At 32.2% G+C, this 144,179-nt stretch overlaps 5 protein-coding genes and 3 long non-coding RNA genes across 15 annotated transcripts in view; 4 read left to right on the top strand and 4 right to left on the bottom strand.

The window, feature by feature from the left end:
- The first annotated feature begins 499 nt into the window (after window positions 1-499).
- Window positions 500-13,644, top strand: LOC143047902 (uncharacterized). 2 transcript variants are annotated; one of them, XR_012969690.1, is made up of 7 exons: window positions 500-937; window positions 1,208-1,243; window positions 6,074-6,403; window positions 8,591-10,642; window positions 11,951-12,029; window positions 12,500-13,432; window positions 13,495-13,644. XR_012969690.1 is itself a non-coding variant. In XM_076221242.1 (6 exons), the coding sequence occupies exons 1-6, from the start codon at window positions 850-852 to the stop codon at window positions 12,753-12,755; spliced, it is 2,841 nt and encodes a 946-aa protein (XP_076077357.1). In that variant the 5' UTR covers window positions 500-849; the 3' UTR covers window positions 12,756-13,644. The 2 variants fall into 2 exon arrangements, 1 of the variants encoding a protein (XP_076077357.1); XM_076221242.1 differs by having other exon boundaries at window positions 12,500-13,644.
- On the bottom strand, window positions 13,548-33,244 carry LOC143047903 (proline-rich protein 5-like). Of its 4 annotated transcripts, none has more exons than XM_076221244.1 (10): window positions 32,420-33,244; window positions 22,645-22,779; window positions 22,227-22,307; window positions 21,180-21,228; window positions 20,519-20,576; window positions 20,099-20,190; window positions 18,379-18,460; window positions 16,584-16,651; window positions 15,758-15,920; window positions 13,548-14,468 (listed from the first exon to the last, which is right to left on the bottom strand). In XM_076221244.1, the coding sequence occupies exons 1-10, from the start codon at window positions 32,461-32,463 to the stop codon at window positions 14,275-14,277; spliced, it is 966 nt and encodes a 321-aa protein (XP_076077359.1). In that variant the 5' UTR covers window positions 32,464-33,244; the 3' UTR covers window positions 13,548-14,274. The 4 variants fall into 4 exon arrangements, with proteins under 4 accessions (XP_076077359.1, XP_076077361.1, XP_076077360.1 ...); XM_076221246.1 differs by lacking the exon at window positions 32,420-33,244 and adding an exon at window positions 27,864-27,941; XM_076221245.1 differs by lacking the exon at window positions 32,420-33,244 and adding an exon at window positions 23,515-23,633.
- A 23,538-nt stretch (window positions 33,245-56,782) lies between these two features.
- LOC143047905 (uncharacterized) lies at window positions 56,783-61,144 on the top strand. The gene is made up of 3 exons (XR_012969691.1): window positions 56,783-56,884; window positions 59,584-59,671; window positions 60,367-61,144. It is a non-coding gene; the product is annotated as an uncharacterized LOC143047905 (long non-coding RNA).
- Window positions 61,145-63,911: 2,767 nt separating this feature from the next.
- LOC143047906 (uncharacterized) lies at window positions 63,912-68,015 on the bottom strand. 2 transcript variants are annotated; one of them, XM_076221248.1, is made up of 5 exons: window positions 67,321-68,015; window positions 67,034-67,082; window positions 65,968-66,038; window positions 65,270-65,378; window positions 63,912-64,313 (listed from the first exon to the last, which is right to left on the bottom strand). In XM_076221248.1, the coding sequence occupies exons 2-5, from the start codon at window positions 67,053-67,055 to the stop codon at window positions 64,078-64,080; spliced, it is 438 nt and encodes a 145-aa protein (XP_076077363.1). In that variant the 5' UTR covers window positions 67,056-67,082; window positions 67,321-68,015; the 3' UTR covers window positions 63,912-64,077. The 2 variants fall into 2 exon arrangements, with proteins under 2 accessions (XP_076077363.1, XP_076077362.1); XM_076221247.1 differs by having other exon boundaries at window positions 63,913-64,313; window positions 65,270-65,393.
- Window positions 68,016-78,660: 10,645 nt separating this feature from the next.
- Window positions 78,661-113,735, top strand: LOC143047907 (uncharacterized). 2 transcript variants are annotated; one of them, XM_076221251.1, is made up of 10 exons: window positions 78,661-78,787; window positions 91,662-91,880; window positions 101,029-101,321; window positions 106,064-106,119; window positions 106,739-106,892; window positions 107,361-107,488; window positions 108,855-108,947; window positions 109,822-110,099; window positions 111,654-111,825; window positions 112,755-113,735. In XM_076221251.1, exons 2-10 carry the CDS (start codon window positions 91,692-91,694, stop codon window positions 113,567-113,569), a joined length of 2,178 nt encoding a protein of 725 aa, XP_076077366.1. In that variant the 5' UTR covers window positions 78,661-78,787; window positions 91,662-91,691; the 3' UTR covers window positions 113,570-113,735. The 2 variants fall into 2 exon arrangements, with proteins under 2 accessions (XP_076077366.1, XP_076077365.1); XM_076221250.1 differs by lacking the exon at window positions 78,661-78,787 and adding an exon at window positions 83,036-83,207.
- On the bottom strand, window positions 95,998-110,939 carry LOC143047909 (uncharacterized). Of its 2 annotated transcripts, none has more exons than XR_012969693.1 (4): window positions 110,554-110,939; window positions 104,239-104,293; window positions 102,413-102,534; window positions 95,998-96,050 (listed from the first exon to the last, which is right to left on the bottom strand). It is a non-coding gene; the product is annotated as an uncharacterized LOC143047909 (long non-coding RNA). The 2 variants fall into 2 exon arrangements; XR_012969692.1 differs by having other exon boundaries at window positions 110,812-110,872.
- A 4,446-nt stretch (window positions 113,736-118,181) lies between the features above and the next one.
- LOC143047910 (GSK3-beta interaction protein-like) lies at window positions 118,182-128,599 on the bottom strand. The gene is made up of 3 exons (XM_076221252.1): window positions 128,391-128,599; window positions 124,425-124,600; window positions 118,182-122,631 (listed from the first exon to the last, which is right to left on the bottom strand). Exons 1-2 carry the CDS (start codon window positions 128,571-128,573, stop codon window positions 124,430-124,432), a joined length of 354 nt encoding a protein of 117 aa, XP_076077367.1. The 5' UTR covers window positions 128,574-128,599; the 3' UTR covers window positions 118,182-122,631; window positions 124,425-124,429.
- Window positions 128,600-138,366: 9,767 nt separating this feature from the next.
- LOC143047911 (uncharacterized) overlaps window positions 138,367-144,179 on the top strand; it is a 6,378-nt gene continuing 565 nt past the window's right edge. The window contains exons 1-3 of the long non-coding RNA XR_012969694.1: window positions 138,367-138,784; window positions 142,995-143,177; window positions 143,622-144,179. The exon at window positions 143,622-144,179 is cut by the window's right edge and continues 565 nt beyond it. This is a non-coding gene — a long non-coding RNA (uncharacterized LOC143047911). The remainder of the gene's footprint in view (window positions 138,785-142,994; window positions 143,178-143,621) is intronic.

Consider the following 144,179-nt stretch of genomic DNA (forward strand, 5'->3'; position numbering starts at 1 on the left):
GGCTGTACCCTTGTTAATTATGTCATTTACTGAAAGTTTTTTTTTTATCTTAGATAGTTCCAATATTTCAATAAAAAGTCACTACATTTACTTGATAAAATAATTATTCGAAATTGAAATGTGCATTTCTTTACCATATTTAAGTTATTTGTCGTATTGTTTTATTTTATTGAAAATTCCATAAATCTATTTGGTAGTGTCTACCTAAGTAATGAATGAGATGTAAAAATAACATTTGCCAAACTTTAGTATAAATTCCCTTGAGAGTGGTATGATAACAAAGAAGTTTTTGTCAACAATCCACAAAAAAAATCCCCAAAACGGTCAAATATCAATATCATGACTAGGATAAAAAGTGGCCACATTCTGCCTGATAAACTGATTCTCATGTAGTAACACTTTATATTTGTCATTACCCTAATATATATTTCCATGTATCACAGTATCTTGTACATGTGACACGCCAAGACTGTAAAATTGTACAGTAAAAGTGAAAGTTGTCGTGTCGTTAGACTGACAGATGACCATTCATCACTAAGTCCACTTCTTTACGTTATTACCGCCCTTTACCACTAGATGTTTGTATACCGGTGAAATGATATGTATTTTATCGTCTAATTGTGAAATGTTAAAACATTGAAGTGTTGACTTTAGTAGATTTTTTAACACAGCAGGATAAAGATATTAATATATTTCATTATTATTGTGGATTTATGACAAGGTGTTAAATAAAATACATGTGCAGCATCTGAAGGGAAAAAACAACATTGGATTAGCTTAAGGAAAACATTAAAATACGATGTAACTTGAGGAGAGACAGTTTTTAACATACCTGGGACAAACAAAAATATGTTTAAAATGGAAGTATTACAGCTAATCAAAATGTATTCGACTCCGTTATTTGTTATAGTATTTGTAAATTTCTTTGTTCTACAAGGTATGTATGTTTAATTTTTAGCACAACGTTGTTACGCGGCGTAATTCATTACTTTTAATTCATTATGCATAAATATAAACGTAAACTAATTAACATTTTATTCATTAAAGATGGTTTCATATTTCTTGTACTATTTACTGTGGTGTGAAATTAGACGTTTAATCTAGCTTTAGTTAATGTATATAGATCATTAAGTTGAATAGTTTGTTATATTTTTATGAATGAAATAAAACAATTTCAATACCTACATGTATTTCTCTTTTATTACAGTCGAGGGAGGTGTGTGTCAAGGAGATCCATCTAAAAGTAAGTTGTACATCATAATACATGTATTGGAAAAAAATCGTTTCCATATGATTGATAATTAGACACGTTAGCAAGCAAAACATTCGAAAGAAAACCATTGTAAACTATTGCAAAATGATTATTGATTTCATTATAAGTATGATAAATAATGTGTGGTTCAAAATGAATAAACATATAACGCTCTAAACTAGATTACTGTGAGTACCGTTAGATATGTGTCTTTCGTCTCATTGCTTATGGTGTTTGTTAGTTGGCAACCATTACACAACGCCTTATTTTATATACAATTTCCCTATGATCACAGACCATCAATTTTGTTTTGGACAGTTTCGATAGTTGAAAATCATGAAACGCTCAGAGCTTGCCATCTGTACAAACAAGAAATTTTGTAATGTTGCAAAACATGTATGCTAATGTTAAAAAAATATTTCAAATCTCCATAATATATTGTTCTAAATTATAACTCTGAGCGATTGTTAAGTTGAATATACATATATTGCCGTTTCATCATATACAACAAAGTGTTAAACCAGATATACAGCATGCATGTATAAATTGTTTTTAAGAATACAAATATGCCATTTATAACAAAATAAGAACGAATTTGTGATCTACAGATTAACATAGTCATAAAACAGGCGCGGATCCAGCCATTTAAAAAGGGAGGTCCCAGCCCAGGAAAATGAGGGGTCCAACAATATATCTCCATTCTGATGCTTTGATCGTCTAAAAAAGGGGGCCCCAATCCCTCCCCCTTGGATCCGCCACTATAATCATATAATATAGCAATTATTTGCATAAGAGACGATTGTACCTATTGCAGGTTTTGGCAATAATATTAAATTTGATGTTCCAATTTAAAAGATAGATTATGTTTTGTCATCAAATATCATAAAAATGATTTATATCAATGCACATCACATGTCTTTGATCTTTACATAACTTTATAAATAGTAACATAAATCTTTTCTTTCATAACAACCACATTCAATGTTTCACACCGCATATAAGATCAAAATATTTATAGAGAGAGTTTATGCATAACCATTGTATTTTTGATATTATGCAGTCAACTTTTCTTTATTTGCTTTACTAAGCAGTGCATTTTTGATACGTATTTAGAACTTCATCTTCTTTATACCGTGTTCGCGCTGTACTGTATATTAAAGTATAGAGGTCGCGGTTATTTCAGTTTTCAGTAACTGCAAGCATTCTCCTTCGCCGTTGTATTCTTTTTGAACAATTATATTTGATGGCATGAAATACTGATTTCATTGATTTTATAGGTTATTTTATCTAGACTAAGTTTTACTATCGAACTGTTTCTAATATTCCCCAACTGTTTGAAGAAATGAGGATAGAGAGAAAGAGAGAACTAACAAAGAACATAGTTACCTCTAAAAGCCTACTTAAATTTTACATGTTGTTGTTTGGTTTGATGTATTGGCGTTCACTATACATTATACACCTGGGCATGTATGCATAAAACAACCTAATTTAAAATATCCAATCGTAGTACTTATCTATCGTAGGACATGTAGAAAACCCCGTCCGTTCGGAACAATGCTTAACTTAAGTGGCTTTATGACTTTTATTAATATTCAACACGTGATGTGTTTCTACTGATTTGCATTATTTATATTACCATTGTAAACTGACCACGTAATTTCAATTATGAATTATTCAGTTATATGACAACACACGTATCGCTCTACATAATTTTTTATCTCATTCCATCATATACATTTATTTTATTAATTGAATTATTTTTTTAAAGCTGTGTATTATAATAAGTAAGCTCAAATGTTCCATTCTATGGTCTATTATACGTTAATTCATAACATTAATATCTATAAGATAAATTTCAAGAACAGACCAGCAAATACGCTATCATATAAAACACCGATCAAAAGATGCATACATTGTACGCAGGTTAAAGGGCCTAATTTTGTGCGAAAACATATTTGAATTTAATTTTATATTCATATATTTATTATTATGACAATTAAATTTTTAATTAGTTTTATAGATGTAAGGTAAATGTTGACAACCCTGTCGTACAGATATCTAAATATTGTAACAACGCACTCATATTTACGGTTCAAATAACCATAAATCAAGTATTGTTTTCTTCGCTATTAAAAGCATTATTATTCAACATAAAATTATTTTTGATCTAAAACAGATATTGCTCACCCTGAGGAAATAACACGGACATGCATTTATAGGTACACAGGACATGTAATTAGATGTACTACTTTTTTTTTAGATGTACCTTCTTTAAAGTTGTAAACAGATATAATGCATTTAATGACATTTACTTATCTGATTAAGCTAACTTAAAAGTATTATCACAACATATTTATGTATATATATCTCACAAAGTACGCCATGAATGATTAAGTATTCTGATCAATGATTTCTAACCAAAAATAACAGAAACTAGACAGGAGTCCTACTTGCAATAAATATTGAATTGAAATATGGGATATCTACATTAAATAATTATAATACATATTAATTATAAAAACACCAATGCTGCTATTAGCCCGCAGGTAAACATTGAAATAATTATCACAATTTAAGTAAATTTGAGAGCGAACTGACTAACTATCAACACCATTTGTTACTTAAAATTCATGAAAAGATTCTATATATATATAATTGATGACGAATTATTGTAGTTGTGAATCGAACTTTACATAAATAAGTTACGAATTAGGTCTGTCACAAAATTACAAAAATATAGTGAAAATACAAAATATTGGCCGCTCCTTTGATCTGTCACAGGCTTAGTCTATTTATGTGCCTCTCTCAAGTCATGAGCTTGTAATTCAACGATAGTCCGTCTATTCCGTTGATACCTCCATCTGTGTGATTAATTTGATAGAAGTTACGTGAAGTCTTTCATATGATTAACACATCTGACTAGCATTAATAATTAAATTGACAGAATGTTCGTATAATGTGTAAGAATTGAGATATAGGCTTGTAGCAACATAGATGTTGCGTAATTAATATCTCTATCTGTCATCTTGATGGACAAGGTGCTCATGGATATTAACACTAAAGGTTACGTTACATCTGTTTAATATGTATGTTATCTTGACAGGAAGATTTAAATCAAAGGAAAGATTTTAAAATAAAACTTATCTGACTTTTACAACATAAAATTCAATTTGCGTTAGTTATTTTATATCAAACATTAAAGAGGGACGAAAAGATACAAAAAAGGAGATGTTACATATAGAATTAGAGAAATGTGTTGTGTTTTTTGTTGAGGGCTGTACGTTGACACTACGCTAATAACGACAACGCTGTTGGTTTCTGAGGAATACTTGTCTCATTGGCAATCACATCACATCTACTCCTTTTTTAAATAGAAAACTGATATGAGGTTCAATTAAAAGATCATATACAAAGATGTTTATTCGTGAACGCCTTTACATGATTGCAGACAAATTAATAAACGGAGTCTTTTGAAAATATTATAAAGATTTTCTATGCTATTCTTCCCCAAACATTCATTAGCCACTAAACTGTAATGGAATGCAGACGACTATATAATAATCAAAGTAAAGGAAAACAATGTTCTATAAACGTCAAATGAATTTGTTATAAATCAATCAAATGGTGTGGTCAATATGATGTAATCCTTACAGGTCCGTACAGTCACGTGTCACCATTGATGTATTGGGATTATTAACTGATCACTTTTATGACCAGAATGAGGCTGACTGGAATGTGAAGCATGTCATTATGACCTTGACATAAAAGTCGTGTAAAACGTGTATTACACCATTTCAACTACTAATCAATAACTCAACAAGAAAATCATAGCATGATAAAAAAAAAAAACCTGGGAGAACCAATTAAGCATTAAGATGTTTGCGCTATTCTTTATTCAAGCCTATTATTGCTGAAGCTTATCACTATACTATAAAATTATAAAAAGTTTCAAGAGGTTTCGTTAAAATATACATGTATGTCTCTGAATTAAACTATTCTGCAGAAATTTACTTGTGATCATTGGGGTCTCAAGATAATAACCAGCAAATTAACAGTTCTTGAGCTTTCAAGAAACCAGTAGACATGTATCACCGTTTGACGAACAGCTACGTCATCTATTTGTATGACGCTGAATCTTTATGGTGGTAATAGATAACATGAATCACATCAGTTTGGCTCGTTTTCGGTTCTATCCATAAACTCATTATAAATATTAAAAAAAAATTACACCAGACGCGTTCTTGTTTTACAAAAGACTTATTACAATCCCACAAAAACAAAGAAAAAACTAAAAAAAAGCCAAAGGAAGTACAAAGTTGAGAATTATTGCGGACCCAACATTTCGAAAGGTTTTGCCAAATACAGCTAACGTAGTTTTTACCTGGCGTAAACATTCTTCGTATTTTGAAAACAAATTGTAAACATTTAATTTGTAACAATGACCATATAAATGATAATACGTGTCTTTTTTAATAATTCATTTAACCTTTTGTTAATCTATTCATTGAGAATAAAATTTTGATATTTCTATTTTCAGTTGTCTCTATGTGTCAACAATCTTTGTTAATCTATTCATTGACAATAAAACTTTGATATTTCTATTTTCAGTTGTCTCTATGTGTCAACAATCTTTGTTAATCTATTCATTGACAATAAAACTTTGATATTTCTATTTTCAGTTGTCTCTATGTGTCAACAATCTTTGTTAATCTATTCATTGACAATAAAACTTTGATATTTCTATTTTCAGTTGTCTCTATGTGTCAACAATCTTTGTTAATCTATTCATTGACAATAAAACTTTGATGTTTCTATTTTCAGTTGTCTCTATGTGTCAACAATCTTCTGTTATATCATCAGCCATCGACATAGATACTTCACTTTTCTCAAACACTGTTGTTGGACAACGCTGTACATGTGAAATAATTGTTAATTCAACTGCACTTTCAATTAATACATTAAATGCTCCTTCGACATTAGAGTGTGGTACAGTTGTGACATTCAAACTAGCACAAAACCCTAAGATTGAATGCACTACCTCTAAGGAATATATCGATACATCGATAGAAAACCAAGGTGTTGTAGAAATATCGACTACTAGTTCGACTGTTACTGATACTGGATACTGCATTCAAGTTTCCACTGAATATGGTAAGTAGAATTATCAACGCTATTGTTACAGGCTACTATATTTCAATAATCATTGACAGATATACCGATAAAAATATCGATTTCTAGTTAAATCGTACCTAAAACTGGATTCTGAATAAACATTACGATTAAAAGATGTAGGGAAGAGATATCAACTGCTGTTTTACTCGTTTCTAATAAAAGGTACTGCAATACAGTTACCACTAAAGGAGATAGGTAAATATATTGACTGCTTTATCAACTGTTACTAATAATGGACCATTGGGTACTGTACAATCGATTACTAGCGCCACTGTTACTGGTACTGGTAACGGTATCCTAGTTAACTTAAGCTTTAAAGAGTTGGGTAGATATAACTACTATCAATCGTTATTGACCCTAGATATTGTATCAAAAATCCACACACAAATAGCTTATTGGTTACCAGGGAAAGAGTTATTGGCCCTGAGGTAAGAAATGACTCATTCAGGCCATGATCCATGCTCATTTAAACTTGAATAGGCATTATATTTGCTTATATTGTTACACCGAGCGTAAGCGATGTGTAGAAATATCGACGATTGAGGGAGTCGTTACTGACACTGGATACAGTATCAAAATTACCATTGAAAGAGGTATGTTGAAATTTGCAGTTCAATTGTAACTTCGGTTGGATACTGTATGTTTGAAAGTTACCACTGAATGGGGGGGGGGGGGTTGTAGATATATCGACTGCCAATCGTTTATAATACTGACCGTAGATATTGAACTGCAAGAGACATTTAGAAACATCGACTTCCAATCGGTCCCAAAACTGGATATTCTACACAAAATAACACTGAAAAAGGTATGTATAAAAACCAACTACCAGTTCAATCATTACTGACACTGATACTATATCCAAGTAACAACTGAAGGAGGTAGATAGATAATAATGGGAGCATTCATCAATGTTCTGAAGAGTGAACAAAAGTATCTCTTAAAGCCTTTTGATAGTGAACGATAAAGGTCACTGTAGGAATTGGCCAACATGTATAGGATACAGCAAATAGGTTATGTATCACCAATTGCATTTATATCTTAACATCATATAAAAAGGTTGAACAGTAAATAAATGAGTCATGTCTAGTCTTTCAATCAATTATCAGACTTGTTCACTGCAGTATATTCAGTACTGTTCAGACAATTCTCAGACTTGTTCACTGCGGTATATTCAGTACGGTTCAGACAATTCTCAGACTTGTTCACTGCGGTATATTCAGTACTGTTCAGACAATTTGCCTGCAGTCAATTCAGTACTTTTCAGTAGCTTTTCCTAAAACAAACACAATGCTGTTGATGTAAATGGGTACATAGCAAATTGCTCACCAGTTTGAACATATCCTGAACAGATCTTAAATGACTGCAAGAAAATTGTCTCAAAAGTATTGAATTAACCGCAGAAGTTAAGTGGTTTTAGATCTGTTCAGGTCAAAATAATCGTATTAAATCATATTAATTTACTTAGTGCTTGCCTACAAGTAGTGTTTTCCTTTACATTCGATAAATTGTGTATTTGGATTTAAAAGATTTTTGTATTCAGCGAACAAACTAACAACACGAGATAGAATATTCCTTTGATTTAGAGTTAAACCAAACCAAAATCAAGTAATAAAGATGTAGGACATTTATTTTGTTCTATGGTACATGTGTTTTTATGTCCAAATTTGTTAGATACCCCTGAGGATATAATTTTGAAATTTCAAATACATGAATATAAAATATTGACAATCGAAATATAAAAGTACAAACTTTCAAACGTATATAATTTTCGAGAACATTTTTATTCATTCAGTGATCTTAAATTGAACGAGTACTGTTATTTGATTACCCCTAGACACTTTAACTCTAGACTGTAGATTACGTAGTCGAATAACGTAATATTAAGGTTTTGTTAATTTGTGTTAAAATACTCAAAAAACTTTTTTTTTAAATCTTTGATAGCGTATTCACCAAAATGTTCGATTTAATTGGCAACTCATTATTTCTGAACAAAATATAATGTGTACCATTTTGAGCGTATCGAATGATTTTTTTTCAGACAAACGTAAATGCAATTGTAATTATGTCTTCTGGTATTTGTACTCCTATGGTTTGTAATATGTTTTTTACTTCGATATACCATCTCTGTATTTGACCTTTAAATTCCTTTATATTATCTTATTTTAGCTGATGAGCTGATAACAATGAACTGTTATGAAAATGAAGTCACAGTGACAACAGAAATTCCACCAATGTCTATCATGAAAGAATTACTGCAACAGAATAATCAAACTTCTGGAGCAGTTCTTGATGAAATTAGTAGAAATCCAAATGCTTCTGTACTTTTTGAACCCTTGATGTCATCCTCTGAGTTGATGAGTCTTCTCAATAACACGGAACAGCTTCCAAGTACAAAAGAAACAATCACACCAATGCCTCATAATAACAACACGGAAAGTACATCTAATATTACAGAAACAATACCTGTCGAGGTGGTAAACGCAGTTATCAAACAATATAACGGTTCAAATTCTAATGAAAGTGACATTTCAACTGTATTGTTTGAGCCTATCAACTCCACAGATATCCCTTTAATGATGATAAATACTACATACACAGATGAAATACAAAATGTCACAAAGAATGAATATACTGATATGAATAATTCTTCATTGAACCTCAGCGATAGAATAACATCCACTGACAAATACAGCGAGTTAGTTTCTAGGAATGCACAATTGATAAGCGCTCACTATAAAACTACCACGGAAAATGTACCATCATCAACGTCCGATCCGTCGCCGATGAATTTGTTTTATTCATATTTAGAAAAAGAAAAGGTTACCGAGAATCAACTTAACAATGCGATCAAGGAACAAGTAACGGTTCAAAGTAATTCCGTTGTTCCTGACATACAACCGTCGAGAGATGCATGGTCGTTAATGCTACCAGATGATAAAAATAAAACCAATGAAATAATATCCAAGAATACAGATATTCTGTCAAGTACCACAGAGCAAGACTTTTTATTATCCGATACACATAAGCAGTCGACCATATCTCCGTCTACTTCTGATACTATTTTGTCGTCAGGTTTTGACTTTGAATATCTCAAACCAACAATGTCTTGGGAAATATCTAATCTAAAATCATTATCGTCTGCTCTAGCACCATCAGCAATTGTTGACCCTATAACTGAGATAACAAGCAACGATATGGCATTTATGTCCATTGTGCCCTCAACGTTAGCTATCGTTCCTACTAAAACCAGTGAAGTAACAACCTTGACACAAGTTACTACTATTGTCAATGCTACATCGTCTACATTATCAGTTAATGAACACCAAAGTAAAGCAGGGAATTTTACAGAAATGCTACCCCCTCAAGGTATTGACGTCTTCCCAACAAATACCGAGACTATTACTTCAAATCTACTTCCGACTACATTAGCACAACATGTGGAGGATACAACATCAGTTGCAATGTCTACAGAACCTGAAACCACAACACAACAATTTAAAACGATAAAAACAACCGTTGCGACAACGGAGTCTAAAACAACAACACAAGTTGAAACGACAAAAACAACAGTTGCGACAACAGAGCCTGAAACAACAACACAGCAATTTGAAACGACAAAAACAACAGTTGCGACAACAGAGCCTGAAACAACAACACAAGCTGAAACGACAACGACGACCGTTCCACCGACAACAAATGCGTTTATTGAAGCAGATAGCACTACAGAACAAGCAAAAAGTACTCCGGAAGAAACTCCTGTGAATGCTATACCAGTAATACCAGAAACAGAACATACAAAAGAGCATGGGCATATACCAATTATACCAGAAACAGGAACTACAAACATGCATGAACATATACCAGTTATACCCGAAACAAGAATTACTAAAGAGCATGAACATATGCCAGCTATACCAGAAACAGGAACTACAAAAGAGCATGAACATATACCAGTTATACCTGAATCAGTAACTACAAAAGAACATGAACATATAACTGAGAAAAACCGTCCAATGAAAATAATGCCAATTGTTCCAGACCAAAATGTAAAACAAAACATAAGATTGCTTCCACCTGTAAATCAAAATGAATTGGATAAAATATTCAGTGGTATATCAGATAACTATTTCACCACAAAAGTACCTAACACTGGTGAAAATCTGGAACCACAAGGTGCAACAGAGGAGGAGGATGTCCTCAGTGAAGAAACTGTAACAAGTAAGTGCATTGCTCTCGATAAGACTTTTTTTTATTCGACATTGTGTATCGTTTTTAAAATGATGTTCTGGTAGATAGGCAACTTCTGCTATCTGTATTTTTCAACTTTACACACAATTCATTGATGTCTTCTTTGACATTGTTTGTGACTGACATTTACCCGTTTGAATAATGGCCTACTCGAAAGGAGCAGTTATCTGATGTATCATACAATATGCACTGGTAATGAATCATATCTACTCTTATTTATGACAAAAAAAGGATATGTTGTACGTTTTGAAATTCCCTCGAAGTTCGTTTTTTTTAATTTTTGTTTTACCTTTTTTTTGTATCAATACATGACGGAAAGTGCACATGTAAATAAATCATCAAAAATGAGGTCTTTCATCAGAGATGTTCTTCATCTATAAACTGTATTGTGTCAAACTTGTCTGAGCACCACGAAGCGAAAACACCCAATGTTAAAATTTACAAATGAAACTGTTTATTTGACGTAGTGTTGTTATTTCAATATTTTCGAATTTGGTTTCCTGTTTTTCATTTGAGTGTTAAGTCTTAAAGAAGAAAAAAATGTATAGCATTGTATTTTGATAAAGAATTCTTTATATTTAAATATTTTCACCTATAGATCTATATTTAGAGTTTCAAATTTACGTATACCATGGATCCCTTCTACGAGTCGCTAGAGATATCCGCAGTGTGATATTTAAATCTTAGGGTGTTCTTATATTTAGTAATCAGAATAATTTTTGGTATATTGGCAAACAAAACAACTAGATAACAGAAACCAGAAGTCTGTAATTCAAAGGTTGTTGTTCATATCTGGAATATTTGTCCTTAGTAAATTGTTTGTGTCTAAAATGGGTCATTATTTTTCTCGTATGAATTGTTTCACATTTTACATCACTTATTGTTGCTGGTCTATTCGTCATTTGAACTCTGGCGGATCGTTGTTACATTAGCAATTATAACACATCTCCTTATTTTTATGACCCACCTACGATAGTAGAGGGGCATTATGTTTTCTGGTCTGTGCGTCCGTCCGTCCGTCCTTCCGCCCGTTCGTTCGTTCGTTCGTTCAGGTTAAAGTTTTTGGTCAAGGTAGTTTTTGATGAAGTTGAAGTCCAATCAACTTCAAACTTAGTACACATGTTCCCTATGATATGATCTTTCTAATTTAAATGCCAAATTATATTTTTTATCCCAATTTCACGGTCCACTGAACATAGAAAATGATCATGGGAGTGGGGCATTCGTGTACTATGGACACTTTCTTGTTATATCATACATTATACTTTTTTTTTACAGTTATAGTGATTGGTTCAGTGATTGGTATCTTAGCTTTGGTTGCAGTGATAGTCATCCTGACAACAATTCTACAGAAAAGGTACGTATAATACACAGACAGTTGATCATGTAGTACACTGAACAAATATAGATGATATTTAGTATATTTTACCTAATCATTATCTCAGCTTGGAGTTTAAACTTCTTTCTGAAATTCAGTTGTATTTGCGATTCGAATGATTGAGTTCTAAATTGAGAAAGTTGGAACAGGGAATTAAATCTAAGGATTTTCACAATACTTTGACCATACGTGTTACCTCCAGTGTAGGTACTGTAAATTTAAGACCAATCTGACTTTTTATGTTTACTCATGCAGTTTCATCTTGTACATAGAAAAAAAAAGTCTGTATATACCTCTAGCCACGGATACACATTGAATAGTATTCCAAGAACGCACTCTTCATGACTAGTATATAGTCTTCTGCGTTTTTATTATTACATATTATACCCATATATTACGTTCTTTTTTTAAATAAGAATAAAACCATCTAACAATTTTTTGAATTACAGGAAAAGATCATCTAACATGGCTGCCTCTAAAGATCTTGAACTCAATGGGAAAGGTATTGACAATCCACTGATGGAATTAGAAAGACAAAATGCAGTGAATTCGTCATTTGGACAAAACGGACATGGAACTATTCACGAGGAACCGGAACTTGAAACAACGGAAGTTGAAGGAGTTCGAAATGGGTCAGCTTCTAGTGTTCCCGAGTCAAAACCGGTAGATACAAAGACACAAGAAACTAATGATGATCAGTTATAGTTTGTGATTGAAACTGTTATGTGCATAATTATTTAGAGAAGCATAAAATGGTTCACTGAATCTGTAAAGGACGATGCAGAAATATATTATTGATCATGCACGTGATATACGTGCTGTAAAAGTGGACTATTGTCATAAACAAATGACATGAAATACGGTCATTTCAAACATGAAAGATGTTTACGAGTTAAATCATACTGTCCCTCTTGTAACATATTAGTAATGTAAACTCAGAAGTTGTTAATATGTAATGACTAGCGCTTAGTGTATGCAATTGTTTTCGCAAGTCTATAGTTGTCAGACTGTCATATTCATTCTTCTTATTTTAAACTCAATTTATGTTGATAACGCTTTATCTGTACATTGGATCCTAAACAGTATCACTTTGTTCTTGCAGTGCATGCGCAATCATCATGGTGTGTGATATGAATGAGATTGTTTTTGTCTCGGAGAATATCGATTGATCTGTATACAGTATAGATAGACATGTTATGTGTTGGTTTTTTTCTCGGTGAATACCAATTGATCTGTATACAGTATAGATAGACATGTTAGGTGTTGCTTTTTTCTCAGAGAATACCAATTGATCTGTATACAGTATAGATAGACATGTTAGGTGTTGTTTTTTTCTCAGAGAATACCAATTGATCTGTATACAGTATAGATAGACATGTTAGGTGTTGTTTTTTTTCTCAGAGAATACCAATTGATCTGTATACAGTACAGATAGACATGTTAGGTGTTGTTTTTTTCTCAGAGAATACCAATTGATATGTGTAAATAGACATTTTAAATTTTTGTTTATTTGTGTAGTAGTATTTATATTATTTCATCAGCATTTCGTATTTTCAGTAATTTCATAAATCAATAAACATTACTAAATCAATAAGATTTTGTTCTGAACAACAAGTGTTATACGATTTTAGAATATCGTAATGCACGAGTTAAATAGTGGTTGAATTTGTTTCTCTAATGATTTTTTATCCTTCTTTTTCAAAGATTTGCAGAAATTTTTATACTTTATACGTGACGTCATCAGGCATGGTCGCCTTATTCAGAACGTCACCATAGGAAATTTAGAAGATATCAAGACAAATTTAACGTCATAATTACATTTCGACCAATCAGTTGCTGAGAACAGATATTTCACTTAGTGAGGAGAAATATTTTTCTCACACTGCTCAAGCAATGTGAAAAAAAGCACAAAAAAATGATTTTAACAGAACAAAGGGCATAATAATAGATAATGTGAAGGGTTTCATTTTTTCCTTTTTATTTTCTGGAAATTTACACACAGCAACTTCCCGCGGCGATATACAAATGAGCTCTATCGGCAATTAATTATTATAGTAGACATAAATGTACTATAGGTGTCTAGGGTCTCCATATTCTCTTATCGTCGTGTCACTCGTCCATGGATGTCACCACTTTTGCCATTCCAGTAAAGTTATGGATTTCTTGCGACTATGTGCGTGTCGAGTGTTTTTGGATTTCTCAGCGATCTCCTTTATATGATTGTTCATTTGTTTAGCTTGTCGTATACGTCGATGCTGTGTCGCCGCCCTGTTTCCTGTTCCTTTACTGGTGCCAATAGATGATTTAATACAAAACCATTACCAGGTCGATGTGAAGACCGCGGAGATATCAATTGCACAGATCGTGGTCTAGCTATAGATTGTTGTTTAACTTCAAATTCATAGGCTTCCGGTTTTTCTACAAATAAATAAATATATATATTTTAATAACATTAATAATGGAAACGGGAAATGTGTCACAGAGACAACAACCCGACCAAAATACCTAAGGCTACTAATGGGTCCAACTCAGCAAGAAAATTCCGCACCCGGAGGCCGGCTTCAGCTGATGTATACTTGTTCGGCGAAATAGACGCCTTACTAAACTCCGAAACATATGGATGAATTAAAAAAACATTAAACACACAATACTCACAAAGGCTATATGTTCCAGGCTTACAACAGGTACATATATTCATCTAGCCAATGTGGAATAAACAACACACAGTGATAGGCACATTAAAAATTCAATATAAAAGGTGTCCCGAGACCGTTGTTAGAATAGGAAACAGTAAAAACTAAGCAAAATGACAATGATCAACATAAATTAACATAGGACTTCTAGCAGTAACAAACATTCCAACTCCAGACCTCAATTAAACTTACAGAAATAGTATGTCTTCATTATACGAAAATCAAGCACAGTCCGTCACGATAAGGGTAAAGTATCATGCCATCATAACTTGTACGAGAAAACCACAACCCTTCATACCAATCACATCAAAATCACTGAACATGAAAATTGATTCAGCCCCCAGTTGATTGAAAAGGATCAAGACATTTAGAACTAAAGTATATGCGTTTGCTACAATGAACAACAGAATACTAACTTAATTTTGTATTATATACGATCATTCTTGTTATTGTCATAACTGAAATTAGGAAAACAGTCTGATCACGAATTGACGCTAATTTAAACATAAACACTATTGACCACGTTAACTTTATTTTGCATCGATTGTTGTTGGAAACATTTAATGTTCGAATATGTTATGACTAGTAATTCAATTGATTTGCAGAAGTTGCTGACTACGTAGATTACGATGCGTTTATCAATAACTATTTGATATTAAAACGAATTATCACCAATGTCGTTTACTTGAATGATTTGTGTAGAAACACCATCAAACATCTTTAATTTTGTTTTTTATCTCTTTTTTCTATTTCAAGTTCTTCCAGCAATTTACTGATCTTTCATTCGTTCTTTTGATATATGTGATTGTTCTGGAAATAATATGTATTCAATTTAGCTGACGTAGACGTACTCAATTCAAATATTGAACCAAACTTATCATTTACGATGCATAGTTTTTCCGACCGATATGAAAATAAAGTAAATGAGGATATACAATAAAATATGAAAATAAGATAAAAGATTTGATCAAACTGCTTGCCATTCAAGAAACGTATTGCCATTTTAAAACTTACCTAGAAGTTTTAGATTGGTTGTTGGTCTTATTGAGACTTCTGTTGTTGGAACAGGAGATCCTTCATACAATCCAAAGAACCCTAAGTATGGGCTTACACATCTTGCCACTAACTTTTCAATTCTCAGATGGTTTTCGCTTGGTGGATAACCATCATGAACACTCTAAAATAAAAACTAAAGTTGTTCATCTCGTAAAATAAACGGAGGAGCTATTATATATACCTATTAAGTTTCACATTTTTAGTAAACTGACAACTAAAGGCTCTTAACAACATGTAAGGCTCTTCTTATTTTTTGTCAATTGTCAACACGTAATAGAATTTGAAAACGATCGATTATTCAAGTAGTTTTTAAAAAGAATTTTAATCTTTCGTTGTACTTTTTTGTTGAAGTGACGGTCTATGTCATGGGTTAAGGTAGTATACACATCAACCAAAATTCTGATGGGGATTACACTTGAAATATATCAGGAACAGACATCATGACAAGGTTTATAAAAAAAATCAAGTGGAACTTTTGTTAGGCAAAACAAATATACGTTCACATAAGAATTACGTAGGCTTAGTTGTTCAAATTAGCTCTGATTTTCAGAGGAGATACTTTTTGAAACAACAAATCGACAGACTAAAGAGAACGTACCCAAAACAAATCACACGAGTTTGCCCTTTTGGAAAGGAAGGTAATCAAAATCCGCTGCACATATTTGATTCCAATAGGGTTTCAATGCATGATTTTATTTAGTCGCATCTTCGTTTTGTACAGTTCTTGCCGTCAGAAAATGAAAATGCAGACAATAAAAAATATTAGATGAAGTTTCATAGGTACCTGTAGAACTAAGAGCATCTGTCTCACGTCTGGTGTAATATCATCATCTGGAAGTGACGACATTGTTTCTGAAAAAGATTCAATGCAAATTGTCATTATAATTCCAATTTCCTAATTTGATTGCTGTAATAAATTGTGACTGCTACTTAATCATTTCTTATTTGCATTTATTTACTTTTTCCTGAACAAGAATAAATGTAGGTATATAATCAACGATCGAAACAACATCAATAGCACGAAAAAAGAAAACAATACATCTAGAGATAAGCATGAAGATCTCAGCTCGATATCGCGTCAGGAAAGATTTGAATGAATAGCCGTCAATTCTAAAGTACTTAGCATGTTATTTGTATATCGTAGAACTGTCACAAATTTCGAATGATCAATATATCAGAACAATTGCATATATTTGGATATCTAAATGTTTTGGTGAGAGGGGATACATTTGAGGTGTACTATACTTTATAAGCGATTGCAGCAGTTGCACGCATTACTATCAAATGGGAATTGGCAAGACCAAGAAAGATCAGTTGGCATGAGATGTGAATAATGGACGGGCAGAAGATAATCTTCCTACTAAGATTAGTATACGACGTACTATCAACGTCCACAAACCTTACAATGTGGAAACTGATTAAAGACCCTTGTTGTAAGTTGTGTCGTAAGCCAGCAAACCTAGAACATGTTTTTGTCGTCTTGTAGGACAGCTCTGAAGAATGTTAGATATATATGGCGCAATGACCAGGTCCGTCGAAAGATATCAGCAATCATGAACACACAGAGGAGAGGAAGACTCAGATAGAGCAGAAGCTAACGTTCATCAACTTCATCAAAGGAGGTGGAGAGTCCTTCAGAAACACATACAGCAAAGCCAGCGGTATCCTAGCAACAGCAAGCCGACGTTGAGGGAAATACCACCTTCCCAAAAGAGAATTTAACAACAACCCTCCGATCAGACATTGTGCTGTGGTCCTGAATAAGAAGACAGGTCATTCTTGAAGAACCAACAGTGCCATGGGAAACAAGCTTGAAAGAAGCCCATGAGAGAAGGCTTGTGGAGTACCAGGAATTGGTAACAGACATACAAGAGGAAAAATCGAGAACATGGTATTTTCCAATGGAGGTTGGCTGTATAGGCTTTGTTCTCAAATGTTTTGGGGAGCTTAGGGATTCCTATGACCTACTGGACCTGTAGGAAGATTTTTGCTAGGTATAGTTGGGAGACAGGCAGAGAAAGCTTCTGGTTGGGTATGGAGGCTGAGAGAAGAGTAGTGGAATATTAGCTGGTTCCTGGCTGAGCCTGATCAACTCAGTCGGTGCACCCCCAGAAGATTCTCGAGGATAACGCTAAACAGTCGAGGAGAAAGGATCCACCTGATTATGAAAACAGCTGAGCAGTGAAAACACTGTATTTTAGGTAAGCAAATTCGATCGAGATCAAGTATATACGTCTTTTTTTTAATCGTATTATCGGGAGAAAGTCAAAACGGATTTTTACATGATATTTTTTCAACATATACATGGATATGATAAGTAATAAAAGTTACTTATAGTTGACTTACATCTTGACACATTCTGGAAAGTGAACAAGGATGAACTTTAGAACTCACACGTTAAAGCATATCAAGATGGATTCTAACATCAATTTAATTAGTCTGACATTGTAATAATGTTATGTAATATCTGAGTCAATCAAACGGATTTTGTAGTATGTATGTAACTTTATTTAACATATTCTAAAATATATCTGCAGCTTGTTTTATACCAAAACATTAGCGAACGAATATCTAATTACCTTCTGTCCCTACTTTCAATACAACAATATCACGAAAACTAAGTAGTGTCACTTGTCGAACTGATTTATCGCCAACTTTTACCTGAAAAAAAAACAATGTCATTTTAATTGCATTTAAGACCTCCTTTATAAACAAATAACAGACAAATAGTAAAGATTCTTACAGTTATGTCCAATAAAACGTTTGTTCTGATTATTCTGCTTTGCCTTACTTCTTGGTTTAGAAAAGTTCCAACTTGCAGATTAATACAATGTAGCTATCTATTGTTATTTTGCCATTATTAGTCATTTCAGTTTTAGATTTACAATATTTAATAGTTATCAAAGGTACCAGGATTATAAGTTAATACGCCAGACGCGCGTTTCTTCTACACAACACTCATCAGTGACGATCAGATCAAAATAGTTGTAAAGCCAAACAAGTACAAAATTGAAGATCATTGAGGACCCGAAATTCCAAAAAGTTGTGCCAATTACGACTAAGGTAATCTATTCCTGGGATAAGTAAATACTTCGTATTTCGAAAAAACTAAAGTTTTGACAACAGCAAATTTATTAAAATAATTGATATTCATGTCAACACCGAAGTGCTGACTACTGGACGTAATACCCCCGGGGACGAAACGTCCACCAGTAGTGGCATCGACCCAGTGGTGTAAATAGTTATCAAAGGTACCAGGATTATTATTTAATACGCCCAGACGCGCGTTTCGTCTACATAAGACTCATCAGTGCATCAAAACAGGATTGCACGGACTATGCTTACTTACACATGGTCATTTTTATGACTATTAAGTGGTATTTTTTATATGTTTGTGTCGGATATGACCATGAATCTTTTGTGTTCCTTGACTCATCAGTGCATCAAAACAGAATTGCACGGACTATGCTTACTTACACATGGTCATTTTTATGACTATTAAGTGGTATTTTTTATATGTTTGTGTCGGATATGACCATGAATCTTGTGTGTTCCTTGGTAATTTCAACTTTTGCTAAACGCCATTACTGTCTATTTATTACGCTATTTTTTTCAGTATGTTATTGATCTATAATATGTCATTATGTTATATTTTATTTATAAATTAGAAAATACGTGGAACCACAAACGTCAAAATTATTTAATCACGTAGTGGAATGAACCATTTGTGGATTCTTATAAATTCTATAGAACTTTTGGACTATTTTAAATCTCGGTCTATTTCTGTAACTAATTCTTACATACTTTTGATTTTTTAACCCTGTATGCTAACATTGCCCATGTGAAATTTTTAAAATTGTTTGTATAAACATTGAACGACAAAAATGTGTGACGTATAAATGTTCTGACGTCAGACACGCGAAATTGTTTCTTTTAAAATTGTAACACGATGATGACTGCTGTACCCATATTTTGACTATTTTATCTATTATGTCTGTTTAGTTCACACATCATTGTAAATATAATGGAATTTGATGAGACTGTCGTACAAAGTGAGAGGTTTAGCGCTATAAAACCAGGTTAAATCCACCATTTTCTACATTTGAAAATGCCTGTACCAAGTCAGGAATATGACAGTTGTTGTCCATTCGTTTTCGATGTGTTTAGTCATTTGATTTTCCTCTGAGTTCAGTATTTTTGTGATTTTACTTTTTTTTCAATCTTCATCTTCTTACACGTCAAACAAAATGTACGTTTTGTAATGTTTTGTTATTAAGTATTGACTTGTTATGTACTAACCGGAAGTTGATATAACATTGCTTGTATCGTTGGCAATATTTCTGTGTAAAAGTAATTCCATTGATCACTTATTTTCTTCAAAAGAATGGAACCTATATCAAAAGAAAAGAAAAATACTATTAATATAAGAAAAGGGTTTTTACAACATAGGCAATAAAGACTCCCAAACACAGTTTTGCAAAAAACATTCTACAATACAGAATATAATAAAAGTTCAATCAAATGCTTTTGGTAAAAATTAACCAAACTACTGACCAAACTCATTTTCTTTATACTCGTATGAGATATTCATTCAGATTTCGAACAATGCAACAGGAATCGATACAACTTACTTCCGGTGTTCATGCATCCATGCCCTGTTTGGTGTACCAAAGAATCTAGGTTTAAACTATAACATCTGTACACGACTGACATCCTTACCTAAATCGTTTTTCATATATTCACGTAGAATGACCATTCCTTTCTTCAACAATTTATCCTAAAAGAAAATATAAAATATTTCTATAAAACCATTATTTCAATTTTTATAGTTTTTTTGTCATCTCTTCGAACGTTTTACGAACGCCATCACGAGTTGGTTTAGATATATCCCAATTGTCGTAACCATAATCCCGTTCTCTTTTCCGTGGATTATGACACGACGAGTGAGACTCATCGCCGCATGTTTACATGCACGAACAACATAACGGGTTTTACATGTGGAGCACAAATAATTATTTTTTTATTCTTACCTTTGCAGTTGGGTTCCCCGTCTTGTATTGTTAGTTTGTGAGGTTCGTGTTGCTCAGTCCTTACTTTCCTATATTTTTCGTTGCTTTTTGTTTTGTGTTATGCCGTTTTTAGTTTTTCTTCTACTTATGAGTTTTGAATGTTTCCTTGGTATTGTCCGCCTTCATTTTTTAAATATTTGTTTACATTATTGACGAATTTTGTCTGTACATTTCTGATCTGTAACTGTACTCATTAAAACTTGTTTGAGTACAGTATTGTTGTACTCATTAAAACTTGTTTGAGTACAGTATTGCCATTTGTATAAAAACATTAATTAAACTAAAAGTATATAACACATACAACTTATTACCTTGAAATAATCATAAATCAATGGACCAGCTTCAGTTTTCACAAGCTCTCTGTAAAAGATGCAATTGTAAATATAATTATTGGAATGAATTCCCTTCTCAAGTCTGCGGCACAAACAATTTCAGAACAATCAATAAATTAAGTTAAAAGGGAACTGTATTTAAACTTTTTATTTTACATTAAACGATCTAACAATTTGTTCAGTTTTTAAATTGGCTGTGTAATTAATTGATCGTTCATTGACGTATAGCAAATACATAGTCTGAAGGCTGGTGTATGTGTCAAAGGCATCCAGTCTCCACTTTTATAAGTGTACTAACACAACAAAAAGATATTACATTTACGGAACATCTTAGTGAGCTCCGGTATCCTTAGCCATCCGCGCGTACACTGCGGGGAATATACTTGCACTGTTGCAATGGTCTCCGTCTGTCCGTCCTTTCTATCCAACCCCTGAAATTTGCCTATTCGCAGAGTATATATAAAAGAAAGATTTAATACTTGGTAGATATAGAAAGATGTGGCACGAGTGCCAATGAGACAACCATACATCCAAGTAGAACTTATTGTCGTCATATTGTCGTGACCGTGCTATACGTCATTTTAATTTGACCATTTTACATAAGTTATGGCGCCATCTAATGCAGTAGACCCGACACTTTCGATTTAAAATTTCGATTTTTAAATGACTAATGGGAATTTTAACATTTTTTCGCAGTATGACAATAACACCTTACTCGGAGACCGTTTGACAGAAAACTATTAAATTAGCAGGATTGTTAACCATCAGTAATTGATTACATTACACAAATGTATGCAGGCATTTTGGTTCCTCAATTTTTTACTTTCGACTTTGACTTTTATATAGTATTGAGAACGCAACTCCTTTGCGACCATTTGAATGAAATGTCTCATACTTAATATCGGTACTACTGTTCGTTATTGGTGTTATTGATGCCAATTACAACCACTTTGAACATTTTAATGGAATTAAAGTTGTAGTCGTAGACAAACTGTTGGATTTTTTTTTACTCTAGTGTTATTATACCTGACATGTTCTTGTAATGTATAAAGTTCGCCTTCCTGTAACTTCTTCTTTTGGAACATCTGTATAATGGCGATCTGAATGCTGCAGTTTAAAAGTTAACTTAAAATATTGCATTATATAAAGCGACCAAAAATATACAATCAATTTAATTCAGCTCTATGCAAACATAAACGTTCGACAAGGAAGACTGCGACAAAATTTTGAAACTATAGGAATTTATTTTCTTGATACAAGCAAATAAAATCAGGACATATAGCTTCTAATTAATATTAAATACCGGAGAGAAAAATGTCGGTTAAGATACATTGTATGATAAAATGGTGAACCTGGATGAATTATTGAACAAACTTGTATAAAAAAAAATTGTACTTGACTGGTATATTGTACACATATTCAAATATAAAAAAAATATACTTACCATTCTAAAGACTCGTGTCTGGCAGCACAATCAAGTGCATTTCCGGCAGACATGCGTATCGTACTTAAGGTGGACCCACGTCTTCCACCAACTGTGTATCCTTTCCACGCATCCGCAATATTTGCAAGACTGTGTCTGAAAATAAAAATTGTTCAAATAATATACATGAGACATTCAAGTGCAGATGCGTACTAGAAGAGCATTAGACTATGTCAAGATATTATCATCTATGTTTGTCTTTCATGTTTAACAACTCTGATTCAATTTGCAATTTGCAGAATCGCATCCATACCGATGATCCCTTACTAGATAATGAGATCGTGAGTTAGATCGAAAGCAACAGCTGGAATGCTCTAAACCAGAAGAATGTTATTGAGTAAATTATGAAAATAGCACGTTATAAAGTTAGTATGTCCGAAGCACTTTTCTGTGTTAAATTTTAAGAACGTCAAAAAAATGAAAACTATAATGATGATGTGATTGCATACAGACTTTATTCTGTAATTTTCTGCAACTACTGTATAGTGAAGTTTAAACATTTCGTCCGAAAAGCATCTGTTACATTGTAGTTGCTGATTTTGTTCATGCTTGTTAACAAATTTAAAAAATAAGCCTGGGAATATAAATTTAGAGTACGTATTATTATGCAATCACAAAGCAGATCTGCAAAATGCATCCAAGAAAACAAAAATGCATATAAAGAGACTTACACACTGCGAAATCGCCTATCCCTGATGTTTTTAATCAGCAAATCCCTTTTCAAACTCATTTTTCTTATGATTGAAATAATCTCCCTATGAAACTTCAATATTTTATTGTTATTTCCTTGTCTCTTCTATGTGTATGTAGATGCATGTGTGATGTACTTACTGTGAACAATATTGTTTTGAGTGGGTTAGGTCATTCATTTTCAGTTCGTTGAATTTGTTAAATATTTAATAAATATTTCTTATGTAAACAATAACTTTGTTTATCAGACGATATCACAACTTCCGGTACAGAGAGCGAACATCCAGAGAACAATTGCGGTGTTTTCCTGTTTATTTATGTACATATCTATAATGTGATAAAGTTAAACTATTGTAACATGGGGGTGGTGACCTTGGATTTATTCATTCAGTTTTATAAGACAATTTCATCCAGAAAATAACGAGACTACATATGATACCGGCAAAGCGGGAACACAAGCCTAATTTCCGTGGGTTTTGACGTGATTTTTTGTTTTACGCCTTTCTAAATGTGTTATTATTGTGTAAAAAAACTGAATAAAATATGATTAGATATATTAAACTTAGTATAAAAACTAAAAATTACAGACAAACAAAAGGGTAATGAAAAACTTGGCAATTCTTTTTGGGATGGGTTTTGTGCGTTACTTATGAAGGACATTTTGGCACTGGGTCGATACAGTTCCTAATAATTTAAAAGTAAAGTCAGAACAGCGCTTCGAACTCATACATTTTATAAGGTGCTAATTTTGATTTGTATAGATATACATACATGTATTATTATAACATATCATTAGTAAATTACCCGTTGATAAAAGAGATATTATGAAACTTCATGTTCCAACTGAAACTTCTGCTGGAAAGGTTACCGTCGTAAAATTTGAATTTTGCTAAGTTCCATTTGATCATTTAGCTCGTCACGTATTTTGATACTTTTCCATCCTTGGCTTTCAAATATTTGGGTTTTAGTGTTCGTGATAATGCCCGCGTCACACTGTCCCGATTTTTACGCCGATGGCAACACGATAATGGAAATTTTCAAAATCGGGGCTGGTCGTATCCAGATCGGGCTATTCGTAGTGCCATCTTTAACCATCTTTAACCATCGGCCACTTTTTCTAGCCTTCGGGGACAACTTCGGGAAGGGTTCTAAATTTTTTAACATGTTAAAAAATCCCCGAAGGTGCGCCCGATGTTGAGGGTTCGTATTGAGTTCGTATCACCATCCTCAATATCGTAATGTCACCGGGAATGCATCTTTTCACATCGTATTGCATTCGTGTTTCAATCGTTTCCATCGGGCAGTTTTGACATTACGATGTCTACACGAATGAATCACGAAGGTACCCGAAGGTCTTACGATGGCAACACGACTTCGTGAAGACCTCGTAATCCCGTCGTGTTGCCATCGTATAAAAGTACGAAGGCGACAAGATGGAACTACGACGGCAAAAAAAACAGCTAAATGTAAGTTAATTTTCGCGCTAAAATACATTTAAAGTGCCATGCGCGATATGCACTGGTCAGTCCAATACCACAGTTAAGAAAGACGTTCACAAAACATGGAGCTCATATCATATGATTCTATGAGAACAAGAAAGGCGACAGCGTTGTTTCTATTAATTCAAATGGAACAAGAAGAGCAGCTATTATAGGCTCAGGATTTACTTTTCCAAGTGAAATATTATTTTTTGTCAATTTTTTATATCAAGTAACATAATTAAAGGTGACAAAGAATTTAGAGTTTAATTTATATTAGACAATGTCGGAACATATTCAATTTCTTCTATTCACAACAACAACACGAAAAGACAAAAACGTTAGTTATGATAAGAGCGATATGTTCAGGCCTTTTCCATCTGGATTGTTTCATATCATTACATGCTGGGGTTCCTTTAAATAAACGCGCCTCGTACACCAACACTGCAGGTACACGTATATAGGGAAACCAACTTTTTATTCATTATTCTGATTTTTTATGTATCGTGTGAGTTGTTGTCACACGAATGTTTACTCCATAACCATTTTGTTTTCTATATGTCATATTTTGCCGCCTTTGTTGCTTTCCCCACATCCTTCCTTTTGTCTATATTATTGTGATATTCTCCTGGAAAGAGCTCTTTTTGAATGAAAGGGATCAACGAACCCATTACCTTACCTTTAAGATAGATCAGTAAACATGGGCATAATTATGGGTAATTATTCAGACTAGTGCACACATTTTACAGTTCAAACAAGGCAGTGCCGAGCGTGGCATCCCCTCGTATGTATCATATTGGGGACAAATATGGACACTATATTTGTATATGACACATGCAGAAAATGGTAAATTGAATATGCATATTTGATACATAAACTATTTTTTTAGAAATCAACCAAAACATTTAGTAACTGGAAATACCTTTAATATTGTCTTTAGAACCAGCAGGTAAAAAAATGAGCAACCAATTTCCTGTGAATTATGCTATTTCAAGGAGAAAAAACAAGTCCATCTGCATGACCTTGACCTTTCGCCTTGAACGTAAAAAATGTCAGATCATTACAAGGAGGAACAATATACCAAATGTAGTTAAAATCTTTTGAAGCATATTGGTTTTAGAGTGTCCACAAGGGTGATATTGCCTTGTATTACAACTGCCACTGTGACCTTGACCTTTGAACTTTAAAGTCAATAGCGCTTTAGATATTCTTAACGAGTAACACCATACCAAGTTGTGAGCATTTTGGTTCTAGAGTGTCCATAACAATTTTATCTACATGCAACTTACATGTAGTAGGCGAGGGGATAATAAACTAAGTTTTATAAGAATTAGACAAAAAGATCGATTACCCGCCATGCATGGCAGACTTGTACAGAAACGATATGTTGTCGAAATTCTGTTCGTATTTTTTAGACATCGTATGGCCATCGCGCCATCATAGTAATCCATCGTGTAGCCTTCGTAATCCACCGTGTAGCCTTCGTGATCCATCGTGTAGGCTACGGCTGAGATATGAGGCTTAAATACCCGTCTTCGGTTAATCTTCGTATGTCCATCTTTTGCTATCGTATACAATTTCGGCACCATCGTATAGACTTCGTTATTCATCGTACTTGCTTCGGTCACTTTTTGATATTTTAACGAGATCGGGACCAACTTCGTACGAACTTACAATTTTAGCATTCGGGTGTCCATCGTATATAAAAATCGGGACAGTGTGACGCGGGCATAAAGAAAAGCTCATCGGACGCATGATATTGATTAAGTGCTATTTTCATTTTGTTTCAGTTAGGCAACAACCATTTGATTTTCTGGGGGGGGCTATGGTTTTTTTTGGAAAAAAAAGTTTGTTTCCAGTTTTTGGAGAAAAAAATAATTTGTTTTTGATTCTGAGAAAAAAAAATTGTTTGTTTCACTCTCAGCTGCCACTATATGTAATGCTAAAATTGAAAGAAAAAAATTGTTTTCGACTTGTCGCGAAAAAAATAGATTGTTTTTCGCCGCAGGCGAAAAAAAAAGTTTGTACAGAAAAAAAAACCATAGCCCCCCCCCCCCCCCCCCCCCCCAGAAAATCAAATGGTTGCTGCCTTATGTAATGTCTTCCATCAATAAAGGTAATTGTACATTTAATTTATCTCAGCTTACCAAGCAATGTAAAAGAAAAATAGACTGTAACGAACAGTGTATGCCAGTAAAGATGTATATATTGTTCAATGAATCCACTATCAATGATGGTAACGGTGAAATCTTTGTACACTTCGCGTGGTGTATAGCAACGTGAAGACGCGCATTTACATTTACAAATGCTACGTTGTCGTGTCTTTGTACGTATAAATATATCAGTATTTAAAGATTTTAAAAATCAAAAAGAGTAACAAGTTCACCAGTTTAATTGACAAATCTTCTGTTTTATAAAATCAATCATGGACCTACAAGAGGAACATATTAATCATAAATTTAAATTATTCAAATATAAAACCTACACAAGTCAAAAACACATGTCAATCATAATTTTACACACAAAAATCTGGTACATGCAACATACAAGATACTGCTGTTTTTTTCTTTTTGAAAATGTTGCTGATGATTACGACTGATGTCAGATGGGATACAAAATTGAGCCTATGTTTAGGTCTAAATATTTGATATTTTATAGAAAAAAAGGGGGGTTATCAACATTGCAACCCGTTTGTGTAGATCAAATTTAAAATTAAAACTAAAATAAAAGCGTATTCGTTAATAATAAATGAAAAAATAAATATATATCAAAGAAACATAGGCTGAGACTAAGTTTATATCATGGGTATTCTGAGGACTTCCGTGTTGTCAATAGATCAACAAACTGAAATGTTGAAATACAAATAACATGATTAACAAAAGTTACAATGAAAATGCATCAAGCAGCAAATCTACAAAGGATAACACTTGAAATAATTGTCGCTTATTTTAATAAATGCAAAGAACCACACCCATTAAATTTAGTTGTAAACAAAATGTTATTTGCACTCACCGTCAAGAATGTACAAAGTTGTTCTTAAGGGCAGACTACGAGTTGTGTATTGGAAGGTGTATTTGAAAGGTAGTACATATCATTAATTATGTACATAATATCAATCTTCTTGTTTTGACTTCCGTTTATTTTTATATTTTAAATTTTACAGGTATTTTCCTACGTCAATATAGTACTCTTAATTGATACTGAATCCGGATATACAAGAAACTAGAGGTTTATTCATGAGCCAATATCTCCCAGCTGGCCCACGTTTCACAAAATTTCAGACGATTTACGACCAAAACAGTTTGAATAGTTTGTTCAGATGATGATAATGATGATGATGAGTTACATTGTGTTTAACGTCCAGGGGCTAATATTACACGCATTTCAGGACAACAACATCAATAAGATGTGCATATTAAAGTTGTTTTAAAAAAATATTTGACTGACACGTTTAGCCAGGATTTTAACATATTATTTTGATTGACCCAGCCTGGGATCGAACAATAACCTTCCACACTCGAGAAAACCACGGACGACCCATTTGAATATAGTTTTTTTTTATATTTAAGACCGATTAAAAAAAACCATGTAACACTCAGAAACGTGTCCATCCAACCAAACGTACTCATATGTCAACTCTGGATTCCCAAACATGTCTAGTTGGTAATGGACGTCAGAACGTGTCCTTTTTATGAACGCCTAATCGTGTCCATATTTTAAAAACCCACAAACGTGTCCACCGTTACCAAATAGTTGTTTTAATCACATATGTTGTTTAAAACAATTTCAGTCGACAATATACAAGTTCCTCAGACTGTCTTAAAATAATGAAATAGAAAAATCTAGATTCTTATAAATGTTTTCTTGATTATATTTTTTCAAGAAAATGTTGTGTTGTTTTAAAACTAGTGGGGGTTAGTAGGATAGTATCGCTTAAAGGCGATGATTGCAAAATTTTAATCAAAATGGGCATATGGTGTTAAAGAAAAACTGTATATGCCCTACTTGAAAATTGCGCAGATAGAGCACTGAGTCAAAGTAATTTCCATGAATTCAAATTTAAAGTTTGAGCAAATGGACACGTTTGAATGAAACAAAATATATTGGACTTATATTCATGTAAGATGTTGGTAGAGTAGCTAAAATGGTCCTTCAAAATAGAGAAAGATATATACTAGTAGTAAAGTAATCGTTCAGATCTCGTGCTGATAGATATAGATAAACGATTTGGTATGAGTGCCAATGAGACAACTCTCCATCCAAGTCACAACTATCAACGTTATCCGAAGGTGAAAGTACGGTCTTGAAAACGGATCCTTGTCTCAGACCGAACATCAAGCTATAAAGGGCCCCTTGTTTTGTTTTGTTTTTTTTTGTGGGAAGGAGTCATAACGTCTCTTTAACATATTTTAAACATAGAAATATGACTATAAACGCTTTGACTTTGTGCCATGATCGTCGTGAATGCCAAACGGCATATATTTCGCTCATGTACAAACAAAATATCTTCATTTCTAAGAAGATGATTATTTCCAAAATATTTTTTAAAAATATTCAACTATAATCTTCAAAATATGGACTGGTTATACGTTTTACTATTTTGTTTGTTTCCTGGTATCATGTGAAATAGTCCAATTTTGAAAGTTTATAAAGTGTCATAGCTTCCTGCTTGTCAAAGATGTTACACTTCTATTCAAGTTCATGGCCAAATTTTGTACACGAAACGCGCGTCGGCGTATATACAAAATTTAGTCCTGGTATCTATGATGAATTTTTTTTCAACCACTGGGTCGATGCCACTGATGGTGGAGATTTATTTCCCCGAGGGTATCACCAGCCCAGTAGTCAGCACTTTTTGTGCTGACATGAATTATCATTGATATGGTTATATTTATAAATTAACTGTTTACAAAATTTTGAATTTTTAAAATACTAAGGCTTTTTCACCTCAGGCATAGGTTACCTTAGCTTGGTTTGGCAAAATGTTTAGGGATTTTGGTCCTCAATGCTCTTCAACTTCGAACTTTATTTGGGCCTTTTAACTTTTTTGGATTCGATAGTCACTGATGAGTCTTTTGTAGACGAAACGCGCGTCGGCGAATATACAAAATTTAGTCCTGGTATCTATGATGAGTTTATTGTAACAAACTTTGTTGATCTTTAGTTTATAAGTAAATAAGCTGAACAAATATATCTATAATACTTATGTTAAAACGAATCAAAGATGCCAGGCACATAATTTAATATGCCAGACAGGCGTTTTGTTTACAGACGCATCAGTAGTGCAGGTATCAAAACGTTTGCAAGGCTAAAAACTTAGAGCAGTTAACAAGTATTGAAAGCAAAAATTATAATAATTGCGATAAGTTTGGCTAGCGTGAAAGGCTACGGTGTTTTAACAGTCTATTATAATAATATAGTGAACGGTTGTTTTACATAGTATGAATTCATGAAGATGAACAATAAAAGGAAGTACCAAAATAACATCGTACACTATATATATTTACAATCAGTAAAGTACATTTGTCAGAACGATGACTATTAATATAGGTAAACGTAGACAACAACAAATTGATAGATGACTGACAGTTTCAGGTCCAGTAGCAAATTAAATGCAAATTCACAGTATAATGTGATATGAATAAAAACCCTTCTTTGTTCCAGACAAAAAATCTGAGACGAGTTTTTGCATGGACATTCTATGTCAAAAGGAAACAGTCTACAGTAAAGACATGTTACCCTTCCTGTACACTTTATTCTCACTCGATCAGTCTTTGCACTTACTCCTAAATGCTGCATGTATAGCAGAATTATAGTAGTAAATACCAATTTTCAAGTCTTTACTTTGACCCGGCCGGGACTCGAGCATACAACTGTTTACACCCAAGGCGAGCCTGCTTCCACGAGACCCCCCAGAAGGTAATCAGCTGGATGAAATGTTCGTTAACTTCAAATGAATAATAAAGATTAATATGCGAAATAAACATTGTTAAATTAATATGTGTTGTATTATACTGATATTCATAATTCTTTGTATCTGGTGTGCTTGAATGTGGTTGTTTTACACTTTACTTAATTAGTATCCTTGGAATTGCACAGTGTGTATGCCCACCCCAATTAAGCGAGCTATATATTGTATAAAACATTTATTTACTCAATGGATCCATGGAAAAGTATCAAATATTGCATCTTCCAGTAGAGTTGTAGAAACAGAATTATAGCAAAATTTAAGAACGAAGCTGGATTGTAAACGTATTTCACCAGATAACATGTTTGAATTTTTCGAAAAACTAAGGATTTTCTTACCCCAGTAGTAGATTACCTTAGCCGTATTTGGCACAACTTTTTGGAATTTTGGGTCCTCAATGCTCTTCAACTTTGTATTTGTTTGGCTTTTTAACTATTTTGATCTGAGCGTCACTGATGAGTCTTATGTAGACGAAACGCGCGTCTGGCGTATAAAATTATAATCCTGGTACTTTTGATAACTATTTACACCACTGGGTCCATGCCACTGCTGGTGAACGTTTCGTCCCCGAGGGTATCACCAGCCCAGTAGTCAGCACTTCGGTGTTATCATGAATATCAATTATATGGTCATTTTTATAAATTTTCTGTATAAAAACTTTGAATTTTTCGAAAAACTAAGGATTTTCTTACCCCAGGAGTAGATTACCTTAGCCGTATTTGGCACAACTTTTTGGAATTTTGGGTCCTCAATGCTCTTCAACTTTGTATTTGTTTGGCTTTTTAACTATTTTTATCTGAGCGTCACTGATGAGTCTTATGTAGACGAAACGCGCGTCTGGCGTATAACATTATAATCCTGGTACTTTTGATAACTATTTACAGCATATACATATGTGTTATCTTGAGTAGAGAAGAATAATAAATTCAAACCAATAAAAATACCATACAAGTTGGTAAAAAAAAACTCGTTACTGCATTACAAATGATCTGAAAGTTTAAGGTGGTACCTAAGACTACAGGGAGATAACTCTGTAAAATCAGCAGAATGTTTTAATGACATTGTGTTCATAAGGAAATATCAAGCTTCTCAATGGTCAAAATAAGTGTCTGTCAAACTGCTATATAACCAGTGTAATTTTTCTGATTAAACGGTTGGTTCAAATTTTTTGAAATTTTTATATTTTTGTCAAAGGGTCAAAGTAAATAATTTGTCAAAATATTAAGAAAATTAAACGAGCCAAATTAAAAAAAGTGTTAGGTACCACCTTAATTAGTTTTATTTAATTGTGACACACTCCTATACCATGTATACAGCGCTCAGATACAGCGGTAGTAGTTTTGGTTTTAGTAAAGCAAGACTGTTGACATAAAAGAAAATCAGGATAGTGTTTGATTTTGTCTATGCCTATTGTGCTTATCTTACAGTAACACACGTATATAATGTAACGCAGCAATGAGTAAAAATAAATAGACGAATTACATCTTCGTAAAATGTACTTAAACAACAACAAAACAAGAAAGAAAGCATGTAACTTTTACCATTTATAGAATAATGAATGTCGCCACTAACTATACTAAAATACTGCTAATGTGTTTACCTTTTCATGGTAGATACCCTTTGACCTCCAGGTAAAAACGACATTATGCACTTCCACTTTTTACATCATTTTCTGTCAAAATATTTACTTTTTGCTTATTACTGAAGTCTGAGATCTATAATTGCAAATCGGTGTTAAACCAATAGATATGGTTTACTGGAAAGTTAGCCCCAGAGGAGTATGTCACTGTTAGAAGAAAATTAAATGTAACTTTAAAATAGAAGTGTTGTCCAACCTGTCATCAAATTTGCCTCAGGGGTAATGTCCGTGTAAAACAATTACAATGTACCATATTTATATTTAGAACATGTTCTGTTAAGTATAAAAACCATATTCCATAACGTAATCAATTTTAATTATAGTTAATCTTGAACTCCCATCAATTCTGCTGAATAAATAGGAATTGAATTGCATGACTCCAAGGCATCGCTTACAGATAACGTACAGATAAACTATAATTGTTCCATCCGTTTATGGTTTATAATTGTAATGCTGACAGATCGGTAGGACTTAACATGTACAGCAAAGTCAACAGGTCAATGTATATATCGAATGACCACCAAATCCACGAACTGTAACTGGAATCTATAAGTGGTTTTTAGTCCAATTACTTATGTCCAGTCGGTCAAGCAATATGTCCGTGTTTAATAATTCAACGTTGCTATCATTTGATCACGTAGAACTCGATGACACCTGTTCGATTTCCATGATTAAAACTAATTGCCATCTTAAAAATATGAACTATTCAGTATACTATTTCTGTCTCGAACTCTTTGTAAACTTTGTAATTAGTGAATTCATGCAAATTTAGTAAATAACAATTTCATCCTTCACGTAGTCATATTGGCTGTGAAATAAACGCATATATTTCCTACCAGGTTCTATATAGTTACATCCTAATTAGTGATATATATATGTAAATATATTGTTCACTCTATTATACTTTATAAAGTTATCTTGAACTTTTATATGAATCAATATCAAGTAAGTAAATACTTTAGAAATAGCAGTTTATTAATTTGAATGTTATCTTGGAAAAATACTTTTAATTAATGTAGATTTAACCACACCGTGACAGCTACAACCCCAAAACATGATTAAACTTTACAATTATATATGAAAATAGAGCGTAAGATGTTTTCCATCAACAAATGTCCGAATAGAAAACGTTACATGTTTGGATATATGTGAGGTGAGTATTAACAATGGAACAGCAATCTGACAATACAAAAAAAAACACCCAAATGGCTTTTAAAAGATCATTATACGTTCTTCATCAATAGACGAGATCATACAATTTGTCAATCTTACAATTGCCTCAAGATTAGAAAAGCAGTAAACAAATTAAACTTCACTCTAACGTATTACACATTAAACCCCATTAGTTTGTGATACGTATACAGTACGGGGCGCCGAATGGGACTCTTGAAGTTTTGTACTCGAAATTCAATTTTGTACGGACAAAAGTGAGTTTTGTTCAACAAAAATGAGTTCAGATTAACAAAATTTGTAGCATACTACAAATTTAAAATTTTGTCATACAAAATTATCTTTCAGTGGACAAAAGCTACTTTTGTCATGACAAAATTCATTTTTGTAGCACAGACTTTACTTTTGTTACCTAATTTGAAAATTGGGCGACAAAAGTCAATTTTGTAGGAAAATTAGTTTAGTTTGAATTCTGTGAACTAATTTGCATACAAAATCGACTTTTGTGAGACAAAATTGACTTTTCTGAGACAAAATTGACTTTTGTTAGACAAAATTGACTTTTGTGAGACAAAATTGACATTTGTGAGACAAAATTGACTTTTGTGAGACAAAATTGACAAATTTGAATTTTGTCTGACAAAAGACAATTAGTCAATTTTGTCTCACAAAAGTCAATTCACAAAATTCAATTTTGTCTCACAAAAGTCAATTTTGTCTAACAAAAAAGTCAATTTTGTCTCACAAAAAATCAATTTTGTCCCACAAAAAAGTCAATTTTGTCTCACAAAATTGAATTTTGTCTCACACAATTGACTTTTGTGTTTCAATTTCCATATCAGGTAACAAAAGTCAATTTTGTATGCTAATAAGTTTATATTTGCAATGAAATCACAAAATTGAAGTTCTCATAAAACAAGTCTGTATCACATAGTTTTGTAAGACAAAAATGATTTTGTTATGACAGAATTGAATTTTGTACAAAACCACAAGAGTCCCATTCGGCGCCCCGTATACAGAACATAAAACAACAAACATAATTGTTACATGAAATAGGAATTGTTTCACGTTAACATATTTTTTTATTTAGATTCGTCCCCAGCCAGATATCATTTCCATATAAAACGATGTAAATTGGACATACATGATAGAAGTTAATACTGATCTCAATGTAATTTTTGGATTATTGCATCTGTTTCTATGGTAATAAAACGTTTATTGAATCCAAATATTACCATATACTTCACAACTGAACACGATTAATAGGTTGGAATTGAAAAGCAAACAGTTATGTAACAATTTAATTTAATTCAAAAACATGTAGGTGCAAATTGCTATAAACTTACTCCGAAAAAATACATCAGATTTTCATATACTCTTAGATGTATTACAGAAATGATCTTACTTTAAATGTCAACAAGAATAAGCGGTTCGTTTTACTAAGCATATTCGTATTCGTAATTCACTGTACATAGGAAAACAGTAAAAAGGTATCTGCCAGACCCCGAAAGCGCATCACTTTTAAGCTGCATACCAACGATCATGACATATCCTTTTGTGGCTTTTGGTAAAGATTTGATCAAGAATATCAAGTGCATTCAAATAATTGGCGAACAGGAAATAGTTACCGACTTATCCGAAATGAATTAATCACGGTCACGCTTCGGACCAAGTATTAAGTCCTTCTGTACAGTAGTTGTTAGAAATGTGTGACGACATAATTTGCTGACCAAACTGAAGCACGGACGGACTGACAGACAGGCAATTTAGCCCCACTCGGTTTGTTAAATCTAGAGTTGTTTTATAACACATTCAAAATCATTCATATCTAAGTTACTTGACATAACAATGATAACATTTAAATTTGAGTATGCTTGGCCATGCCGGATTACTTTGGATTTTTGTTTCAAATGAACTTAATATCTAGGTAAATAACTGACTGAGTTTTAAAGTCCTATATAATGCAAAAATATTGTTGTTAACTCTGCAAGTAGGATTTCTTAAGTTATTGATTTACAAATGCAAATAATAAGGTTATGTTTATTTTTCTACATAAATAAAACTTTTTTGACACACATGTATAGTCAGTCATTGATTATAGTGCGTCTTTTTTTGGTCTCAAGAGACTTTTGTTGTATAAATATGGTAAAATTATTAATACATGATAATGTGAGTATTTATGGTTTAGGAAAATATACTAAACACACCTCTCTAAAGAAATACGGATTGGATGCACTCATAGGTACAATAGAAGTGGAATTATTATAGAGCCATAAACTACTGTCGACCATGTCTATGGTTAAAGACTGAATGCTGAGACTAGCAATCACTTTCACTTGATTTGAATTGAAGATAAAAGAGCTATCAATGGTTGAAATAAAGGAACTTAACACAAAGAGCCATGGGTGATGATTTAGTTGTGTTCTTCTACAAAACAATAAACAAAGAACAAATATGACAGATAGAAACCAATTTATTCCACTATATTATATGGTCTTAAGCTGAGAAAGGACCATAAGGATTTTGACACGGTGCAATATGCTGGTCAAACCCCATACCTAAACTTGGACTGTGGTGTATCATCACAGCACCAAGCTGTTAAAATCAGAAGCATATTTGTGGTCCAAATGTATGGAATGTTTATGCGTAAATAATTAATGCCATTATGAAACTACAATAATTACTTTATGTGGTTATTAACTATAAGTGTATGCAGAGACATATTAAACAATGTACCATATTGTATTGCATATCTCTGGTGTATGTTAATTGAATAAAAGGAACATTGTACTTCAAAATGTATTTTTCAATTCAGTAAGAATCTTAATGACACAATGTCAATAATTTAATTTCACATGTATATATGCACGGTGATTAACTTTTATAAAATTACAAAAATCAATAGTTTTAATGGATCGACATTCTAAAAATTTGACGAAGAGGCATTTTGGAGATGTCACGGTGAGAAGTCTACCCATCTCCGACACCCGGTTTGCTATCAACACAAACGCATTATTTGATTAATTTGGGCGCAAGGCTTTTCTGAAAAAAGATGACTGAAAAAATGAGGATGTAGATCTTGGCTCATTTTATCTAAAAAAATCTTTCAGCAAGGTCAAGTTGTTCAAACTTTATTAATCACGGTAATGTCACGCAAAAGTTATGCAAAGCGCTGATTCCTTTCACGGATTTGGCTTTACTTTTTGGACCTTTTGGATTATAGCTCTTAACCTTTTTTATAAGCTTTGGATTTAAAATAGTTTGGCCACGAGCATCACTGAAGAGTAAAAATGAGAATGAAAATGGGGAATGTGCGAAAGAGACAACAACCCGGCCATAGAGCAGACAACATGTATTGTCGAAATGCGCATCTGGTGCAGGAAAATTGGTACCGTTAATATTATTACCGTTGTTTCACACTCGTGTATGTAAAAATTTCAGCGTGGAATTAAATATAGACGTCTTTTTCGAACTGAGAGCTTTGAAGAAACTGCTGCCAAGCCTAATATTGAGGATATGAGAAATATAAACTCACCGTTAGACTCCCTCAACTAAAGAAATAATAAAGGAGAATGAATGTATCAGGTAATGCATATTTCAGGTTTCCACAAATTTTAAACGCCATCAATTTCGTATTTGCAATTTTGTCTTTGTCGCCGCTATCACTAACCGTAAAACTGATTAATATGGTCCAAAAATTATTGCAGTTAAATATTTATATAAAAAAGCCTCATTTTGAGATAAAAATCTGGTATGGAATGACTGACAGCCTTACCCAAAATATCTCGCCTAAAAATAAATGGTGCAGAGATGTTCATGTGAATATTATTTTGAGTGATGACCGTATGATGAGTGATGTAACATGTTTTAATAGCAGTACGGTATAAATTTATCTCATTGATGAAGTAAGAACATCACATTTGTTTGAGAGAATCGAACAATTCAACATTTTTTTTTAATTGCAGAGTCACAAAGACTCGGTATTAGTATAAACATTTTTAGGTCCCGCAACGAAGTTTTCGGTGCCGTGTAGTTTTACCCTTGTCCGAAATTCCGTTATTCCGTAATTCCGTAATTCCGAAATTCCGTCATTCCGCAACAAATCATTATACGGAGTTTTTTTCTAAACGCCTTCAGATATTTGGCTGATTTTTTGTATGTGAGTTAACCATGATGTGTTACAGTTCAAGTTTAAGTTTCGTTCCGCTCCGCTAATTTTTGTCGAAATTACGGGCTTTGGACTTTGGTAAATTGTTCAAAATCACAGTTATACGGAGTTTTTTTCTAAACGCCTTCAGATATTAGGCTGATTTTTGGTATGTGAGTTAACCATGATATGTTAAAGATCAAGTTTAAGTTTCGTCTTGCTCCGCTAATTTTTTTCGGTATTACGGGCTTTGGACTTTGATAAATTGTTGAAAATCACAGTTATACGGACGTTTTTTCTAAATTCCTTCAGATATTGGGCTGATTTTTGGTATGTGAGTTAACAATGATGACTTAGTGATCAAGTTTAAGTTTTGTTCCGCTCGACTAATTTTTGCCAAAATTATGGGCTTTGGACTTTGATAAATTGTTGAAAATCACAGTTATACAGACTTTTTTTCTATACGCCTCCAGATTTTGAGCTGACTTTAGATATGTGAGGCTACCATCATGTTTGTGTCCACATGTGTTATTCAAATTGCAGATTTTTCAACTTTTTGGGACGGGGCCATTCGTGTCGCTTTGACACATAGAGTTTTATTAAAAATTTGAGGTGTTGTGACAAATATAAACTACATAGTACGTCTCTGATGTGCTAGATAAATGTGAATATGGAAACGGTAATGTGTCAAAGAGACAACCACCTGACAAAACAGCAGAAAACAGCACAAAGCCACCAATAGACCACTTTCGAGTTCATCCGTCAACGATAAAAAAAAAAAAAAACTCGTCAATTAGGCGCGCCTTTGTGACGTCATTTACCAGATAGAGGGGGTCGCCTATATCCCTGCACTATTAACGTTCATCAAGCGTGTAAGTGATCGTCATTGCGCAGGATAAACTAGAAATAATTTTGGTTTTGTAAGTACTTAATCACAATTCCCTAATGACAGCAGTGCTGATTGTTAATTATGAGAATTTAGTTTGTCGAATAAATCGCGCAATATAGTATTATAATTGTCCAACCACTCGCTCAACTTTGAAAGGGAAGTGACGATGCCCCTAAACGCACGAATGATGTTCACTAAAACCAGAGTTTTTGACGGAAATGCATCGAACTCGAAAGTTGTCTATTGGTCTAGATCTTCAACAAATCGAGAAAAACGCATGCAGAAGCTGGCTACAGTTGGCCTCTAAACAAAAAAAGTATAACATTTTAACGCAAATGGACGTCACACTAAAGTCCGAAACATAAATGATGCAAAATTGAAATAAACATACAAAACTAACAAGGGCCAGATGTTTCTGACTTGATATAGGCTCAAAAATGGGCGAGTTAAACATGTTTTTTAAGATTTCAACACGACAGGCCTATTACCTTTAGCCAGTGTGAATAAACAAATACATGTAGCAAAACGAGCATTAAGTAAATAAAGTATATACTTATTTTCATTAAAGCTATTTTTCAATTTCGAACAATAAACAAAAATAATTATCTCGTTGCTTTCAAATATTTTAATTTTATGCAGTTCTTTGTTTTTCGTCTTTTTTTAAATCTTATTTTTTTTTTTTGCTATTTATCAATACAGCATATGAAATCATTAAACTATTTAAACGTAGTTATGAAAAAGATTCTTCTTTTAAGATAATTACTGCTGAATAAACATGGTTAGGACGACAAATGTGTCAGTTCCTTGTTAAGTAGATATTATGCATGTACAAATGTATTTATAAATCCTGGATAAATACGGTATTAGCATTGTATAGAATCAGCTTGAAGCCAGCAACGCGAAGTTCCAATCAATACACATGACAATTGCAGCAGAGATGTTACAATGATATATCAACCCATTAGGACTACTGTTGTCCTGAATTTATGTGATGCTTAACGGGTTAACGGCGTGCGTACATTCATACTGGTTTTGAAGCAAAGAGCGCCATCGCCATCAATCACATAATTTTGTATATAAGAACCAGTCGGTTACAGATAAATAAAACGAACTTATGTCAATGAGAAAGCATTCCAAAGACATAAATAGCCAAATGAAACCTGCATGTAGAGCTCTACAGTTGAAAGGTGTCCTTACCATATGTTAACCAATAAATCGCATCGAGGCTAAAATCATCTGCTGAATAAACTGACCATCACAACCAAAAACTAACAAAAAAACTGTATTTACACAAAGTGCATGCCAATATGCATCTCAGCAAAATGCACTTGTTATTTTTGGTAAATTGAAGTTCATACATCTATACTTGCACCAAGATACTCCGATTAAAGTAAATCTTAAACAAAAATGTGGAGTTTGATTTAATAGATTTGTGAATGTTTTTTCTGTGGATGATCTACATTCTTCTTTTCATGTGAAATGCTTCATATTTGGACACATGAAATAATTTAACGTGTTGTTTTCATTTGTTTCATACGTTCCTTGTGTGGTTCAACGTTTGCAAGATTTATTATGAAACACCCAGACACATTTATAATAAATAACAAGATGTCATCAAATATAACATATGTTTACAGTAAATTATTTAAGACTATAACTATCTAGGTGGTTTTTTTTTTTATTGAGGTCATAAGCTAATCTATCAAACACTGAGTGGATTGTTCATGTTATTTCCCTTTACGTTAGACTTATCTTTTCACTAAATATCGTGTTAGCTAGATTAAGCTAGACTTTAAGCTAGATCCAGAAATTCCTTGTCCATCTGTTTTGGAACTGGTTCAAAAAAGATTTGGGTTACATTTATTATCGATAGCGGCACTATCTATAGGATTATTTCCCTAATTTATTCATATGCGCTCTGTGGCACCGTTAAACTCCACAATTCCTCTAAAGTCCACAACACCGCTAAAGTCCACAACAATTTTCCGCTAAAGTCCACAACGACGCTAAAGTCCACAAAATTTCCGCTAAAGTCCACAAAATGACCTCCGCTAAAGTCCACAAGAAAACACCGTTAAAGTCCACAACAACAAGTTCCGCTAAAGTCCACAAAAAAGCACCGTTAAAGTCCAAACATTTTTTTTTCATTATCAAAAGACAATTTTCTGTTTTTTACACCCGATATTATAGATCTAATTAAAAGCACGGACTTTTGTTCTTAGAAAGTATTTCTTGTCAGCATAAATTATATTTTTGATGAATGAAAAAATTATAGTATTTGCTTTATCGATTTTTATGCGATTTTCTATCAATCAAACAGACAACATTTCTGAAAAGTTATCTAACTATCATACTCTTTTTATTTTTTAGTAAATATTTGTTCATCCACAAGAAACTCCAACATAGCGTTCTCTTTATGTATATGCTGGAGACATAATTTGGAGCTTATATTTGATATTTAAATTTCCTTTGCAATATCTATAAAACATAAGTAAGATTTCCATTCAGTGTCTGTTAGGTTCCACAGCAGCCAAAACGGTCCGTAAATCTCAAAAATAGACTTGGATCCATCATGTTCTTTTTTGAAATCAAAATAATGATAAAGAATACCACACATTCATGCATTTTGTGGTGCTCAGCAGATTTCCATCACTCTTTGGTTTGCATATAAAAAAGAAGATATGGTATGATTGCCAATGAGACAACTGTCCACAAGAGACCAAAATGACACAGACATTATAAACAACTGTTTGTTTTGTTTTCAAAAAGGAAAATGAATTTGTTTCAGAATGAAAGATGAATTGAATAAATTATACGCGGATGTGGTTCTGTATTGTGTATTTATCCATGATGAGTTTTTTTTTTTCAACAATGCTAAATGTATATATGTTACAGTGAATTTGTATAATCAGGGATTATGTAGAATCCCTGATTTTTCAGGGAATATGTAGAATCACTAAAATCATTAGTAATTATATATAATCCCTGAAAATGACAAGTGATTTTACATAATCACTGAACATTTAATTATAATTATTCTACAAATTCCCTAATATAATTTCAGGGATTATGAATAATTTAAGGATCCTTTGTTTGATAAAAAAAAATGAAAATATATAAACAAATTCTCATTTTTTACTTTTATATTCCTTGCCAGATGAAATAATTTTGCTTTTGAACACAGAGGATAGTTTTAAAGATATAACCAGCACAGGGTTTCGAGATAAAGTTTAAGTCTTCAAAATTAACAATATCAAGATTCCCTTTATAGCGATAACTTTACATGTAGTGTTTGTTTATTAAAAGCAAGCTTCAAATGGATATCCATGTTCTATTCTTAAATCCACAGAGCATGTTATTTGTGGTACATGTAAAACAAATGGTGAAGAAGATTATGGAAGATGTTTTTTTCGTTTTTGTTCAAACAGAGACATGTTTCTGGTTCAAATGGACAAGAAATCCAAACAGAGAAATCTTACACATGTAATGTATAGAAAAGCTAAGGATTGACAATTAGAACAAAGTTTTAGAGCATTTGGTGTTATATTCTCATAGCAAAAAGGAAAGGGAATAAAAAAAAAACATAATGGTAATTGTTCAACAAAAGTCTGATAAAGGATATTGCCTGGTAAAAAAAAACATATCTTAATCGAACCAGTACGAGGTTGCTAATTTCTCTTTTTTCACAGATGCTTTTACTGAACACTTTATTCTCAGGCGGGTCATAAAATCTGATCTGATATGTGAAGAAAAATGTTTTCTAAAATTTGGATATTGTCAATGTGGTAAAAACAGATGTGAAGCGTATTATTTTAATATATTATGTTTAACATTTTAATATACTGTGCTTAACATTTTGAAAAAGAACAAATTATCATTTTGATATTTTGTTCTTAGCCGTCTACAATTTAAGTTTATAGTGTATTGCTGTTTCAATATGATTTCATAGCATAAATAATTTGACTTTTATTCATTTTCTTTATAAATAAAACTATTTCTTCATTTCAGTTATTATGTATAATCCCTGTCGTTATTTCTAGTGATTCTACATAATCCCTGAAAATTTTAGTGATTATATATAATCCCTAAACTGGCCAGTGATTCTACATAATCCCTGAAAACTTCAGGGATTCTACATAATCACTGATTATACAAATTTACTGTAACATATATATGTTCCAGACAATAAGAGTATATCTGATTTGAACCCTTACGCGTACAATGTGGACCATATAAGTATACCTGAACGTATACTCGTACCGTATGAGTATACTCGTATAGTTTAGTATGAGGTCGACCATACATGTGCATTTGTCAAATTTATCAAGAGTCAGAAAATGAAATAAAAACTTTAACAACCCAGCAACCCAACAACTGGTTGTCTGAAAATTTCAGGGCAGATATATCTAAATCTGATGAACATTTTTGCCACCGTCAGATTTGCTCTAAATGCTTCAGTTTCAGAGATATAAACCAAAAACTGATTTAACCCCATGTACTATTTTTAGCCATGTATGCCATCTTCGTTCGCAGGCAGGGTCATCGGACACATTTTAAAAACTATATACTCTTATGATGATTGTGGATAAGTTTAGTTACACTTTGTTTAAATAATTTCAGAGGGAAAGATTTTTGTAAAAGTTAACGATGACGACGACGACGCCGGACGACGCCGAACGCAAAGTGATGAGAAAAGCTCACTTGGCCCTTTGGGCCAGGTGAGCTAAAAAGTGACGCTACATTTTTTAGTATGAAATTAAGTTCAAATGCTCAAATTGCAATTGAAGTTATGGAAGTACATACATGTATATTTTGGAAGATAAGTTTTTAGAACATTTAGGAACGTTGTACTTAAAAAAACGATAAGCCAGTAAAGTAAAATGGTCAGAAGTATTTGTCACCTATAATTAGTTGTTATACATATATCATGAAATCTACGGGTATTTTTCATAACAAATATTAGGAACTATTTCATGTAAGATTTTAATCAAAATTAGTACCAATAGAAGCAGACCTCTCATAGGTTTATTTGTTTATTTGGTAATTTATCTATTTTGAAGCGTTAATTCTCAATTTCTGATGATATAACACAAGAACAGTCTCCGGGACAAGTTTGCAATTCCGCTGAGTGCAAAAGTTGTCACCTTAATTTTTGGAGTTAAGTCAAAACAAAGTTGATAACTTGGTTGGTATTGGTTCCCTGATATTTGTCCTAAATTTTTTTGGATCTAGCACCACTGTTGAAAAAGTTATGCCCCTTTTTTCAACAATTTCCTCAGAGGAAAAGTACTTTTCCTCAAGGGAAATCAAATTTCCCTGAAGGAAAAAGATTTTTCCTCAAGGGAAAAAGATTTCCCTTAAGGAATTTGCTGCATAATTATTTCCTTTGGGGAAATTCTATTTCCTTTGAGGAAATTCTATTTCCTTAGAGGAAATTCTTTTTCCTTTGAGGAAATTTGCAGCTTCAAATTTTCCTTGGAGGAAATACTTTTTCCTGTGAGGAAATTTGTAGCTTCAAATTTTCCTTGGAGGAAATACTTTTTCCTGTGAGGAAATTTTTGACAAACACTTTTCCTTGGAGGAAAATTCAAGACAACAAATTTCCTCTGAGGAAATCATTGATCTTCAAATTTCCTCTAGGGAAATTTCTGAACATCAAATTTCCCTTAAGGAGGCTCGAGGGTATAAAAATTTCAGAAAAAAATCAAACATTTGTTTTTCATTACAAATTTTATTTATTTTCTTTTGTAGTTGTTACTTTATCATATGGTACAAAAATCATTCAAAACAATCAATTTGTGTTGGCCCCAGATGACTTTCAAAATGTATACATCATTGAAAAAGTTTCAAATTATCTCCCTTTGGTGGAAAAATGCCATTTTTTGGCTCTAAAATTGAAATATCTTTTTAAACTCATCGGTGACCTATCTTTTTTAATATAATTTCCATATAAGCTGTACTTAAACTAAATTATTGTAAAATTTTAGCGATTTCTGTAATAAATTTCTTTTTTTTATTTCGATATTACCTTTATTTCTCCTATTACTTCAACAGAAAAAAACCACTTTTACAAAAATGTATGCTTCTTTCGAAGGCAGATTGTGAGCGCAAATGAACGGTGACCCCACTTTTTTATTTTATTTTTCTATTAACTATAAGATAAAGTTCATTTATAGAAAAATATATAGAAATCCTATATAAATGATTTAGACCCGCGAACCCCCTTAAGGAAATGTTTTTCCTCTATGGAAATTTCATAACAGTACAAACAGTATTAATATATTTTCTCCTAGACTGAATTATTGATACAAAAGATAATTAAAACTTTAATACTGTAATACAAATTTTCATGGTGAGTATTAAACATACAAAAACAAAAGGCTGACTGTTTAGCATGTTTAAGACAATACAATAATAAGCAAAATGCTATGAATATCATACCATTTGTGATGTTATTAATATTGTGCTCATATTTGCATATTAAATAAAATAAACACTTTTCATGTCAAATTAACTTGTCTTCTGTTTCAGCTGCTGTGTATTCGACCCCCTACATAACAGTTCAGTGCATAAATAATTCAATCCACAAGACATCTTCCTTCAATTGGTTGAATAAATTTTGGCAACGTATGTTCTTCAAACATCTTCTTTGTATATTTGATATGATGGAGCCATGTACATGAATTGATAAAGCAGGTGTTTATTTCGACAACAAACATGACAAAGATACTATTTTTTTTCTCAATTTCTCCATAATCCATCAGTTAATATGAATGTAGGTTGTTACATTTTACACAATTGTGTTCTTTGATAGTACTCCATTTTGTTTATAGCAATTTTGTAGGATTTTTTCTATTTCTTTTTCCAGAAAAACACACAGTTGAGTTCATTTCACATTAATAATCCAATTAGCACATTATGTAGAAAAGTATTAACAATTAAGTTTCCTCTTCAGTATAGACCTGCAGGACCTGTTGATGATCATAAAAACCAAGACATCTGACCTATAAATACACAAAATAAAAAAAAAATGTTATAAATGGAGAAAAAAACAGCAATATAAATAAGCTTATTTTATCATGTTTTAATGAACATTTTGAGAAACTTTCATTTGATATTCTTACTTGTCATGCTTATGAGTTCTCTTATTTCAGTGCTTTGTGTCCAAGATTTAATATTCGTTGTTTAGTGCCTTGTAGTGATATTTAAAGTTGAGCCACTTGCAATAGTTGTTATAGAATGTTCATATGTTGTGTTAATATTTGAACCACTGTCCTATATTATGGTCAGGTTGAGTGCTCACAGACATGAGGCCTAAATTAATATATTGTTTGTTTCCCTAATCCCTATTCTGTCAAGCCAGGTGTGGGTAGGTAGGTAGTTAAATAATTTTATTTTTCCCAAAAGCCTGAATATTATCGGATGATTCGGCAAGCCCGAAAATCAGAAATGAATAAAATAATATTTGGCTTAGTTTTGACAATAAAATTTTATGAGTAAGGCCATTTTTGCAGGGTCGGTCAGGATTGGAGAAACAAACAATATTTTAAATTAGGCATGATTTTTTTTTATTAATTGTTATTGACTTTGAACATGTTGAACTAAGTTGGATTGTTTAAATCTTTATATGTTGAGATCTTTAATGGATGACCTATAAAGGAAGTGTTTTCTCATTATTGAAGGCAGGCCCATGATTGGCCTTTAATTTCTTGCATCCGCTTCATTGAACTCTGGTGGATAAGTCACTCATTTACCATACCATATTTTCTTATTTTTATATGAGTCATCATTCAAAGGCAATTTCTTTTATTACTGTAATTCAGAAATTATCGAAACTTTTTAGTAATGTGAATAATGTGACTGGGTGAGTATTGCAAAAATAAGAAATCATATTTTGATAACAGAAACATATATATATATATATATATCATGTAACTATATAGATCTTTATGCAGATTTTTTTTGTAATCACAATAAGTTGTCCCTTCCCTGAAAAATCTGAATTTACAGTATATAGAAGTGGTCTTACCATTTAGGCCTTGATGTATTCTGTTTATCTTGTTTTGCGCTCATTTCTATTGTAACTGTTTATATTTTTCATCATTTTTCTATATTTCTTGTCCTATAAAACATAAAAAGGGTAAAAACTATTATAAAACATCAGTTTGTGTTTTTCTTTATATTCAGTTATATTTAAAAAGAATGGAATATTTGTGCTATTTCATTTCACAAACTTTTTGCCAGTCATGACTTTCAAAGACTTTCACCCTGGTCAATAGTTTAAAAAACAAACATTCCCATACTTTTTCTTTGTGTTCGTACTAATTTTTCATTTGACAACAAAGACATGATTCAACTATTCTTCTAAAATTTGTTTCGCTTGACTACGTTAAACTCTGAAATATTGTTAACAGTATTATAATCTGTATGTGTCTCACTTGTCAAAATTTCAAATTAATATATAAATCAGATAAAAATGCTATGCATGGCTCAGCTTGATACAAACGTACAGGTTGAACCCAGAACAGTTGGGGCAAGTATGGACACAACATTCAAGCTCGATACAACTCTGAATTTTTAATTTGGATTGTGATTCAATAGTTGATGCAGCATAGGTTTCTGACACAGAATGAATGCGGTCCAAGTACTTAAAAATTTTAAATTGACAATTAACCTCTAAAATGGTCCAATATTCAAAATCTCAATACATGGTTAGATGCAGCATATCAACATGATCAAAGAACCCCAATAATTCATTTTTTGGTGAAATCAAATAAAGTTAAATTTTGGACCTTTTAGAACTCAATGTGGACCAATTTGATAATGGGTCAAAATATCAAAAATCTTAATGAATGGTTAGATTCAGCATATCAAAGAGCCCCATATAATCAATTTTTGTTGAAATCAAACAAAGTAAAATTTTGGACCCCGATTTGGATCAACTTGAATTTGGGCCCATAATAAAAAAAATCTAAGTAAATATTCAGATTCAGCATATTAATCTGAACACCAAGAATTTAAATATTGTTAAAATCAAAATAAGTTTAATTTTGGACCCTAAGGACCTTAAGGTAGACCAATTTAAACAGGACCAAAAAACTAGGAATCTAAATACACAGTTAGATTTGGCATATCAAAGAACTCCAATAATTCAATTTTCTATAAAATCAAACAAAGTTTAATATTGGCCCCTATTGGCCCCTAATTCATGTAATTCGTAAACTCTGAACAAAAACTCTGGTCACAAACCTTGTGTTTGAATTTCATAGATTTCTATTACTTGTACTAAAGTTATTAAGCGAAAACTAAATGTCCTGGGACAACGACGACTACATGATAAAATTGAGAATGGAAAAAGGGAATGTGTCAAAGAGACAACAACCTGACCATAGATTTGAGGGTTGGAATCCTTTTCTTTTACCGAGCAATGCATTTGAATTGGAGATATAGTTGGAACCCCTCTTTGCTCTTGGTTGGGACCCCCCTTTTAAAATGGCTGGATCCGCCCCTGAGAAGCATAATAGAAAAATCTATAAGCTTTAACTCAAAATAAGGATAATTTTATTTTTAAAGGGCAGGCACAGATCCAGAGGAGGTTCAAGGGATTGGAACCCCCCTTTTTTTGTATAATCAATGCATTTGAATAGGGACATGTAATTGGACCCCCCCCCCCCCCTTCCCCTTTTGTCCTGGGTTAGAATCCCACCCCCACCCCTTTTTAAAACGACTGGATCCGCCCCTTAAGGGTCTATAATTAAGTTTGACAACATCAGACGACATACTACTTTATCAAAAAAAAAATGCCACATTTCATCCAATTTAATTTCATCCCTTACTTGCTACATGTATTTCATCCATAATATTTAAAGAAATAAATTTGGGAGGAGTATGATTTTAATTCATTTGTAATTTGCAAGTTATTAACTATCCAAACTAGAGACCTAATAGAGTAGATATACTTGACTAATTTAAATCAAACTTGGGGTGACTGGGAACAAAGATTTAAGGGAATAGATGACAGTTTACCTACAATGACCTAGTTTCATAGCAATAGCATACATTAATAAAGACTACATGGTCATTCTTATGTTTAAACGTGGTTTAAACTTTGGGTGCTCATTTTTTAATGTTTAACATGTTTAAAGCTAACAATTTCAACTACATACATGTATCAAGATTTGATCCTACAATTATTTAAATATTGAAAAAAATAGCTTTTTAAATTTGGATCTATATATAATTGTGAATGTCACATGGATGTATTTTAATGTAAAGCATCTGAAAAATCATTAGCCGTCTCATATTTATTTCAGTTCTTCAAAAGGCAAATTTATATGAGCTTATGCTGAAAATAGAAATTTCTTATAAAAGGAGAAATCCCTGCCCCCCTTTTTGTGTGAAAAATTTTGTTGATTATATAGGGAATCACAGAAACATGACTGAGGCAAGCATCCCCCATCTGACCCCCCCCCCCCCCCCCCCCCCCATGAATATGTTTTTTTAGCTTGTGTAGGTGTAAGTCAGTAAGGAGGCAACCATTTGATTTGTAGGCCGGGTGAAAAATGTGATTAATCTTGCTTTGTAAACTTGTGCTATAAATAAAAATTACCAATCCATTAAAAAATCCGTGAGCCCAATCTCATCCAGTGAAATAGATTATAGTCTGTTTTCGAAGTTATATGGAAGTAAGTTAGTAGTTCAGATAATTATGACGCATTGCAACGCATTTTTTCTAAGGAGAAGTGTAGAATGGGGGAATGGAACCAATAAATTGATCGGATCCGAAATGTTCTTCCCAGTAAAGGAGCACCTATTATTTTGTAGGTAATTATTATTAGTGTCGGTGGTCTCACAAGTAAATCAGAGAGAATATTGCATGCACATTAAAATTAGCAGAGAAGAGACAATTATCAACTTGTGTATTATTCATTTTCTCGCAGTTATTTACGGTAAATCAGCTATATAGACATAGGAAGATGTGGTGTATGTATATATATATATCCGAAAACAGGTGTTCGGTTCTAGTACTATATAGTGGCTATAGTATATGACTTTTAAATAACAATTATCAATTATATCTGTATTCTGTGGCGGGTCGAAGGGGATGGAATCCGGGGTTGGCCTCCCCTAGCATTTTGTGAGCAATCATTGCATAAATGATAATCTCGGGAATCCTCTCAAGTTCCTATATACAAGGTGATAGGACGTTCCGTTGGAATAGGTTACCTGTGCATCAGGAAAAGTTTTAAGGCATAGCGTGATAAGGTAACCTATTCCAACGGAACCGAACGTCCTATCACCTTGTATATAGGAACCTTAAAAATATGTGAATAGGTCGGGAAAAACTCTCTTTTGACACTTAGGTATTGCACTGTTGCATTACACACCAATCAAAACGCAAACAATATGGGAAAAGATAACATTTTAACCTACACAATATATGAATAAGGTATACACTTTTGAAATCTAAATTATATGAAAAGGGTGGGGTAACAGAAAACCAGCGGCAACGACACCCTTTATTTAATGGAGACATGTAGTTGGAACCCCCTTTATCATGGCTGGATCCGCCCATGATTTTACATGTAAATCAAGCCCCGGGTATTTGTTGGCATAACGGTAACCACGAAAAGGGGGGGGGGGGGGCTAATTAAAAGCACGAGGAATTATAAATATACAATTCAACAGGGGTAGAGTGCATTGAGGAATGGGAATTAAAATTGTCTCTTCACGATGATCGAAAAAAGTATCTTGCACGTTATTTTCATCTTCTTGTCTGAAACACTCTGAATAATGAGCTTCAAGGCGAAAACAAGGCATGTGAAATACTAATAACATACACTTCTTTTTTTATACGTTGTATGGACAAACCCATAAATCCCTCAACAAAAATTGCTTGATTCATGTCGTATCAAATAAATTACAGCGCGGAAAGGTAACTTTAATTTAATATCAAAACTAAATTTTTGTTATATTTTTCAATACATTTATCAATCTTAATTAGGCATGCGTTGCGTGAGTTCCATTTCATGAGACCTACACAGATTTCTATAAAACAAATCAAAAATTATAAATACAGTTTTTCAATTTTTTCCGGCATAGATAAAAAAAAATATGTATATAATCTATATACGATTTGGTTGAATTATTTCACTTCATTTTAATGATAAATCCTTTAGTTCTTAAATTTTTAATTAAAATGAATTTATCATTTTGATATCTAACGATAAACTTTTTAAATTGAAGTGACATGGTCAGTAACCTAATTAGTTGCATGGCTGATTACCATCTTACAGGTGACCCAGTAATTTTCCATATGACAGTAGCGTGTAACCTCGGGGTAACATGTATATCGGGGTGTGTATAACTTATTTTCTGGGGAACATCCTGTCCACGTGTAGTACTTATAGCATATATTGCAACAGATGACATTAAACAAATTTTCTTTTTAGCATCGGAGGCAATTTCATGTTCGACCACACAAAATATTTCACAAAAAAGATATGATAAAATCAAAAGAAAAAGATAAAGAAATATTAACAAATAAAGGTGGAATTGAGTAAACGGGGATTCGTGTTTTTATGAGCTTATTTTCAGTGGACAACAACAAATGGAAGTTTTTAACGACCTTGTGTGACCTATAGTTGTTAATGTTTGTGTCATTTTGGTCTTTTGTGGATAGTTGTCTCATTGGCAATCATACCACATCTTTTTGACTGGCTATATACATGATATAATATATATAACACTAACACGGTCGGTCCAGTGGACATATTTCATACTAGATAACTTATACAGTAATTCTTTTTATATATATGAAAATTATTGTCCGATCTGATACACGTACCTATAATGTACAGAATTTTGAACAGCTTCAAATATATGGGGTCCGTAGAAACACCGCAAAGGACCTCCTTAGTGCACTAAGAACAAAAATGTGCACTAAACTTAAGGACCTACTCCTTTCATAATTTTAAATTATATTTTTTCTAATGTTTTCTCGACACGTACCTCAAAAAGTTGATTGTCACTTTTAGTATAATCGATAGCAATTCATGTTCGCTCAACCTTGGCCCGTGAATAATCTACTAGTATAAGGATTAAACATGTATATGGTATTTCAAATTGTTCTCTATTTTTTTTTTCATTTGTTTGTTTTTGCCGTATTTATTCTGTCTGCTATATTTTTTACTTCTAAATTAATAGCGTATTTTCAACTCTTTTCAGTTTGGGATTTTTCATCCTTTTAATTTTAAAAAGACAAATAATATTGTGAACACTTCACGGAAAAGTGAGGATTGATATTTGGTTGCTTAACGTCCAGTTGCCAATACTTCATTCATTTTTCTAATGTTAAGAACTATGCCATTTATCAATATTTCGATTTGAGCGTTACTGATGAGTCTTGTGTAGACGAAACGCGCGTCTGGCGTACTAAATTATAATCCTAGTACTTTTGATAACCATCACAGCAATGTTTTTAAACATGTTTAGGAAAGGAACATATTTCTGATTCGATGTTTATATACAAATGCATTACAAGTATAAATATGTATAGGTTGATGTTTAGTCCCTTCGATGTTTTAGACTGTAAATAAATTATGACCAATTTATTTCTGACATCTTCTTCATCTTTAACTTTTGTGGATAGGTGTTTCATTGACAGCCGTACCACATCTCCTTTCGCTTATTTTTGTTGTATATATTTTTTAATTCACTTTCCTTGTCTTTTAAAATATATTTATTCCATTATTTTTATTTGATGCCGAAAATAAGAATACGAAGTTATTTGTTAAATGCTATAAATAAGCGAAGTAAAACAACCGTTAATAATTATGTATATGAGCATTATATCTATTTATAAAATATTTTAAATACAAGCAGACATACCATTTGTGACACCAATTTCATTTATTTTCCAAATCTTAAAATCATACATTTCCGTTCTTTAGCGTTTCTTAATAATGGCAGAACGGGCTTAAGAGTCATATGATTAAGTTAACTAAATAATTTAGTTTTCCCACATCATTAGCGGATTTAGGGGGTTAAAGCGAGCCCCCCCCCCCCACCCCCGGTTGAAAATCTTAAAATATTTTTTGTATTAACCATTTCTTGTTTTAATGTTATCTTTACTATAATTTGAATATCTAGCACTGAATAGGGTGACACGTTGTCGCTACACTTCTTTAAATATACACAAGTCATAATAACATTGGCCAGAGGGTAACTTGATAATTAGAGGACCAAAGGATGTAATCATGTAAGTAATATCTAAATATTACTTCCATGATGTAATTAAGACAATCCAAGGCTGCTATCTCTATATTTTATTATATATATCTTTATTAGCCTCCCTTAGAGTGATACAACAATTGCAAAACGGGTAGATACGATCTGTAATCAAATAATTAACCTTATAAAATTAATACTTAAAATTTTATTTAGAGTAGCCATATGCCGGATGAACAAAAAGTGTGCCATTTATTGAAAAACATATGGTTTGGTATGACATGAAAACTTCTCTAGTGTTTTAAACATTTCTCACATAACCCCTCCCCCAAACCCCCACTTAAAGCTCTGGATCCGCGCCTGCCCATAGTGCTTATTACATTATAAAATAAAATGGTATTCATCTTCAATTGTTGAAATAAAGATGAATTGTTAAAAAAAAAGCATTGACACCAGTTTAAAGTTATCGTTCATAGAAGACAGTTATGATTTATTCTATAATTCTCTTTTTAAAACGTAATATAATTTTACCTCTTGGAGTTTTTCTATATGTTACTTCTGTAATCGGATTTTGAAGAACCCCATGGACACCACATACTCTCAAATGATAGTATGTAAACTCTTGTGTTGTTAGTAAGGAAATGAAATATCAAAAGCATTTGTTTCTCAATTTTTATCTCAAAATAGGGTTCTTTAAATAAAAAAAAAGCTTGCATAGCAATTTCCTTAAAAACTAAATATATATAACAAAGGCAAAGTTTTAAAACACAAAATTTATTTTTTATTTTTCTTTCATAAACTTGAATTTATACCACGCTAAACCGTTAGGTTAACAACCATTGATTAATCAATAAGTAACGATCAAAAGACAATTGTTTATTGGATTAGGTTGATTGAACATGATGATTCGGGAATCTGCAATAAACCGTTGGTCACGTGGCGAGTGGCAGGCGTTGATTAAAAAGTCATTTAACTTCAAAATTACAAAATCTATTGATACCTAACTTTATAGATTTGAGGTATTTAATCATATCCTCTTATATTCATGTTCGCTGTGATCTTAAAACATCGTTTTAGTGTCCTTAATGCAAAAACTTTCTTCTTAGTGCACTAAGAAGTCTTTTGCGGTATTTCTACACACCGAAATATATGGCCTTATTAGTGTCACTAATGGCTTAACGTGTTACCAAATTAAAAAGAAGAAATAGGCTCAAAACCGCATTTTTAACTTTAGATTTTTTTTTCAATCCCAAAATAGAGAAGAGGTCCGGTATACAGACTTATTAAAAAGTCCAGATGAGAAGTTTAACTTGCTTTTCTATTCCCGGCACTTTTAACATAACGCATGCAAAAAAAAAATGCAGTACCTCATCCTGGTTACAGTTGCGCATTGACAAATTATAATCTTTCGATTAAATGATCTTAAATCTATATGGTCTTTATTTTAAAAGTTATAAAATCTAAATGTAAAGTGATCTAAAATGTTCAATATTAATGAGTATTTTCGCTGTGAAATGAATCTAAGGTCGTCTAAAAGTGTATACATGTGTATTTGACCCGACTACTGACTACATAGTAAACTATTCATTATGTACCTATAAGGGGGGTCTGAGCGGGACTCGGGATTGTCGAGGCGTATTTTTTGTAAACGTGACACATGAAAGTCAAATTATGAGGGAGGGTAGGAGGGGTACCAGGGGCGGATCCAGCCATTTTAAAAAGGGGGGGGGGGGGTTCCAGCTATATGCTCCCATTCAAATGCATTGATCGGTATCAATTTGAAATACAGTTATACGATTTCTTTGATTCCATTTTTAACCCTTATTTATGTGCTTTCCGTAGAGGACATGGATGTCAGACTACGTTGCTCAGATTACTGGAAGACTGGCGTAAAGCTTTAGACAAAAACTTATATATAGCTGCAGTTCTTATGGATTTATCAAAAGCTTTTGACTGCTTACCTCATGAAATTTTACTAGATAAATTACTAGCATATGGTGTTTCTCCACATTCAGTATCTTTATTAAAATCATATCTTTCTGATAGAAAACAGCAAATTAAAGTAAACGGTGTTCTGAGTAGCTGGGCCGACATCCAAAAAGGGGTACCCCAAGGTTCTATATTGGGGCCCCTTTTATTTAATATCTTCATAAATGATATTTTTTATTTTGTTAAACATGGTACATTATATAATTATGCGGACGACAATACTCTGTCTTTTAGTAGTCCGGATTATGACCATCTCATATCAACATTAGAATCTGAGTCTCAAGTGCTTATTGATTGGTTTAAAGAAAATAAGATGCAGGCAAATCCTGATAAATTCCAAGTTATTGCTGTAGGGAAAAGAACCTTTGCAAAAAATCCATCTATACAAATTCAGCAAAATATTTTATCATGTGAAGAAACAGTAAAGTTACTTGGAATTTATATTGATTACCAACTAAAATTTGATGCACATATAAGTAACTTGTGTAGAAAGGCATCACAACAGCTGAATGTTCTCAAGAGAATTGGATCATTTTTAAACAGATTAAATAAACTTACAATTTTTCATACTTTTATTTTGAGTAATTTTAATTTTTGCCCTTTGGCTTGGCATTTTTGTACAGAGAAAAATTCTAAAAAACTTGAAAAAATACAAGAGAGAGCATTACGATTTGTATACGACGACTATTTATCATCCTCTGAAACTCTTCTTGAGAACGCAAAGGTTCCAACCCTACAAGTAAGACGCATCAGGACAATGGCACTTGAGACTTATAAAATTTTAAATAATTTGGCTCCTGTATGTTTACAAAATTTAATAAAAATTAAACACACTAAATATTCTTTTAGATACAGCAATATTTTGGATGTACCACAGGTAAGAACTACCTCATATGGAAAAAAATCTTTTAGTTTTGCTGCTGCTACTTTATGGAATAGCTTACCTGACCACTTCAGGACTGTTAACAGCTTCTCACATTTTAAGAGTCTTGTACAGTCCTGGAGTGGAACAGAATGTTTTTGCTCTGCCTGTAGATAACTTTGTGTTACAATATTTATGCTTTTTATGTTGCATTAACAGCCTGCGTTGCAACTGAAATTTTGTTTTTTACCTTTTAAAATTTGAAAGATTTGGAATTTTTTACTTTATAATTCATAAATTATTTAAAAATTAATTTTTAAACAGAAAATTTTTAAAAATTTTAGTGCTTCATATATATGTTTTGGTATTTTGCAAGATACATGTATTATCTATTTGCTTAAGAGTAAATTTTTGGTGCTGCTTCTTATTATTTATTGCATGCTGCATGCCTTGTTTTATTTGTTATTGCATATGTTTTTATATTCGGTGAAAAGCTCATTAGAGCTTATGTTTGTATTGTTTGTCAATATGCCGAATCCAAATAAAGTTTTACTTACTTACTCACTTACTTATCGGTCAAAAAAAAGGGAGGGTTCCAACCCCCGGAACCCCCCCTCTGGATCCGCGCCTGGGTACTGATCCCGAAATCCCGAGCTTAAAAGCACGTAATCCCGAAATCCCGGGCTTAAAAAACACGAAATCCAGAGGTCCCGAAATTCGAAAAAAGAATTATCGTACCCCGAAAGGGTCAATCCCGAAATCCAGAGCTTAAAAACACCCGATCCCGCAGTCCCGATAAAGGTCCTATCCTCCCTCAAATTATTGTGCCGTGAAAACGCGAAATGAAGTTTAGCGGGACATGGGAAATTACAAAAATAGCAGAATTGTTCACTTACATAGTGTACGCGGGATGGCATCATGCGAGAATCTAAAAAAATAAGTAGTAACTAAGCGGGATCCGTGAACAGAACCCCCAATGAGACCCCCATTAGTTGTGGCTTATTTTGGTCTTTTTAATTAGTTTCTTTCCCCTACATTACGTGACCGTTTTTGTAAAACAACAGCACTCGAGGTCTGACAGTATTTTACCAAGAAATGCACAAAATATTCAAAAAGAAGGCCTAGAAAATTTAAATATTGGTATGCACACATACTCCCCTATCAGCACAGACAATTATATTTTTGTAAAGGCGCCAAACTCGTTTCTAATATTTATAATAGAACCGAAAAGAAAATGGAAATGGGGAATGTATCAAAGAGATAACAACATGACCAAAGAGCAGATAACAGCCATAGGTCACCGATGGGTCTTCATTGCAACAAGAAAATCCCGCAACCTGAGACTGGGGTGGATCTAGTCATATAAAGGAGGGGTTCCTAACCCATGACAATTTTTTTTTTGAGTGGGGGGGGGGGGGGGGGGGGGGTGTCCAACTACATGTCCCCATTCAAATGCATTGATCGTCCAATAAAGAAAGGGGGGTTCCAACATGTCCAACCTTCAGCCCCCCCCCCCCCCTGGATCCGTGCCTGTGAGGCATGCTTTAGCTTGCCATTAAACAAAAATGTATACTAGTTGAGTGATAATGGACGTCATACTAAACTCTTCAATATAAAAAAAAAGAAACTAAAATAAAAATCATACAAAGGTCACAAAGGCCATAACTTCTGGCTCCTGAATTAGGAAAAGTGCAAAATGCAGTGAGGATAAAAGCCTTTACTGTAAATTCCTGAAATTACAATAATATAAATCATCTCACATCTTTGTGCATTTCTTGAAATTGGTCATATTAATAAATGCATGCAATATTTTCAGAAAATTTCAATATATAGGCTTTTAAAAGTCAATCTTGTGCATGATTATCAATGATTATACTCGCACAATTAACACATGTGGTTCTCAAAACTCAGAGGTGTCTATGCTATTTATGACAACATTTTAATCAAGTATAAATTTACAAAATATGTTAAGAACTATATGATTTTTAGGTTTTTAAGCATAGATATAGTAGGTCAGGATCTGCGAACTCTCACTGACTGACTGAGCACATGAATTCAACACTAGTTTTTTGGTGATGTTGGTGTTGCTTAGTGTTTTGTTTTGTTTTTCTTTTCTGCATCTTTATATGTTTTGCCTTGGCATTGTCAGTTTCTCTTTCATTGCCTTTGGGTTTTTTTGTTATGTTAAATAACAAGTCACAAGAGAGAAAAAACAAAAAAAATATGTGAAAAAATGGCTTAGTTCAGTATATATTAAGGACAGAGATAACAAATAGCTAAATAAGAAAAAAGAAAAAAGAAAATTCCTTTTCTATGTACAGTCAATTGTCTGATAATCTAGAAGATAGCCTGATTTGGTCTAATTCTCCTGAATTCTAGCAGGTACTTTATTCCAACTTTTTTTAATTCAAACAAACCATGTCTTAGATAGTCTTGGAATTAGAATACATTACTCATAAAACTTTCATAATACTTTGGTGAATTATCTATTGATATAATCATGATAATTAAGCTCCTTTTTAATTTTTAGGGATTTTAAATTTTTAATTTAAAGTTAGGGATTTTATTCATAAAAGGGTGGATTTTTCCAGTACGTATACTATTAATAATGCTTTGAGCAATTTTCATGAAACTTGGTGAATTATTTGTGTATAACATAAACATGATAATTTTCCTTTTAATTTAAAAAAAAAATCTGATTTATGTCATTGTACTATCATGACTTGGGATTAGGATAGTCTCAAGAATGCTTTCACAAATTTTTATGAAACTTTGGTGAATTTTTATATCTTGACAAACTCCCTTTTTATTGTTATGACCCAAAGTGGAGGGGGCATAATGTTTAACACTTGTCAGATCGTTTGTCCGTCTGTCCCAAAGTTGTTTTTTGTTCTCTTACAGTACTTTAGTTTGCCTCAACCAAATTCAATTAAACTTTTACAAAAGCTTGTTATCACAATTCTCATATCAAGTTTGAATTTTGGTGATGTCAGTGTTACTGTACTAGAGTATCAGAGTTATGCCCCTTTAGAAATGGGGAAAATATGCTGAATTTTTGGTTTCCTGTTCTCTAAAATTTAGTTTGTCTCAACCAAATGTTATGAAATAATACACAATGCTTATCATCACAAAATACAGATTAAGTTTGAATTTTGGTAGTGTCTCTTTTACTAAATTCTATAGTTATGTTCTTTAAAAATGGAAAAAAAATGTTTCGGCCTTCTAACTTAAGTTTCCCTCAACCAAATTTTATTAAACTTTAAAAAAATACTTTTTATCACAATTTTAATCAGATCAATTTCAAATTTTAGTAGTAAAACTTTTACCGTTCTTCAGTTATGTTCCTTTAAAACTTTGAATAATATGCAAGCTGGAGTATCATTCCCTATTTATCATGTATATTTTTTTATAAGATGCAGAGTTAAGGAACTTTAGTTGTTGCAAAGTTATTTTAAAATTGTCCATTTTCAAAAACTTTGAAAGGTTTTAGAAATTTATGGATTTGTTAAAAAAATCACAGCCTTAAACTTATAGTCACTTGAGATATATATCTATAAATGGAGCCAAATTATATACATGTTTTATGTCAATAAATACCACTGTTTGTGCATGTTTTGTTTTTTTTGGAGGGCAGGGGTCTTATTTGCACAGTGCTCATAGTTTTTTAGTCGATCATTAAAATTCATTTAAAGCTTAAAGACCAGCTATAAGGGCAAGAAGCTTATCAAGCACTCATGGTTTAGATTTTTATTAAACACACATTAATATACATAATGTACATTAAACAGAAAAAAATATTGATGCAAGATGTCATTCAACTTTTACTCTTTTATGTATAGGACAAGAACTATAGAAGATACAGAGAAATTATATACAGCAGAAATGATAGGCAATGTAAAATTTGCAGAAGCCAACTAAACCTAAATGGTAAGGCACCTTTTAATTTTAAAAAAGTTATTGAACTTGAAAGATGATTACTAGTATCATGATTACTATAAAAATTAAAAGATGTGGTATATTAAATATGAAAACTATTATGGCTTAGAGAAAGCAATTGTAAGCCTGTTACAACCTTCAATAATGAGAAAATCCATACCCTATACTATAGTCAAAGTAGGCAGCTATAAAAGACCTAAAGATGAAACATTGAAACAATCCAAACTGTAAAACTAATCATGGTAATTGCCTAGTTTATAACAAAATAAATTACAAGAAATAAATATGACCGGTATGAAACAACAACAACAACAACCACTAAATTTTAGTGTCAGACTAAACTGACAAAAGCTACAGGCTCTGAAATTTGGACAGGCACAATAGGAATATGGCAAGGTTATATAAAAATAAGATGTGGTATGATTGCCAATAAGACAACTCTCCACCAGACAACCAATGATGTAAATTTCCTGCAAACACGAACTTGACTTCTGTAAATCAACTAATTTTTCGTGAATACATTATTTGGCATTTTATACTTTCTAGTCTACATCGCAGTTATTTATTTTTCTCGAGTTCAAGTTTACTTAATGTATTTTAATAAGGAAAGATACACATGAAAAACATTTATTGCTGTTTCTCTCTCCATTTATAACATTTTATTTGTTTATTTTGTGTATTTATAGGTGATCAGACATCTTGGTTTTCATGATCAATAGGTCATTACTGAAGAGGAAACTTATAGTTGAAATTTATTTACATAGTGCATAATTGGATTAATTTGAAATGGAATGTGTGCTTTCCTGCAAAAAAGAAATAGGAAATTTCAACATTATCACATGATAATGACCATAAACAAAATGGAGTTCTATCATAGATACACAAAAACACTATTGCATAAAAGCAACAACATATCTTAATCAAAAGAAAGGAGAATGCTGAACAAATACTATTTTGTTGTTGAAAAAAGGAACACCAGTTTTATCCACTCATTTACATCGCTCCCTCATATCAAATATACAGAAGAAGATCATTGAAGAACAATTTGCAAAAATGATTTCTCTTAGAATTGAAGGGAATTGTTTAGTGAATGGAATAATGTATTCACTGAATTCTTACGTAGTGGATTGAATAACTGTACACAAGCTGAAACAGAAGAAATTCTAATTTAAAATAACACGAAAAGTGTTAATTTTATTATTTAATCTGCAAATATATAAACAAATTCTTTAGAACACCACAAATGGTATGACATTCAAATTGGTTGCTTATTAATGTATCGCATTGAAACAATTACAAAGAAAATAGAAGCATTTGTTCCAAAAAAAATTATAACTCAAAGTTAAATTTATAAAAAAAGTATAAACAATACCTAGATCTAAACAGTCAGACTGTATTATTTTCAATGTCATTAAAATGTTGAGTCAAACATTTATTAAAGTTTTAAATATCATTTGCATCAATTATACAGTCTTGTAATAATTATATTCATACTGTTTGTATACATGGTGTAGTGAAGAAATGTTCAACAAGTAAAAATAAGGGAAAACATTTCCTTAAGGGAAATTTGATCTTCAGAAATTTCCTTAGAGGAAATTTGGAGAAAAATGATTTCCCTAGAGGAAATTTGTTGTCTTGAATTTTCCTCCAAGGAAAAGTGTTTGTCAAAAATTTCCTCACAGGAAAAAGTTTTTCCTCCAAGGAAAATTTGAAGCTACAAATTTCCTCACAGGAAAAAGTATTTCCTCCAAGGAAAATTTGAAGCTGCAAATTTCCTCAAAGGAAAAAGAATTTCCTCTAAGGAAAAAGAATTTCCTCTAAGGAAATAGAATTTCCTCAAAGGAAATAATTATGCAGCAAATTCCCTAAGGGAAATCTTTTTCCCTTGAGGAAAAAACAATTTCCCTTGAGGAAAAATCTTTTTCCTTCAGGGAAATTTGATTTCCCTTGAGGAAAAGTACTTTTCCTCTGAGGAAATTGTTGAAAAAAGGGGCATAACTTTTTCAACAGTGGTGCTAGATCCAAAAAATTTTAGGACAAATATCAGGGAACCAATACCAACCAAGTTATCAACTTCGTTTTGACTTAACTCCAAAAATTAAGGTGACAACTTTTGCACTCAGCGGAATTGCAAACTTGTCCCGGAGACTGTTCAAAGTTTATATCTTATCCAAAAAATTTGATTTACACCAAAAATGAAAAACAAAACTAACCGAAGAAAAGTATGACCAAATAAAAAAAACTTGCCGACGTATTCGTGTGTTGAGAAATCCAGAACTAATAAAAATAAGTGTCTATGAGCATTGGAGGGTGTGGAAATAGGATAAAGACAGGATGTGGATATAGAATAAAGGCGATAGGAACGGTCATATTGCATTAAACCCGAACACCAACAATTGTTGAACTATCCTATAGTCATATTGATTGATATAATGTACGTCACATCAAAGTTCACGGTATCGCTTTCAGAGTTAATTTCGTTTCTTTATTCTCTTTTAAAGATACTTTTTTTTGTATTTTGAAAAGGCTAAATGGAAGACTAGTATGAAGTTTTAAGCTGAAACTTTTACGAATTATATAATATCAAAGAATGTTTCTGTTCTTTTCAAACAACTAGTGTATGTATATTTTCTTAAGCCCCATTTATGGGCATTGGTTTTTCCTTTTGAATGGTTTTACACTTGTAATTGTTGGGGACTTTTATAGCTGGCTGTTCCGTGTGAGCCAAGGTTCCGTGTTGAAGGCCGTACCTTGACCTATAATGGTCTTTTATAAATTTTAACTTGGATAGAGAGTTGTCTTATTGGCACTGTGACTCATACCACATCTTCCTATATCGATCAAATCAGGTTTTGTTGTGACATTTTGGTAGAAACCCATTCAACGCATCGATATCTGATACTAATCGATAAAAATATAACTTAAAGCATAGAATATTTTCTTTTTTATTTGGAATTTATCATACTGGCTTCATTTTTCCGTTCTGGAAATCATAACAGAAATTAATAACGTTAAACGTTGGTTAAAAGTTTTGCGACAGGAGACCTTTGGGAATTCATAAACTTAGTATTTTTTTGTTTAATGATATAATCAAGATTGTTGCATGCCGTTCAAATGTTATAGATTAGGAGGCACATTTGCTTTGTACATTAATTATGTCAAAAAGTGATTATATGCAAAGAATAAGAGAAAAAAATTACTTGTTGAATGCAGTAATAATAAATAACGAATTTATAAACTTTTTAGAAATGATGTCCAAATTGGCCATCAAGATCAAAATTGATAGAACAAAATCATATCCCGATACTGTACTTTTTTCATGTATCAAACTGATAAAAAAAAAAATACCGAGAAGAAAGGCCAATGCTTTGTGTTGTACTAACGGGATAAAAATAACGAATAATATGTTTTTAACAATAAAAAAATTGGTGTGGACTTTAACGATGCTTTTTTGTGGACTTTAGCGGAACTTGTTATTGTGGACTTTAACGGCGTTTTCTTGTGGACTTCAGCGGAGGTAATTTTGTGGACTTTAGCGGAAAGTTTGTGGACTTTAACGGCGTTGTGGACTTTAGCGGAAATTTGTTGTGGACTTTAGCGGTGTTGTGGACTTTAGAGGAATTGTGGACTTTAACGGTGCCACAGCGCTCAAAGACACAGTTTGATTTCAAAAACAACACCAGAAAAGATGCAAAAAAAAAAAGTTATAAATTGAAACTAGGAAGGCTTCTGTTGTAGATGGTCTCCTAACCATGTTAGTTTATCATATCAAATTTATAGTTGTACCAGAATTAACATCATTCATAAATCATTTTTTAAAACAAGCAATACCCTTAAACATCACTATAATATAAAACAACGAATTGACTAAGCACCTGTCTGTTAGCTAGATTTATCAAAACATAAATGTATATATAAAAAAAAGAATGTTTTATGATATTCTTTCAATTGCTTGTCAAGTACCCAACATTTTTTTTCAAATTTATGATGATCAAAGCCCAGCGGCAACTTATGCATATTTTTGACAAATTCCTTAATTTGAAATGTATATGAACCTTGCTTCGTATTACACGAACATACAGTGAAGGATGTATAATGACATAGTTTACAAGATAATAGCTCACAGCTCCGTCCATAGTATTTCAGTTTCGTGTCGACTAATCTTTGCTGCTACTGTTTAAAAGTTAATCCGCATATACCAATTTACGAGTGTTTGCTTCGGCCCGATTTACGATAGAACACACAACCTCCTCTATGTTTTGTTGATGGGAACAAATATAAATGTGTTAACGTTGAAATAACAAGTCGAGAAAAATGCTTGATGAGTTTTACTACTTTTTTTATAAAAACAAAACAATAAATTAATAACAATAAATTAATAATAATTCTTTGCATCTCTATTCTGTACTCAGCTGATTGGAGCAGCATAATAAGTTAACCCTTTGTCTTTTTCTCGCTGTCTTTCTCTTTTTATTTAAAATAATGTCCGTGTCCTCATTCGAAAAAGAAAAATTCCAGAATTCATAATCTTCTATAAAATCATCTTCTATTAGATTATCTTGAATTTTTATAGTCGGTTCTTCTTGTAGTTGTAACCACTCGTGGTCTATAGATGAATACGTTGCTTCGAATTCTGAAAAATATATTCGACACATATTGGTTGTAATCTTCAGCGGAAAATTGTCATTTGATCAGCATGAGAGACTATATAGAATATCGATTAAGTTCATTTATCATTATTAGATTAATTAGATATTCCAAAAATAAACATTTATCATTAATTTAGAATCTTCAATTTAAGTAAATGTTCAATTAATTCATTGTTCGAAGTTAAAAGTTTATTTTTTGGTTATAATAGCATATCCTGCCTCAAAAGTTGTTATAAAAAAGATGTGATAAGATTGGCAAAGAGACAACTATTCACCAGAGACCAAATGCTTGTTAAACTACAATACGTCTAGTTGATGTTATTTAAGCATGTGTAAGTTAATTTCCGAATTCAGTAAGGGGTTATATATTAACCAGTAGGCTTGTTTTAAAGGAGACAAATCTTTAGACTATAATTTTACGTTTGTAATACTAGTAGTCAGTCTAAACAATGAAACAGAAATGAAGTGTCTGGTAACTTGGAAGCTTGGAAGATATTAATACACAGAAAACAGTATGTGTGAAGCTTATAAGTAACCACGGATAACGTACCACATATTTTAAACAGTTATCTCCCTTTTTCTAGATGTACCTCCTTAAATTGAAACATACCACGACGCAATTTACGTAAAGTGCAAACTAACAAAAACTCAATTGTTAAATTCAAAGCAACAAAACGATTGTTTGTTCTTTGTGAACATAGCCTTATATATAGAAAAGGATTTGCTCGTAATCCTATAATGAACACCAATAAACCGTTTGACAGTTCGCAAAGAATACAAGAAACTAACTGATTAGAGTACGTACTACCGACCGTGCGAGGGCTGTAAAACCAGTCGATGTCTTTAATAACTTCCATTTGTTGTAGTACCTACATAAAGTATCATTTCTTGGTTCGTACTTTGCAAAGAATATTGAGCTGCCTTATTACGCTATAAATACCTTGTTCATAATATTGTTTTTCGGAACATAACGTTGCTTCAACCGTCTGTGTTGCTTTGGAAACTTGTGAAACTTCGGAAACTTTGGAATTCGTGCAGTATGCCTTTATCTGTAATAATAAAAACTGAAAATACAATAACACGTATTTTAATATTACCAATAGTTCGTACGCACACATAAAAGAGACAACTATTTAAAAAAAAAGATCAGTATTCATGAAAAAATTGGTAATAATTGGTAGGAATTTTCAGTCTAGCTTAATTTCAGTACAATTTATAAACGCAAGTACTGGATACTGCTGGCATGTCCAACCGTTAAGACAGAAGAAAGATGCACGATGGGTCTAAAACACGAAGATTTACACTTACCCAACTCAGCGTTTTTTATCAATGGATTAAAGAGAAGACTAGACTTGTGTGTTTGCTAATCTATAGTAGAGCATGTTGGCTCATTGGTTTTATACAATATTTCATGTAAATAATTAATTTATACAAAATATTTTTTTAATTTGTTATAGTTCTGAATACGCGGCATGAATTATTTCTTTCCACTGGTTTAGATATAACCAACACTTATTCAATCGTTTAACTAAAATGCTTCTAGTGTAAATATTTTTAAAATAATTCGTTTTTATTTAAAAATGTTTCTGAATTTGTAACTATAAAGACTTTTGCGTGGTTTAATTTACTTAGCGTTACCTTAATAATCCTCATCAGTAAACTATAAAGTGAATTGTCTTTCTTCTTCATATTTCCTTGGTTAACTTTTCCTGAAAGATATAATATATAAATTATGTACGAATGTATGCAATTAAGGTAAAACATAGAAGTAGGCACTAAGTTAAAGCTGGAACACTGTTTGTTTACATAGACAATAACTGTTTAGTGTCTTTAAATACCCGTTGTATTTGTACAAGGCTAGGTAACAAGGTGTATGCGAGCTTTTAGCGAGCCACTACACCTGTTTCGAGCCGAGTACAAATACAGCTGATATCTAAAGACACTAAACAGTTATTGTCTTTATCCTGCAATTAATTCTGTATATTGTTTGTGTTTTGAAAGACACAAAAACTAACATATTTAGCATTTATTTTCGATTTGTAATCCCTTGAGGCACGAGTAGTAATATCAAAATCACACATTACGCTGAAGACGGGTTCGCAAAAAAAGAATATCGATTGGTCAACAATAATACATCGCTCAAGGTGAATAATTATCTATTTTAACATAACAACCAATTTCAACAGTAAAAACAAATAACAAAACATTGTCAAATTTGAAACAGAAGTGTACGAGTTGTCCTAAGCTTCAGACTTGACATTCACTAAACATGCATGCTGAAATTGACATTGCTGATTTTGTAACACAATCATACACATTCAAGTTTGAAATCGAAAATTGTCATCGTCATTGGAATGCAACTGGAATGCACATTCTGAGGTCACACAGATTCAAACAATACTCAGTCCGGCAGTGGGCGGAGCTTTAAAGTATAGTATACAGATACAGGATAGCGATATCTGTAGGGCTGTATCTGTAAAGTAGGACACCCAATTGCAGGATAAATTAGTGGAACTATCACCTTATTACATTAAGCCATTGTAGAATGACATTATTGCTGATAAGAATCAAGGTTTTTTTTTCTTTTAAAAAGTACTTGCTTAGTATTTTAAATCAAACATTCAAACGCAAACTAAATACGAGTAAAAAAACACTGTATAAAGTGGAAAAATCCCCAAAAACCAGCCTTGATTACGGTACTCACTTTTCACTTTTCCATATTGCATTTCCTTGTCCTTTTCCTGTATGTTATCCTGAAAAATTTCCATGTTGTATAAATTTTATAATTTTAAATAATTATACACGTTTGAAAATGTTGAAATCTATTTGTTTATGTTATTATATATATCAAAACCTTTTTTTCAAATATCTCAAGTAAGAGTAATTTACCTACCAACAGTAACTTAATTACTCATACTTACTCGACATTGAGTACTGATCATCTTACTTCTCATAATGGACAATAAAAAAAACTTATATGTAAATTATTACCTTAATTATTTTTTTGAATTCCACTCAAACTCAATTAAGGATGCGATCACACGGTATACCGCGGCAAATGGTTGGTTGTGTAGTATGATGAACGGTCAATTATTGCGATGCGATCGTGAAACTCGTTTCAGACCGTGAAAGAATATTTATCTGAGGACTCGTGCAAGGTCAATATTCCATCCAAATTGATGAATTATAAGAATAACAAAAATATGCAGATCCAAGGGGTTGTCAAAGAGTCATGTGACACTACTTGACGTTAATTTATTAATTTACCAATTAGTGATAAGCTTCTTATTCCATACAATTAATTTACCTTAAGGTGTTTATACAATAATTTTGACAACCGACTGTTAATAACTGGTTCGGTTCCTTTAATGTAGGAAACCCCGGTGTGAAAATTAAGAGATTTTTCTTATTTTCACATGGTTTTTCGTTGTTCTATTTAACATATTTGTGATTTACTAATTTCAAGGTTATTGCCACTTTCCCCCGACATTATTGTTTCGCTACTTTGATGCAAATTGTTGCAAATTATGAATTATTTTTTATTCGTTTTCGTTATTATCAACATCTTTAATTCTTTTTCTCATTCTTTAGACATTTTCTTCATATTTTAACCTTTTCTGTATTTGTATGAATACCAATACTGGCTTAAAACAAAACTAGAGAGAGAGCGCCGTTGATTAATTGACAGTGCGCGAAACCCGTGCCATCATGTTGGTTCAATTCGATCACTGTTGTTACGAGGAATAAATTTGATTATTTTGATGTTTGCTCGTTGGAATTTCGAAACACTTGCTGTTGTGTTGTTCTTAACTTATTTTATCACAATATTTATTGTTTGATAAGTGTCAAATTGTTTGGCCGTAATTATTCTTTTTGGACGTGCTCCTTTAAAATATTCGTTTGGATCAACAGCAGGAACCAGCCTCTCAACCCACTTGTATGTAGCAATGTTGGCTTCTGGCTTAAGCGTCCTGTCTGTAGGTCTCTTCGTTTCAGTTTTACAAGCAACCATCAATCTCTGGATTTGTAGTATCCTGTTTAAAATCTAGCAGCTTGTTGATTTATTTTTTCACGCTTGATGATGTTCGTAGATGTGTAGGGGTCCCATATTATATCGCCATAATCTATTGTTGACGTGACTAGTGAAATATATGCGGTTTTCATGCATTCAGATCCAAATATTGAACACACCTGCATGCCATTATGATTAACCACCTTGTTCTTTTAACTAACAACAGTGCTATAAAAATAATGCATGATTTTAACCAATTTTTTTTTTTCAGTGTTTTTTTTTTTCTCCATTTATTTTTTTTTTTTTGTCAGCCCGCAATAGGAGGCAACTGCCTACATGCCTCTATGTAATTTACGGCCCTACCACTTGGCATTTTGTTTTCTGAACATTTATTTGATCATTACTTATAAGGTTTGTTTATATATGAAGTTAAAGATTATTTCCTTAAGCAAGTGTTTTCTTAAAGACTAATTTAATGATGATATCAAAAATGATATCAACAATGAATTGTGACTTTTTGACTTGTGACATTTGTACCGTCGTGACATTTTGTCCTGTGACTTTCTGTCCTACATTCGAGTCCGTTTAAACTGCAGATTTTTTGGCCGGCTTGATTTTGATGCTTAGAAGATCGCATTTCTTTGTGTTGAATATAAAAAAGAAGTTGTGGTATGATTGCCAATGAGACAACCGTCCACAACAGACCAAAATGACACAGAAATTAACAACTATAGGTCACCGTACGGCCTTCTACAATGCTCAAAGCCCATTCCGCGCCTTATTATCCAGTTATTTGCCCATAGGTTCACGAGATCTTCTTGGAGGATGTCATGGTCTTTCTTTGTCTATATTGATCTGTTCAGTAGACAGTCAGTTTAATACGCGATATGTTTGCGTTTATAGACAGTCATGTGATAGGGTTCCAGTGTCTTCACATATTTATTAAAGATCAATGTCAGTCAACCCGTTTGCTCGTTTAAGCCCCTTTTCGTCATGAAATCAGCAAATAAGTATATTTAAGTCTTGTTTGAACACGCCGGGGTTCGCTTTCATCACCTTCCGCACACTATTGTAACATCAGAAAATGAAATCGGAATACATTTTGTGATCCATGTGATACAAATTGTTTTGGGTGAACTTTGTTTTGTAATTACCCTAATGACCTTATTTTAAAAAAAAAATGAAATATTTTGAAATTTCACACCCCTAAAAAGTTTCTGGATCCGCCTCTAAAAAATATTAGAAACAATCATTTAAGAGTCTGAGAGAGTCTAAGTTTAAAACTAATAACACCGTTTTTGCAAAAGTTTTAAATTAAAATTCTGGTGCTCATCGCCATTACGCGTATATTTACTTATAGGTAGTGACTGTTTTGCCGGCACCGGCAAAATAGTTTTGTCGGCTTTGATTAAAATATCCTTATTCAAACTGGCAAAATAGCCTATTGTTGTAAAATTGGCTATTTTGCCGGCACTAACGATATGTAAATTTGTAAATTTGTTGGTTGTTTGGAAAGAGTGGAACTAAATATTTATACTTTGAAAAGTACTATGAAAATGTGAACTGTCGACATAAAAGAATCAAATAATGACTGATGTACATGTAGGCCTACCAGTAGTCAAATAAGTAGACAGCTAAAGTTACATCATTTGATACACATATAATTGTTTTAAAATATTTATCAGTCAAAGTATATCAAAATAACTATTAAGAATGTATAGCAAGACAAAAATGAGAGTAAGATTATTGAAAATCCATTTGTTGCAATGAAATAATATCTAAACATGTACATGTAGTAACTGTTGCAAATATTTGTGAAATGCATAAGAATAAAGTCTCAAGATTTTGTTACTGTGTGCTATAAAGAAAAATGAAAGTTAAAAACCTCATTGCATCAAAAATTATTATACATTATAGCAAAGTTAGTCACATAGCTTCAAAAATCAAAAATATTTATATTAAACGTGCTTTTGAAATAATAGTCAGTCATTTGCATTGCATATGTGTAAACAAAATAGTTTTTAACTTGGCTTCCGCTTACCTAATACCAGCAAAATAACAAATTATCTATTTTTCAGCACCAGCAATAAATTCACTATATTGCTGGTGCCGTTCAAATAGACATTTCTATAGAAATAGGCTATTTTACCGGCTTGAATTAATACCACAGTCCCACTATGTCACGATCGCACTACGATCTGTGAAAAAAATGCAAATTTTGACGATCGTAGTGCGATAGTGTAGATCGGTCGTGGCGAGGTCTTCAAGATCGTGATGAGCGTGGCCAACTTTGAACATGTTCAAAACAATTGCGGTCGTGGCGAAATCAGGTCGTGGAAGAAGCGTACTAGTCAGGTCGTGGTAAGATCGCAAAGGTCGCATTTATGTCTACCTATGCGAATTTTAAACGCGCAATTTTACACCTGTACTCAAAACCCTCCTTCCTTGATGGGTGCATTTTACATAGACAAATAAAATCGTATAATATAATCAAATGAGGATGTTAACTTGATGTATGCCTTTTTGTGCTTCTTCGTTACATTTGTTGTTTTAATAGTGATTAAGATGATAACACAATGTTGACTGCTGTACCCCTATTTTTGACATTTTTACCTATTGTGCCTGTTTGTTTTGTTCACGCATCGGTGACAATATAATGGAATTTGATACGACTGTCATACAAGTGAGAGGTTTAGCTAGCTATAAAACCAGGTTCCATCCACCATTTTCTACATTTGAAAATGCCTGTACCAAGTCAGGAATATGACAGTTCTTGTCCATTCGTTTTTGATGCGTTTTGTTATTTGATTTTGCCATGTGATTATGTACTTTCCGAATTGATTTTCCTCTGAGTTCAGTATTTTTGTGATTTTACTTTTTGCAATCGGATAACTCGTGGTATGGTCGTAGTAAAATCATGATAATCGTAGAAAAAGCATGGTGAGAACGTAATATAATCGTAGCGGGATCGTTGTAGAAGCGTAATGAGGACATAGTATCATCGTGAAAACAACGAAAGTTATCATTTTCATGCCGCTCATACCGCGATCTCACAACGATCTTAATTTATTTAAAATCGCGGTGAGCGTGGTGCGATCGTGGTCTAGTGGGACTGAGTCTTAAAGTAGATATTTTGATCAGTGCCGGCTAAAAAGCAAATTTGCTTTTTTGCCGGAACTGCCTTACTTATATTTGTGAACCCACATAATTAAGATCTGTTCTCCTCAATTTTAAAATTGAATGTTGATTGTTCAATAATTATTTGTAAAATATTTCTCCATTGTTTGTAACATGCCGAGAGGAAGTTTTATTCCAATCTCCCATTCCAATCATATGTGGTTGTGTACTTGTACATCCCACATAGCAAAGCGAATATCACAGAATCTGAATAATATCGTTGTATTTGGGAAGATACTACGACAATTCAACATGCATCCCCATTAAAAAAAATTCTATGCAGTTCTACACATTTACTTCTGCCATTTTTAAATATTACGATGATAAAGGTTTTAGTAAAAATCGTCCTTCACTGCGGCATTAATACATACACACAGCTGCACACAAGAAGCGAATGATATGCCAGGGTTTTTTTTTTTTTTTTTTTTTTTTTTTTTGGCATATTGAAGTTATTGCGAGAATAATGTATTAAAATAAAACACTTCAAGTCTGTAGAATTTCTTAGGGAAGAAATTTGTAGGAGAATATTCTTAGGTGCATAGAAATTGCCATTGATTAGAGTCATTTTGGGGCCATTCAAAGCTTGCTCTTCGGTGTAAAGCCCTTACTTTGACCTATATATATAATGTTTTTTTTTACTAATTGCGACTCAAATGGAGAGTTGTCTCACTGGCACTCATACCACATCTTCCGACGACGGGCATATAAGTACTTGGCGTCTGAAAGGTCACAAAAAGATTAAATTTATTTGCTACACATTTTGATTTTGTTACTGAGGACTACCTTCTTTTTGCCTTTTTTTAAAATCTTATTAAAGACAAGATTACAAAAAAAATGACACACCATGGTAACACATTGGCGGGATGCATAAGTACTAAGCCACGCCAAAAGGATATTACAAAAATGGACTAAACAGAAAAGGTTTATAATTTACAAAGACAAATAAACTGAGAACACTGTCTTTGAACGTAATAAAAATGACAAACAACGTCAGAACCAAGAAGCTATAGTGAACTATACAAGATGTAGTTGAGTTATCTTTCTTTGATTCTACCCGCGAACAGACATGTACAATGTAGCTTCTTACTGTCTTTTGTGATCCCGCCACCAAATGCAGGCAATAGCTGAAAGAAGATACGAACTTATAGTGCTTTCTTTCTGATTGTCAAGTAGAAAAAAAATTAAAATTACAATAACCATTCTATTTTCATTGTCAGTATTCGATACTGGAAGAGGGAATCCAACTCGGAAGATTACGTTTAAACATAGTCATCTTTATATTGCAATTGGTAAATATAAAAATCACTGTACTGATTATGATCATATTTAATCCTCTGTTGTAAACTTTTAGGTTTTTTTTATCTTATATATTTGAGTGTGGTCATTGGTATTAACTCGGAAGTTCACGTATACAATATAGATCATCATAATAGATAAATAATAGTTTATTCAAGTGTCACATATTGATCTACAATAGACCTCTCATCTGTAAATTATGTCCCGAGAATGTCTTTTATGCCAAATACAAAGCAAGTCAAGGTTGTTTTCTCTAATAACATGTTGGCTTATTTTTAGGTTTCTCTTGCTAATAGTGTTTGCTCTTGAAAATTTAATTTCACAACTAGTTCTGCTTTTAAGAAAGATCACCAACAATAAATTTAAATTTTCATTTCAGTGCAATAACACATCTGTTTCAACGAAATAATTTGACTTGGTAATAAGTTATTTGTTAATTGTCTAATGCGGATATTATTTTTTATTACAGTATCTCTCTTATCGATTCGTTATAATTTAGAGTTGGTACAAAAAAGATGGACAAAATAGTTATTTAAGGGCAACAAGTCGATTGAAAATTCCGATAGATAGAAAGAATAGCATATATCAAAACTTGCTGATCCTTCCCTTACTGTTACGAAATTAGAGATTTTAGTTGAAAACGTTATTTGATCCCTGTGATTTATTTGTTGCCATATCGGTCATGTAATTTGCTTGGCCAACATACAAGACATAAAATATATATACATTGTGACTTTGATAGAGAGTCGTCTAATTGGCACGCAAACTACATCTTCTTATTTCAATAGATATGTCATACGAATGATGGTATCTGTAAGTTTGGTCCAGATTGGCTTGGTGGTTTCACAGGAGATTTTGAAAATGTTTACGAACGACAGACGCCAATAGATATATAGCTAATATATCCAAAGTGAGCCAAAACACAAAAGACATTTATATGTCAACAGCTTGTATTTATTTAATAGCAATATCTCACCTTTACCTTCGATCAAAGGTGAGCTAAAACATAAGGCATCTAAAGTTCAATTTATTTCCCACCTAATGTGGACTCGATATCTATTTAGAGCTTGACATATGATATAGACATTTATATTATCGAATACCGTTTGATGGTCTTTAGATGCTGCTCTTGATATTTGTGTTATTTTTGTTTTTGTTTTCTTTTTAGGGGTGAGGAGATATTGATTTTTATTTTCATAATTTTGTTTAGGGTTGAACTTTCATTGACGTATATATAATATCTTTGTATTCATATTATAATTCTAATACTTAACAGGTATTTTGTGTTATAAATAATTTGAACAGTTGAATACGACAGAAGGTTATTCTAGTTGTCTTCATTTTATGTATAGACAGCACTATACGTTCAGTATAAAAGGGCCATTTTCTTCTTAACTTTATTTTTCACTTCGATTCGGGAAAGGGTATATTTGATGCTCCATTTAGAGTGAGTGCCACGCTTGCCGCAACGTAGGCAAACATTGATGTAAAAGATTTCATACAATCTTGTTGCGATTACATTTGACACTCATTCAAGCAGACTCAAGAGCTAGGACAAACCAAACACTCACATATAGGCATACTTATTCACTCTTACAGACATTCAATCTTTCATTATACTACCACAGTGGAATCAACTCCCTGTGGTACTTGTTCAGGCAAATTCCGTTGATTTCTTTAGGGAACAACTCACTCCTGATGTTCTCTGTACTTTCATTTTATAGCATATATTTAGATTGTATATAGTTGTAATCATAAATTTGGTATTGTCATTGCACTTGATAATTATATTTTGTTTAAATTAGGAGAAATCTTATCCACATATGCAACAATATGTAATCATCAGGCCTCACGGTCATAAAACTTTCGAGCATGATTTTTGTACTCAGACTCAAAAATCAACCAATCAAATTGCTGGATTTCATGTTTCGAGCATGATTTTTGTGCTCCGAGCACTGAGCAAAAAGTTTCATGCCTTCATATTGATGTCGATGGAAAAGAAGAAAAAGCTCTGTGACATAAACTTGTGATAAGAACAAGACATAATCTGCATTCAAAGCATATGCTATCGGTTTTAGTTCAGCATTCCAAGCTTAAATACGATTTTGACATAGCTAACTTAAGAAAATTTTCAAAATATGTTATACGTCAATGTTATGGGTATCTGTGAGGCAACACATACCGAATCATAAGATGACAAGCTCGTTGAATTACACTCACCAACTATTTTGATTTTAAACATATTTTATTCATTAAGATATGAAAAGGATTGAGCAACAGGCACAGCCTATAAAAGCTCTCTCCATAATACATGTACAAGGTATAATTCAATTACAACAACTGTATTTTAAAAAAACGCAATATAGTGGAACATGCATGCTACTTGTGAGCACACACGAGCAAATATATGTTAACAGTGTTACTTACTAAATGCAAAGTATATTTAAATATATAGGCAAAAATTACCAACTATATGGACGTGACCATAGCCTATATTGCGAGCTCTTATGTGGGTCAGGAAAGAATCAACTATTCGACCATAGTAACATACCACGAAAGATCTGAAAAATTAATTTTATTTTCGATTATATATGAATAAATAACGGATCGAAAGAAACATTGAAACGAAGTCAATCTTTATAGTTATCATTGTATAAGGTAAAGTTAAACACGACACGACTCTAATGCGTCATAGCTTATTCAAGCTGTGCACGCACAACGCTTTTGTGACGTAGATGCGGGTTTTTCTCTCTTTATTTTGTTGTGGCCTTTGAGTAAACAAGCTTGGTCGCGTCAGAATTTTAAAACCTAATTCCCAGAACGATATCGGCACGGAACTAAGTTGTTTAATTTTCTGTGTATTACCTGTTTATAAACACTTTTTAATTCCTTAATATTCCTTGTGATAGACCACCACAAACACTATTCAAGAAGTTTTACGACATATCAAAAGGCTAAAATAAACATTTCATCAAATATTCATTTATTGTTCGGTTAAGAGGTGAATACACGAACAATTGATTACCAGATTTCTTTGAATTTCCTATAAATGTGATCTAATAACATTTATCATTTATATATCTTTAAACAACGTACAGAGGGAATGAAGGAGACGATGTTAAAATAGTTGTTTACTGAAAAATAATTCTTATATATTTCTAGAACATAAATGAAATTTCAGAACACGTTTTCTATGTATTTATTCATTTTGCTGTATGATAAATCGTATTTCTTTCTAGAAAAAAAGCTTGACCAAGTTTCCCATAACTTATGCAATAAAATTGAGAATGGAAATGGGGAATTTGTCAAAGAGACAACAACCCGACCAAAGAGCAGAAAACAGCCCAAGTCCACCAATGGGTTTTCAATGAAAGTCTAATATGAACGACACTAAATGTTATATTTGAAATATTTTACAACATCGATACGTAAATCAAAACTGCTTTTGGAGATAGATTTACGACATCATCTCACGTTTTCGATGTTTTTGTAAAAAATAAATTCATCGAAGGTTATCCTTTTTCAAAATGAACTAATTTATATGTGAACGACAAAATTATAGAACTGGTGGAGCATCTTTAAGGGGGTACAAACAAAAAGGAGTTTACTCTTTAGAAATCAGCTAAACGTTTTAAAATATCATATTTTTAGTAAATTGAAATCAAGCTATATTCTAAATGACCAAAATTAGTGTTTTTCAAACTGCTTTACATAAAGTATCCAATGTTACTATTCCTATTATTTTGTGATTCCAATTTCTTGAAATGTTTATATTATTTTCAACAGATCAAAGTAAATAATTATTTGATTTGTCAAATGTATGAATTTAAACAAGAAAAATCTAGTTTAGTCAAAATTTGGGTACCCCTTAAGTGTATAATTTAGTTCCTAACTATAATCATGTTTAAGGTAGCACAATACAAAGATTTTTTTACTTCCAATCACTAACCTTTGAAATGCTGTAACTTTCTTATGAATGCACAGAAAATAATAAAAGAGGTATACATAGATAGATAAAAGATTAATCTTTTCAATGAATGCAATATTTTTATTATGCAATCATTATGTAATCAATTATTATGTAATTAGTGGAAAAATCTGGGTAAGTTCACTTGAATGAATTTAGCTCTATGGTCTCTTTAACTATACAGAAAATTTTAACGAAATCTTAATCAACACATCCTGGGCTTCAAAAGGGTGTCTCAGATTGTCTCTATGGTATTCCATTCTCTCATAAATCTCTAATTAGTGTAAACATCCTAACCACATAAAAGAAGATAATGTTTAATTAGGTGTAAAATTTGTTCTATACATTCTATCTGAAATCTGAGACACCCTTTTGTAGATAATGGCCATAGGAACAACATATAATAAAATCAACCCTCTAGGGATACCTATGCAGAAGCTAATTTCATTTGAAAGTGGAAATTTGGTGAAAAATATTTTAGACTCAGTTAACATTATAATTGGTTACATAATTGTTGCATAATACTAACATTGCATTAATTTGAAAGAGTAATCTGTTAGCTATCCAAAACTACCACTTTTATAAATTTTCAAGCATTATTAAGGAAGTTACAGCATTTTAAAACTTGGGAGTTGGAGTTATAAAATCTTTGTATTGTGCTACCTTAAGCTAAAAAAAAAAAAAAAAAAAAACGAAAACAACATTAGATCTTTTCCGCGATTATGGTATGGTTTTGGGTCAACAATCGGGACACTCACCATTCGAATTAAATGAATTACAATTTCGAGTTAAAGATGCTGTAATATCACAAAACATGTTTAACCAGACCGCATTTTTGCGTCTTGTCAAAGTAACGAGCTTCTGGCATTTGTTAGTCTTGTATGATTTTTAATTTAAGTTCATTTACTAATATATGTTATTGTTATGGAGTGTAGAATGACGTCAATTTTCACTGAACTAGTACACATTTTTTTTAAGGAGTCGGCAGAAGCCCGCCTTTCGAATGCATGATTTTCTCGCTGTAATGAAGACCCATTCCATGGGTGTCCTTCGGTTGTTTCTGCCTTTTTGTCGCGTTGTTGTCTCTATTACATATTCCCCATTGCCAATCTCAATGTTATGTATTAGTATACCATGCACATGTGGTATGATTACCATTGAGCTTCCAAGCTAGAAAGATGTTTTACATTGATATCTATCTACGTACTCTATGTAGAGTAAAATAGTCAACTATAAATAAACCAACACTACGAATGCTCTTCAACACAGATTATTGTTTTGTATATTTTATTAAAACTGGATACATAGACAAGATAAGACAAGACAATATTTTATTTAAGTTTCACCTCTTCATTTTTTAAAACATACAATTATTAAAAAATATTCCTAAAAGTTTTGCCAAATACAGCTAAGGTGATCTATGCCTGAGGTAGAAAAGCCTTAGTAATTCAAAAAATTCAAAAATTAGTAAACAGTAAATTTATAAATATAACCATATCAATGACAAATACATCTTCTTTTCAACAAAATGTCATTGCATATTTTGTCAGTATAAAAGTACCAATTAAAGACTTCTAAACAAAATGCATTTCCATTTAATGTTACTTTAAAATCTTATTTCACACGTACCCACAATTAAATCGTCTGTGAAATTGAGTTGCGAAAATAATTTTTCTTTAATCCTTCAAGAAATTATTTTTTCCTGTTCATATATAATAAAGTATTACAAACGATAAATATATATTTCATCAATTGATTAAATAATTCATGAATAATATAAGCCCAATGCCAGATTGAACGTGTGAACAACGTATCGTAAGATTGCTATAAACAAAGGCATGACGAGTTTTCAATCATTTCTTCAATATGGTAATTGACTATAAGGATTATTGAATTTATTGAAGGCAAACATTCCGTTAAAGAGAGTAGTATATCAGATCATTTTCTTAAGTTTATTCTATAAATACATACTATTTGATATTGATGGAGATATGTTTTGTAAACAGGTAAGATGCTATATTATTACATTGAAACGGATTTTAATTTTGATGGTATGATGTCACAGTGGACTGATTCGGGAAAAGAAAATAAAAAAAAATAAGATAGGAAAAAGAAGATGTGGTATGAGAGCCAATGACACATCCCTAAATCCAAGTCACAATGTATATAAAGTAAATAATTAAGTAAAGTAATACAGGACCCTTTCGGGATGATAACAATAACATGTTTTGATAATACAAGCAATGTTATTCTGGACAGTGATTACAAATATATTGCATGTACTATAAATTATGTGTTTCCTTTTGTTTTTAATATAAAAAAGAAGATGTGGTATGATTGCCAATGAGACAACTATCCAAAAAAAACCAAAATGACACAGACATTAACAACTATAGGTCACCGTACGGCCTTCAACAATGAGCAAAGCATTAAAGTTAATTTCGAAGACAACTGAATTGGACTCACATAACTCATTTTTGAAAATTTATGCATCGTCATTTTCGGCAAAATAACTATTTGGTCATTCTCTTGTTTACATCTTATTAGAACTCTATTTTGGGTTTTACCTAAGCTCCTTAAACTTCTGAACTTTGCTGTTTTTGGTAAGCATTTCTGTAAATTTCCTCAAGAAAAAACATCCACTTCGGGTATTTTATGAAAGTTGTATCGCTAACATTATGTTTTGTCTTTAATCATCGGTTTGGTTCCCTTTTCCCTTCGTTTATTTTCGCGCATGTGCGGTTTTCTGGGCTTAAACTCTCAAGAGTTCGCAATCTTTACCATAGCTTGTTTGACATCTTGCTATTTAATCCTCTACAAGATCATTCAATGCCAATAGATTTCATATGCAAATTGTATGCATAACTTTCATTTGAATAGTTTTAAAAAATAATCTTATTTCTAAATAATTCCATTAGATGCATGTTTCTTTATGATACTTTATTCTGATTGGCTAACTGCACATTTCGTGTTATTCCGTAAGCAATTGCATTGCTCAATAAAACTTTTCATTCATGATAACACGTGGTCCCACAATAAAGTGCACAGGTGAATCAAATAAAACAATAATAAAATTCGAGTTTTCATGATCATAGCTAAACAATGTAATTATAAGTATTGAATGCTTCTTTTTGTAACTTCATAGGGTTGTAAAAGCGTTGACCGTGCGCACATTTTTAGTATGAAGCGCTTCCGCGCTTCATACAAAATGTACTTCGGTCAACGCTTTTACACCCCAATGAAGTTACAAAAAGAAGCATTCAATTCTTAAATAACTACTTTCATGCAAATGTAAACATTAAGTTTTTAATGGTACCGGGTGTTAACCTTTTCTGCATACACGGGGTAACATCTTTTAAACATATATTTATGAAATCATTAACTTTCAGCTATATCTATCTTAAAATGTATTTTTGTACTTATGTACTTATGTACTTTATAAGTAAAGACATTAAATATTTACTATGCTTCAAGTGCTTGTTGATATAAAATTTAAATCATTATTTATTTAGTGACATTTCTGTTTACAATGAAGAACAATCATAGCAGAGTCAATAACTTTAAGTTTATATATTTTTTTTAGTCCACATCATAATTTACATATTTACGACCTCTTGTCGAATTTTATTTATCTGCACTTGTCATTTTGAAGACTTTTTCCTTTATTTGTGTGTTTTAGTGAGAAAAAAACAATCATTTATCTATGTTTTTGAATGACAAAACATTTTCAGTGTAGCCCGCCTCCGACTGCGGGATTTTCTCGATGTGTTGTAACCCCATTTGTGGTCTTGGGCTGTTTTTATTGTCCCTTTGACATATTCCCCATTTCCATTCTCAGTTTTATACTACATATCATACTACAGACTAAATTAAACAGGCATTCAGTCAACCCTCTGAATCAGGCGGGTCTTAACGTACCATATCAATTTGGAGATTTTCCCACCCCGATTATAAAAGAAATATGCACATATGTATGCTTCTGTCTAGTGTGTATAAATGAATTTTGAACTCTTGAATTTGTTTGTATGCATGTTGGTCTATTCGTCTAACACACACACTCTTCGTGTTTCGTTTTTTCGTGACCTTGGAACAGACTCTGAAATTATTGTACAGAATCCCGTAAATAAATTCAAATAAAAGGAATAGATAAATCATGAAATAGAGAAAAAAAAGTATAAAAAATTTTAACAGATTATGTAAATTTATACATTGGAAGACGTTTTCTTGTACTTATTTATTTTTATATACGCCATGAAATGTATATAATTTGCAATTGACGTTAGTGATCAAAGATGGCTTTAATTTCAACGTCATAGCGTCAACCATCTGTTATATGATTGGTTTAGAATCAAACTAGCAATCATTTTGTTACTTCATTGCCAATTTTTCTATATCTTGTATTGACACAGTTGTACGGTGTATACTAACAATATCTAATAATAAAGCATGAAAAACAATCACAAAACCATTACCTTAATATTTTTGTTTAAATACTGACCAATGAACATTAATTTGGATTTCGTTAAAAACAAAACCATCAACAACAAAAAAAAAACCAAACAAATCTTTAAGAATTAAGTTCTGCTATATGCCATGTGTTTCATTTGTATAGAATATCTCCTGTGGACAGAAATAGTTTTAATCTGTATTAGTCAAACTATCGTATTGATTATTCATGTTGTAATGTTGATGAAGTTGACACAAGTACCTCATAATCATGTGAGCACGTTTTATTGTATTGTTTATATCCTTCCGACCTTTACATTGATGATTGATTTTTGTCTGGTCATTGCCATGAGGCGAAATAAGGAATAAGAAGTTTTTTCTCGAACAGGATAATTTGTTATTTTGTTCGAAATATGTTCTCTTTGATGTTAATTTGGAATTTGTCTTGAAAATGTTTCATTAATCCAAGCCATTTTTTAAAATTTACATCCCAGCTCCTTTGTTCTAACTGGGGTGATCTGAGCCGGATCACCCCTATCAGATCATACCAGTTTGAGTTTCTTTGTTTTGCATGCTTTCCTTTGTTCTGTAACATTTTGGCGGGAATGTCAAATCCACTATAAAACTTATAATTAAATATGGAAAAGACTATCTATCAAATTTCACGTAGAAAAAATCCAGTGTATATGCTGGGATTCGAACTCAAGACCTTTCGCATATCAAGCCACGACACAACCACTACACCAAGACGACTGGATACGAACTATTAGTAATTTAACATACTTAAAGGAAGCAAGATATTTTTTTAAGTGGGGCGAGTTGGCAGACCTTTATTCAGTGGGGTTTAAACCCTTTTCGTTAATAAGTGAGTTGTCAGTGATTGTTCAGTTTGATTTTACACTTTTTCAAAAGTGGGGCAAGTCGGTAAACAAGAGGGGGGCGATTTTTTTCATAAAGTGGCGATATGGGTTGGGCCGATTGGCCAGTGGGGCGAGTTGACATTGTTTGATATCTACTCATCGTGTTCGGGGGTCAAAAAGGGTATAAATTATATAGTAATGTAAAAAGTATATTATAATGGTTGTGTAGCGTTCTAAACAAGATTTTATGAATTGTAAATGGTTTTTCGTCTAATCTAAAACAGCTGGGATGTAAAATAGTTATCCCACTCGGACTTGGTGTGTCAGTGTTAGATCACCCTCTGGCCTCCGGCCATCGGGGTGATCTTACACTGACACACCGCGTCATCGTGGGATAACTATTAATTACCTCTCTTTATAAACCCTTTCAATCAAAACAAATAACTCCGTCTTGGATGAAGACCCAGCAAGGAAATATATATAACTTTTAATACAATATTAATATGTACAAATTTTGAAGTAACAGTCTACTTTGAAAAGCGCTGAAATTTCTTTTAAATTTATAAAACAGTTTTTTTTAGCTAAATTTGTTATCACGAAAGAATACTTGACTTTTAGGTGTTTAATTAGCAACGGTCAAGTTCCGAACGGGGAATCGAACATCCAATTGTTTATCTTATGTATACGTCAGTGACCGATGTGGCTACCTTGGCGTAAAGGATAAAGAAATAAAAAAGAGACTCTCATAATTAATGAAAGAGACTTATATCGATAATAAGAAGATTCCAAAGGGAGCAATAATTCAGACATACTCTATCAAATATTTATCCTATGAAATACCAAAACAAACACGTCACGATGTGAACGTTGATCTCCTGACATTTAAATTAAGTGACAACAATTTTGATATTTAAAAAATACTAATTTAGACAATATTTGGATGTGTACAATATATTCCTCCGTCGTATGGAAGTGTTTACATTGATTTAAGCCTTAAATTAGGCGTGTCAGGCTCTGTAAGGACTTAATTAACAAGATCAGAAATTGACAATAGGAAATTGACATTCCCAATTGATTTGGATGAAGTCCTTTCTTTATGATGGAATAAAATCTATACGAGGTAAGTGAGGATTTTGAATTATTAATTGTACATCTTAATTATAAATGAATAATTATTTATTTAGTATTTATGTTAAAAAAAACTGTCTTACGTACTGAAACACATTGCCGCTTAAATTCGAGGCGTTTATAATTTGATGAGGATGATTATGAAAACATTGTGATTGACTTGAAAGGTTCATGTCGATTCTGTGTACTTTGTTGTATCTTTCAGAGAGTAAAGTTACTTGTAACGATGCCATAAATTTGGCAAATATTCTATCACCATCTGTTAAAGGTCTAGAACTAAAATATGAACGAAAATGTTGTCTTTCAGATGGATAAAAAAAATATTTGTAAATGATTTTCTGTGAAATAGTATATATATAAAAAGACGATATGATGTGACTTGCCAATTACACAACTCTTCACAAGCGACTAAATGACACAGAAATCAACAACACTAGGTCACTGTACGGCCTTCAACAATGAGGAAAGCCCATACCGCATAGTCAGCGATTAAGCCCCCCGAGATCACAAATGTTAAACAAGTTAAAATGAGAAAACCAACGTTCTTATGTATGTACAAAAAAGAAAAACAAATATGTAACAAAGCAACAAATGACAACCACTGAATTACAGGCTCCTGACTTGAAACCGGCACACACGTACAGAATGTGGCGGGGTTAAACATGTGATCGTGACCCTATCCCCCCACCCCAAGCCTTGGACAACAGTTAAAGGTGAGAATGAACTATAAAAAAAACAGTTTAAAAAGGCTTCTCTCATCAGATGAATACATATAGATATGCATATTACAGAAACACGAGTGGACGTTGCCGGGTACTTGTACATCCCAACAACAACTGAAAGGACACTAGTATAGATCTGATAGTATACTCGCAGTTACTGACAGCTAGTTTAAAGCCACTAACAACTATTAAAAAATATATATGCATTCACGACTGAATTATCCATTAGTACACATCCAACATCCAATGGATTTAGTGTAAATACGTCATACACAGTCAGAGAAATCCACTATCTCAGGTTAGGAAAGGATGGAATGCTCACCAATATGTGTAACACCGCTACATGCATTCTGTGTGTGTCGCACCAAAATTCATGTTTTTTTCTTTTTTTTTTATTCATTCAAGCTCTCAACATTTATTGAGAACTACACGATGCTTACATAACTAACGGAGGTTGCAGTATATTTTTGGGGATTTTGAAATTGCCTCTAAATGTATTGCAGAGTTGTAAGTGTCATGTGTTATATAATTTTAATAACACCAGTGGATTGGGGAGTTAACTCATAACCAAGAAATCTGACCATTGCTGAAAGATCTCTTGATAGGAAGACAAAACAAGATCATTTTATTTTATCAAAACTTTGTATAACAAATTTGATCCTTGAATAAGAGCTTATATTGGGGAAATTAAGAACAAAAAAAAAGAAACTAATTTTTAAAGGGATAATTTCTAGATGAATCCGACCGTGGTACAAATGCACGTGGGCCAGACAGAGTGCTCTCATGATCTGTAGAAATCTGCATAATCTTTCAAGTGAAAAGGGCAATATTTCGGAAGATGTAAACCATGGTGTCATTAACAAGTATACATTATATTTCATTACAATTTATATAAGATGAAGACCAAATATCGATGAACATAACAAAACATCAAAAGCAAATTAAAGATGCCGTAAAATATTCGCATCCGGATCATATGACAATATTATCTTCAACTATTCATTTAAGTATTTCTTTGAAAGCTTAAAACAAACTATATATTGTACTTGTATAGATATTTAATAACGGCAAAATTTATTGCCGTAAACATAAATTTGGTTCATCTTTCATTTTATTACCATGTTTATGACATGTTTTCAAAACAGGATCAATTAAACGACAGTAATAAATCTTAATTTTTAATGTTATTTATTTTCTTTAAAATTGAAATATACTCTGTCAACTCTATATTCTGTAAACTTAAGTTTCGAAATTTATATAACAAGCATATATGATTACATTGTATAACTGACATAACTGTCTATAATCTTAAAAAAGTACTTCAAAATAACGGTCCATACTCCTTTGAGGAGAATTATACATTTACATAGTATTAATTGAAAGAAAAAAAAATGAATGTTACAAAATTTCATTTTTTAAATTGTGACTTTACATTTTAAAATATCAAAACATTTTTTTTGTTCGTACGATCTGATGAGTCAAGTTATTGCAAACCGTTTTGACAGTTTGTTCTTGTGGTGTACTGGTACATCGCTGTCTCAGGTTTTGAGAGGGTTGAGTGATCATCAACTTGTTTAACCCCGATACAGTCTGTGTATGCTTGTCCAAAGTCTGGATCCTGTAACTCATCGTAAACCATGGTGTCTTTACTAAGTATCAATTATATTTCATTACAAGTTATCTTAAATGAAGACCAAAATACCGATGAACAAACAAAACATCGAGAGCAAAATAGAAATGTCATAAAGTATTTGTATACGGATACACTTTAATCTTCATCTAGTTATTTTAGTATTTCTTTGATATTTAAAACTGTAGGTATAAATTTGTTCATTGTTGTCCTAATGTTTCTGCTTGCTGTCTGTTATATCTATTTTTTTATTTCATTTGTATTTTCATGAATCAGACCATACCGTTTGAGTTGCTTCACGTTTTGTCAATCGGGTCCTTTTATAGTTGACCATACTGTAAGAGTTTAGCTCATTGTTAAATGCCGTACAGTGACATATATTTGTTTGTTCTATAGTTGACAGTACTATTGGCATATATACAACATAAAATTGAGAAAGGAAACGGGAAATGTGTCAACATCTATTTATTCTAATATTTTATATTTTGAAAAACTCGTTTTGTCAGAATAGTTATTTGGCAATTGCAGGGTTTTTCTCTCTCAAACCATCAAGCAAATTATATACCATTTTTTATAAATTTACATTTATATAGCTAATATAAAATATATCTTAAAAAAGCACTTAGGGAAAATAGCCAATTGTAGGTACAAAGGTCATAAATTGGAGAAAACAAATGTTAATCAATAATTAACACTGCCATTAAAGCGGGAGGTTTGGCATGCCACAAAACCATGTTCAACCCAATTTTTTTTTCATAAAATGCCCTGTACCAAGTCAGGAAAATGGCCATTGTTACATTATAGTTCGTTTCTGTGTGTGTTACGTTTCGGTGTTGTGTCTCTGTTGTGTCGTAGTTCTCTTATATTTGATACGTTTCCCTCAGTTTTAGTTTGTAACCCGGATTTGTTTTTTCTTTATCGATTTATGAATTTTGAACAGCGGTATACTACTGTTGCCTTTATTAATCAAAATATTCGACATTTAAAACTTATTTGGTATATCAGTATAAAATGGTAAGACAGTCTTTCTATACCAAGAGTTGAAAGAAAATTAAAGATACCAGAGGAACAGTGAACTCATAAATCGAAAATTAACTGACAACGCCATGGCTAAAAATGAAAAGACAAACAGACAAATAATATTACACAAGAAACAACATAGAAAACTACAGACTGAGCAACACGAACCCCACCAAAAACTGGGGGTCTCAGGTAATCCGGAATGGTAAGCTGATCCTGCTCCATATGTGGCACGCGTCGTGTCGTTCATGTTATTACAAACCCGGTAAATAGTATAATGCGATAGGTCACATACACGAAGAAGGGAAGGGGATTGTAGTTACGACGTAAGAAACAATGTTGACGATATTGACAATGAAAACCTTTTTAAAGAATAAGGAATTTGATGAAATTATCATAAACCTTCTTTTTATCCACTCCAATGAACAATATACACGTTCAATGTGAAATACGACGAAAACATAATCGAAACACAGGCACGGATCCAAGGTTGGGGGGGGGGGGGGGGTCCGGGGGACGATCAATGCATTTTGAATGGGGACATGTAGTTGGAACCCCCCTTTGTCCTGGGTTAGGAACCCCCTTTTTAAAAAAGCTGGATCCGCCCCTGGAAACAGCAATCGAGTACTAATCATGATTTTTAGGGTTTTCAGGCAATGAAAACTTCAATGCTCCGTTTAACTATTCTTATAATTGACCGACCACGAATATCTATTAGAGAAATCGAACGGTGAATATCAAGAAGAGACCAAAACTAAATCATTTACAACCAAAGCTTTTCAATTATACGGTTGTCGATTTATCCCCTGCTATTAACCATGTTTACTACATTTACAACGTTAAATGACTGTAGTAACTGATGAACTAGTAATGGAGTTATAATGTATTTATGATATGGTACATATTATGTTTATGATAATTTGATGTAATCCTGGGATATGTTTCAATTCAAAAGTGATGACTTTTTTTGGTTCATTACTCGAAAATTACCACTGAACTCAAAATATAACATATTTTCAAAATATAAAATATTTTGACCGATTTTAACTCATTGTAACATGTGCTCTCTTTTACTTACCCATGAAAACAAGTAATTAAATAAGACCAACATGCGAGGCTGTAAACAATAACCATCACCACACGGAAAAAGTAAAATAACAAAAATATTGGGAAAATTCGAAACGGAAAGTCCCCAATCAAAGTCAAAATCAAAAGCTCAAACACATCAATGGAAAGGACAATAACTGTCATATTCCTGACTTGGCCCCCTTGCATTTTTTTATTATTATTAATTATTGATTGTTGAAACTCTAACTTCCAGCGATCAATCGATATTAGTCATATTTGGAACAAGAACAAACTTATCAAAATATAAATTGGTCCGTTCTGTACACTATGATGGATGGTATTTGATTGTTTCATACACTTGTACATTGTCAGATGATTGGCACCAATGTAACGAGTAATGATTATAAATGTTTGACTTAGGGATAATTTTATTAAAACCAAATTTGTTTTAATTTTGAAAAGGTTTTACAAATATAAACCACTTAAAGGCGCCGCAATAAGAACTGCAATTAATAGGTATACTCTATAAATTGGTTGAGTGTGAAATCAGTGCCTGTTACAAACATTTGTATATTAAATATTGACCCAACACTGTCCCCATCCTAAAATTAGGGTAACCAGGAATTAGACTTTGTACATCTTTCAATGAAAAAAATAAAAACTAAAACTTGTATGTTTTCTACAATTTTGTGTATCACTGGACATAGTTTTCCTAATTGTTTGCCTTTCAAGTTCTAGTAATTTGATTAATCTCACTCTTGTAGACTTAGCTATATCGACGAATCATCTTTCTATTTCTACAGATTCCGATAACCCACATAGCTGTTACTCTAAATACAAATGTTAAAGTAAATTCATTTATAATGATCACGATGTATTGAGTATTTGCATAATAATTTGATCTTTACCTTTGATGTTGTAATGGATCTGTTGTGGATTTCATTTCGTTGAAAATGGAAATTATGCACAATGTAATGCGTATCAAATCCATCCTCTTTCAATTAGCGTTTCATTTTACGACATTACAAGTTGTGACCAAAAGACAATGTTTAGGAACAAAATATTTGGTTCTTTAGGTTTCCATGTAAGTTAAATGTGCGTGTATTATTCAAAAGAACGCATCGGTAGTTTATTGTTGTTGAAATCTCAGAAATCAATTGCAAAGATACAAAAAAGTAACATTACAAAAATACCGAACTCCATGGATATTCAAAACGGAAATTCCCATATCAACTGGCAAAATCAAAAGCTCAAACAAATCAGACGAATGGAAAACAACTGTCATATTTCTGACTTGGTATAGACATTTCCAAATCTAGAAAATTAATGTCCGAAAGATTTTGAAATATTTGTAATTCAAATCATATGTTTTGCTGTGTTTATGCTGCAGTTGCCTTATTTTTGGAACGCTGCCATGTGACAACAAAAGCAAAGTTTTGATAATGACGAGTGTTTCTCGCAGATTTCTTTTAATGTGTTCATTTAATTTGGATTTAGGTCGTATTTATTAATAAATTATCTGTGCAAATAACTTACTGATAAAAGTTAATTCACATTTCATCATTGGTATTGTTATGTTCAAGGATTGATACAAAATGAAGAACAAATTTGTTTTATATTTAAATTACTCAATTTAACACAAATTTTAACGTAAGCTACTGTAATGATAACTGCTGGTATCGACCAATAACAGTTATTGAAAAATGTCGTTGCATTAATGTTTTTAATTCAATACAAAATTTAATGTACTTTGTTAATTGGTAAATTGAATGGTAACCTATGCATACATTCAGTAAAACAATTCCTATTGTCTTAAATGCAAACCTTTTTTTTTATTATTAAATTTATACCTGCATGATTTACCTTCAGTAATCAGAAGCTTTTATGTGTCATTCATTGAAATACAAATGTAAAACCATCTTTGGCAACCAATAACACATAAGGTCAGTCATGCGGCATGTATGGGTCATTCTCATTGCCCTGTTTATCTTATGAAAATATATTAATTTAAAACGTTATCTACCACTCAGTAGAGTACAGGTCGTCAGTGTTATCCAGGAAGTCGTCTCAAAATTGTTGGTCCTTGGTGACGTATATTTCTTTACTGAAGTCATCCTTCTAGAGTTCAGCTTATATATAATAACATGGTTAGCAAAAACCATGACATATAGTTTGAATTCTGCTTAAGATTGATAACTTGAGGATAAAACTCAAAATAGCATATAAAAAATGGTGAAGTAACACATGTATTCTGATCTTTGACTATTTAAGTGACACAAACAAAACTGAATGTTAACCTACGCGCTTATTGAAAATACTGTGTGCACTGGTTGATTGATTGGTTGGGGTTTGCGACTGTCAAACAAGTAACATGTTTAGCTAGCTATACAACCAGGTTTGTTCCACCATTTTCTACATTAGAAAATACCTGTACCACGTCAGGAATATGACAGTTCTTATTTATTCGTTTGATGTGTTTGAGCTTTCGATTTTGTCATTAGTGTATGGACTTTCTGTTTAGATCTTTCCTCTGAATTCGGTATTTATACTTTTTACACCGCCTAGAGAAAAATCTATATTTCCATAAGAGCTTCTTTACAAAATTTGATTAAAAAGTTCTGCTTATTATCCATTTATGTTGCCGTGCTCCTAAGTTACCCATGTTGCCGTGCTCCTAAGTTTACCCATGTTGCCGTGCTCCTAAGTTACCCAAATACCCATCAGTTAAACAATAGAAAAATAAAAAGAAAGAAAAAAGGATAAAGAAGCTTGGACCTATAAATCAGAAACACTTTTCAAAGTTTCAAAAAGACAACGAAAGGAACGAAATTCAATTAAGTCTAAAAAGGTTTACGTCTTAACAAACTGTACTATCATAAATACCCCACGAATAATACATGTGACACCCGTGCCCGGTCAATAAATAAATAACAAACTATGGAGACTACATTTTACGGACACATTTAATTCGAAAATGCGTTTAAATATTAAAATTTTCAACACAAAACAATGAATTTGTACAATAAAAACAAAAGCCACTTAAAAAAATGTCAAGTGAAGTAATCAGTGATGAACCGAGGCTTACGCCACAGAGTTATGGTGAAGAAATATTTGTATATCCATTCAATTATAAATAATCATCTTATAATCGATTTAAAAAAAAATGGCATAATATCTGTATTGTAAACATAATTCTCATTCGATCGGGCAGATCATTTTACATATAAATGAAGTCATTAAGTCTAAATCAGGCGTTAAATAATCCTTAAATAAACATTCAAGACCTTTACATTATCCACATCAATTTCATTTAAAATCTGTATTAAATAGTTATCCTTATATTTCATCATGCGTCTTTTTCATTTCATGCTATATTTTTGTCATTTAAATACATAAAACATTTCTCAACTAATAAAGCATCTATCTAATTTCATGTATCAAAGGAAATTATTGTATTTTCACTTCATCTCTCTTTACTATCACTTAATAACGGACAAACATTTGCATGTTGAAGAAAGTCTTTGTTCAATATTTATAAAGTCACGCCCGAGAAAATGTGCAATTACAGTGCACATTTTATGAAATAACAATACTCCCCTTTTATATATTAATAAAGTAAACACTAGTCCACTTTGTGTATTGTCGACCTGTGATCTAAAAACTGAACCATCATAAATACCTACAGAAATTGACGTTTCCTTTCAGTCTGATCTCAAGATTTCTCAGGTAAGGGTAATATATGATAAATAATGAACATACCTATATAAGAATACAATTACGGCCTTGCAAATATTTGGATAAAACTGGTACAAGTAACAGGTATAGATTAAACATCCGTTGGAAAATAAATCTTTTAAAGGTTACAGAATGTCGAAGCCGTCCATTGATAAATTAAACAATAAAAAAGAATAACGGTGTTCTACATTACATTGATGTTTGAAAAATAAATATCAAACCTAATATTTATAAATTTAAATATATTTAATTTGATTTTTTTTTATTGTAGAATAATTTTCAATACAGTTAGGCGGTGAAGATGACTATTATTACAGATATGATTGATTCGGCAGGTGTTTTGCCGAGAAAAGTTACTGAAGTTCCAAGGGATGTGATTCTAAGTTTTCAACATTCTAAAAAAGTTGGGAATTACCTTCTTGGGAAATCAATTGGTGAAGGATCTTTCGCAAAAGTAAAAGAAGCCATGCATATTCTTACAGGAGAAAAGGTAAGCTGCAGTTTTCTCTCTATTAATTTCGATTTTCTATTATACTTTGTAAAACATTAAGCAGCCGAAACTTCAGAGACATATCAACATGGATATAACAAATCAAGTACAAGTATATTTAAGACTTTCACAGAGAACTAGCAGTAAAAAACATAAACATAAGTCAAACTTAAAATCACAAAAAGTTACGACCGGACAGTGCAACATTTTTGGGGTAGGTAAGATATAGTCACAGTGAATATACTAGTAGTTAAAATTAAATACCATGACTATTACCGCTGTCAGTCTTTAACGGTTTTTAATAGCCGTAGTTTTTTATAAATTATATTTCATAAACTATAAAATGACAGAAGACAAATGGATTAAATGTACCATCAACATGATTAACTTAACGCTGGTTTCTTTATCCCATGGTTGCAAGATTCTAATAATGCCAAGGCTATTCAAAATTTATTTTATACCAGTACAAGTATCGTGTCTATGGAAACGGTCTTTAACATGTTATATTTTGTATCCTATAGATTCTCTTCTTTTTTTAATATTTGTACAGACATATCCCATTGATGAGAATACTCTTTACCAGACTGTAACCGCTAGTGACATGCTAGCACCCTTCGGATAAATAAAGAGTAAAAAAATACCGAACTCTCAGGAATTCCTTATCAAATGACAGAAAAAAAGCTCAAACTCATCAAACTTAGCTGTTTTAATTATAATGGTGTCAAATAAAGGCACCAGTAGTATACCGCTGTTCAAAACTCATAAATCCATGGATAAAAAACAAAATCGGGGTAACAAACTTAAACTGAGGGAAACGCATTAAAAATATCAACATCTACTATGTAGCTCTTCTGTTAAACATTATTTCATCAGCAGCATATAGGAACAAGAGACAAAAGATACCAAAAGGGATGTTCAAACTCATAAGTCGAAAACAAACTGACATCGACAGGACTGAAAAAAGAAAAAAACGACGAAAAGGCAAACATTACTACACAAACGCAACATAGAAAACTGAAGTCTGAGCAACACGAACCAAAACTAAAACCTGGGATGGTACGGTAGGGAAAGAAGCAGATTTGCTGCACATGTGAACCCTTTCGTGTTTTGCGTTGATATTTGTTGATTATGAAGTATACACTTCTCTGTTAAAAAGTATATATACAGCATTGTTATTCATATATTTTGGGTTAAACCTTCCAGAAGAAGATTAATCAGGAAAAGCACTTCGAACACATCAAAATTATAAATTGTTATTTCATTTTAAAAATCATTTCGAATACTTATAGCATGTATAAGTCAAATTCTTAAGAAATAAAATTAATATCGCCAAAAATAGTTTATACCTTGTACAGTTTCTGGTGCGAATAAAAATTACGTCTTTTAATTCAACACTATATTATTGTTAACTTCATCAAACAATCTTTTTTCATTTTAGTGATATTTGTAAATAGTCATTCAACATTTGGTGTAAATCTTGCTTTATCTTAATATATGTGTACGTTTAGATAAACGCTGATGATATTCTATACTAAAAGTGCTATAAAATTAGTCATTAAAATTTATGTTCCTTTTATCCAGTGAAGTAATATCTTTGGTTGTATTTGAAGATTCAATTTTTAAAGGCATATTACATTTCTAGTGTATGTTAGGTCATATTAACTTTCATACTTAAGGGAGTGATATTGTGGCACAAATATGATAGTCATATAAAGGCATATGAATTCTATTTGGTAACCTGACAAACATGTTTTATTAATATTAGTATTTGTTTATTGCACTTGTTACGAAAATAACATTGTCTACAGCATTTGACAAGCCATCCATGTATGTTAGTTTGCTGAACAAACTGGGAAAATGTTCAGTTAATAACAAACAAATTTTAGTTTTACAATTTATATCTACAATATACACTACATAATAAATTTTACGGAAACTCTTCTAATCTTATTTTACCAATCGGTAATCCTCTGGTGAATTCGATACTTTCATTCTATGTTAGATGGAGGAACATAACCTGCTGAGTTGAGAAGAGTGAATCGAAACCTGCTTCTTTAGTACTCTTCTTAATTGTTATTCCGGTTCCCTATTATTTCATTCTTTATTGACGGTACTCTTCCAATCTTACTTTTTGTGGGTACAATACTGTAAAACTGTCCTTCATGATTCGATGTTCTTCTAGTTCTAGTCTTTTCGTTTTGCATCAGTATTATTCTGATATTTACTTGCTGCCTCCAAACTCTTATATTTGATACTTGCTACGTTGTTTTTTTGGGGTGGTTGGATACTCATCGAACATTTCTAAGTTTAGTTTTTGGTCGTTATACTTGTTTGTGAATTCCGAAAAAATGTTTTTAAATGCATTGATCACAGGGACTCCCATTGAAATACAATCATCATAGATACCAGGATCTAAATTTTATATTTACGCCAGACGCGCGTTTCGTCTAAAAAAAAAAGACTCATCAGTGATGCTCGAATAAAAAATGTTTGAAAGGTAAACTCGTTTAGAAAGTTATCCAATGAGCAAAAACAAACCACAATTATTACGACAGCTTATCATTTTATCACAATTTTATGATAAATTGAAAATATTTATCATGTGCAGAATGCATTGATAAACACTTTTGTCACAATTCAAAAACTTTGCAGTCGGCGGGCGTTAGTTTGCATGTGGGGTAACGTATGTGATTACCATCAGTCAATATCAAATATATACCTAATACTTCTAATTTGCTATTTCCATCAGTAATTTTCTGCTTTTGAGCTATATAAACTATATTTCTTGGTTCGATATTCTGTAGTTTTCTCTCTGATGTTGTTGACCCTTGCTCTCTTCTGATATATCGTCTGACCAATATTTTATGATCAATGTCCATGATTTCCTTGACGATAAAATAATGATAATAGCGTGATAATATTTGAAAAAAAGTATTTACTTCATTGTTATTTATCAGATTGAATATATACCTATTTATTTACTATCCCTACTGTGTAGATATAAAAAGAATCATAACGAAGTGTTAATCTTTCCACTGACCATATACTTCAGCTTTTGAAATAAATACTTGAACGTATGGACATCCGTGATATATGACCGGTTGTATAACTTCAGGTTAATAATCATGTGATATATAAAGCCAAAAGTAGTATATACCGCTGTCCAATAGTTGTAAATCGATTAAGCAAAAACAAATCTTGTTTACAAACTTTAACCGAGGAAAACACATCACCTACAAGAGGACATCAACCGAACAACAGAACACTGAACTGCTACAAAAACAAACGCGAACATAGAAAAGGGACTTTTTGATCACAGCTGCCATATTCCTAACTTGGTACAGGACATTTTAAGAACAAAAATGGTGGGTTGAACCTGAATTTCTGGGTAGCAAATAATCAGTACACAATAATTCAACATTTTTCTATGTGCGCTTTTAAAATTGATATAAGTAGAACACATATATTTCGACTCTTTAAAATTTAAGAGTCTATCCTAAATTGAGGAACTGTGGATTCATTATTATTCGTTGGATACCTATTTTCGTCTTTTAGAAAATGTTGTTTGCGCTGTATCTAGACCCCTCTACCAAGAAATTTGTTTGAAATGCACACGTATAAAAATGCGGGTTTTAAAACTAAAATCAAACACAAAACTAAGCTATGTACTGCGCCAAAAAATGTCAGAAATGCAAATGCTACAATATTCAGATTGACCCATTGAGTCTTAACAATCACATGAGTAGCGTTGATGATAACACCAAATTAAAAAAAAAGGTGTAGCCAGATAACAAATGAATTAAAGGCATTATTTTCTAATTTTAAATATTAAAACAGTTTTATTTCTAACTGCATTGTTACAAATGTTCAAATTTGCAATGATACATAACAGTTGCGTTGAAAATAAATGAAAAGACGGTTTCTGTTTGTAGATAATTTCAATAAAATTTGTATTACGGTGTGATATTTCTAGATTTTATCTGCAAAATGAATTTTTGTTTTGCTTTGTGAATTCAATCAAACTGACAGCTTTGATGACAGGTTGAGATAGTAGTAAAACTTTTAATGGTATTTTGGTGTACATTTTTGTTGCAAAAAGAAAGAAAAAAGTAAACAAATATATTTCCTCTGAATTATTAATATCAATACTTTAACCTCCGGTATCTGGTCCTGAAATAAAAAGTGAAATTAAATTACAATACTCCGAAAATGTATTCATTAGAGATAAGTGCCCTTTCCATCAATACACCTGACAGATCAATTAAAACATCACAGATGAAAACTGATATCTTATATGTAAGAGAGCATGTTTCTAAAGCTTTTTTAATGAATAAAGTTATCATATGAACACATGCACTTAAATAAGTAAAAGTACACGTATGCAAAGATTCTTAAACGTCTATCAGGTTCATTTTGCCGAACACTTTGGACCACGAAATGTATATAATAGTATAGATAAACGTATAAAAAGAGTCCTTAGCATTTTAGGGTCTCAAAATATTATCATTTTGTCAACCACTTTAGACGCACGAAATTTATAATACGTTGTTTTCATTTTAAAGAACGTGTACAATGAAACGACAGTCTTTAAAGTCATACTAGGACTAGATATTTTTCACACGATATATACAACCTTTTTGGTTGATGGTTATTATACAATGGGATAGCGTATTGTTATTGATGGGTGTTGGTATAAATGTATACTAGGTAAATCTGAATAAAAACATATTTTTTTAAGTGAATGTAAAGTACTAAAAGTTCACTAAAACTTGAGATAAAGCCTGATCAGAATATTTTCGTTTAACATTCAATTATTATTATATTAAAGATGCAAATCTTAAGTATTATGTTATTTATACCATAAACCGGACATTTATTCGTACATTAAGAAAAAAAGAACAATAGCAATCTTAACGACCTAAATAGGCGTGTTTCTTCGCGAATAGTTTGTTAACCCATTATAAGATATTTATTGCAACGTTATCTTATAAAATTATGATCATGAACCTCTTCATCATTATATTATAATTTTATCTTACAAAATTATGCCCGTGAACTTTTTCTTCATTATTCAAAGCAAACTTTATAGAGCAAATATTTTCATACAATAGATAAAAAGCTGTAAAAGAACTTTTATTGCATGTGTCCAACAATTGAAACAGAATGAAGAAAATGATCATTCCATGTATAGGTCATTGACCAGATGTGATATGTAATTTACATGCTACTTCTGGTGGGATATAAAAACAAATATAGGAAAAAAAGGTATACCGGTGTTCAAAGTCATAAATCGATTGGAAGAAATCACATCAAGATCACAAACTAAAACCGAGGAAAACACATCAACACGTAAGACGGAAAACAAAGGAATAACAGGAACACTGAAGTGCAAAAAAAAACAAACATCAACATATATAGAAACAAACTATTCGATAACAACTGTCCTTTTCCAGACTTGGTACAGGACATTGTAAGACAAAAATGGTGGGTTGAACCTGGTTTAATGGCTGGCCAAACCTGCTGCTTTGTGACAATGTTAAGGAATATCGCTTAAATGACAATTCTGCGTGACAGAAATACAACTCAAACACATGCAAGAATATTTATCCCAGAGCACAAAAAATGTAATGTAATAGTCAACACAACATGCATACCACAGAACAACAACGAACTATTCATCTACGACACACACCACAGGATATCACAAACAGTGACGCGTTTACGTAACTAACATGCAATATCGAACTTTATACAATTGTTTTCGCAAAACACTCCAAACAATTTTCATGACAATGATGGTATCGAAAGGGAATTTTATATTTATTTGGACTTCAAACGATAAGACATAACAGATTTTTCAACTGAAACCATAACAGAAACATAAAAAAATAAATACATGAATAGTGGATGTAAAAAAAATACCGAGACATGTCGTATAAATTCACACTCGGTATGACAATCCTATTCGAGAATATGTCAATGATGGTATTGAAAGGCAATTTTATAACTGTTTGGACAACACACGATAAGACATAATACATAATTCAATCGAAACAACAAAAAACATCAAAAATAAATACATGCATGTTGGATGTACAAAATACCGAGATACATTGTATAGCAAAAAAAAATAACTTCAGGTCTAATTGTCCCTAACTCTCTCACTGTGGAAGGAAACAAAACGATTCGCACACGTGAACAAAATTATGTTTTAACACTGTCGGCAAGAAACTTATGTTAACAATTTGAATTATATACAGATTAATCATATATCGTGATCTTTAACTTATAAATTATGAAAGGTGAAAAAGTCTACTCAACGACGTTTTATTGATTAACGTCAGTCTAGGGGGTTTAATGTAAGGAAAAGAAAGACAAAGTCAAATCGCGGGGTTTAGTGAAAGGAAAATAAAGAATCATTTTTAATAAAAAGTTTGGGTATTGTTATCAAACATAACACTTGATATTGACAACTGCTAATAACAGCTCTGAAATCGAGCCGAAGAAATCCTTTGTGTCACATTGCTCAGTTGTTTAATATGTGATTAATTCCCGCATGAATGTAGGCTAGATTGATACTGTATCATTGTTATAAAGAAGTTTATTACATAATTTGTTTTAAAGAAGGGAATCCGATCAGTGATTGATTGTATTACTCTCTAATGGCAACGTATCTATTGTATGCTACAAATTGTAATTGCTTAAATGTTTATTGTTTTCCTTCTCATTAGTTTTTTTTTTTGACAAAATAGAAATTTTTAGATATTAAAGAAATAAATACGAGAATATTATAAAACTAATAAGTTCAAGTTTCCTTCCAGTAATTTTAAATTAACCAATACTAAACTATCTTTTTCATTTGTACTGTTTTCGCATTATAAATCACAATACCCACTTAGTATCGACAATGAAATTTGTTCATATTATAAATGATATTCACCGAGAACACATATTGGTAGATGCCACTATTTCACGCCTCACATAGCGGAAATCCTTTGCTAAAAACAGTTGTTTTCCTTTCGTTTGATATGTTTGAGATTTTGATTTTGCTACTTGTGATGGGACTCTACGGTTTGAATTTTCCTGGGAATTCGATATTTTTGTGATTTTACCTTTGAATTAGACTTAGTACAGCTTTGTTTTCAAAATTCCATAATCACGTACATAACAATATAACTGAGATGTTTAAACTAGATATAATTACATATCATCTTCAGATTGATAATAAATTCAATATATATTTAAACTGATAACATAATAAGATATCTTTATCTAACGCATTATTCCTTTACCTTATATTACAAACAACTTGTATTTAGAAAATCAATTTGATAAAAGCTATATAACACCAAGCATTAGTAAATGATTTGAAAAGAAATAGATTATCTATACTATTAAACGAGAAGACCTCATTTTGGGTGTCGCTTCTCCTCCTTCCACAATAAATTAATCATCATGCCTCTGTGTCCTATAGGTAACAGGTATAGTCGCATTTGTCATCCATTCTTATGATCATTCAGTTTGGGTTATTTTGGGATAAAAACGAAAAAGAATGCGTCCGGATATTTTCCCGTCATTGGACAAAACTTTAAGTCAGATTAGTCTTCCGGTTTGTGTTTTTTTTGTACTTTGAACATACAAAGACTATGAATAAAGTATATAAATTTGCTTTGTGCTATCATTTTGAGTTCTAGCATGTATCATCCTTGCTTAACGTGTTTCAGTTTGGGTTATTTAGGGAGGAAAACGAAAATGAATAATATTTGCTATTTACTATCAATTAGTTTACAGTGGCGGATCCAGAACCTTTCATGAGGGAGGGGGCGCTGACTGACCTAAACGGGGGGGGGGGGGCGTTCCTCTCATGCTTCAGTGATTCCCCATATAATCAACAATTTTTTTTCAACGAAATGGGGGGCAGGGTCCCAGCCCCCCCCTTTTGGGATCCGCTTATGGTTTAATATCAACGGCGGTCACTGCGGATATATTTCTGTATACTTACATACATTTATTAACTATGAATAACTGTTTTTGTTACAAAAACAGAAGGTATAAAAATCGGGGTATAAAAATGTGCCCAGTCCCTAAGTACCTTTGACTTTTGATACCTCTCCTGAAATTCTTCAGTCAGTATATTTTTTTTTACAGTTTACATACGCTCTATTTCCCCGCGATTTCGCGGGTGTGTTCTAGTCTAATTTAAATTTCACTACGTAAAAGCACAATCTTTTACTTCATATTGTATTAAAGCTATTTTTGTCGCGATATTGAAAAATCAACGATTTATTTTGAAATGCATAAAACATGGTATTTGAATATAAATGAAAAAATGCATAGATTTGTGTCAACAAATAATAGTTTTATTTATATACAAATTCATTTTTCGACATCTATATCATACTCATCAAAAATATATTACCGAAAATCAAGGTTATGCGATAAGTGTCTATAGACTTTTCTTAATGCGATGTATGGCTGATAGAAATGACTTATCCTGAATGGTGACGCCAAGTACTTTATTTGCATTTTCGTCATTGTTAACTGAAGAATCAAAATTTGCCTTGGTTTTCTATTCATTTTCTTATATACTTAAATGTTGTAGGTGTTATCTATAAGTTTAATTAAATATTGAGCGAGAACAACATTCTCTAGTTTAGTTTCTTAAAACCTGATACAATCTGATTAATTAGTCGTTTTCCCTTAGCAAGAAATATTGTGACGGCGTTAAGTGTTGTACATGTCCGTTTGTTTAAGTTTTGTTGCCAAAGCATAAATCTTGTTTTTCATATGCAACAATGTTAAGAAAAGTGTAGAGGTACCAAGGGAACATTCAAAGCTCATAAGTTGAATAGAAACTGAAAAATCCATGGTAAAAACAAAAATATCGAAAAACAAATAAGTCCAAAAAAACGCTACATAGAAGACCGAAGACTTGGGAAACAATACTCACTCATAGAAAACGAAATGATTCTGATATGATTTCGAGTTCAGCGGTCAAATTTCGAATCAAAAGATGACCTACAAATTTAAAGCATGTACGTTTAATCTTGGAAGTTTCTACACAATTCACGGAAATCTAAATGGGAGAAAAAAGTTAAAATTCTTTAGTAATCTGTGAATAACTAACTAATGCTCTTGAATGTTTTAGGTGGCTGTCAAAATAATCGATAAACGAAAAGCAAAAGAAGATTCATACGTTAGAAAGAATCTTCGGAGAGAAGGAAAGATTTTGCAAATGGTTAGACACCCTAATGTTGTGCAGTTACTGGAAATTATGGAAACAGAAAATAGTTACTACCTTGTAATGGAATATTGTAAAGGTGGAGATCTCATGGATTATATTTGTCAACGCAAGAAACTTGTAGAGAGAGAAGCTAAGCGATTCATACGACAAGTAATTTCAGCACTAGACTATTTACACAGAATGGGAATACTACATAGGTATGGAAATTGTTTGCATTATAAGTCGGTATCATGTGACTTAGCATTTTCAAATTGATTAAGTACATCCTCCTTGTTTCAAAATACCATGATCATATAGAGGGAAAAAATAAGAATATTTTTACATTATGGTAGATTCATTCAAGAAAGAATACCAATAACCAATAACCATATGAATGCACATGATTTTATAGCGTCCAAATGTTTCTACCCCCTTGAAAAATCAAAAACTCCTTGAAAAGCAGTTCTGACCCAGCAGAAGTATGACAAAGTATATAATTTCCTTGGTTACAATATGTGCTTCTATACAGCTGCCAAGAAAAAGTAAAATCGACGAAAATTCAAAACGGAAAGTCACTAATCAAATGGCAAAATCAAAAGCTCAAACACATCAATCGAATGGATAACAACTGTGTTACAGCCACTATTATGACAAATATTGCGGAATCGCGTTACAGAAAAACAACCTTGATATTATTAGAATTAAACGTTTATGAGCATAATGTTTTTATATACTACTGAGTAAAAATGAGAAAGACAAGCTTGTTCAATTTGACCATCAGGAGATGTGGTATGGTTGCCAATGAGACAACTACCCAACAAAGTTTAAATGACGTGGATGTAAGCAATTAAGTTTAGTTTTGTATTCGTATGGGAATTTTAGATTTAAAGCAAGAACATAATTTTATAAACTGGACCTTAACAAATAAAATGGACTTGTTTAAGGGGACATGTTACCATCGGAACCCCCAGCAACGGTAGCGACCTAGTTTAAGTAAAACAATTAGAACAATTTCCATGCGCACCTTATCGTGTTTCTCGAGAAGAAGAAAAAAAGCCGTCGTCAAGTACTTTATAACCTTTGTTTTTCTTTAACCTGTATGTGAGATGTTAAACACTCATCTAAATTCATTCATCAAAATATATCAAGTTTGTATAAGAACTTTATTTTGGTTTCTATCAAACTATATACGGAACAAGTAATCTGTTATATTATTCACATATATTATATCAAGTAATTGACTTTCCATTTTCATCATGTGCATGAAAGCAAACGTAATTAGATACGAACATTGTGTTATGTTATGTACCTGCAATTACAACATCTAGACTCCATCAATCGACTGTGGCATAATTACATGTATACAATTTCATGTATTAATCAAAGTGAAACACGCACCTGCTCACATTATTCGTCTGTGTACCGTTCGACCTAAAAAAAAAAAACCCAAACATATATAATACCTTACTTAAGATTTCATTACAGCGGTAATGTTTTGAATCACATCAACTCGTTCACAATAGCTAATGTAACCATTTAGAAAAGAATAGTGAAAATACAGGGTATTAATATACGTCAATAAGACTTAAAAGAAATAAAATTTAGACATCTATGAACACTTTGGAAGACAATCATGATACTCAATAACCTTTATGATGTAATGAAGCCAAATGTAACACTATAATACCTTTTTTTTTAACACTCTTATTGATTCTTTATTGAACATATTGCTGTTTAACAATTAAACTTTGTGTACAGCATTTCATCAAGTTTCCCTGTTAAATTACCACTGAATACCCAGGGATAATATTCAGTAAAATTAAATAATAAATAACATTGGTTTAATTAACACTACAATACCACTGTCCCAGGTTAGGGGTTGGGTTGGGATCCCGCTAACATGTTTAACCCCGCCACATTATTTATGTATGTGCCTGTCCCAAGTCAGGAGCCTGTTGTCTTTTAAGGATAGTTGTCTCATTGGCAATCATACCACATCTCCTATTTTATAATGTATAGGTATTATCATTGTATACCAGTCCGTGTTGAGGTTATTGTGTTTTTGATTATCCTTCTCAGTTAGAGTCAGATAGAATGTTGTTTAAATAGTTGTTATTGAACTTGAATTCGATTTTTAGAACTGCAGCTATGATCTCACCAGTACTTTGTGTCCTAAGTCTTTTTGTTAGTTGTGTTCTGTGTTTTGTGTAATCTGATGAGTCAATGATTGTTTAAACTGATTTATTATATCTTTTTCTTTGTGTATGATGTTACAACACTGTCAAATGTTAGTCGAATTGTTTTGCACAAATAAACATATTTCTATCTGTCAAATTAAGTATATGCTTACCCCAAGCAAGAAGCCAGTCATTCAGTGGTTGTTGTTTTCCGGACGATAATAATAATAATTGTTTCTGGTGTTTGATTTTGTACATAAATCAGACCAATAATTTGTTCGTTTAAAATGTTTTGCATTTGTTATATCGGGGCTTTCTGTATATTGATATGCGGTATGGACTTTACACAATGTAGATTGTCGTACAGTGACCTATATTGGTACAATGTAATTCTACGGCATTTATCGCTGGTGGAAAATTCTCTAACTGGAAAATATTTAACAGTAGCTACACTCTAAACGTAGCTCTGTATAAAATCTAAGTTTCGAGATGAGTAACATTTAAAAGTATTGCAAAACTTCTCTCAAAGTCCATACTTGTATATCATACATATACATATTTTTCATCCCGATTAAAATGCAAATTGAACAGCAATGCCTTCGTACTCATCATTCAATCTTAACCATTCCGGAATTTCCATGAGTATAAGGACTTTTACTTTTCCTCTTAACAAGATGTTCCTGTATATTTTTTGGAAGAGGGCTTATACAAACATTGAATATTTTACAAGTATTGTTTTCCCCTATATAGTGCTGTGATATTTTATTAGATTCTTTCGAACCGAAATGAAGGTTTGTCCCTAGTCAAACTTCAACCGCCAATGAAACTGGCCACTATGAAAAAGCTGAGGTATTACACACCATCAAATAATCATTACAGCAGTAGTTACATAAACAATGTTATTTTCTCTGATATATTAAGAGGTCGTTAAACCATAGTATATACTAATGAGATTTACCTTTTTCACCTTTGCGGTTTAATGAGTCGAAAATACATGTCATTAGTTTGTCGATCTGAAACATCAATGAAAACTTCTAAATAATTGGCAAAAATCAATTTCATTTGATTGAAAACAACGAGCGAAAGGAAAATAATGTAAATCTGTACTTGGCACCATGTAAGATATTAATCTGATGTTTGATAGTATTTTCGATCATACTGTAAAATTGAATGGTAATTAATCACGGAAGTCCGTTAATGATCTATAAATAGCTATATATATAATACAACGATTGTTCCACAAGTACTCCTAATTCTTATTCTGACAACAGTACCATAAGGTTTTATACACAGACCTGTATTCAAGACTATATTAAGGGACATTAAATAACATTTCTATAACAATAACATTATTCACATATGACCAAAACGCCTAAAATGTCGTAGATTTCGCTAACACATTTATAGGTTTGACAGTTGGACGGATTGTTTTTCTCACGTTTGTGAGAGAAATAAAGACCAAACTCTTGCAATCATTGTAAACATGGAGTTAATAAACGATCAATGTAAAATCTAGTACGCCATGGTAGAGCATGCTTAACTTCTGTGTCATTTGGTCTTTTGTGGAGAGTTGTCTCATTGGCAATCATACCACATCTTCTTTTCTATATTTAAATAGAGGATTGTTACCAAATTTAAAAAGGCTCTGATTTGTAGTTCTTCTGAACAATGTTCAGAAAAAGTGCAAACATAGCTATTCTGTTAAGCGATACACATAGCAGCAGACAGATTAGCATGTCCGCATTAGCCACTGTATTCCCTCCTTCAAAATGGGATATAAATACTATCAAATCTTAAAAAGTTTTTTCTGTATAAATTCCTCAATAAAGTAAAAAAAAAGGGTATATATATTGTCTACTGATTCTTAGTAAGGAGTTATTTGCCAAGGGAACACACTAATCATGTCTGTTTTCAGTATCACTCAGACCCACTTTGACACGACTTGGTATATATTTTTCTAAACATTATAAAAAATGATACGTCTTTTTTATACCCCCGCTTTAAAAAAGGGGGGGTATACTGTTTTACCTCTGTCTGTCCGTCCGTCAGTCCGTCCGTCAGTCCGTCCATCAGTCCGTCAGTCCGTCCGTCCGTCAGTCAGTCCGTCCCATGAAACTTTCGTCACATTTTTCTCAGGAACTACACATCCACCCTTTCTGTAATTTGGTATCAACATTTATATATGTCAGCCATACCGTGTGATGCGTTTTCAGATTCATCACTTGACAACTTCCTGTTTACCGAACACTTGTCTGATTTTACACATTATAGCCAAGTTGAAAATTTTCGTCACATTTTTCTCAGGAACTACAATACAAGGATTTCTGAAATTTGGTTTCAGGATTTATATAAGTCAGCTATACCGTGTGATGCGTTTTCAGATTCATCACTCGACAACTTCCTGTTTACCGAACACTTGTATGATTTTACACATGATAGCCAAGTTGAAAATTTTCGTCACATTTTTCTCAGGAACTACAATACAAGGATTTCTGAAATTTGGTTTCAGGATTTATATAAGTCAGCTATGCCGTGTGATGCGTTTTCAGATTCATCACTCGACAACTTCCTGTTTACCGAACACTTGCATATTTTTACACTATTAATATTATCCACTTGCGGCGGGGGTATCATCAGTGAGCAGTAGCTCGCAGTTTCACTTGTTTTTTCTTTTTTTTTCTTTTTTTTTAATATATCAATTATCTTGATGTTCATAAATGAATCATAATTAAACCTAAATTTGTGTTCAACCGTTTTAGATTTGTTTTTAAATTTCATTTTAGAGACCTTAAAGTAGAAAATCTACTACTTGATGAGAATAGAGACATAAAAATTATAGGTAAGTATAAACCGTACACTGCAATTTGTGTTTGTTGTTAGGTATTTAGAATAGATTTATCTCTCTATAAATTGTTTCCGATATTTAAAAGATTACACTTATTCCTAGGAAACTGTTATTTTTTTTAACATATATTATATCCGATCAATAGATTAATACATTTACACTGAAACGCACAAACATATTGAAAGTAACATGTAATGGTAAATTTTCCGAAAAAAACGAACTAATAAGCTATAATTTTGGTAAGTTTATTGGTTGGAGAGAGAAAATTGCCATGCAATTATGCCGGCTACGGCAAATATATGCATAATATATATAAGTAGATATGTTGACATATACCAGACAGCGAACGGAATTCTAAATCCAATTGTTTTGGAAAGGTTAAATGTGTTTAGAATCAAGATAGAGAATCAAATAAAATGTCCATAAACATCATAAATAAGAACATATGTTTTTTGTAAACGGATCAAAATAGTTTCATCTGATATGACCCTGTTTTCATAATTAAAAGTAAAAATTAAAATTATAGCAATACTATCTACATAGGAAAAGTGCATTGACGTATTACACACTATGTAACAGTGATTCAAATAGAAGTTGTTTTCTTTCCTCCTAGACTTTGGTCTTAGCAACAAGATAAAAGTTGTAACAACAAAAGATGGAGTTCGAGCCCAGGAACATCTAGTCACACAATGTGGAAGTCCAGCATATGCTGCACCAGAGTTACTTGGGAGAAAGAAATATGGACCTCAAGTTGATGTCTGGAGCATGTAAGGACTGTTTTATTTCATTTATGAGTTTGCGAACTCCTATATTGTATAACAATATGCCGTTTAATATGATTTTTATAATTCCAGATTGTTAAAGTAAAACAAAAAGTATAAAAGTAATATACTTTCAAAAGTGGAGGTATCAAAATTAAATTGGACGAAGAGGTAGAACACGATTCTTAAAAAACGAAAAATTCCGCTGTCAAATTATAGATTTTACGGTTAATCACAACACAAAAGATTTGACGTAAATGCGCGACGAGCAGAAGACGAAACATCTCTAAGTTGTTCTTACATGAGCAACACTAAATGTATACAAATTAACCTTTTAACATTGATCATTATATGTTATTTAGCAATAACAAGATTATTCATTATGTTACAGAAAAAAAATTATCTTTTTTTAAAAGTATGTTAAATTTTATTTATTTAGTTTTGATTTATAAACCGGGTATATTTTTTTTTCAGCGGAGTCAACATGTTTGCAATGTTGACTGGAAACCTTCCATTTACTGTTCAGCCGTTTAACATAAAAGTTCTTCACAACAAAATGATAGCCGGTCAAATGAACCCAGTCCCAGATACAATTAGTAGAGGTATGTAATGGGAGAAATATAATACTACGTGTAATACAAAACTCAACCAAAAGTCAGTAATCAAGAAAGTAGATATCAGCAGCTAAACAATATATATAAATTGTGAAAGCCGACTAGAAATTAGGTCTGATTTTCAGAACTGAAATTATCCGGTTGTCGTAGATGTATGAAAAAAGCTGAAAATCTAATAACATTTGTTTAAGAACGACTGTTTTGAGCAGCGGTATACTACTGTTGTCTTTATTTATCAAAGCCACTGCCATTACACTATTATAAGTTACATAGGGTTTCATCAATACATTTACCTTGCTTTGTTATGGGCTTGATTAAAATGATACATTTTGTTCATAATTTCCTGTTCGTAGTATTTTATTATTGTTCTGAGACTAAGGCTGCAGCTTCGTTTTCATCACAAATTCATAAAACAAATGTAACGACAAAGGCGCATTCACATTGGTTAAAATCGATCGTTATACTTTATGAATAAACTCATTGCAATTCTGTTAATATCTATACATTCATCATGCTTAACTTTTAAGTACTTATCATATTCATATTGTGTTAAATAGATTTTGATTGATTGAGAAACCCCATAATGACAAACAGTATATTATTGAAGATTATAACACTAGTTGGTTTCCACATTCACAATAGGAATGTTGTCTATCTCGGTAACGTTGAATTAAGAGATTTTTTTTTATCTTTGAATATTGTCACTGACATCTTCTGTTTGAAATTGTTTCGGCATTGTTTTTTCAAATTGTCTATTAAAAATCAATTTATTACATAACGATACGTCTAAGTGTTTTTGTAACAAGTGTATGCGTAATAACCATCTGCAGGAAATACTTGGGATCACAAATCGACAGGTCCCATAATATTATATTGAAGGAATATGATTTAAATGAGGTTTTAGTTTCACACATATTAAACGAAATTAGAGAGAGCCCATTTAAATTGCTAAAAAAAAAAGTTATTTTTTGTTTTATTCAACATGAACAAATGTCACTATAATTCTTCAGAAACATTGTCCTTTGACTGTTAAGGCTGGCCTCTATCTATGACCGATACTGTTATTAAAACATTGTTAGCGTTCACAACTGTGGGCTCCCGATCATTCCTGATGTTTGATATTGGAGAACAAGGCTTAGAATTCACTAATCTTTATTTCTTTCATATTTAGAAATAACGTTAAATCCACGACCATTTATTTTACAGTGCCGTATAATGCCATGGTACAAGTTATTTCATACATCCATAATTGAGCTATGTAAATTATAAAACAATACTTGTTTATTTATTGTTTTACTTATTTATTAATCTAAGTGTATCAATGCGAACTAATTTCTTTTCCGTCTTCTCACAGACTGCCGAGATTTAATACGGAAACTCCTAACTCCGGACCCAGATAAAAGAATAACATTAACTGAGGCAATGAAACATCCATGGATTGCAGAAGGTAAGATATACTAGTATATATATAGCAACCATAGAAAATATATGATAGAAAACAGGATGAAACAGTGCTAAAAATCTATTAGGAATACTGATTTGTTTTAAACATATTTATTTTTAGTGATTGGGAAACAATATATTAATCCCTTTCCACTTTGCGGGTGCGTGTGTGAGTGAATACTGCTTTCATTGTTAGTCTGCAATTTTTCTCATCAAAGGTTCATGTATTGCTCGTCATGGGCATCAAACATATTTGGAATTGATTAATGACTCAATGAGTAAAAAAAAACAAGACATTTCAAAAGGATATAAAAAAGAATTCTCTGCTTTAATACACAAGAATGCAATCTAGGTGACATGCTTTGTTTTATGTTGTTGTATAATTGCTTACTTAGTTATACAACATGGCTTTAAAATTCATAATGCAAAACACTATGTAAATCGATCGAATATTTTACAACAAACAATTGTTTTTTCAGTAGCAAAACAATCCTTAGTTCTATTTAAACTCTTCTTTTCTTGTCAACCTTATCATTCTGTCGTTAAGCTTGGAGACAGACCTGGAAACCGCTTAATGAGAATATGACGATAGCTACATTTAAAAATAATATTAACTAAAAACCAAATCAATGGTGTATTATTACTGTTACAAGGATTATAAATACATAATGCTTATATTACATTAGCTTGTGTGATATTCTCATATATTATACACGTAAAAGTACGGGTTCAAACTGGAATTGGTACCATTTGGTTGTATTCCAGGTTTACTATTCAAAAAGACATGAAATGTTTAATAGTAACATTTTCATGGAAAGTCAATTAGCAGAAGATTATTTTCAATACGAAAATGTCTATGTGTTCTCTTATATTAATAGGTAAAACTAAACCCCTTGAACGATCAGTGTTTCCAAACAGGCGAAAAAGTGATGAGCTAGATGAGACAATATTAAAACATATGAGTGAAATCCAAGGATTTCGGCTTGGTGAAGTCATCCGGTTTGTCACCGGGAATCTGCCAAGTCCAGCACTTTCTATGTATCATACCCTAGATCAAAGATTGAAAAGATATTATGCAGATATGAGAGTAAGAGGGAAAATGTCTGCTTTAGAAAGCTACTCAAACAGAGCAGGACAAGCATTTCAGACGTACCAGGTGAATGTTAAATAATGGATACACACAATACATGAGATAACCCCACTCTGACAATTTCAAATAGAAATATCACCCTCTTGAATATACTATTTGAAAATGTTTCAAGAATCAACGAAGATTGTCTTAATATGGGTGATAAAAAGTCATTCTTAATCAACAAGTAAAGAGGGACAACTCTAATCAAGAAAAGAAAGCTATAGAGAAAATTTACTCCAGAATTACATTTTTATGTAAAGTTTAATTTGTTTTATTCTAAATGTCAGTTTATTTTGGGACATTTTTTCATTCTAGATTTTGCTTAGGTAAAGTATTTTCCTGTTACTGTTCTTAATATAGACAATAGTAGTTAATTGATATTAAAATCACATATATCAATAAAACAAGAACTATCTTTAAAAAAGATATCCGACGTATTTAAATTTGAGTATATGTTTAAAACTATCATTTCGATTACCTTCAGAAGCACAATGACTTAATGATGCAGGACCTCTTTAATTAAATCTCCATCTGAATGTAACTACAAGAAGGCGATTGCAGTGCACTGAAAACCTGCATAGTTTGACACAAATTGTCCTTGGTGGCAACGCCCGTTCACTACCTTCATCTTGTGAACAACAATGCTATAACTATCTAAAAATCAATGAATTACCAACAAAAGAACGTTACAAATTGTTTTGTGAATATTCCGATTATATTTAAATAAGTGATTTACCATTTAAATAACGTTTTCTCTGTTTGTGTTACTCCGCGGAAATCTCACATGCGTAGGTGCGTTCTAAAAGTCATATACGTTCGTACAACAAAGTTTACATTAAAAATTATATAACTGTTCCGAATAAACAGCTGTCATTGATGGAAAGAGCTATTGGAGAAACAATTATTTTAATAAAAATATAAATCTTTGTAAGATCTAGTTCAAATATTTATAGTTTTTCACTTGCTTTCCATCACGATATAATTAACGAGACTTTTTTCAAACACAACCAAATCACCCACCATGACAGCATTTTGTCCAATCACAGAAAGGATTTTCGAGCATGCGTATTCTGTTGCCATAGTTAAGCGTCCTTAAGTTCAAAGGGCGCAAACCGAAACTATACCGACTACGTCGGAAAAAGAGGTTACAAATACAATCAAAGATAACATAAGATTTTTAAATTAAACAAAGAGTGCATGGAAGTCGAATCTTTTGATTATTATTAAGACTACTTTTGTGCCTAAACACTGCCGTCGGACCATTAATCTACCAGCATTCAAAAGGAGTCAATATGCATCGCTTTAAATAACATTATCACGTACTTGAGATGGAATAAAGTGTATTACTCTATTAGGCTCAGTTGTTCTGTGTTGTTTTTTGTGTTACCATATATACCCATGAACCTTTTGGTTTTAAATACTTTCGGTTGGGTTTTTTTTTTTTTTTTTTGCAAAAGTGTGTTCCATTATTTGTACCTGATAAAAGTTATCATCGAAACACGTATTGTGCGTACAGAAATCATTTCAGTTCTTTTTATTATTACTGATACGTTACCACTGATGTTGAACTTTTTCTAGGTACGAAAACACAGATCAGTGCCGGCTTCTCCAATACCGACAGCTCCTATAATGAAAGAAAACAAAGAAGAGAAGAAACAGACTGTACATACATATCATGTGCTATCAAATATAGAGAAAGATCTTACTATTGTAGAAATAGATGAAAATGCCAATCACATTAATATCAGAGGTATAATTATTTAATTAATCTTTTATCAGTATTAATATCGTACACAATATTACATCTAAGTAAAAACATTTAGTGCACAAAAAAATCTATTTCAATATGGACATGGACATTTTCCGCGAAAAAATATTGATTACATTTTAATTAGAATATAAAAATAAGAAAATGTGATATGATTGCGAATGAAATAACTCTCCACTATAGACCAAACGAAGTTAAAGTTAGCAAGTATACCATAACGTACAGCCTCGAACAACACAGAGCAAAAAATATATTGCATAGCAAGCTATAATAACCATGAAACGAGAAATGTAAAACCAATTGAACGAGAAGACTAACGGTTTGATTGATGTTCAACAATAAACGACAATCAAATATAATATACAGAAATCCATTTACATGATTTAGTTAATAATCAAATTCATCCTATTACAGAAACGTTACCACATTTTAAAAAATCCTCTTCTATATTTATAATATAGAATTAAAATAAGCAACATTCTTTTAAAGTACAATTTTTAATGTGACTACAAACAAAGTCCTCAATTGCCTTAGTCAAGGTATTTTTACTCTATAAATGACACAGCAATCGTACAATTTTCTGTATATGTACAAAGCCATTCAATTTCAGAAATTCAGTGAAAATACAAAGAAGAACTGTTCAATATCATATCATAGAAACGCAGAATAAATTTTAGCCGATCCCAAAATAAGTTATTTAATTTACAAAACAACCTCAGGTGTTATGTTAAACAATCAAGACAGTCTAAATTATTACGAACTCGTATAAACATTTGATGAAGAATAAATGTTACAATAGATGTAGTTTAATCTTTATAATAGTTCGTTTTTAGTTCTGATATCTTATTAGAAATTTAGTTTAATCTTTATAATAGTTCGTTTTTTAGTTCCGATATCTTATTATTTTGCAGTTTGTGATCCTGTAAGAGCGGGAAAAGGTAAAGAAAACGAACAGGAAGGCAAAGAAAATCAACAAAAACCAAATATCGATACTACAGGAGAAATAAAGGATCAAACAGAGAAAAAAGTACTCATGCCAAAATTAGCTCAGAAATGCACTGTGCTTGACCGTAACACGCCAAACAATGGTGCTACAATTTCGCGATCATCTTCCCCGGTAAAGGAACGGTGTGAATCGCCAACCAAATCTCGAAGAGGTTCACTGACGAAACCAATTTTATCTCCAAGGAAAGTAAATCCAAAAGCACAGACTGATTTAGGACTTTCTAAAGACAAAACAAATAAAAACGATAATTGTAGAACTTATTCTGCTCAAGCTGGCTTTAAACGATTCCAGCGAATATCAGTGGATGGTTCTAGAAATACACAATATGACCTAAATGGAAGATTTATACGAAAGACAGAGGTCAAAATTGTGAACAACAAAAAAAAAATTGACTTGATTTATTCCACAACGAGTGACAACTCATCTGACAACAGTTCAAAACTTTCATGTCACTCACCAACGCTTTCTGAACGTTTCAACAGTCCAATTGTGGAACAGACTAAAATGTTCTTACGGGCAAAACTTAACAATGGTAATATAAAAACCGGTATTTCTAAAGACCAATCAAAAGACGACAATTCAATCGAAGAAATTTCGCCGATATCGTCACCGTCTAAACAAATGAGTTCTCGCGCAACAACGCGAACTGATTTATCGTCATTTGCAAAAGATGGACATATCGCACTTCCATGTATTACACCAGTTCAGAGAAATAGTTGATAAATAGTCCAAAAATAAAATTATCTTTCTACAGTGTTCATACAAATGTTTATTCAACAACAACGAAAAGCTTATATTGTTGATCATTTTGATATTCTTGATTTGCTTTATTCTGTAAATTGTGCAATATGAACTATTAAATAAAGTCTTCAATTGTTAATTATAATGATTTATCGATTTTGTCGGAATGTAAACTATTACTTAGTTATAAAATATTCCTGGTATCTTCATCCCATTAGTCAATAAATTGTTCCTGGTTTCACCTGCGTGGTAGCTGAGCACTTGTATGCTGATACGATAAATTTGTGATACCCGAATTTTCTATAAATTTTCTGCCAATGAAATGTTAAGATCACTAGAAGCGCAGAGATTCTTCTACAACTAGGAAATCATGGTCCTCGCAAGATATGTAATAACTGGTAAATATAACTTTCATGAAAATATTGAGTTATGCTGGTTCTCATTTCGTTGTTTTGTGTTTGGGTTTTTAACCGTTAGGATTCGAATACCACGTTGGGTTATATGTCGGTTAGCCGCATGTCTTGACGAACTAAATCATAGGCTTTGTTAGTTATTTTCATGCAAAGTTTCATTAATTGTTCAATCCACAATTTTCTACATTAGAAAATGCCTGTACTAAGTTATGAATACGAAAGTTGTTATCCATACGTTTTATGTGTTAGTGCCTTTGATTTTGCAATCTGTTTAGGGACTTTCCTTTTTGAATTTTACACGGAGTCAGTATTTTTGTTATTTTACTTTTTATTTCTGTTTCTCACGTAAGTATGTATTTTTTGGTTTAAAAACAACTCTTACAATGCACTATATAGCACGCATATCAGAGTTTGTATAAATCAAAAAGAAATATGACCGATGCAAGCGACATTTTAAGTGTCAGGATATTGAACAGATGTTTTTACCAGTGTGATATTTTTCCTTAATTTGAACTTGGACGAAATGAGTTATATTGAAAATAAACTCATCATAGATACCAGGACTAAATTTGGTATACACGCCAGTCGCGCATTTCGTCTACAAAAGACTCATCAGTGACGCTCGAGTCCAAAAAAGTTAAAAGGCCAAATAAAGTACGAAGTTGAAGAGCATTGCGGATCAAAATTCCTAAAAGTTTTGCCAAATACAGCTAAGATAATCTATGCCTTAGGTAGAAAAGCCTTAGTATTTAAAAAAATTCAAAATTTTTAAACAGTAAATTTATAAATATAACCATATCAATGACAATTCATGTCAGCACAAAAAGCGCTGACTACTGGGCTTGTGATACCCTCGGGGAAATAAATCTCCACCAGCAGTGGCATCGACCCAGTGGTTGTAAATATACTCATCATAGATACCAGGACTAAATTTGGTATATACGCCAGACGCGCGTTTCGTCTACAAAAGACTCATCAGTGACGCTCAAATGTAAAAAAAAGTTAAAAAGGCCAAATAAAGTACGAAGTTGAAGAGCATTGAGGATCAAAATTCCTAAAAGTTTTGCCAAATACAGCTAAGGTAATCTATGCCCGAGGTAGAAAAGCCTTAGTATTTCAAAAACATCTTAATTTGTAAACAGTAAATTTATAAATATAACCATATCAATGACAATTCATGTCAGCACAAAAAGTGCTGACTACTGGGCTAGTGATACCAGAAAATGCAAGAATATGTTTCCATAGGACACGATGCCCTGCACAAATTATCACATTTCAATGATTAGTGAACCGAAAAATCTGGGACAAAACCTGATTTTGCAAATATTTTTTTTAAAATTTTACATCATTATCAATATGTTTGCAAATTTTCAACATTATCTCAATCTAAAAATTTAACATGATTCTGGATAAACGAAAAGACAACTAATATTGTGATTAGAACACAAGGTAAAAACATGACCTTTCTACGTGTGTATGTGGATTATATTTGTTTTTCATTTGGATATAATCAAACTGGGTCGTCACTACTGACACACCAGAAATCAAATGATTTTCGAATGTGTTTAGATTTGAACAACTTTGAAAAGCAGAAAACAGTGTCATTGTTTAGTTTAATTGCAATACACTGATAAATTCAAAAGTAAAAACCAAATTGTGTAAGTGTCGTTCATTAATACTATTTCATGTCTGCAACTTCATCTGGATGATAAATATAAAAAAAAGTATGATGACGTTCAATTAGTATATACAAGTCCATGTATATACTAGACAATCATGGGCTGAAACAAAATGGAAAGTCACAAACTCGACACGGATGGAGATCAGGTTTTTACATCATGCCTTTTCCTTAAGCAAGTTAAAATGAACTTCAAAGTACAATGTTTCTATAAAAAACGATTTTCTGGATTAACCCTCATCAGGACACACAAAGCCGAAAATTTGAAACCCAAAATGTATAAGGCACGAGAACTTTGACAAGCTATAAAAACAAAAAGTACCTATCAACAATAAACAACTGCAATTTAAGGCGAATTTTGCCTGAAGGAGTCGAACCCTTACTTTCTGTATAATTTCAAAATTTATAAACGGGCAATTTCAGACATTTAGTTCGAGCGTCACTGATGGGTCTTTTGAAGACGAAACGCGCGTCTGGCGTAAATACAAAATTTAATTCTGGTATCTATGATGAGTTTATTATGAATCATGTAAGTGCCGAAGTACTGACTACTGGGCTGATGATATTCTATATATGTAACATTTCTAACTAATTATATCGTTGTATAAACATATAAACAAGAACCTTGCTTCACATGCATTGAATTGTTTGTGCAATATCGATCATTATCTCTTGTTTGTTGGTGTCATACACTTCTGTGACATTTAAGGTCTGGTTTCTTTTTAAAATTTTATTTTTGCTCGGATATTGATATATGTGTTGCATATTTTCAGGTTCGTTAAAATATTCCTTTAAATAATTCTGGTTAATTTTTATTCCCCTCCCAGTTTATACACAGTAGGAAAACTTACCCTTTTCTAGTTTTGCTTATATTTACTTATTGCCATTTGTTTCTTTTCCTTCTCACGGGACGGAAATGAGAAATTGAATTAATCATCGAAAATTGAAACCGTTAATATCGCTATTAGAACTTCTTTTATGACATCCGCAATCTAGAGTTTGATTGACCTATTCGGAATATCTGTGTCAAAGATTGGCAAGGATATGTTTTAATTGTCGTTCAACACTCTTTTGATAAAGGAATTTCCGTTTGGAATTTTCTTTTGAGTTCGGTATTGTTGGTACTTTACTTTTTAGACCTCTGTGACATCAACGAAAAGGTAAGATAACCCAGCTTTTGATGGGGTTTTGGTGGGGTTAGTGTTCCTCAATCCATCTTTCTCTCGTGTCCTAGTTAAATTTCGCTTCGGACTTATATAAGTTTTGAATGACACCGTGGTATATATTCTTATAACAAATCAGCAATAAACTATAAATTCAAGGAGCAATAATTCTTATTATCTAATACTGTGGATTCATTATTATTCGTTGGATACCAATGTTCGTGGGTTTCTCACTATCATGACTATGAAATTGTTAATAAGTGGTGTGGAAGAGACGAGTAAAGAGAGATAACTCTATATTCTTAAATAAATTCGTTTTACCAAAACACAACAGAGAAACACGAACCCCAGCAGGAAGTGATTGTAAGTGCTCTGACAGAGTAAGCAGATTCTCCTCCACATTTGTCACCTGTCGTGTTGGTCATGTACATACTCTGTGATAATTTTGAGCACTGAAGCATACAGAATCATTGAATTGCAAAATAGCACATTATAACGACTGCCATACAAGTGAGAGGTTTAACTAGTTATAAATCCACTATTTTCTACACAAGGAAATGTCTGTACCAAGTCAGTTGTTTTTCACTCGTTTGGTGTGTTTGAGCATCTGATTTGCCATTTGATAACATACTTTCCGTTTTGAATTTTCATTTGAATTCGGTATTTTTGTTATTTTAAATTTTTAGTTTATTTATGGAATTGGAGCTATCTTCCTCTGTCTTTAATTGCAGTTGAATTGAATCCTTTTTACGTAGGTTATTTTCAATCAAATAGTGAGACAAGTATGCCACGGCATTACACAGACATAATTTAGTGAAATTGAATATCAGAGTATAAATTTATTATGAATTGTTTGGGATGGGTATGGTCTACTTAATATTCCCCTCACTTCAGTTGTTTTAATTCTCAAATACAGATATGAGGCCTTAACGATGTAGCCACAAAGCCAATGAATTGATGAATTTGATTGCATTTTGTGCAATCTTTGCCCCAAATACATGCATTTGATCTTACAACAATATGAAAACTCCTTATCCCGACAGAGATGTATTCTAAAAATTTCATTGGATATTATCCACTATGAAAAAAAAATGTTCAGACGAAATCTTCCAAAAGGTACACAGTGGAGGTCGAATGATGCTCTATGGACTAATAACATCCAATATTTTAAACAGTGGTGCATGATACGTTGTCTCCTTATGTATATAACGCAGGTCTTACTCTAACAGACTGACTGATGTATGTTTAACATTAAGAGAAAATGTTTTCCCGCCTTATTAGTAATTAGTCATTGTATTGTTTTTACCACATGACTCTTACTAAAGACAACAATATAATACAATAAGAATAGTTTTATTATACATATAAAAATAAACAACAACAAAAACCAATTGCCACATTGTACAATTGTTAATAAATATAAAAGTATAAAATCATGCTACATCTTGATAATAAAATAATGCTTGGAGGGTGAAACCAATTGTCAAACTGATTAAGAAGAAGTTATTTTCCTAGTTCAAATAAACCTTTTACAACAATCTGTTTAGATTTAACATACATCTTGTGTCATATATCCAATGTAACATGTTTTCAATTTTAAAATTTATCACAGATGGAAACAACTTGTACATAGGAGAAACTGTATCCTTGCATGTTCAAACGTTATAGAACGTGTTTTGATAGCACTTAATTTTCAATCTTATGATTTCAAAAATGTGAAAAGCACTATAATATGAAGTCTTATTTTTTATTTGATCACATACAATATACCATGCTTTTTTGTTTGATTTGCATAGGCAGGGATTTTTACGTCCAACTTAGTTACTAGGAATAGTTTACTCTTGCAACAAAAAAAATCTAAAATAAGAAACAAAATCAATACTTGAAAAATTGATTATGGTCACTGATTTCAAATATAAACAAACTGGTGTATTTAAAAAAAAAAAAAAAGAGTAGGGCCAATTAACCCTGTATTCAATTCACACGGGGTCATTTTCAACAAGTATTTCAGTATAAATTGAAATTTAAAGTATCAAAGTACTGAATTTTCGCCTATTTCTCAATTGCTAATCAGACAAAAAGCGACAGAAAAATGACTAAAACTGCAGCTTAAGAGATATTTTGCCCAGTACCAAGTTCTTTTTCCAAAATTAATCATAAAGAACATTGTTTACCAAACTAAAATTACATTTGAAGAACATCAATGCCTTGTTTTTCCAGTACAAACTAATTTGTGTGGTTATGACTGCAATTCGATGCAAAATTTTGTATAAAATATTCTTTTGACATCAATATTGAGGCCTGAATATTATTAATTTTTTTTTCGAAAATATGTAAAACTGTGAACCAATATCTTTAGAACTGATGATGATTTTCCATTTCCAGTAGGAATTGACAGCCTTTTAGACTTTGCCTTTGATTAAAACAAATGCAGTGAAAAATGGCCCTTCTCCTGGTTTCCTGTTTTACAAATTAAATTTCACTGTTTATTTTGAAATATTAAAGCTTTCAAAAATTAAGCCTTGCTAACTATATTGTGGCAGTTACAACAAATTTACAATATACAATAAAGCAGTTATTGTAAGTCACTGGCAGGACTAGCTGATGTGTAAATATGATGTCAACTTGCAGGATACCAACATAGACTCTGGACTGGATATATTTGTACAGACTTATGTTTGACGTTTCAGTTAATGCAAGTAAATACATCATATTTTGTGTCATCTGGAAATATTACAGTCTTCCACCTATATACAATCAGCATTATTCTCAACGTGTTTATAATAAAATTGCATAACCAAAAAATTGTTCAAACTCTTCAATGCAAACGTTATAACATAATGTTTATCTCTAGGAAACCATACCATGTATAAATAGTATAAATATATAAATATATACATATAAATAGCACCTTATACTTTAACAAATCCAAATCCTTGCTATGATTTAATACTACTGTCATTATGACCCCTAACAGCAATGAATGTACAACTTTTCACTATTTCATTTCATGTCTCACCATTTTGTTTCATACCCAAAAGACATGAATACCAGATAAAAACAAGTACAAATATAAAGATCTGATAGACCTTACTAACAAAACAAATGGTATATCTCTAAAAGTTCTTAAACAACTTAACATCATGTTACAGTAAACAAAAAAGCACATGTTTATTTAATATTATCTTGTCTAGCTTTGACTTAACCAAATGTGGTCTATATCATAATCAATGACCCAACACAAACTCATCAGTTTTAAATATTATGATTTAAGTTGGAATTTATACCTTTGGTAGACCTATGATGACAATACCACATCAATAAAAAATTATTTTTTATCTCTTAAAAAACGGCATTTGATATATTTTTTATGGCAAATAAATAAGTGAAAATAATGCAACATAAGGCCTTTGATTCAGAATTTGCTAAATTTATCATCAGTCTTGTTGTGTAGGCAGCCATTAACTAAATTAAAAACATGAAATATGAAGGGACTTAAAGGGACTTTTAACTTATAACTTATATAACATTTCAAAACTTTTCAGTAACTGGTAATTTGAACATCTTCTTTGGTTCAATTGTAAAGATGGCTATTTCATTTAATGTACATCACATAAAAAAAATGTGAATAAATCATGATGTGCTTCTCTCAGTTTGAACATATGATGGCTGACTAAGAATGGACTAGAATAAAATTCTACATGAAATAGAATAGAACGACATATTGATCATAAACTAAAGTTGCTTGTATTCACAGACATTGTATTTTCTTATTATTTTTGCATTAAAAACCTAGAAAACTAGAAAAAAGGGGCCCTAATTTGGGATAATATGATTGGAGGTGACACAAATATCTAAGTATACTGGTCAATATTTCAAATTTTGTAATCTTTACAAAGATGTATTACTAGGATACAAAGTTTATAGAATGACTACAAAAAAAATACAGCATCAAATAAAATATTTTGTATCAACTAAGAAACCTAGTTATATTAACTCTGGACCTATTTAAGTGGAAGACTGTCAATAGGGATGGAAGCTCTGTTAGAATAATCATAATGTAAATTGCACATAAAAGAATTATGCTTGGCAAGAGAATAAAATATATCATTTAAAATATCAATGCAGCAAATTAGATGCTCATCCAAATCAATTCTCAGTTTATATTTTCAGTGTTAAAAAATAAATATTTTTAGATTTTGATGAAATGAGACATGTCTACCTCTATATCTTTTGCTAAAATTCTATGTTATATTTCAGTTCAATACCCTAGGAATTCTCTGAGAGTTTGCACACATAAAACTAAATGACCAAAATTGAAGGTTTTATGCGAGACCATCATGAGTCTATGTGAGACCAGCATGAGTCTTAACCCAAAACAATGACTGATTAAAATGTAAATGTTTGATGCATCTACATAAGTTCCTTAATAATTGTACAATTTCTTAACAGTATGATAAATAAACTCATCATAGATACCCAGGACTTAATTTTGTATATACGCCAGACGCGCGTTTCGTCTACAAAAGACTCATCAGTGACGCTCGAATCCAAAAAAGTTAAAAAGGCCAAATAAAGTACGAAGTTCAAGAGCATTGAGGACCAAAATTCCTAAAAGTTTTGCAAAATCAAGCTAAGGTAATCTATGTCTTAGGTAGAAAAGCCTTAGTATTTCAAAAATTCTAAATTTTGTGAATAAAATAGCTCTCCCTAAATCTATATCTCAAGTCTTAAGTCTTTGGTTGGTAACTGCTTGACCTTAAAATGTAGGCACATGAATTAAAGCATGAAGTAAGTTTGCACAGGCAAAGTTTCAGGTATTTGCTTCCCTTATTTTGATATTAAGGGTTATGAAGTGTCCCAATTTATTTACTATCATGGTGGTATTGTAGAATAATGAAAACAAAAATTTGTGTTTTCATAGTCTTTTGCATATTATTTTAAATATATAGTTATCACTGGTATTAGACAGAAAAGGCACTTGATTAAATGTAACAGCTATTACATGGCTACAAAGACACAGCATCCATAATTGGCTGAATAAAACGCTATAATAAAAATGTTAATGCACCTAAAAATATAGACTAGAGTAATTCATTTTTAGGGAGGATTATATACTATGCTTGATGCATCCTTACAAGTTATGTAGGTCACTTACTACTTGAATCTGAAATAGGACATGACTGCATTTGGTTGTATGAAGTGTTGATTATAAGTAGTCATGATTTAGTTTTAATGGGAGACTGAACCATTCCCATCAATGCATTCTAATACCAATTGCATGGTTGTAAATCACCTTAGATCTCATAAAACTCAATCAAAGTCAATCAAGCATAAAATGTAGATTAGATTGACCTGATTAAAATGGAAGGCTGTTTAACTCCCTTAGCCACAACCTTACATCATGATACAGAATTGTCAAAGATTATAAGTCTGAGAGCAGAACTTAGACAATTACATACAAAACCAGTAGCACATCTATTGAACTCAAAGTTGCTTATTTTACAGTAGTCCCCTAAAATTTGATACAGACTATCATCTTGTTGTTGTGTGATCACCAATATACTCATCTTACACTTAAAGTCTACTTGATGACAGAAAATGCTGATTCTTCTGCTTTTTTAATGTAGTTTTTCAATTAAATTATATTTCAAAATATAGGGTTAAGCCAATGCATGCATATAAATATATCTAGCAAATATTACTTGTAAAATTATAAATGTACAAACAAAATAATACTGGTCTATTCTTTTCCTTTGGTCCAATCTTTTATAACATCATTTGATCCTGTAAATGTAGAAAATATAAATAAATCTCAGGATCAGATTTTTGTTGGGTTTTTTGTTGTATTTTTTTGGGTGGGGCCCGATCCATAGGAGAAGGTGTTTTTAAAAAGGTACATATATATATATATGAAAATTGGTAACTATCTTGCAGATGTTTATTCCACTATTTCTATATTTTCATAGATAAATATTCTTTATATAATTGGTAGTTTGTACACAGTACTTGATTATAATAAATTCACTTTGAGATGAAGAACAGTAAAAAAAGTGCTATTCCTTTGCTTTTGGTGTGTTTTGCTTTTTTGCTGTGCAAGAACTGATCTTGTATCATGAATATGAGATATGCCTTAAGATTTCTTTTATTTACATTTTAACTGGAATATAAGCTACATGCATAAACATTGTAAATAAACTCATCATAGATACCAGGACTAAATTTTATATACACCAGACGCGTGTTTTGTCTACAAAAGACTCATCAGTGACGCTCGAATCCAAAAAAAGTTATAAAAAGCCAAATAAAGTACGAAATTGAAGAGCATTGAGATCCAAAATTCCCAAAAGTGTTGCCAAATACAGCTAAGGTAATCTATGCCTGAGGTAGAAAAGCATAGAAAAATCTCTGACAAAAGATTCTTAAAAAAAATATCACAGTATGTTTTAAAATAGAAACATAATAGCCTTAAGTTCAGATACAGTATAGCTTAAACTTTAGGCTTATAGACAATTAAAGTTCTATGACAGTTGTTACAAAGTCCACATTTTTCATTGAAGTATATGTATCTAAAGTCCAATGGGTGTATCAATATTTTTTTATAAAATTACAATAAATTGTCTCTCAGACATGTGTGAAATATCAAAGATAAAGGGATGCGCCATGAGTAAAGTAGTCATATCAGAAATTTATAAAAATAAGAAAAGGAAGGTAATTTTAATAGATATAAACCACTAACCAGATTTTCATGAAAACTGCTTAAAGAACTTTTGAGTTATTGTCTACCAACTGGAAAATCCCCCTTTTTTTATGAGTTAAATCCCATAAGGCCAAAAAAAAATATATGTCTGTTTCCTGCTTTCAAGGCAAATAAATCAGGGTCGGTAGGTCGGGATTTTTTTTTGGTACTCCCTGTCAGATTTGCAGGTGGTTAAATGTCATGATTGGTTAGGGTCCTGTACCCCAAAATGATTTAATCCCTTTAAAGAAGCTTTAATTGAATATTCCTCCCAGTGCTGACATTTTTTAAACCTTAATTGTAGCACATTTGTGCTGGGAGCAGCCATTTTGATAGTTTGGGCATAGTAAAATACGGATCTGGATCGAACCGGAAATGATTTTTTTCCGGATTTGAATAAAAAGATCTAGGGTCGGTCAGGAAACAGGAAACAGACATATATTTTTTTTTGGCCTAACTGACAGAAATGAATAATCTAAAGTTAATGAAAAAAAAGGCGCTAACGTCAATAGATGTTAACAAATTACCAAAAAGGATCATAACCTGCTCAAACCATTTTGAGGTATTGTCCTTAAACTGGAAAATAAACCTTTTTTTAATGGACAATACCCCATTTCTCTGATATGTAAAATCCTAAATTTATGAAAACCCAAAGACAGCTGACATCAACAGATATATAAACAATTCATCAAATTCATGCAAATTGGTTAAAGCTTTTTTGAAGTATTGTCCGATATGTTGACCGGGATGGACAATGGTATACCAGAATCATGATAACAGGTCCCATAAACAGGCGTATATATATCTTTTCAGCTGCTGTGACCAAGGAATAAAGACTTACAGATGTCATATAGAGGCATCCTCACTCTGTCTTTGTTGAATACTGTATAATTTCATGGCCAAGGTGTCTCCAAAAGTGTTTCTATATCCAGGACTCAAGTTATCTAATAAGGCATATATGGTCTCATAACATTGTGATTCCAGGTTCTCAATCTTATCAAAATGTTGACTTACAACCTGTGATGGAAAATACACTTTTAATTCAAGACATTTATTTGTTTTCTTAAAACTCTTATCATATTAATAAAGAACATACATGTTCTACATGTAACATGTGTAAAGAAAGACAATTTTCAAGATTGGTTATTTATTATAAAAAATAATTTAATTACTTTTTGTATAGATGTTTTTAAAACGAAAATCACAAGCATTCACTGCAAAAAATCCCCATTATGTGTGAAATTTCACCAGTGATCCTGTGTTTAAAGGAGTATGTTTAGTACTGTAAGGTCCTAAAATGGCCCCCTTTTTTAGCGTAAATTTAAAATTCGGATTTATTGACCAATATCACAATAAATTAAAGCTAATATAGTAACTAGATAGGAAATAAGCTATTTTGTTGAAAATTTTACATTTCTACGTTACATTTTGATGTCACAAGTTGCACTCATATTGATTTTTCACGAAAAAATCAATGAAAATAGGTAAATTTCAATAGATTATTGGTCAGGAAACATAAAGCGCATACGTCGACAACAAAGATCATTTAAAATAATGTTTGTGAATACATTTCACATGTCTTATTTGAATACTAAGTTTGTGGACGCCTGCGCTCTATGTTTCCTGGTCCTTAATTTGGTTGAAATCCAGCTCATTTTGTAAAATTTCACCAAAATCCCTTATCTTGACCTTTTTGGGATGTAAAAATCAACGTCTTAGACTTAAACTTTGACAAAAACAGTTCTGTTTTACTTTCTCACATGTATTTAAGGCAACTTAAAACCTTTATTGGCTTGTAACTATAAACTTTATAATTGGGGCCAAATATGGCCGAACTTACTCCTTTGTAGACATCTCATCTAATAAGCTTGATAACCTTTTTTTGTTACTTCAACTTAGTTGGCAAATATACTAACTATACATCCCTCACAAACCATGCTTTGACATTCCCATCCCTTAAAAAAACTAGCTATGGACAATGCTCCCCCTTTCTGATCTGCCATATGAATGAGTAAAGTTCTACATATTTTAGGTTTGACATTTTTTGTAATGAAGATATATCAATAAAAAATATGCAAATATACAATGTATATATATATATTTAATGAAATGTCATTTACAAATGTCACTTTAGACAAGAATTTTATTCAACATTGATTTTTAGCTGAAGCTCACACATGACCTTTGGATACATGTATTATGAAGTAACAGTTAGAACATGTGCTTGACATTTTAAAGTTAATAAACATAATGTAGAATGTCAACACAAATAAACAATATTAATATTTTCACTATTCTCAAATTTAGCAGTGCAAAATATTTTTTCAAGCAGGTGACAGCATAATTTTTTTTTCAGCTACAGTGCAAAACATAATTTTTTTTTCGTTCAGCTAGGCCATCAAAATATTTTTTTCAAAAAAATCCCAGGCCCCCCCATAAAAAAAAAAGGTTGTTGCCTAAGTAACAACATGCTATCATAAATCATAAATTTTGAAAATAGTCATACAAAAAATGAAATAAATATCATTTGGCCAATGAAATGGCTGACCTGTTGTTCTATATGTATGTCATCTGGTTTCTGGTTGAGAGTTGTCCTGTTGGCTTTCATACCACCTTTATCTATATATCATATACATGTCTATTGAATATTGTATAAATAATTTCATCAAAGAATAACCAATATTTCTTATTAAGTGTAATATGTAACAATTTTCTTAGTTAACTGTAAAAGAATCACACTAAAAAAAGTTGCACATTTATCGCACATTTGATAAATGTACATGTAGGGAGAGAAGTCACATATCCATGATATCTGATACATGTACTAAGGAAAAAATGTTCATTTCTGTACAAATGTTTTTAAGTATGATGGTATTTTTTGTTCTCTCTCATTCTTTGTTAAAGTTATATGAATGATTGATTGATAATTTACTATTTTTTATTGAAAGGAAATTGAAGCCAGTTATCATATGGTTAATAAGTAAATAACTACATTAGATGTATGTTTCATTATAAAACATTATTCTGATTGACTACAATGCAATCTCGCATTATTCCTTAATCAACTTCATTACATAATAAAATTTATCAGTCATGACGACACGAGGTCCCACAATAAAGTGCACCTGTAGGTAAATTAAATAAAAACTTGATAAAAATTGTGTTTTCATGATCCTAGTTAAAAAAAAATGTAATCATAAAGTATTGAATGCTTCTTTTTGTAACTTAATAGGTGTGTAAAAGCTTTGACCGTGTGCACATTTTTAGAATGACAAAATGTACTTTTGTCAACGCTTTTACACCCCAATCCATTGAAGTTACAAAAGAAGCATTCAATTCTTAAATAAACATTTAATGAATTCTTTAGAAAACTTGACATTAACATGGACTGCATTTGTTAGTAACCTTTGAAAATTTATTCAATTGCAATCAACACAAACATTGTATTATATCATGTCTCTGGTGACTTTACGCTAAACTTTTGAGTTCACATGAAGCCCAAAGCTAAATTTTCTGAAAATTTTAGTTGATTCTGTAGGCTTGACGAAAAGAATTTTACAAGCCTGACAGCAATTATACAAAAGGGACCGTAAGACTTCTAATAAAGAGTGAAGATGGTAAATAAAATCAAAACTAAATAACAACAATCAAACAAAATAAATATATATATATTTCAAATTTGACATTATTTTGTTTTCTCTGGGAACAGTATATATGTTCCTGTTTTTTTTTTAAATTAGTGAAATTTCCAGGAAATAGTCCTGTGGCCTGTTTTTACCACTGACTTTTTTTCAATACTTTTTTTATTTCAGTAACCCCTCCCCCTTTTTGACATTCATTATGAGTACCTCGAATCCGGGTCCGTTCGCGCCCATTCACGTTCGCACCCATTCATGTTCGCCCCCTTTCACTTTCGCACCCTACATGTTCGCGCCCAATTTTAATTGGTTTTGTGTTTAATAACTTTGTAATCAAGTTTTGGCAAGTGTATTCTTATAAGTATATTGTTGTCATTGTCTCAAAATAAAGTGAGACAGCATTTTTTTTTTGTGTTGAATAAATCTTAATCATATTTCGGAAAGTGTATTGTTAAAACAATAAAAATAATCCTTTCTAAAAAAAAGTCATGAGTGGGATTCTGTCAAAGTTTTATTTTGTGTTGAATAACTCTTAATCATGTTTTGGTTGGTGTATTGCTATAACTTTATTTCACTGACTAGCTTGTTTCAATATAAAGTGAGATTCTGACTATTTTTTTTTTTTTTGTGTGTTGAATAAATTTTATCATGTTTTGGTTATAATTCGTGTATTGCTATATTTTATTGTTTCATTGTTTCAGATCAAGGGAACCAAGCTATTAAAAACAATTATCTTTTATGTTTTTCATTTAAAATCTTCAATGTTTTACTCATACCAAGCTATAAATACATTCAGTATTTACACCAAAGCAATTTAAAACAACAATCATGATTTTCTAATTGTTCAACTGGAATTTGAATTAAAATTGGGCGCAAACTTGTAGAGTGCGAACGGACCTTGAGTGCGAACGTGCGAGGTGCGAACGTGTAGGGTGCGAAAGTGTATTGGGCGCGAATGGACCTGATACCGAGTACCTCCCCCTTTTTTCCAACAAAACAACAAAATCATCAAACCTTGCATGCTAGTTACATTGTACTTGTAGCTCCACATATTCTTCTACGATTTGACAACATGTCAACATACAGAACGTTTTACAGCGTTGTCAAAAATTAATTTTACTTTATAATTTAGAGAATTACTCATCACTCTATTTCCCCTGTCTGCTTACCCTGAATCCACGAACTGACAGTTCCACGCAGAATTCTTCATTTTCCTTCGTTTCCAAATTAAGATATACTAGTTCATTGGTGCTTGGTAAATTGGGAGATATTATAACAAACTTCACAGCGTATGCCACTTCTTTAACAACTTCTTCTGCTTCTATACGAAGTGTATGTTCATCTTGATCCATCACAAATGGGAGATAACTCTATTACTCTAAATACCAAAAGGGAGATAATAATTTTATTTTCCATACTTAATTCTCAATAAATTGTTCTTGTCTAAAACAGTATGTTGTTTGTGTTTATCATGCAATTTTTTTAATAATTAAAGTTGATTCAATAATTATAAGGCATATAAGACCTATAAATAGTCCCAAGTGAGGCCAAGTCAAAAATCAATTTGAGCAGCACGTTAAAAAAAAAAAACACTCAGGCACTGTATCTAACTATCTATTGAAACAATTATATGTAGTCTGTTTATGTCTCTCATTTTAACTGTACAAAGAAAATAACAGATTTTTAGAAAAAGTGAAGCCGGCTTATGTTGGGCAAAGTTGATTCACCGAGCAGTGGATACTGTAATCAAGACTCAACGATAACATGTACATGTAGTTAATACATCCTTGACGGGAGGGATTGTACCTGATATTCATATGATGAAGACATATAATTTTTCAACCAGTTTATTTGAGGTCTGGAGCTGGCATGTCAGTTAACTGCTAGTAGTCTGTTGTTATTTATGCATTAATTATTGTCATTTTATTTATTTTCTTTTGTTACATCTTCTGACATCGGACTCGGACTTCTCTTGAACTGAATTTTAATAAGCGTATTGTTATGCGTTTACTTTTCTACATTGGCTAGAGATAAAGGGGAGGGTTGAGATCTCATAAACATGTTTAACCCCGCTGCAATTTTGCGCCTGTCCCAAGTCAGGAGCCTCTGGCCTTTGTTAGTCTTGTATGATTTTTAATTTTTGTTTCTTGTGTATAATTCGGAGTTTAGTATGACGTCCGTTTTCAGTACTAGTATTCATATTTTTAAGGGGCCAGCTGAAGGACACTTACGGGTGCGGGAGTTTCTCGCTACATTGAAGACCCATTGGTGGCCTTCGGCTGTTGTCTGCTCTATGGTCGGGTTGTTGTCGCTTTGACACATTCCCCATTTCCTTTCTCTATTTTATTATCGTTTTGGAATTTGTTAAATAATAGTACAATTGCAATTATACAACATTTCGGCCCAATTCTTATATAACAAATCCGTTTTTATAAGAATTGCTTGGTGTTATTTGTAAAGGCGCAAAACTGTTACTTGGAAATATATCAAATATTGATATTGAAAAACCAATGACAATTAAAATCACCATTTTGTAACTAGCTTGACAAGCAATATGACAATTACGAGATTGCAACCTTATCACATGCACATACTCTACAGAGTACTCTCTCTATTTCTTTATATATTAGGTACCGTACAGTATGATAACGAGAGAATTTAAATGCATGTGAACCTCGCGTGAAATTCACGTGAGTTTCACCTCAAATTAAGTAAGGGTAAATAGCATCTAAATTTTCAAATGTAATTAAAATCATGGAAAATAGCTTCTAAATTTTTAAATGTAATTAAAATCATGGAAAATAGCATCTAAATTTTCAAATGTAATTAAAATCATGGAAAATACCAATTTTTTTGTAAAGTTCGCGTTAAATTTTAAACGTGAAAAATTTACGTGATTCAATTCACGTGAAATTTCCATGAAAGTCTTCACATGAGCTTAATGTTTAATTTGAGCTCGTTTGAGTTGAATTTCATATGAGATTCACGTGAAATTCACTTTAGCAAATTTTGCCTGTGTATACTAGGCAACAAAAACTACTGGTAGGTGGTAATTTAAAAACAGAGGTAAAATTAGTTATTTAGGCATTACTGTTTTAAATACTTATAGAGAGACAAAAGATACCAAAAAGTAAAATAACTAAAATACTGAAAAACATTCAAATTCAAAATCAAACTGACAACTCCTTGGCAAAAAATGAAATCGAACAAAAGAAAAACAAATGCCGATAAATTGATACACACCATAGAAAATAAACTGAGCAACACGTCAGTAAAATTTCTTATTGTCATGGTTTGGTTTATAATTATTAACATTAAGGAAAGATACATAATTATATTGTAGTGCATTTCGACAATCAATCTCCCTTCAATGATACTCGAGGACAAAATACATATATGTGAAAAGCCAACTTAACCTTAAACAAACCGTGAAGAGCTGATAAAACCAAAGATTGATTGATTGATGGTTGCTAAACGTCCAGTGGCAAATATTTCATGCATGTTCAGGACGAGAACAAGTTCACAATAAATACAATAGGTAGGTCTTATAATAATGACCAAAGAGGACCAATAATAAATAAAAAACCGAATAAGGAATAAAATATATTTATTACAGATATATAATACCTCAATTAAAAACGATTTTCAAAATTGTATATATTGTATGTAACAGCAAATTACAAATTTTATACCAGTACCGAAGTTGTCGCCACTTATGATAGACTCGGTGCGGGGACTAATAGTCTACAAGCAGAGGTAGCAACCCAGTGGTATCGACCATAAACGGTACTAATTTTAACATTACACCATATTCTCATTTCGACAATCAATGTCTTTTCAGTGATGCTCGAGGTCAAAATGAAAAATAAAATAATACAAAATTGAAGAGGTAATCACATGGTAATTATGAGGGAATATTCTTTAAATAACTATTTATACTCATTTAATTATTTGAATTCAGATTGTTTATCTGGTCGGAGTGTTAGGGTCAAAGTCGTTATAATTTTAATCTTACGAAAGATCTTTCAAAAGTTACAGCGTAAATATTTACGGAACACTGAAATATTGTGAGTTGTAATAAGTGATTGATTCAGTTTCTTTTCTCACCATGTCTGCTAAAGAAGACCATCATGGACATTCTTTACCTTTTTACGGATGTTCATTAATATCGATTTGTAAACAAACACCATAGCTTGTGGAAATCTACCATGCATATGTGTTGAAGACATCACCTATTTCTAAGTATTACCAACCATTACACTACGGAACTGGCTAACCAACCATATGACGGTGTGTAATATCTGGCATGAAAAGTAAAAGTTTTAACAATATCAATATAAATTGGTGGTGAACAGCAAATGAAGAGACCTAACGATATGACTGAGGTCAGATACCAGCTTTGTATACAGAATGCAGTGGTTGGAACCCCCCTTTTTTGGACGATCAATGCATTTGAATGGGGACATGTAGTTGGAACCCCCCCTTTTTTGTCCTTGGTTAGGAACCTCCCCCTTTTTAAAATGGCTGGTCCGCCCCTGGAATGGGTGGTATATATTATGTTTTATGCGCAAGAACATCTGTAAGGAGTTTATTTACATGGTTTTTGCGTTCAAAATTCTATTAGAAGTAAAAAGCATGCATTTTTATATTGAGACCACTTTTTATGTTTTAGGACATATATACTTCATATCTGACACAGTTTTCATTTTATCGTTCTACCAATTCATACCAATAGGTAATCGTCACTATATTACTGCTGCTCTTTCTTCATCTCTTTCGCATTTGATATGATACAGAACTCATAGTTGTCCTTTGTAGTTGGCATTGATATTGACAACTCCCTTTTGACAAGACTTATTATATAGTCTCGTTAGTTTTTCTCTTCAAACTCGTAAATATATTTCCATATCAAGGATCACTAAAAAAAACGCGTTAGGCATACAGTACCCGGCCAAACGTATTCGTCACCTGCACTTTTTTTGCCATTTATTTCATATAAAAACATATTTCTTTTCAAAAAAATAATATTTTGAAGACATTTATTGATGGATTTTTATCAACATGGCTTTAAAAGACGTAGAATTGTCTAAAGTATGTTTGTTTATTTGTTCATAGTTTTGTCTTCGGGTGTTTTCTCTTGATGTGAACACATACAATAAGATTTTATAATTAAGTATGGTGGAATATATAGCGAATTTCTAAACAGAAAATAATATTTCTGTTTATTTTGTGAAAAAATAAAAATGATCCTAAAAAAAATATATAACGAAATAAACAAATAAACCTGTGACAATTCTGCTTCTATTGGTACGGTACCAAGTTGCTTAAAATCAAATAAAAAATTAATGACCTCCAAATATTTTTGGGAAAATATGTAGTTTAAATAATCTCAAGTGACGAATACGTATAGCCAATTTCTGTAGATAAAGGAATGCAACAGAAGTATACTGGTGTTTAAAAGTCATAAATCGATTGAAAGAAAACAAACACAGGTTATAAATACAGCCGAGGGAAACACATCAAATGAAAGGGACAAAAAAAGAAACAACAGGAACACTGAAGTGCAACAAAATCAAACGCCAACATACAAAGAAACGAACTATTTGATTATAACTCCCATATTCGTGACTTCGTAGAGTACATTTTAGGGAAAAACATGGTAGGTTGAACCTGGTTTTATGGCTAGCCAAACCTCCCGTTTATATAACAATTTTAATAATATCGCTAAGATGACAACACTACGTTACAGAAATACATCAAAAATTCAACAAAACATTCATCGCAAAGAAACACATACAAACTAATAATATGAAATATTGAAAAAAACACGTTTAATAATTTTATGCGTCTGAAGCGAATAGTCGACACAACATGCAAACCGCTGAACAAAAACAAACATCCTCCAAGAACGAGAGACACCACAGGACATCACAAACAGAGACACACTTGCATTATGAACATGCAATCTCGAACTTAATACAATTACTAGATCACACCCGCGAAATCGCGGGCATACACAGCTGTAAACTGTTGTAGGGTGAATTTTTTTTTTAATATTATGTCTGGAGAATTTCATAAAAGGTATCAAAAGCCCCCTCACTTTTGTTCCTAAGTCCGTTTTCTGTTTCCTTTCTGTTAAATTAAATTATGTTTATGTCTCTGGCCTCAAACCACAATTATTCTACCCCTTTGCTACAATGCATTTTCTTTGTAAAAGTCAAATCAAATTATCAAATTAAAAATTTGCACCGATTCAAACATAAAATGAATGTAACTGCTTATAGACCATTATTATTCTAACAAAAATAAATATGCTTCTAGGACAATCCATCAGTGTTTTTTTTTTTTCTTTTGAGAGCCCTATTAACATGCCAATGGTAGGATTTGAATCTTGTATAAATGTCGAAGGCTAATTTGAGGGGTCACGGGTCGGAAGGGTCCTCATCCCGAAATCCCGGGGTTAAAAACATGAAATCCCGAGATGCCGAATTTAAAGACATTCATATCCCGACATCCCTAAATTTGAAAAAAAATATTCCCGGATCACGAAAGGATCAATCCCGAAATCCCGAGCTTAAGAACACCCGATCCTGACGTCCCGAAAAAGTCCTGCCTCCCTAAAGTCTCAACCATACTCATACTTTAATTTTGGCCAAATCACTACTTTCACTTTCAACAATAATTTGCGATCGTTCGTTCTTTCGTTCGTACCGTTCGTCCGTCTGTCCGGCTTCAGGTTTACTTTTTTGGTCGAGGTAGTTTTTGATGAAGTTGAAGTTCAATCAACTCGAAACTTAGTAAATAATTATGTTCCCTATGATATAATCTTTCTAATTTTGAATGCCAAATTAGAGATGTTACTCAATTTCACGGTCCACTGAACATAGAAAATGATAGTGCCGATGTGGCATCCGTGTGCTATGGACACATATTCTTTTTTCCACATGTTTTACATATTTCAATGTATATGCAACTGGTGTGACGCCTTAAATAGTCATTTCAAAGAAAACAGTAGACAGAATTATACAGAAAGTCTCTATATATCATAGTATTATAATCGTAGCTTACATGTAGATAAACGCGAAAAATAATTGTCCTCTCTAAGGAGGTATAATAGTTGTGGTTCTTGCGATCCAAAAACCATAATATGGAGAACGCCCTGATTGGCTTATTTATTTTTCATTTTTGTTATTCATCATACGATTGATCCATAAACCATAATATTGAGAACGCTCTGATTGGCTTATTTATTTTTCATTTTTGTTATCCATCATACGATTGGTTGTAGTTGTGCATGTTTAAAACCGGAAAACCTATCTATGACCAAAAGTCAGTCTGATGACGGTATCAATATCCGGACACCCTTTTTGTCGTTTTTCTCCCAAAATAACTCAATCTGAAAAATCATAAGAATGGATGACAAATGCGACTATTCATGTTACCTATAGGTCACAGAGGCATGATGATTAATTTATTGTGGAAGGAAGAGAAGCGACACACAAAATGAGGTCTTCTCGTTTAATAGTATAGAATATAATAAAATGCTTCACTGAGCGCAGCCTGATACGACCGCAGAGGTTAAACCCTTAACATTTGGGGCAAATTTGGACACAATATTCAAGCTTGATACTGTCTGAATTTTGATTGTGATCAAATTTTTGACAAAGTATAGGTCTCTGACCAAAAATGTCAATATCTTATAAATCTATTGCGCAATACTGTACAATTAATGATTTTTTTCTTGCAACTTTTCAAAAATTTGAAGGAAAAAAAAATTGAACCCCTTAAAAAAATTGTAACCCCAAACTTTTTTCATCCCCCCTTGGAACAATTACCCCCACACTCAATCCAAGCCTTAAAAAGTTTCCTTTGAAGTATGGAACATTGTAGTGCATTTTCACAAAGATCCATACACTTACACTCTTAAAAAGTTATTGTCTGGAAACTAGAAAAATGTTTGTTTTTGGCCCTTTTTGACCCCTAATTTCTGCAAATACCACAAAGCTCAATCCCAGCCTTCCTTTTGTGATATGGAACCTTGTGGTACAATGTCAGAGAGATCCATACGATAACACAAGTTATTGTCCAGTAATTAGTTTTTAGCCCTTAATTCCTAAACTGTTGGCACCATAACCCTTAAAAAGAATCCGAACCGTCTACTTGTGGTATTAAACATTGTGGTAGCAATTGAAATACTTATACACAAGTTATTATCCTGAAAGTAGAAAAATGCTTATTTTGGGGCCCTTTAGGGCCCCTTATTTCTCATCAGTTGGGACCATCGCCCCCAAAATCAATCCCAAATCCTTTTGTGGCATTGAACCTTCTTATCTAATTTCATAGAGATCTATTCTAAGTTATTGTCCGGAAACCAAATGTGTCTTCGGACGACGACGCAGACGACGACGTCACACCTTATACAGTGTACGATCCAAAAACATTTTTTGCGGTCGTATAAAAATATTATGTATATGCCGGTTAAAAAATAGAATATTGATGTCGATACCTTACTGTTTACGAGTTTGCAAATTATGCATCACTTTTAGTATACAACTAAAAATAGCATATGTTGATAATGAGGTTATTATCTATTTTTAGGTATTATTCATTTATTTATTTGAATAATATTATATATCTTGTCGTGACATAAGGTCAAAGTTTATTTTTTTTACCTGATGAAATTTCCTTCAAATACAATACAGTATAATATCTTATAAACATTTAGTCAAAACTGAACAACAACGGATCACAACGGTGAGTGAAAGAATTGTTTCTCGTCATGACTGCTAAAATAGATCAACATGGACATTATTTGCCTTTTTATGGATATTCAATAATATCTATATGTGAACTGACACCAAAGCTGGAGGAACTGTACCACGTGTTGAAGGCATCGCCCATTGCTAAGTATTACGAACCATTACACTACTCTACTTACCATATGACCGTGTATAATATCTGGCACGAAAAGGAAAAGTTTTATCCATAGCTATATAAATTGAACGATGGGAAACAACCAAATAAGAAACTGGACAATATGACTGAGCTCATGAAACCAGCCTTGTTCAAAATGGACGATTTTTCAAAGATAAACGAATTTTCTAAGTTCAATTCAATCCATCTTAATGGTTTGAAAATCTTAAAAAGACCCCATCGTTCCAGTTTAATCATAACTGTAGATATTGCTTCACCCGAGCAACATTCCAACCTACAACATTTGAGGTATTGGTGCGAGGAAAATTTGGACAAGTCTGACTCCGATCATATATTTCATATCACTCTTAGGTATAATTTCAAGGACATTGCCGAAGACATAGAACCGGAATGGAAGAAATTAGAGGATTGGATTAAAAGTAATATTCCATCTATTGTTTTAAGTAAACCGATTCCTATGTTGTTTACATCTATGGAAACTTTTATACCATATCTAAAGGTATATCAAGAACATAGCAGAATGGAACCAAAATAACCAATTTGTTGGGTTTTTTTCAGCGCATCTAACTCATACAGTGTTATTACTTTTCAAAGAAATTGGGCATATACTGTTACATTTCAAAAGAAAACAATCAAACTTAGTTCGAATTTCATTACATAACTGCGTTTTTGACCAAAAATTAACTGTATTATTAGTGAGCCAACAAGAATTTAAACAACTTTATCATTTGCGATACAACGGAAATTTAATTTCAACTTTGAACTGCACAGACCTATCGACTTAAAAAACATACATTCTCATTTTGATAAGGTCTTATGAAGATCCCATTTGTGCTTCTAAGGGCACATTTAATCGATACTTCTTTTTCTTCATACACACATTCCCTATAGTGAATTCTTCATTGTGCTCTATGTAAATTAATAGGAGGTATTTATTTTTATATTTATCACATTGATCAAGTCATGATTTCTTCAAAATAGTTAGAAAAGGTACCAGGATTATAATTTCATACGGCAGACGCGCATTTCGTCTACACAAGACTCATCAGTGACGCTCAGATCAACATAAGTATAAAGCCAAACAAGTACAATGTTGAAGAGTATTGAGGATCCAAAATTCCAAAAAGTTGTGCCACACACGGCTAAGGTAATCTATTCCTATGATAAGAAAAACTAATCCTTAGTTTTTCGAAAAATTCAAAGTTTTGTAACAGGAAATTTATAAAAATGACCATATAATTGATATTCATGTCATCACCGAAGTGCTGACTACTGGGCTGGTGATAAACTCGGGGACGAAACGTCCACCAGTAGTGGCATCGAACCAGTAGTGTAAATAATTCAATACGACAGACGCGCCAAACTTGAGTGTCTTTGTGAGAAAACCAATTTCAGCAAACAAATCCGGGTTACAAACTGAAACCGAGGGAAACACATCAACTATAAGAGGAAAACAACTAAACAACAGAAACACTCTAGTGCAACAAAAAAAAAACCACACAATGTAACATGTGTAACACACAAAGAAACAAACTATAAGATAACAACTGCCATTTTTCTGACTTGGTACAAGACATTTTAAGAAAAAAATGGTGGGTTTTAACCTTGGTTTGTGGCAAGCCAAACCTCGCGCTTTTATGGCTAACGGCCTAAGTTATGTAAGATACAGTTAAGTCGGCCTCATATCTTGACCTACATCTAGAAATTGACAATGAGGGTCGGTTGAAAACAAAACTTTACGACAAAAGAGATGGTTTCAGCTTTCCAATCGTGAACTTTCCATTTCTAAGTAGCAAAATTCCAGCAGCACCTGCATACGGGGTATATATCTTTCAATTGATACGATATTCCCGTGCTTGCATTTCTTATAATGATTTTCTTGACAGAGGGTTCCTGCTCACAAGGAAGCTATTAAACCAAGAGTTCTTTAGTTTTCTATGTTGTGTCATGTGTGCTGTTGTTTGTTTGTCTTTTTCATTTTTAGCCATGGCGTTGTCAGTTTGTTTTAGATTTATGAGTTTGACTGTCCCTTTGGTATCTTTCGTCCCTCTTTTATGTAACATTATAATATTGGTATTGTTTAATCGCTATTTTTTTAAACATTCATATTTGATTAAAAGATTGTTTAAAGGTCCGTTCTGTTTCATACTGCTTTCGGTTTTTCACCATTGTTCTAAAAATAGAATAGTTCCGAATAGATCCGAATGAATGTAAACAAAACTTATAATTATTCCGATGGATCGTTTTTACTTAAATACTGTCTTAAATGTTGTCGTTCTATCACCTTTTCTTCGTGTATGCTTTTCCCAAATAGTAAAACCTAAATGTTTCTGGTATATTGGTGGCGAGGATAGTGATAATATCGATCTTAAATCTGTATTGACAGACAACAGTAATCAAACTTTCATAACATATGACAAAAATAATTCAACCCGATTTTATTACAACCCGTGTTACATGCTCAACAATGGGAATGCAATGTGCAATACAAGTGCGCTGTGCAAAGAAGACTTACTGAATTCTGAATTCGAAAATATCGGGGATTTTTCTGATATAAGAGTAGAAATATTAAGTAATGGTGACTACTATAGAATTGATTATAATGTATTACAGACACCAGTGAAAAAAGGTATTGTATATTATAATTAATTTAATGTCAAATCAAATTTGATTGGAGTTCTTTCAATAGCTTCAATAAAGATGATGTCTGTCAACGATTCAATAATTCTACTCTAATTTGTATAATGTACATCCGTCATCGTAAATTATCATTGAAAGTTTGCGCGCCAGACGTTCGTTTCGTCTGCCAAAGATTCATCAGTGGATGAGATCAGTGGCGGATCCAGAACCTTTCCTAAAGGGGGGGCTCCAGTCATGCTTCAATGATTCCCTATATAATCAACCAAATTTTTTCCCCGGGCCCCCCTGGATCCGCCTACTGATGAGATGCAAGAGATACTAACGAGAAATTCAAACTTGTTACATGTAGATGAAAAGCAAACTGATAGCGCCATGAAAAAAAGGACAAACGGACAAATAGTACTAAATGTACACAAAACACATATAGACATCAGAAGATGTAGTATGAGTGCCAGTGAGCCGTGACAAATATATAACACTATAAGGACTGAGCAACACGAACCCCACACAAACCGGGGTTGTTTTCGAGAAGGGTAAGCAGATCCGGCTCCAAAGGTGACACCTGTTGTGCTGCCGATGTAATTGAATGCACGATGATAAGTCTAATTTGCAATTGGTAGGTCACATTTCGTGGAAGAGAGGTCGGGATTGTGGTTTTGGAAACAGATATATTACATAACGGGCAACCAACTCGTGATGACGTCTGTAATATTTACGTAGGAATATTTCAAATAACCACTTAGAACTCCTGGTTTAATAGCTCCATTGTGAACAGCAACCCTCTATCAAGGAAATCTCAATAGGAAATAAAAGCCTTGTAATATGTTGGTATACTCCATATACATGTACTCGGTATGCAGGTGTTGTTGGAATGTGGTTTCATAGAAATGGACAGTTAACAATTTGGAAGTTGAAATCATCTATTTTATTGTAAAGTTTTGTTTTCAGACGACTCTCATAGTTAATTTCTAGATGTAAGTCTAGATATGAGGCAGACTAAACTGTATCTGTTGTATCCTTTATCTCTAGTTCGATGGGTTAGATGCGTTCAAAATAGTCGCCAAATTTTGAGTTAATAAGTGAGAGAACATCTATATAGCGGAAAGTAGAGTTAAAGAATACTGCTAACTTCTCCTCTTTCTTAGTAAAATGTAGTAAGTATCATACGAATAAAGAAAAACAGTAGACAAGAAAAGGACATAGCTTGTTCCCACTGTGTTTGTTGAAATACACGTGCTTCAAACGTAACAAATATGTTGTCAATCAACTTCAAGCTGCTGATAATGTCAAATGCAGAGGATTTTTGTTTGAGCATTTTTTGTTTGTATTAGTGTTATTAATTACAAGATAATATTTGTCGCTCCCTATGACACATTGTCTATTCTTTTTTATGAAACAAGCAGGACCAACAGTTTCAATTTCTCTTTCAGTTTGAAAAGAGCAAATAACAAAAATACCGAAATTCAGAGGAAAGTTCAAAATGGAACATTCCCAATCAAGTGGCAAAATCAAAAACCCATACACAACAAATGAATGGATAACAACTGTCGCAAAACTGTTAAATGGAGAGTACTTGTGAAAAGGGTAAAAAAGTCCAATGTTTTAATACAATTCAAGATGAAAGAGTCCTAGAGTGTATGTACTCTTAGAGATCTTTGGATGTTTTTAGTTTCCATACCTGATTCACGCCACCTGAAGAATATGTAGTTTCACAATAACTTTAAAGCCTGGCTTTGATTGTTGATGAAACTGATGTTGATAATTTAGAAAGAGTTTTCGTGGAGCACTTAGATGATATAGCAATATAACGTAGTTTGTATGGAAAATTAGACGCTCGAAACACAAAAATGAAAACAAAGACCAATAAAGTATGCATGACCGGTTTTATTTTAAAACATGCATGCAATTCCTCTATGATTTGTTTTTGTAGTTTAGAGTTGGGTACTCTTTATCGAACACTTCAAATTACTGTAATACAGGCATTCGATAATTCATTACCAATAATGTTAGGACAGAAACTGTACGATGATAGAAATTAACAGTTCCAATACATTGATCTACGAAAACGTTTCTGGCTATGCTACTGATAGCATTTCAATTCCTAAGGGTATCCAAAAAGTATTAAAAAACACTAATGTTCCGCTTAAGCAATAAGCCTAGATGAAAGACACACAACATCATGACTAGTCCAAGAACAATAAATAAAAAACTAAAGATTAGATATCAAGTTCGAATACACAAAAAAGATGAATCCGTGTGGCACAGTGTTTTCAGAGATGATTTTCGAGAAAACGCAACTGATAACTAATGAAACTGTGCGATGCTGTCCACAAAGAAGCTATTAAACCAAGAGTTCCAAGTGGTGAAGTTGAAATTATTCTTACATAAATTATAAAGACGCCATGTTTCCCAAATGACGACCGACATTCTGCATTGTCGTAACCACAATCCCGTCCTCTTTTCTCCGAATTTGACCTACCGAAATCTACGAGCTTTCAATTACACGAGCAACACAACAGGTGCCACATGTGGAGTAGGATATGTCTACTCTTTTAGAGATCAACTCCGGTTTTTGATTAGATTCGTCTTTCTCATTCCTTAGTGTTCTATGTTGTGTTTTGTGGTATTTTCGATTGAATAGTTTTAATGTTCATTTGGTATTGTTTTGTCTCACATGCAAACGCAAAGTTCAATTAAAGAAAACTATTTAAAATGAAACTCAACAATGGTTAATTTCGAGATTTTGCAACCTCATAAGATAATTTAGAAGAAACAAATCAGATGTAATAAATAATCTATGACTGATGGTCTCGTACGAGCTCGAAATCAGCAATGCTGTGTGCGTGGACAGGTTTGGTATCTTCCGCTATAAATTGTATGCATTATCAAACAACTCTACACCAAGTCAGTATATCCCAATCAGCTATAGTACACGATCCGTCAATTAACAGATAAGACGAATATTCGGATATCTTAAGATTTTAAATGTCGTCAGAGAGATAGTACTCTAACACATCATATAGCAGTAAACAAATTCCTGAGGGTGAAATTAAAACCTATGTAGTGTCGTTTTCACTCGTTGTAACTCTCTTGGATCAGTTTTTGTTTAAGGAGAACCTCCCAATTAATAAAGGTTCGTTGAAAATTAACATACACGAGCGCTAAGTACAAATTAAGATTTACACACACTATATACGACGGCTTTTGTACTACTTAAAATGGCAAGTTTACAAATAGAAAGTTGAGATGATACAGTTTGATATTAATGTTTACTTCAAGTCGTTTATATGTGTCGTATTGAAGAAAAGATTGATAATGAAGTAGACCTTCTAGTTTAGATATTATCCTAGATATCAAGTGTCCTTGACTATATGATATTTAGGCATTCACTAGGCTCTGAGTTAAAAGGGACATGACATCATTGTTATATCTGAAAGTGAAATTGAAGCAAAGAGAATTAAAGTTTTACAGCGCAAAAAGAAATGTAAAGATATTTTAGGTAATCTTTTGAATTTTCAGATTATATAAATTAACAGCAAATTGAAAAATCCTGATCAGTCAACAAACTACACAAGAGGAAGATCACTTACCGAATTAAATAATTTACTGACTTTGTAACAACATGAGAAATTCTACGGGTGCCACATATGGAGCAGGTTCTGCTAACTCTTCCGGAGCACCTGAAATCACCCCATATTTTGGTGGAGTTCGTGTTGTTTGTGACATTTTGTTCAGGCATTGTTGTCAATATAATGGAATTTGATTCGACTGTCGTACAAGTGAGAGGTTAAACGCTATAAAACCAGGTTCAATTTACCATTTTCTACATAAGAGAATGCCTGTACCGAGTCAGGAATATGACAGTTGGTATCCATTCGTTTGATGTGTTTGAGCTTTTGATTTTGCCATTTGATTAGGAATTTTCCGTTTTGAATTTTCCTCGAAGTTCAGTATTTTTGTGATATTACTTATTATCAAAGACATACAAACGGTACAAAATTTGGAAAATATGGCCAAAATGTGTTTTCTACTACAGGAAGCAAGATAAGCCATTTACAGTTGTAAGTTGAATACTTTTTGGCTCAACAAAACAAAACGAAAGAGGATGCATTTTTTACAGGGATCATATGAAGTATTTAAAAATTTGAAACATTCATTTCACAAACAATTTGCACTTATTTTTAATGTATCCATTGCAGGTAGTACCATAACTTTGGAATGTATGTATATTGATAAACCGCAATTTTACTATAGAAGATCTGACCTTCAAGACAAATACTACTTTTCACTGGCATCAACACGATTCTGTAGAAGTAAATTCAGCATTGGTACAATTATGTGTGTTTCTCTTTTATCCATTGTACTCGTGTATCTAGTCGTAGGTGAGTTTCAATATAAATGTTTCCAACAGTGATTTGTCTTTTTATAAAAATGTAAAATAAAATTGTATTTGTGCTAAGCTAGTCCAAGGTCTTTTTTTTTTGTAACATTTCTTTAACCAAAGAAAAATTCGTATCTTATTGTTAATTCATAAGGCAAAAGAATGAGCAGTTATTCGTGGTACTTTTCAGGCCATCTTTAAATTAATTTCCAAATCTAAATCTAATTTCTTAATTCAGTGTAAAACATGTTGTAGTTAATTTTTGACTTTTTAAATTTTTAAGAGGTTAAAATGTTTTTAATACGATTTTGACGATGAAATTAAAGCTTAGAGGAGGACAACAATTTTAGAATTTGCTATCGACTTTCTTAAGTGAAAATGATAAAAAAATATTTTTTTAATGACACACTAATATCAATACTTAATCTGAAATTTCCTTTTCCAGGTATACTATACAAGAAAGCTGTATTAGGAGTGTCTGGCCTACAACTTATACCTAATGTCACTTTTTGGGCAGCTCTTCCCGGTTTAATAAAAGACGGATACTTGTTCTTTATAAGCCCATGTATTGGGAATAGAAGAGAATATGATAATTATGAACGTATTTAGAATAAGAATTTGCTGGTTGTTTTAGAATATAATGGTAAATGAAAGCCATGAACAGTTGAAATCCAGACTTAGTGTGTTATACTTCATAAAATAATCAGATCTGGAATGATCCCATATGAGATAACTTTCCACCAGATAGACGAAAAGGTTAGAAACTATAGGTCATCGTATTACCTTCAATGATAAGCCACACATCCACTTTGTCGCATTCCAATTTTGGTGGTGCGTATGTCTCTAAACAGTAAACAGTTATCTTACTTGGTGATACAATTGAACCACTTCAAACCAAAATTTGGAGAAGAAACTTATGTAACTTCAGTTTTATTTATCTAATTACATTATGAGTAAAATGATTCCATATTTTGAAGTATAATGTTAGATTAAATAATTACAG

The sequence above is a fragment of the Mytilus galloprovincialis genome, chromosome 10 (assembly GCF_965363235.1).
Source record: "Mytilus galloprovincialis chromosome 10, xbMytGall1.hap1.1, whole genome shotgun sequence".
Classification (NCBI taxonomy): Eukaryota; Metazoa; Mollusca; class Bivalvia; order Mytilida; family Mytilidae; genus Mytilus; species Mytilus galloprovincialis.

Excerpts from the sequence above, each read along its gene's own strand:
- LOC143047902 (XM_076221242.1), top strand. The coding sequence starts at position 850 with ATGTTTAAAATGGAAGTATTACAGCTAATCAAAATGTATTCGACTCCG. Across the intron at positions 6,404-8,590 it reads TCAAGTTTCCACTGAATATG|CTGATGAGCTGATAACAATG; the intron begins GTAAGTAGAATT and ends ATCTTATTTTAG. Across the intron at positions 10,643-11,950 it reads CAGTGAAGAAACTGTAACAA|TTATAGTGATTGGTTCAGTG; the intron begins GTAAGTGCATTG and ends TTTTTTTTACAG.
- LOC143047903 (XM_076221243.1), bottom strand. The coding sequence starts at position 23,413 with ATGAGTTTGAAAAGGGATTTGCTGATTAAAAACATCAGGGATAGGCGA. Across the intron at positions 22,780-23,354 it reads GATAGGCGATTTCGCAGTGT|ACACAGTCTTGCAAATATTG; the intron begins GTAAGTCTCTTT and ends TTTTATTTTCAG. Across the intron at positions 15,921-16,583 it reads AGATGCTCTTAGTTCTACAG|AGTGTTCATGATGGTTATCC; the intron begins GTACCTATGAAA and ends TTTTTATTTTAG.
- LOC143047906 (XM_076221247.1), bottom strand. The coding sequence starts at position 67,055 with ATGCAATATGGAAAAGTGAAAA. Across the intron at positions 66,039-67,033 it reads GCAATATGGAAAAGTGAAAA|GAAAAGTTAACCAAGGAAAT; the intron begins GTGAGTACCGTA and ends TATATCTTTCAG. Across the intron at positions 64,314-65,269 it reads AAAACAATATTATGAACAAG|AATTCGAAGCAACGTATTCA; the intron begins GTATTTATAGCG and ends TATATTTTTCAG.
- LOC143047907 (XM_076221251.1), top strand. The coding sequence starts at position 91,692 with ATGACTATTATTACAGATATGATTGATTCGGCAGGTGTTTTGCCGAGA. Across the intron at positions 106,893-107,360 it reads CAAGTTGATGTCTGGAGCAT|CGGAGTCAACATGTTTGCAA; the intron begins GTAAGGACTGTT and ends TTTTTTTTTCAG. Across the intron at positions 110,100-111,653 it reads AAGCATTTCAGACGTACCAG|GTACGAAAACACAGATCAGT; the intron begins GTGAATGTTAAA and ends AACTTTTTCTAG.
- LOC143047910 (XM_076221252.1), bottom strand. The coding sequence starts at position 128,573 with ATGGATCAAGATGAACATACACTTCGTATAGAAGCAGAAGAAGTTGTT. Across the intron at positions 124,601-128,390 it reads TGTCAGTTCGTGGATTCAGG|GTTGTAAGTCAACATTTTGA; the intron begins GTAAGCAGACAG and ends TTTCCATCACAG.